Raw genomic sequence first — 131,996 nt, 5'->3', positions numbered from 1 at the left:
TAAGGGCTCGGAACAAATGGCTCAGTGATTAAGAGCACTTACTGCTCTTCCAGAGGATCCACTTCAGGAAGCTCAACACTGTAAGTCCAACTCCATGGAATTCAAGCCTCCGTTTTGGCCTCAGTGTAGACATACATGAGTTAAAAATGAAAATAAATCTTAAGAGAAAGAAATGCAGGCTGGATGTAGCTGTGCCTTTAACCCCACCACTATGGTAGCAAAGGCAGGCAGATCTCTGTGAGTTCCAGGCCCACCAGAGCTACGTAGTAAGACTCTGAAAAAAAAAAAAATGCAGGTCTTAAGTCAGTGCTGGGCTAGGAATGTATGACCATAACACATAGCCCAGATGTGGCGGCACATGTCTATAGTGGAGAGATGGAATATATGGGCTGATCCAAAATTCAAGGTTTTCTTTGGTTACACAGCCACTTTGAGAACTTGCTTCTAAATAAATAAATTGCAAATGAAAGGAAATAAAAATTAATGTTATAAATTCAAAACTCCTCAGAAAAGGACCAGACCTGGAATGAGCCCTGACCACTCCAGGTAGAGTTATGCGAAGTCGCTGGAGCCTGGGCACCACTCTTTCCTTACAGATGTCCTCATCTCCACCCAGGAAAACTCCGAGGCACGGTCTTTTTCCTTTTAAAGCCATGTTAGGCTCAAGTAAATGTACTTCTGCATTTTCGGTATTTAAATAGAAATCCCTCTCTGGTGGGTTTTCCCCCGAGTTAGTCATGCGAATGCTCCATGCCTCACTTACCACTAAGTTTCGGGTGCCTGGGCAGTTCTTTTGCACATGTCCTGCTCACGACCCTTCCCCACCTCCTTGCCTTGGAGTCCCTAGAGAAACGTGAGTGCTGACTTCAATGGGCTGGGATTTCCCTCAGAGTGCCTGGGGGATTAAAACGTGTAATTTTTATGGTACAGAAAAAGAGAAAACACAGGTTGTTCTAATTGTGAAGAAAAAGGCACTGAATCTCTTTTGTAGGTTTAGCACAATAACTTTGTTTCTTTTTTAAGATTTATTTATTTTATTTTAGCTGTATGTAAGTACACCATGTGTGTGCATGGTGCCCGTGGAGGTAAGAAGAAAGTGTTGAAGCCTCTGGAACTGGAGAGAGATGAATGTGAGCAGCCATGTGGCTCCTGGGAATAGAACCTGGGTCCTTTGCAAGATCAGCAGATGCTCTTAATTGCTGACCCGTGTCTCCAGCCCCAACGGCATTGTTTCTAACATAGATTTTCCCATGCATGCATACTTTGCCTTGCTAAAATCATATTGGAACGTAACTCTATGTTAGGAACAGATCTGTCTTACAGTCTCTACCTTTTTATAATATGTTGCAAGCATTTGTGTGTGTGTGTGTGTGTGTGTGTGTGTGTGTGTGTGTGTTTGTGTATATGCATGTATATGTATTCGCGTTCATGTATGGGATTGTAAGAGCCTAAGGTTAAAGTTCCTCTCCACTTTAAATAAATAACTGAATAAAAAATAAATAAAGACAAAGTCTCTTACTGACTCTGGAGCTTGCAGTTTTGACTAGACTTGGCTGGCCGGGAGCCCCCAGGACCTACCCTTCTCTGCCCTCCCCTAGCCCTGGGATTATAAATCTGTGCAGCCACACCCAGCTTTTTAAGGGTCCCTGGAGATCTGAACTCAGATTCTCAAGTTTGCACAGAAGCACCTTACTTACTGAGCCATCCTATCAGTCGTCCCCACAGCAGTTTTCTGAGATCCACCTGCCTCTGCCTCCCCAGTGCTGGGACTGAGGGCATGTGCCACCATGCCCGGCTGCTTATTTATTTGAAGACTTGGGTCTCATGCCCAGATGGTCTCAAACCCCCTGTATAGACAAATGATCTTGAATTTCTTTGGTTCCTTCTGCCTCCACTCCCTCAGTGCTGGGATGCAGGAGTGTACCATTACACTCAGTTTAGGTGGTGCTGGCACGAGCCAAGACCTCCGAGCGACTCTACCAGCAGAGCTCCACCCCCAGCCTCGTAATTAGTGTGTTAAATAATAGCTGCATAATTTTCCACCATACAGCACACTTCATCATTTCCCTTTGTTGCACATTTTTGCCTGGGTTTCGTGTGTGTGTGTGTGTGTGTGTGTGTGTGTGTGTTGTCATGAATATTATGTCCAGAGAATTTACACTGAGATTTCTCCTTTTCCTAGGCCATGTTCCATATTCCGATGACATGAATTCTCTTCAGAAGCCACATTTGTTGTGTTCATCCATTTAGCAGCTGTTTAGTGAATATCAACTACTTGCCCATGATTACTTCAAGGATACAGAAATGGATGAGAGAGAGTCTATCACTGTGGGGCTCGCAAGCAAACGGAGAGTGAATGGATTTGTGTGTGAAGTAGTTGAGAAGGCCATTTTGATAAAGTGACATTGGACCAGAGACATGAAGTATAGGGATAATCTTTTCTTTTTCTTCTTCTTCTTTTTTTTCCCCCAGAGCTGAGGACCAAACCCAGGGCCTTGCACTTGCTAGGCAAGCACTCTACCACTGAGTTAAATCCCCAACCCCCGGATAACCCTTTTCAAGTCCAGGAAAGTGCCTTCTAGACAAGGAGAAACACGTGCAAAGGTCCTGTGGTAGGAATGTGCTTGAAGTGATGGAGGCAGTCAGTGTGACAGGAGTTGAGTGGGCCAGGACAAGTGAAAAACCTGGGATATGACTAGAGAGAGTTATCTGGGATGGGGCCGCATCCCGTGGGGCCTTTAGTAGGCTCTTACTCTGAGATGAAGGAGCCAGGAAAGGATTTGCAGCTGGGGGTGGTGTGCAGTACATGCCTATAATCTCAGCACTTGGGAGGTGGAGGCAAGAGGATCAGAAGTTCAAGGCTAGCCTCTGCTATGTAGCAATTTTGTGCCTAGCCTGGGCTACATGAGACCCTGTTTCAAAAACAAAACAAAACTGGTAAAAACTAAAAATAACAATGACAACCAACAACAAAAGGTTTTGATTGGGGATAATATATTTTCATTTTACTCTTAAGAGTCAGTTTAGGTGTAGGGGGGACAGCTGGAGAGAGGGCTCAGGAATTAAGAGCACATAATGTTCTTTCTGAGGACCCAAGTTTGGTTTCTAGCAACCGTGTTCAGTGGTTTAAACCCACCTGTGACTACAGCTCCAGGGACCTAATGCTCTCTTCTGGCCTCCATAGGCATCTGCACTCATGTACACACTCATGTACACATATACACACACAAACCCAGACGGACAAACAGTCAGGCACACACACACACACACACACACACACACACACACACACACACACACTTAAAAATAAAATAAGGGCTGGAGAGATGGCTCAGAGGTTAAGAGCACTGGCTGCTCTTCCAGAGGTCCTGAGTTCAATTCCCAGCAACCACATGGTGGCTCACAACCATCCCTAATGAGATCTGTTGCCCCCTTCTGGTTTGCAGACAGAACACTGTATACATAATAAATAAATAAATCTTAAAAAAAAAATAAATAAAAATAAGCCGGGCGGTGGTGGCTCACACCTTTAATCCCAGCACTCCGGAGGCAGAGGCAGTCGGATCTCTGTGAGTTCGAGGCCAGCTTTAGCTGGGTGGCACATGCCTTTAATCCTAGCACTCGGGAGGCAGAGGCAGGTGGATCTCTCTGAGTTCGAGGCCAGCTACAGAGTGAGTTCCAGGAAAGGTGCAAAACTACACAGAGAAATCCTATCTAGAAAAAAAACCAAAAAAAAAAAAAAAAAAAGAATCAGAGCGAGATCCAGGACAGCCAGGGATACACAGAGAAAACCTGTCTCACAGAGAGAGAGAGAGAGAGAGAGAGAGAGAGAGAGAGAGAGAGAGAGAGAGAGAGAATCAGGTTATTGGAATTGCTTTTGGATTTGTTTGTTTTGATTTGTCTGTTTGGCTTATTGTGTTTTGTGGAGAGAGATGGGGAATTATAAGTTTATTTTAGACAGACGGATTGAAGATGGCCGTTGGATTGCTAACTCAAGTAGGTGTTTGGATTTAAGTGTCTGAAATTTAGAGGAAGGTGCTGTTAAGGTTTGAACCTGAAATGTCCCCCATACGCTCATGATTTGGATATTTTGAAGGCCGTGGAGCTCTTAGGAGATGGGGGCTGCTTAGCAGACATATTCACTCGAGGTAGGCACTTTATGCTTCCTGTCTGCCATGATAGGAACAGCCCACTGCCTCAAGCTCCTGCTGCATGCCTACCCTGCTTTGACGAGCCAAAATCCCTCTGTAACCCAGAGGCAAGGCCAACGCCAACCCTTCCTCCATATGTCGTTTCCGTCAGGTGTTTTGGTCACGAGGACACAGAAGGGACGGTGAACACACAGACTTTGGAGCTGTCCATGAAGATAGGCTGTTTAGAGCGTGAGATGGCAGGCGCTCTACCCAGGCCTCTTGCCACGCTCTTTCATCGGGCTGTCTGCTTGACAGCTCCACTCAGCTGTTCAAAGGACAGTCCAGGGGCTGGAGAGATGGCCCAGGGGTTAAGAGTACTGACTGTTCTTCCAGGGGACCCAGGTTCAATTCCCAGCACCCACATGGCAGCTCACAACTGTCTGTAACTCCAGTTCTAGGGTACCAAAACACCAATGTACATAAAATAAATAAATTAAAAAAGAAAGACAGTCCAAGCTCTCATGTCCAAATATGAACATCTGACCTTCACTACCCCAGACAACCCCAAGCGCACGCACCCCTGCACATCCTCCCCACTCAGCCGATGACAGCCGTTCTTTTCGCTGACACCTACAGAGTCCGACTTTACTTTTTCTCTCACTTCCCACAACTCCGTGAGAGGATCCTGTGGGTCCTGTCTTCAGAATATATGCAGAGTGTCTTCCAACCCCACCTCGCCGCGGCCATACCAGTCAGCTGTCATGAGTTCATTCTTGCTGGGCCACAACAGCGGCTTCCCCACACTTCCCTTTCCTCCTGCCCATTCCTGTTCTTAGCACACTAGCCAGGAGTACTTCTCAAAATGTGTCAGATCCAGCCCCTCCTCCCGGCCAGTCCTCTAACCTCCACCGTACGGACCACAGCCTGCACTCGGCCTATCTCCTGTCTTCTCTCCATGGTTCTCTTGGTTCCAGCAACCTGGGTTGTCTTGTCTAACGCATGCCAGACACATTTCTGTTTCTTCACCATCCTCAGACTGTTCATATGACTTTCTTTTGGTGTGTGTGTGTGTGTGTGTGTGTGTGTGTGTGTGTGTGTGTGTGTGTTATGTTTGTGTACATGTTCATGTGTATGTGTACACACATGTGTGAATACATATGTGTGGAAGCTTGAGATCAACACTGTCTTCCATCTTCCTCAGTCATTATCCATGTTATTTTCTGAGACAAGGTTTCTCACTGACCCTGGGGCTTGTTGATTGACTGGACTAGCTGGCCAGCAAGCTCTGGGGAATCCTCCTGTCTCCACTTCCCAAGTGCTGAGATTACAGCTTTGCGCCTGTACACCTGTTTTTTTTTTTTTTTTGTTTGTTTGTTTTTTGTTTTTTTTTTTGTTTTGTTTTTTTTGAGACAAGGTTTCTCTGTATAGCCTTGGCTGTCCTGGAATTCACTTTGTAGACTAAGTTGGCCTTGAACTCACAGAAATCCACCTGCCTCTGCCTCCCGAGTGCTTGGATTAAAGGCATGCACCACCACCTCCCGGCTGCACACCTGGCTTTTTGTAGAGTCCTGGGGATCAGAATTCTGGTCTTGGCTTGCATGGTGAGAACTCGCTAACTGAGCTGTCCACCAGCCAGCCCCCACCTGACTTTTTTGGTGAGACTGCCTCTGCCTCTATTTAATCCGATGGTTTTAACCCCTGCTCTTGCTTTCTTAGATTGAGCTCGTCTTTGTTACGTACATTTCCACTTGATAACACATATATGATGTATGGATCCAAATATGAGTTCAGCAGCCGCTTGCTGGCCAAATCTTAGTTTGTCTTTTTCGTTTGCTGACATCCCCTGACTGCCTGGAACAGTGCCTGAAACGTGGCAGATAGTAGATAAATGTTGAATGGTTGGATGTTGGGCATAATGCAGTGAGTCTGATGGCCTCTGAGGCAGACTGATGGTTCATTCATTCATTTACTCCCTCAGGGAGTTTTCTGCATCTAGTGTATAAAAGATCCTGGTACACCAATGCTGTGTCCAGACAGCGTCCTCCTGTGTTAAGGAGTGAAGTGGAGGCAAGAGGTGGTACCAGTGTGTTTCGGGAGCAGCCTGGTGGTTCAGGGGTTGCCACAGTAAAGGAAATTGGCCTAAAGCAGATATCTTTCCTCTGCTGCCTCAGAGCTCTAGACCTGTCCCCAGGTCATAGAGTACCATCCTAGGGCCAGGGCTCCAGTGCCACCCCAGACCTGCATGGGTCAGCTTTCCCTTCCCTTTTTCATCCCTTGTTAACTGTCTGGGGCCAACCAAGTTCTAGAGCAGGTTATGTTGGCCACTGGAAGGGGGACTGAGAAGACCTGGCAGTTAGGTAGATGAGAGATCTAGAGATGTATCTGGTTAACTAGTGTCTTTCTGTTCGTTTATTTATGCAGAGGTCAGAGGACAACGCTCAGGAGTCAGTTCTTGCCTTCCATGTTGCTGAGGCAAGACGTTTCTTGTTTCTACAGCCTTGCTGCTTATTCTAGGCTAACAGGCCTGCAGTCTTCTGGGCAATTCTTCTGTCACCACCTTCCCTCTTGCTATAGGCATGCTGGGTTTACAGATGTGAGCCACTGCACCCAGATGTTAATTTTTTTTTTACAATTATTTATTTTATTGTTTTTGTGTGTTGTGGGTGCACATGTACCCTAGCACACATATGGAGATGAGAGGACAACTCATGTGAGGGACCTGGCCCTCTCCTTCCACCATATGGACATTGAACTCGGGTCATCAGCTTGGTGGCGAGGGCCTTTCCCCACTGATCTATCTCCCTCCCTGCTTTCCTCCTAGGTTCTGGGAATCAAATTTGGATTGTCAGGCTGTGTGGCTAGCACTGAGCCACCCAGGTTTTTCTCCTCCTCCGTCTCTGTATCTCTCGGGTATCGGGCATTGAACACAGAACTCAGACATACCAGGCAAGTGCTCTACCACGAAACTGCACCTCCAGTCAATCAGTGGGCTTCTCAACATGAAAGTTTCAGAAGGACTGACATGCGTGATGCTATGGTTTGAGTCTATTGCCCAGAAGTGTACATGTTGAGCTAGATGTAATTCCTGTACTCGTGATCTACACATGGAGTTCCAAGAGAGTCAGGGCTACGTAGTGGGACCTTGTCTTTAAAAGAAAAAAAAAAAAAGGTATACGTGTTGGAAACAGAGTCCCTCAATTGATGTGATAGTGGTGTTTGGAGCGGGGCCTTGGAGAGGTGATTAGAATTAGACCCTGTGATGGCGTCCGTGGATTTTTAAATGAAAGAGAGACTGAGCTAAGATGTTTGCTCTTTCTCAGTATGTCACATGACACCTTCCACTGTGTTGCTTCAGCAAGAAGGCCCTCACCAGATGCCAAGCAGATGTTGGCCCCAACCTTTAAAACTGTGAGCCAGATAACTCTCTCATCTTCTGCAAATTACTGCAAATGAACTAAGACAGAAAATAAACTAAGGCAAGAGACCCGGGAAAGAATTTGCTTGTCCCTCCTCCACACAGAGTTCACCGGCCCCCAGGCCTTAGAGGATACTGGAATCTCCAGGGTGGGGCTGTCTGAGTACGGGTGGAACCCCTCACATTGCTTAGGCTTGTAGGTTGGGTCTAGACAGAGGTCGGTGTATCCTGTGACTTTGGGCCCCACCTCTCACTCCCACACTCTGGCTACTCCAGACTGTTTATGGAGACAGGGTATTAATAAATTTTACAGGCCTCAACCAAATAAATAATAAATAAATAAAGGGCTAGGGGACATTATAAAAGCCTGTATCAATCAAATAAATAAATGACTAGGGAAAAATAAATAAATCAAATTTACAGACTAGCCATGAACTTACTGTGTCGCTCAGGCCAGCATGAAACTCCTCATCTTCCTGCCTCAGCCTCCTGAGTGATAGGATTACAGGTGTGTGCCGACTCAGGCTTTCCGTGAAGCCCAAGCTGGCTTCAAATTTGATATGTAGCTCAGGCTGGCCCTGAATTTGTGATCTTTCTGGTCTCAGTCAAGTGCTAGGGTAATAAGCACATGCCACACTATACCTGGTCACGGCCTTGGGTTTGGTTCCCAGTACTGTGAAACAAACCAGCAACATCAACAAAGCACTGTATATTTTTATTTATTAATTTGTTTATTAATTTATCAGCTTGCTGTGTGTGGTGACGCAGGCCTTTGATCTCAGCACTCGAGAGGAAGAGGCAGGCAGATCTCTGTGAGTTTGAGGTCAGCCTGGTCTACAGAGTAAGATCCAGGCCAGTTAACAAACACTACCTAGTGAGACCCTGTCTCAACACAAACAAGTATATCAGGTGACAATTCAATTTTGAGTTTTTGGGAAAACAAAATTAGTTTTTACTTACTAAGGCTCCTTCATTTGTCTACCACCAAAGCGGGCTTGCCAAGACTAATTTACAGATAGATCATTTTCTCCAGTTGAGAAGAATTGGGAACATAAAAGTATTACTGTTTCTTTAGACAGAGTTTCACTATGTAGCCCTGGCTGACCTGAAACTCACTATGTAGACTATGCTGGCCTTGAACTCATAAAGATCCATATTGATCTGTCTCCTGAGTTGTGGCATTAAGACATGCGTCATCATGTCCAGCTCCATTTTATATCTCAAGGCAGGGTCTCTTACTGAATGCAGAGCGTGCAGATTTGGCTAGTCTGGCCAGCTTGCTCCAGAGAGACGAGAATGCAGGTGGCCAGCCACACCAGCCTGACTTAATATGAGGGCTGGTTGGGGACCTGAACTCTGGTCCTCATATTTTACTGCAAATATGCTTTCCCCACTGAGCCACATCTTCAGCTTCCTCCAGTATAAATTTTTGAAAATAAAATACCAAGCAATGGTACAGGCCTGTATTCCCAGGATATGGGATTATGAGTTCAAGGTCAGCCTTCTCAAAAAAAGAAAGAAAGAAAGAAAAATGAAAGAAAGAAAAAAAGAAAGAAAGAAAGAGAAAGAAAGAAAGAAAGAAAAGTTAAAATCACTTCGATCCTCAGGCACCTTCAACCATTGCTATGGGTACTGCTCAAGGAAAAATTCCAACCCAGCAATGTCTTTCATGCTGCTTCTTCTTCTTCTTCTTCTTCTTCTTCTTCTTCTTCTTCTTCTTCTTCTTCTTCTTCTTCTTCTTCTTCTTTTCCTCCTCCTCCTCCTCCTCCTCCTCTTCCTCCTCCTCCTTTTTTAAATAACCCCTAAGGGAAGGAAGGGGCCTGGAATCCACCAATCAGTTCTGGGTATATTTAACCTTATTTTATGTGCATTGGTGTGAAGGTGTCAGCTAACCTGGAACCGGAGTTACAGTCTTGAGCTGCCATGGGGGAGCTGGGAATTGAACCTGGGTCCTCTGGATGAGCAGCCATCTCTCCAGCTCCTCATTTACTTTCTTGATTCAACCCAAGGGAGGCTCAGGGACTGCCTGGGGAGCCTTTCTCACTTTCACAGTGAAGTCCTATCTGTCCCCTTCTCAGGTCTCCAGTCCTAGCCACACAGAGTCTGAGAAGACAACCTCACCTCCCACATTTCCGTGGGAGCCCAGGAAGCTGGAACCCCCTCTTTGCCCTGCTGCTAGCTGCTCTTCCCTCCAACAGAGGAATGACGGACCTCTCCAGCCAGCCCTACTCTCCTCCTGGGCTCCGCATCGACCGTTCTCACCTCTCAAGGGCTCTGCCTCTTTGATCCCTTCCCAGGCCCCGGGCTGTCCAGTTACGTGTCAATCTGGGTCATTCTCTGGGTCTGGACCTTCGGCCTCCTCTTGACCCTGCACCGCACCCTCTCCATCCACCATTCCATCTCTCTGCTCCCAGGCACAGCACGGTTTCCAGGCTATGTTTCTCTCTCTTTATTTCTCTTCTCAGTAATGTGTGGAGCAGGACTTGGGGGCTCACTCCTGTAATCCTAGCATTTGGGAGGCTGTCACTGTGAGTGTCAGGCCAGCCTGGGCAAACTAAGACACCGTGTCAAAAACAAACAAAAGTGTGTACCTGAGAGGCTGAGGCCGGAGGAGCTGAAGCTCAAGGCTAGCCTGGGCTGCAGAGTGAGTTTCAGGCCAGCCTGGCCTACAAAACAAGATGCTAGGGAATGGTGGTACATGCCCATAACATCAGTGCTGAGGAGGCAGAGGCAGAGGCAGGAGGCACTCCAGCTTGAAGATTCCTGCGGTCTGTTGAATAGTGCTCTGTGGTATCTCTTTAAATCAAGTTTGTAGAGAAAATCTCTTTTTTTTTTCTTTTTTTTTTTTAAGATTTGCTTTTAATTTCATGTATATCTACACACAGGAGTATGTCAGATCCCCTGGAGCTGGAGTTCCAGGCACTTGTGAGTCACCTGATGTGTATGTGTGCTAGGAACTGAATTCGGGTCCTCTGGGGGAACAGCAAGAACTCTCAGTGGCTAAGCCATCTCCTTACCCCGATATCTCTTTCTCTTATTTTTATATTTTTATGCATATGAGTATTTTGCTTGCATGTATTAAGTGTACCACAAGCAGTGCCTGGGAGGGCAGAAGAGGGCAGAGGGCATCAGGTGCCCTGGAACTAGAGTTAGAGACAATTGTGAGCCATTGTGTGGGTGCAGGGACCTGAACCCCAGTTCTCTGCAAGAGCAGCCAGTGCTCTTAACTGCTGAGCCATCTCTCTAGCCTCTGTTTGTTTTATTTTATTTTATTTTTCGAGACAGGGTTTCTCTGTGTAGCCCTGGGTGTCCTGGAACTCACTCTGTGGACCAGGCTGGCCTTGAACTCTGAGATCCATCTGCCTCTGCCTCCCAAGTGCTGTGATTAAAGAGATGCGCCATCACAGCCTGGATTTTTTTTAAAAATGGGGTTTCATATATCCAGGTCTGGCCTTGAGCTCTCTATGCCTCTATCTCCTGAGTACTGGGACTACAAGGTACCCACACCACTATGCCTCTCCCGCCAAAAAGCCCTCTTAAATATAACAAGAACAGCTAGTGACATGTGGAAATACATATCTAACACCCACAATGTACTGGGAACAGTTTGGACTTTGGGGGACCCTGGAGTCAGGTGTGGTAACTCAGGGATGGCATCAGGAGGATCAGGACTTCAGGGCCAGCCTTGGTTACCTGAGACTTAAGTCCAAAAGTAAACAGACTGTCCCCCAATAATAAAACGTCTGACAGACCTGTGGGATAGAGATTCATGTTGCAAAGCAGAGCAGAGAGCTGGGGTGTGTGGTGAGGTCTGGGTGTGGACTGAGCAGATGCCCCTGAGTGGAGAAGAGAGGGAGAAGACAGCTGTGTGGAACCCAGGGGAAGAACATTCCAGACATGAACTTGAGGAGTGAAGCAAGCCTGGCTGGTTTTCAGACCCAGAGATCTGGGGAAGGAGTACAGTGAGGGCATCGGCCTGGAGCTAGGGAGCAGAGGAGAGGGCAAGGCAGGTGAGCCCAGGACCAAGAGCAACCACTCTGGCTTCAGTCTGGGTGGAGAACTGGAAGATTCAGAGCTGAGGACTGAACCCAGGGCCTTGCGCTTGCTAGGCAAGCACTCTACCACTGAGCTAAATCCCCAACCCAGAGCAGAGGGTTTTTTTTGTTTGTTTGTTTTTGAGAGGGTTTCTGTAGGCCAGGCTGGCCTAGAACTCTATGTAGCCAAGGCTGACATTGACTTTCTTATCTGTCTCCACCCCCAAGTGCTATGACAGGCATGTGTCCATTATGTTTATGACCCTAAAATAGCCGGAGTTCTTGGAGCGCTGCAGAGCATCTAGGAATCCCACTAGCCTGGGGGTAGAAGGTCCTTTATCTATGGTCCTTTAAGGCTAGGAGGAAAAGAACTCATTTTTTTTTTTCTTATACTGCTCTTTTCACCATTTCTTCTTATTTTTCCCTGCTCCCCATTCCTGTTATTTTGTGAATACCTGGCTCTTTACAGTGGTTCCGCATACTTTTCCTGACTGTACTCTGAATTTGTTCCACCGTTCTGTCTTCTGCCTCTCTCACTTACCCTGTCTCCAGTTACCTCAGTCTCTTTCCTTTGGTGATCTTTCCAGGGCAAACAAACGCACCCATTGTGAGTCAGTGGGATGTCTACGGCTCACCTCAGGTGCTGGCGCTCCTGTGGGCCTGTTCCTTCCTCTTTGCTGGAATTGGGAGCCACACTTTTTCATTTGCTGGTTTTTGTGGTGCTGGGGATCACCTTGAAAAGCTGAGTAAGGGCTGTGCCAGTAATTCTCAGCCCATAATTAACCTTGTTAAATTGGGGCCGGAGAGATGGCTCAGTGGTTAAGAGTACATTTTGCTCTTGTAGAGGACCCAGGTTCTGTTCCCAGCACCAACATGATAGCTCCCAACCATCTGTGACTCCAGTCATTTTGCTCCCTTCTGGCTGCTACAGTCACCAATACATGCACACACAATACATGTACATCCATGCAGGCAGAACACTCACACACAGGCAGAATTAAATAAATAAATCCTAAAAAGTGAAAATGTCATTGGGCGGTGGTGGTGAACACCTTTAATTCCAGCACTTGGGAAGCAGAGCAGGTGGATCTCTGTTCCAGACCAACCTAGTCTGCAAGTGAGTTCTTGGCTATCAAGGGCGGCATAGTGAGACCCTATCTTAAAAAAAAAAAAAAAAGCCGGGCGGTGGTGGCACACGCCTTTAATCCCAGCACTCAGGAGGCAGAGCCAGGCGGATCTCTGTGAGTTCGAGGCCAACCTGGGCTAACAAGTGAGTTCCAGGAAAGGTGCAAAGCTACACAGAGAAACCCTGTCTTGAAAACCAAAAAAAAAAAAAAAAAAAAATATATATATATATATATGTGTGTGTGTGTGTGTGTGTGTATATAATAAGTAGCATTTTTTACTAGTTTTTTATAATTTAATACATACATAAAATGTATTTCAATCATATTCACTCCCCTACTGCTGTTCCAACTCTTTCCAGACCCACCCTCCATTCCACCCAAATTAAATCTTTTTTATTTTGATACTTTGTGTGTGTGGTATTTGTGTGTGTACATGTTCATACGTACATGTGTGCTTGTGTGTGGAAGCCAGAGGTCAATGTCAGATGTCTTCCTCTATGACTATCCATCTTAAAATATTTTTACATTAATTAATTAATTATTAATTAATTTGCAGGTGTGCCATGGCACAAATATGGATGCCAGGGGACAACCTGTAAGAGTCATTTTCTCCTTCTGTTTTGTGGGTCCTGAGGCTAGAACTCTAGTGATCAGGCTTGAAAGCAAGCTCCTTGACCTGCTGAGCCACCTCACCTGCCCACCACTTTCATTTTTTTTTTAAATGACAGTCAATGTGGGAGAGGATGTGGAGTAAGGGGAACACTCCTCCACTGTTGGTGGGAGTGCAAACTTGTACAACCACTGTGGAAATCAGTATGGCATTTTCTCAGAAAATTAGGAATCGATCTACCTCAAGACCCAGCCATACCACTCTTGGGCATATACCCAAGGAATGCTCAATCACACCACAAAGATACATGCTCAACTATGTTCATAGCAGCACTATTTGTAATAGCCAGAACCTGGAAACAACCTAGATGCCTGTCAACTGAAGAATGGATTAAGAAAGCGTGGTACGTATACACAATGGAGTACTACTCAGCAGAGAAAAACAACGACAGCATGAAATTTGCAGGCAAATGGATGGAACTAGAAAATATCATCCTGAGTGAGGTAACCCAGACTCAGAAGGACAAACATGGTATGTACTCACTCATAAGTGGATTCTAGATATAAAGCAAAGGACAATCAGATCCAGGAAGGCTACATAGCAGGAGGGACCCTAAGATGACTGTGGCTTATAATAAGTTTTGGTTTTACTCAATCACTGGGCAAGCCTCAGTGAAACTTCACTATTGGGATAAGAATTTGTACTGTATCAAGCTGTTAATAGAAAAAAAAAAAAAAAAAGCCGGTCAGTGGTGGCACATTGATCCCAGCACTCAGGAGGCAGAGGCAGGCAGATCTATGAGTTTGAGGCCAGCCTGGTCTGCAAGGTGAATTCCAGGATAGCCAAGGCTACACAGAAAAACTAATTTTTTGAGTGGTGCTGAGGGGACAACTTTTGGGAGTGGTTCTCATTTTCCACCATGTTGAAGCAGGGTCTTTCATTTTTATTTTTGGTTTGTTTTTTTTTTTAAAAGGCAGGGTCTCTCTCTGTAGCCCTGGATGTCTTGGAACTCACTGTGTAGACCAGGCTGGCCCTGAACTCACAGAGATCCACCTGCCTCTGCCTCCTGAGTGCTGGGATTAAAGGTGTGCGTCAGGGTCTCTCTTACTGTTTCTGCTTCCCTACTCACTCCAGGCAAGGTGGTCCACAGCTTCTGCCTGATTCTCCTGTCTGAGTCTCCCATCTCACTCTAGTTCTGGGATCACAGATACATGCCACCACACCATCCTTTTACATGTGGGCTTTAACTTAGGTTGTCAGGCTTTTTTGGTAAGTACTTTTTTTTTTTTTTTTTGCCTGCTGGGTCATCTCCCCAGCCCTCTACCTTGCTTTTTGAGAGATTGAGAGAGGGTTTCTTATCACCCTGTTTAGCAAGACTGGCTGGCCACCCAGCCCTAGGATCCTCTTTTTTTTTTTTTTAATCCTCATGTCTCAATCTAACACTGGGTTTATAAACAGGAGTTGGGCCCAGCTTTTTTGTTTTTGTTTTTGTTTTTTCGAGACAGGGTTTCTCTGTGTTAACAGCCTTGGCTGTCTTGGAATTCACTCTGTAGACCAGGCTGGCCTTGAACTCATATGGATTCACTTGCCTCTGTTTTCTGCTGGGATTAAAGACATGCACCACCATCGCCTGGCATGCCCAGCTTTTTACATGGGCGCTGGGGATCCAAACACAGGCACCCATGCTTGTATGGCAAGCCCTCTACCCACTGGTCTGTCTCCCCAGAGCAGCTTTTCTCTTATTATTGTTAGAATCCAGCCCCAGTGGTATTGGTGAAATTATTCAGGCCACTCCACGTAGTTAAAAGGGAGGTTTATTTTGTGGGGTAACTCACAAATGAAAGGATAGGTACAGGGTCTGGGGAAGACGTAGCGCAGTCTGGCGGTGTTCTCTGGAGAACTCTGTTTGGTCTCCTCTAGTGTCCAGGGTCCGGGAACCAAGAGAGGGCGGCGCACCCGTATCTCGGGTCTTCAGGGTCCTCTCTTGGCCCTGCCTTGTAGGCGTGATAGTTACCGAAGCTTCAATGGGGGTTGGAACTTCCAGACCAAAGCTGGAATGGCTACCCGCTACACAGTGGTTTCCACTGGAGAACCTTATTTACTGTGTTCAGTCTAGAGCGTGTCCGGGTATGGCCTTGTGAGTTTCAGCTAGGCTAGTTTTCTACTTCAAGGATTTCTAATTGGTTCTTCCTCATCTTGTTTCATTTCTGCCTATTTTTGCTTAATAATTCCACTTCGAAATGGAAAGTGTGCATTCATGTCTGGTTATTTGCAACACTACTAGTTTTAAAGTTTCTCATACTTTTTACAAACTTCCCAAGGAAATTTGAGAAAATTTCTGATCTGATGTGAAGGTCAAAGGTTATCTTTCTCACTGGTAAAGCACCTTCTTTGTGTTGTCAGATTTTGGTTCAAAGCTCTTCATTGTTCTGTCTTATTTTCCTTGTGATGTTTTCAGGATTTCATGAAGCCCAGGCTCGTTTCAAACAAGTTGTGTAGCAGAGGGTGACCTTGAACTCCTGATCCTCCTGCCTTTACCTCCCAAGGGCTAGGATAATGGGTATAAGTTACCCTGTAGACTCAAGGCTCTATTTGTGTGAGGAGGTATTTACCTAGGGCCTCTCTTCTCACTTGCCCTCATTTCTTCCCAAGGTGCTTCTCTGGGTGGGAGGGTGGGGTCTGGGCCTCCACCTGGAGTCAGGGCTCCACATCAGGGGTGTGTGGGATGGTGTGTGGGAGCAGCAGGGAGCTCAACTATGCTGGCTTCATCTCACCTCCTTAGTGTAGAGAGAGCCATAGTCTCCAGCCTGATTAGCCACTTACTCCCCACTCAAAAATATTTATTTTGACCGGTCGTGGTGCACATTTCTAATCCCAACACTCAGGAGGCAGAGTCAGGTAGATCTCTGTATGTTCCAGGCCAGTCTGGTCTACAGATCAAGTTCCAGGACAGTGAGGACTACACAGAGAAACCCTGTCTCAAAAAATCATTCTGTATCTCTCTCTCTCTCTCTCTCTCTCCAATTTTTTTGTTATTTAATTATTTTTTACTCGTTTTTAAAGTATATGTGTGGGTGTGTGTGCATGTGAGTGTAGGTACCTGTTAAGTTTAGAAAAGGACATTGGATTCCTGAAGCTGGAATTACAGGCAAGTAGCTGTGAACCAGCTGGTATGGGTGCTGGTATGGGTTCCTCTGAAAGAGCTATACACACTCTTAACCATTGAGCCACCTTTCCAGCCCCCCTCTCCTCTCCAATCACCCTTCCCCCCAGTCCCCACAAGGTTCCTCTGTATAACCCTGGCTGGCCTGGAACTCAGGCTGGCCTCAAACTCAGAGATTTGCCTGCCTCTGCCTCCAGAGAGCTGGGTGGGATTCAAGGTGTGCACTACCACCAACCAGCCCCCCCTTTTTTATTCATGAGTATGTTTGTGGGTGTGGGTACATGAGGATAGCAGAAGAGGGTGCTGGATTCCCTGGAGCTGGAGTTACAGGCAGTTGTGAACACCCACGTGAGTGCTAGGGTCTGGGTCTTCATCTGGAGGAGCAGAAAGCACTGTTAACCATTCAACCATCTTATCTCACCAGTCAGCCTGTCTGTCTGTCTGTCCGTTTCTGCCTGCCTTCCTGCCTTCTTTCATTCTTCCTTCCTCAAGATGGTTTCTTGTAGCATAGGCTGGCCTCAAACTTACTATGTAGTCAGGGATGACCTTGAACTCCTGATCCTCCTGCCCCCACCTCCCCAGTACTCTCATCCACCAACTAGTATCCACATTCCACCCTGAGAGACCCTCAAGTTTGAGACTTCAGTTCTACCATCCCCCTAGGCTTCTATCTACTTCTGGTTCCTGGGGATTTGTCAGAATCTGTTACGTCTTTTTAAAAGTCACCTTTATATTTTAAATGTCACGGCTAGGTGTACAAGCAAGGGGTTTTTGAAGGCCTAAGCTCACATCCTTGCACTGAGTTCAACCCCCTCACACCTGGTCTCATTTTCCACCCACTCTTGAAACCACCAAAGGCAAGGTCGTTGAGGGACGCTTCTCGGTCCTAATTTTACTTGGCTCTTCCTTGGCCTTTGATGTACCTGACCTCCCTGGTATTATTTTTCAATTTCCTAAATTTATTAATCTTTTGCTTTTTTGAATAGAGGCTCATGTAGCCTAGGCTAGCCTTGACTTCCCTTGACTTTCAACTTCTAATACCTTTGTTTCTCAAATTCCAGGATTATAGGTGTATCTAGTTATTTATTTCAATCCCCCCCCCCCCCCCCCCCGAGACAGGGTTTCTCTGTGTAGCTTTGTGCCTTTCCTGGAACTCACTTGGTAGCCCAGGCTGGCCTTGAACTCACAGAGATCCACCTGGCTCTGCCTCCCGAGTGCTGGGATTAAAGGCGTGCGCCATCACCTCCCGGCTGTTATTTCAATTTTTTTTTTTTTTTGTGTGTGTGTGTGTGTGTGTGTGTGTGGTATGCAAGAGCTCTACCACTGAGCTACACCCCATCCCCCACTCTCTTCTTGAAACATCAGTCTACTTTGTCACTTAGCAAAGTGAATCTCATCCCCTTGTCCTGCAGAAGCCCCAGTATGCAGCTGGGAGTTAGGGAAGGAGGTGGACTCAGGGGCTCACTCATCAGTGTTCTCGGCCCCCTGGCCATGCCCTTGTCAAAAGAGGAAACCGTAGGTCTGGACCGTAGGTTCTGTTCTCTACACCTTCACTTACAGATACTCTCAGTCTTGGGGAGTTTTGTGCTGTTGTTAATGTTTGTTTATTTTGCTTTCTTTTCTTCTTTTTTGAGACAGAGTCTCACTATGTAGCCCTGGCTAGTGTGGAATTCACTAAGTAGACCAAACTGGCCTTGAACTCACAGAGATCCACCTGCCTCTGCCTCCTGATTGCTGATTACCAGTGGCCATAATACCACTGATGATATCTTTCTATCCCCCAGCATAAATAAGCATTTACTTTTTAAAAAGATATTTTACATTTATTTACTTATCCATCTATTTATTTATTTATTATACTTCTGCCATGTGTTTCATCAGGCTTGGCAGCAGATACCATCTTTATTTCTTTTTTCTTTTCTTTTTCTTTTTTTTTTATTTTTTGAGACAGGGTTTCTCTGAGTAGCCTTGGCTTCCCTGGAACTCACTTTGTAGCCCAGGCTGGCCTCTGCCTCAAGTGCTGGGATGGTGGCACAGGCCTTTAATCCCAGCGCTTGGGAGGCAGAGAGGCAGGCTAATCCTAGCCTGGTCTAACGAGCAAGTTCCGGGATAGCTAGGGATACACAGATATTTCCCTGTCTCAGGAGAGAGAGAGAGAGAGAGAGAGAGAGAGAGAGAGAGAGAGAGAGAGAGAGAGAGAGGAGGGAGGGAGATTTCTATATGTTTTCATGTTTTTTTCTAGATCCTTTTTTTGGCTGTTCATTTATGAATGAAGTGTGTGTGTGTGCGTGTGCGTGTGTGTCTGTGTGTGTGCCCATGGCCATGGATAGAGTGTAGAGTTCACAGGACAACTTGTGGAGTCAGTTATTTTCTCCCACCTTCACAGGGTTCCAGGGACTGAACTCAGGCCATCAGGCCTGTGAGGCAGCCCTTACCAGCTGAGCTATCTGGCTGGCCCTGTTTGTTTGAGACCAGGCTTCATATGCCCTCGGCTGGTCTTAAAGTTGCCTTGCTGCTGAGGCTGGCCTCACAGGTGTGCCCCACCACACCTGGCCGCGCTCTTCTTTTTATTTCTCTGTTTATTACTGCATCCACATTCCATGTTCTAATTAGTGTAGACTCTGTTTACTGTTCGGTGGGCATGTTTCTCATCTCTGTTTTCCTTTCTCAGAAATTTCCTGACTAGTTCTTTCTCCTTGTTTTTTTTTTTTTTTAAATGTGAGCTTTAGAATCAGGTTATCTGTGTCAAAAAAAAAATTACTAGTGTTTTTATTAAGATAATGTTTAGGGCTGGAGGGGAGCACTTGCCTGTCATGACCCTGGGTTCAGTCCCCAGTAGACCAGGCTGGCCTTGAACTCACAGAGATCTCCCTGCCTCTTCCTCTTCCATTCTGGGTTTAAAGACATGTGCTACTGAGCCTGGTTCAATATAACAATTTTTAAATAAAGAATTTAAGGTGTAGATTTTAAGCACAAGAGAAAGAGGTACTCAGGAAAGATGAAAACACCCAGGTGTGGGGCTGGGCTTCTTAAAGCTACAGACAGATAAAGGTATCTTCACAGTGGCTGCATGTGTGACCCCGTGGCTTTCCAGGCTACATCATTCAGATAGTATAACTTACAACATGGTTTAAAGGTTAAGCATTTCTTTTTGTAAACAAAGTAGTAAGGTGGATGCTGTTTAGATTTAGGACTGAGAGACAAACGCTAAAAACAAACTCAGTTTCTAGATCATTTGGGGGTCTAAGTGAGCACGGCTTATCCAGTTTCTTTGACCTCTCTATGAGGTGTCTCTAGGAAAATGCACAAGGTCTTTGTAGACCTTCCGCAGTGATGTCCCTTTCCTGACTGCCAGAAGTGTTGGAATTCCTGGTCACTCCCCTAGCCACATGACTGCATATGCAAAGTTCAGTAGCCAAGTAAGGGGTCTTACGTCCTATGTAATCCGTGAAATGCGTGATCGTGTAATTTGTGCGCGGTGTGATCACTCAATCTGTGCATGCCTGGCGTAGCTCCTTAAGCCCGTATGCGCATGTGCTGGGGAATCCATAAGAAGCAGGACAGACTCCTCCCTCTTCTCCTCCCCGCCTTCTCTCTCTGCACATGTCTTCCACAGGCCTGGTCATGCTCTCTTCTGTCCCTCTCTTCTCCTAATAAAACTCTGATAGTGGGTTTTGTCGTGCCTCCTGGCCTTTTTCACACGGTAACAGTGCCGCTTAATGAATAACATTGCGCCGCCTCCGCATTAAAACCAACAAGAAGGAAAGGCAAACCGGATCCCTAGATGAGGGCCTTCTTTGCTCCTGGACTTTCCTTCATTTTCTTTCTAGCCTGCCTCAGGTGGAGTTTCTTCAGTGAGAGTTGAAATAAATGAAAGAATCTTGAAAGAATCAGCAGAAAAGCCGGGTGGTGGTGGCAGCAGCAGCAGCAGCAGCAGCAGCGGCCGCACCCGCCTTTAATCCCAGCACTTGGGAGGCAGAGCAGATGGATCTATGTGAGTACAAGGCCAGCCTGGTCTACAAATCGAGTACCCGGACAGCCAGGGCTACAAGAGAAACTCTATCTCAAAAAACAAAAACACACAATAACAAAAAGAAAAAATTAAAAAAAAAAAAGAAAAGAGACAGAAAGACAATAAATAAGGGGCTGGAGAGATGGCTCAGAGGTTAAGAGCACTGACTGCTCTTCCAGAGGTCCTGAGTTCAATTCCCAGCAACCACATGGTGGCTCACAACCATCCGTAATGAGATCTGGTGCCCTCTTCTGGCCTGCAGACATAACACTGTATACATAATAAATAAATCTTAAAAAAAAAAAAAAAAAGACAATAAATAAAAGCTATGTTGTTTTAGGAAGTGTAACTGCAGGTCTGGGAAAGAAAAGTAAGGAAAGAGTGGGGATTCTGGGAAAGAAAAGGTAAGGAGTGGAGATTCTGGGAAAGAAAAGGATATTATCTCCTTAGAGGGCTAATTATTCCTCCCATCTCCTTAGCATGGCGTAAGAGGAGCCTGCCTTCTTGAGGGGTGGTACTTTGGCCAGGTGATTGATCTACCCAACTGGATTACAGCTCAGGTACGTCTCCAGTCAGAGGTAGATACCATTCTCTTGGTTAGGAAGCAATAGCTTTTCTGAAATGGACCTTCAGTGCTACTGTAACAACTCCTGCCCCAGCTTATGTGGAAACAAGCTCATGTGGCTTGTGTCCCTACGTCACCTCAAGCAGCTAGAGAGCAGGCTGTCTACCAAGTCAGATTTGGGATGTTCCACCACTTCTAATTTAGCCCCAAGAAAAATAGAAGGTGCTTAATAAATAATGATTAAATAACTCAGCTGGGCAGTGGTGGTGCATGACTTTAATCCTAGCATTCGGGAGGCAGAGGCAGACAGATTTCTGTGAATTCGAGGCCAGCCTGGTCTACACAGAGAAACCCTGTCTCAAAAAATCAAAAAAGAAAAAAATAATAAAATAATAACTCAATGAATCTAAAACTCAAAGCATTTCCCCAGAGTTCTGTTAATCCTGAGACCAAAGTCTCAGAAGGCTTGGTTGAACTTTAACCTTTCCTGGGAGTCCTAGATAAATGTCAGCTCTGTCTCCACCCTGCCCCATGGGTGGAGTGAGCTAACAATTTCAGGATGATGTATGCTTGTATTGATTTCTACTGGAGTAGGCTATGGCCATTTACAGACTGAAAAGACCTTCTGTGTTTGTTTATTTGCTCTTTGGTTTATTTTGCTCTTCCTGCCCACTTAAAGCACAGTCTGAATGACCTGATTTCCCTTGGTCACTCACACACAGCGAGGCCTGTGGCTTCCCTCTTCTTAGAGGTCAACTTTCCAGAAAGTTTAGAGCTTAATTAAGGCAATCAGATCTGTCTTAATGAAACTCTTCAAGGCTAGCCTCATGTTTCTGTTTTTTTTTTTTTTCGAGACAGGGTTTCCCTGTAGCTTTGGAGCCTGTCCTGGAACTCGCTTTGGAGACCAGGCTGGCCTTGAACTCACAGAGATCCACCTGCCTCTGCCTCCCGAGTGCTGGGATTAAAGGTGTGCACCACCACCGCCTGGCGTTGTTTTGTTTTTAAAGAAAGGATCTTGTCCTGTAGCTCAGGTTGGTCTCAAACTTAGAATCCTCCTGCCTCAGCCACCCCAGTGCTGGGGGTAACAGACCTGTGTCACCACGCCTGGCTCCAGCCTCAGGTTCCTATTGGCCCTCGTCTCTAACTGAACTTGGAGGATGCGACACTGGGGTAAATGGAGTTTAGGAGTTAAGTTTTCTGAGGGGAATGAAAGGATTCTGTTTGGAAATAGTCCTCCTGTATCCCTATGCCAAAGTGGGCCTGGGACCACCTTTGGCTGATTTTGCAACAAGGAAGCGTATCTTCTTAGTCATAGGTGTTAAGTAGAAAGGCCTTGGGCTGGGGGTGTGGCTGTGTGGTAGTGCATTTGCCTAGCAAGTGTGATGGCCTGGGATGTCAGGCCTGCAAAAAATAGAGAGGGGCACAGGGAGGAACAGAGTCAGAGAGGAGGAGAGAAGAGGGGGAGGGAGAGGAAAGGAGGGAGGCAGATCATGTAATTTAATTAATTAATTTATTTATTTATTGGTTTTTCGAGACAGGGTTTCTCTGTGTAGTTTTGCGCCTTTCCTGGAACTCACTTTGTATTATAATATACCAACCCACGAGTTTTCAACTTACCCTTTCTTTTGTGTGTGGAAGCCAGAGGGCTATGTGGGTCTTTCTCAATGCTCTCTGACGTGTGTGTGTGTGTGTGTGTGTGTGTGTGTGTGTGTGTGTGTACCTGCGCGTGCCTTGGCCTGAGTGTGGAGATCAGAGGACAAGCTCTAGTGTTGGTTCTGTTTTTTTTTTTTTTTTCTTTCTTTTTTTTTCTTTCTTTTTTTTGTTTTCAAGACAGAGTTTCTCTGTGTAGTTTTGGTGTCTGTCCTGGATCTTGCTCTGTAGACCAGGCTGGCCTTGAACTCACAGAGATCCGCCTGCCTCTGCCTCCCAAGTGCTGGGATTAAAGGCGTGTGCCACCACCGCCGGCCCGTTGGCTCTGTTTTGTTTGAGACGGTGTTTCTTCTTCCCTGTTGCATCCACCAAGCCCGCTGGTCCACCAGCTCTTTGGACTGTCTCCACCACCCATCTTCTGGTAGGGCACGCTGGCTTGTGCTACTGCTTTAGCTTTATTTTTAAGAGATTAATTGTATTTATTTATTGTTGTTTTTGTTTTGTTTTTTTTTGAGGCAGGGTTTCTCTGTGTAGCCCTGGCTGGCCTGAAACTCACTATGCAGACCAGGCTAGACTTGAGAGATTTGCATGCCTCTCAGATTCGGAGTGCTGAGACTAAAGGCATGGGCCACTATGTCTGGTTTCATTTTATTTTGAAATTGAAATATAATTACATTGCTTCTCTCCTTCCTTTTCCTCTGCCAACCTCTCCCATCTCCTCCATTCTCCCCTCTACTCCTTCTCAAATTCATGCCTCTTTTTCCTTAGTTATTATCATTACATATGTATGCATAATATATAAATATAATCTGCTGAGTCTGTATAATTTGCTTATACATACAGAGCTTTTCAAAAGTATTTTTGTTGTGTTTGAAGATAGAATCTCACCATGTAGCTCCTGCTGGCTCGGAATTCACTATGTAGATCAGTATAGCTTTGAATTCAGAGACCCAGCTGACTCTGCTTCCTGAGTCCTGGGATTAAAGTGGGTGCCACCATGATTGGCTTTAAATAATACTTTAAAAAATTACACCTATCATCTTTCTGTCTTATTTACTTCTTATGTGTGTGGGCGTGGCAATGCCACAGTGGACGTATGGCAGTCAGAGGACAGTTCGTGGGGAGTCGGTGTTCTCTGCCATGTGGGACCCAGGAATTGAAGTCAGGGTGTCAGGTTTGGTGCCTTTCCTGCTGAGCCCTCTTCCTTGCCCCCTTTTTTTTTCTTTAAGTAGAGGAAAGTTTCACGATTCTTGGAAGGACATAAGCATCTAAACTGCAGAGTGTTGTGGAATATTACTTTAACTATGTAAAGATGTGTTGTATTTGTTTCTGCTGCATTTGTTTAACTATGTAAAGGTGTGTTACATTTGTTTCTGCTGCATTTGTTTAAATATATAAAGATGTGTTGCTGTTTTACCTTACCTGCCTAAGGCACCTGATTGGTCTTATAAAAAGCTGAACAGCCAATAGCTAGGCAGTAGAGGGATAGGCAGAGTAAGTAGGAGGACTCTAGGTTCAAGAGAGGAGAGAATGAGGAAGAAAGAAAGGGAGATTCCTGGGGCCAGCCAGGCAGCTGCCAGCCAGCCAGACACAGAGTTGGACATACAAAATGAACAAAAGGTAAAAAGCCCCGAGGCAAAACATAGATGAAGAGAAATGGGTTAAATTAAATTATAAGAGCTAGTGGGAGGAGATTGGTCTAGGCAGAGAGTTGTGTAGCTTGGTCTGTTTGAGGGGCCCCTGGCAGTGGGATCAGGATCTATCCCCGGTGCATGAGCTGGCTTTCTGGAGCCCACTACCTATGGTCGGATGCCTTGCTCAGTCTTGATGCAGGAGAGACAGGCTTTGTCCTGCCTCAACTGCACATACCAAGCTTTGCTAACTCCCCAGGAGGGGATGGGGGTGGGAGGCTGGGGAGGAGTAGGAGTAGGGATGAGAGGGGGACCTGTGGTTGGTATGTAAAATGAATAAAAAAAATTTTTTTTTTAATAAAAAAAAGAGCTAGTGAGACCAATATTAGATAAGGCCAAGCATTCATAACTAATAATAAGTCTCTATGTCATGATTTTGGGGCTGGCAGTCTGAGAAAGCCTGTTACAGCAGAGTATGTTGGGAACAGTGCTTCAGCTCCTGTACAACAAAGACGGTTGGAGGGTGGGGGAAGGGAATGAGAGCAGCCCAAGGCATTGTGAGTGGGCCCCAGGCCACCAGAGGAAAATCTGAGCTTGGCAGTGATGCGGCCCAGGTCTGGCTCTTGGCAGGCTCTGAGTCTTGCTTTAAAGGTACTTCCTGTTCCCACCCTCTCAGCCTGGACAGGGCAAATCATTCCAGACTCATTTCTGGACGGTTCTGCCCAGCTTGCCTTTCCCCAGGGGGCATTTCATCCCTTTACAGGTTTCTCAGAGCTGTTGCAGTAGGCCTCACAAACTCTCAGAGTCCTGCTTCTCAGGCCTACAGAGGCCCTTGGGTCTCTGCCTATAGGTAGACACAGGTGCTCTGCCCTGAAACCTTCTCATGAGCCCAGGCCTGTGGAGAGATTGGACATGGGTTCTGATCTTAGCTCTTCTGTCAACAAAGTGTACTCCAAGCTGAACTTGAATTGAGTGGAATTAATCCCAACACTGGGAGGCAGAGACAGGCAGATCTCAGTGAGTTGGAGGCCAGCATGGTCTACAAAGCAAGTTCCAGGACAGCCAGAGCTGTTACACATAGAAACCCTGATTGGAAAAACAAAACAAAAAACCAAACCAAAACAAACCAAAAGGCAAAGGCAAGGGATTGATCTTAAAATGTAAAGATTTATTTTTGTCTTTGTTTTGAGACAGGGTTTCACTATGTAGCTCTGGCTCTGGAACTCACCATATAAACCAGGTTGATCTTGAACTCACAGAGATCCTCTTGCTTTTGTCTCCTGAGCTCTGGGATTAAAGGTGTGCCACCCCTGTGTCTTGAATGTAGAGGTTTGATCATTTGGGGTTTCAACAGTTCGAATGATGGTTTATAAGTGCTATAATGTGAGGGGCTGAAGATGGGGAGCAGGTTGGTCATTTGTAAATGGAGGTGATGGACAGACTGGAGCAGACACATCACATGTGTGCCCCCTTCCTGCCTCACAGTGATAACATCTGACCAACATTTCAGACACTTACCCTCATGCCAGAAGTCCTGCATGAATGTGGCCTCCACTTCCTCATCTGTAACCTGCTCTAGAGTTTCACAATCAGCAAGGTGAGGAAAAACTTCTGAATATCTGGTAGAAGTTCTTCCTGCTACCGTGTCACACAGCACATTTATTTTTAACAGGACACTTAGACCTATGAAAATGAGCCAAGTTTTCTATGAGTCAGAGGCATTCACTGGCCTTGGGTTTACTCTTGTCTTCAAGAAACCAATGAACATGCTGGGTGACCATTGCAGGCCAGCACTGTGCTGGGCTAGGCTGGGAAGCTGAGGAGAGTTGTGACAAGAACCCCCCATTTCCCTTGAAGCTCATGGTCACTTGGGACCAGTCTTCTTGGTTCTCACTCTGCTCTCTCCTTTTTCAGCTGCAGGTGAATGACTTTGCCAACTTATTATTATTTTTTTATTTTATTTTTTTCCAAGACAGGGTTTCTCTGTGTAGCTTTGGGCCTTTCCTGGATCCTGCTCTGTAGACCAGGCTGGCCTCGAACTCACAAAGATCCGCCTGCCTCTGCCTCCCAAGTGCTGGGATTAAAGACGTCAGCCACCACCGCCCAGCAACTTTGCCAGCTTATGATGGCAAGGATAGAGGACAGTAGTACAAGAGGACCAGTCACATTGGTGGCTCATCAGTGACCATATGTGCCGCTAGCCTGTGGCAAAGATTGAAATGAAAACTGTGTGCCAGTCTAACTCAGATGACAGCTAAATAGTCCCAGGTGGGCTGGAGAGATAGCTCAATGGTTAAGAGCATTTGCTGATCTTCCAGAAGACCTGGGTCCAATTCTCAGCACCCACATGGTGACTCACAACCAGCTGTAACTGCAGTCTGGGGGACCCCATACCTTCTTTTGGTTCTTCAGGCACCAGGCATGCATGTGGTACATGCAGGCAGAATACACATACACAGAAAAAACCAGTAGCTTCAGGTAACAGGTTATTTCATTTCCTTGTGCACATTTGTATTTAATATTTCTTGCTGCTGTGTTTGTATAAATACTTCTTTTGTGGCTGGAGAAATGGCTCAGAAGTCAAGAGCGCTTGCTGCTCTTATAGAGGACCTGAGCTGATTCCAGCTAATGTGAGGTGGCTCAAAACCACCTGTAAGCCGGGTGGTGGTGGCGCATGCCTTTAATCCCAGCACTTGGGAGGCAGAGGCAGGCAGATCTCTGAGTTTGAGGCCAGCCTGGTCTACAAAGGGAGTTCCAGGACAGCCAGAACTGTTACACAGAGAAACCTTGTCTCGGAAAAACTGAAAAATAAACAAACAAAAACAAAACCACCTGTAACTCCAGTTTCAGGGGCTCTGATGCCCTCTTCTAGCCTCCATGGGCACTGACACACATGTGGTGTGCACACACACAGATGTATCCACACATAATATGAACAAAAAATAAATCTTAAAAAAACCTGCAACATGCCAGGTGTGATGATGCACGACTTTAATCCCAGCACTTGGGAGTCACAGACAGCCAGATTTCTGTGAGTTCCAGGCCATTCTGCTCTACAAAGCAAGTTCCAGAACAGCCAGAACTGTTTGTTACACAGAGAAACTCTTGGAAAACCAGACCAAATCAAAACAAAACAAAACAAGAACAAGAACAACAACAACAAAAAGTAGAAAAAAACCCCATCAAAACAAAAGCTACGCAAACAAAACCAACAAACAAAAAACAATTAAAAAAAAGATCCCACAACATAATTTTCAGCCGTTTGGCTCGGAATTCAAGTGTCTAAGAAGTTCCTGCAGAAGGGAATTGGCTCTGCCTAGCTGCACAGGACAGACCTTGGGCTCCCCGTGTCCACTTTGAAGTTTTCTTGTTGTAAACCTGTGTCTAATTGGAGACCACAGACAGCCTAAAGATGCATTTTGTTTGCTTCTATAGCGTTATGTTTTTATTTTTAAAGTTTAATTGAGGGGCTGAGAGGGTTTGCCTAGCATGCACAGAGCATTGAGTTTAATCCCCAGCACTGTGGAAACCAGGCGTGTTGGCCCACATCTCTAATCCCAACTCTCAGGATTACATATCCAATTTTGTTTCTAGGTTCTTTAAAGTCCAGGGTGGTTCTGTGTGGGCAAAGAAACATGCTAAAGTTCCAGCAGGATTAATGCTCAACTCAACAAATTCATACAATTAGTGAATAGAACTTAGAAAATAGAAAACTGTTTAAACCATGTTTCTGGGCTGGGAATATAGCTCAGTTGATAAGTGCCTGCTTAACGTGCACAAGGCTCTGGGTGGGGGGTCCCCAGCATCACACACACACCATGGAGGCACAGCCCTGTGATCCTGGCATTTGGGAGGTGGTAGAGGCAGGATCAGAAGTTCAAGGTCGTGCTCCATACTTATTGAGCTGGAGGTAAGTGGAGGCTGAGTGAACCTGTCTTGAAAATAAACAACCCCCCTCACTTCTGCATTTACATACTGATTAGAAGCTATAAGTCTGGATGATGTAATAGAAATCCTAATCCAGAATGACATGAAACAATTTGGGAGCCTATTGTCTTGCATATCAGAAGTCCAGAGGCTGGAAGAGCTCCCACATGGTGCTCAGCTCAGGCCTGCATCTCCTCCGAGTCTCTTGGTTCTGTCCTTCTCAGAGGGTCATGTTCAGGCCATGAGATGTGGCTGCTACAGTGCCACCACCACACCTGATAGAGCAGTTCAGAGGACAAAGTGTGAGTCTTGTTTCCTTTGCAGGGGAGCCTGTAGAAAAGTCTTTGGAAAGCCCCCGTGCAGACTTTTACCCACATCTCATTAGCATCCACTGGGACTGTGCCATGTGTCCATTCCTTAACCAGCCACTGGCAAGGAGCACAGGGGAAGGTTTTCACTAGTCACTCAAGTGGTGAGCATCATAAACATCCTGTACACACTCAACTGAACTTTATTCTCCTTTCTCTTTGTGCTGGGATTACAGGCGTGCCCCGCCATACCTGACCTTCTACCTTTTTATTTTCCTCTTATCATTTTTATACTAGCTTCATGGAGATGAAATTCGTGTACTATAAACCCTTCCTTTTACTAACAAATGCACCTTTCCAAGCATGGCAGCCCATGCCTAGGATCCCAGCATCTTGAACAGGACCGGAAGTTCAAAGTCAGGGCTATTGAAGTGATTTACTGGATAAGAATAAAGAATAAAGGCTTGCTTGCTGCACAGGCTTGGTGACCTCAGTTCAATCCCTAGGACCCAATGGGAAAAGAAGAGAACATACTCCATGAAGTTGTCCTCTGAGCTCCACACATCTCCATAGTGCCGCATGCCCACATGTGCTCATGCGCACATACATTAATAATAATAGTAATAAAAAAATTAGCCAGGTGGTACATGCCTTTAATCCCAGCACCTGTTAGGCAGAGTTAGGCAGATCTCTGGGAGTTCAAGGCCAACCTGTTCTACATAGTGAGACCTTGTCTTGAAACAAAAACAAAAACTAACAACTCACACAAAATAATAAACAAAAATTTTTCTTTTCTTTTCTTTCTTTCTTTCCTTCTTTCTTTTTTTCCTGAGACAGGGTTTCTTTGTGTAGCTTTGGAGCTTGCTCTGTAGAGCAGGCTGGCCTCAGACTCACAGAGATCTGCCTGCCTCTGCCTCCTGAGTGCTGGGATGAAAAGCGTGCGCCTGGCTATAAACAAAAATTTTTATAATAGGAAAAAGTTAAGTTCAAAGTCACGCTCAGCCACTTAGTAAGTGTGAGATCAGCCAGGGTTACATAGTGAGAGTCTGTCTCAAAACAAAGACCAGAGTGTACCTTAAACTCTTTTAGTGTACAGTGATCAGAATTTTGCAACTACACCACAGTTAACTTTTTAAAATTTTCATATATATACATATGTTTTTAAGTTTTTTAAAGATATTTTTAAAATTTATTTAATTCTATTTTGTTTGCATTGATGTGAGGGTATCAGATCTCCTGGAACTGAATTTAGGCAGTCTTGAGCTGCCGTGCGGGTGCTGGGAATTGAACCTGGGTCCTCTGGAAGAGCAGCCAGTACTCTTAACTACTGAGCCATCTCTCCAGCCCCCTATTTTTTTTTGTTTCTTTGTTTCTTTTTTCTTTCTTTTCTTTTCTTTTTTTCTTTTTTTTTTTAGTTTTAAGTGGCAACTTGTCTTTTAAATTTTTTTCTACATTTGAAAAAATTATTTTTGAGATTAGAACTTAATTACAACATTTCTCTTTTCCTTCCTCTAAACCCTCCCATGTGTCTCTTCTTGCTCTCTTTCAAATTCATGGTGTCTTTGCTCATTAAAAGCATATATGTATGTGTACATACATATACTTCTAGATATAGCCACTCAGTCTGTATAATGTTACTTGTATGTATGCTTTCAAGGCTGACCATTTGAGGCTGGACAACCATTTGGTCCTTCCTGCTCCCAGCTTTATTCAGTTGCCTATAGTTCTTTGTGTAGGGTTGAGGCCTCATGGGATTTCCCTACCTGTATGGGCACAGGCCATTGGTGTCATCAGATCCTGTTTGGCAGTCCTGTTGGTGAGAATTTATGGGTGTGGCTTCTCTCTCTCTCTTTTTTTTTTTTTTTTTTGGAGGTGAGGATCGAACCCAGGGCCTTGTGCTTGCTAGGCAAGCGCTCAACCACTGAGCTAAATCCCCAACTCCGGGTGTGGCTTCTAATAGTACTGGAAGACACAGTCTCACACCAAACTCTTGGATCCTCTGGCGCTTACAGTTTTTCTGCTCCCTCTTCCAAAATGATCCCTGAGCCTTGGGTGTGGGAATGTTCTATAGATGTATCTATTGGGATTGGCTCCACGATTCTGCATTTTGATTGGTTGTGATTTTCTGTAGTGATCTCTATTACAAAGAGAAGTTTCCTTGATGTGGGTATAAGGACAAATATTTATAGACTGTTGTTAGGCATTGTGCTGGTTTAGTAAGTTGGAGGTTGTAGATTCTCCTCCACTAAGCATGATTTCACTAGCACTGAGTAATTAATTAGGTTTCCAGTACCCTCTTGTTGGGTAGGTTTTCATTTGAGGGGTGGGTTAGAGATAGGGTTTCTTTGTGTAACCTTGGCTTTCCTGGAACTTGCTCTGTAGAACAGTCTGGCCTCAAACAAGTGGAGATCCACCTGCCTCCCCAGTGCTGGGATTAAAGGTGTGCACCACCACCTTCTGGTTCCAATTATTTTTTAAATTAAAACGTTAACATTGTGTGTATTTGTATGAGCCACAGCATGCATGTAGAGGTTACAGCATGAGTTACAGGAGCTCTCCTTCTACCATGTGGATCTTGGGATTTGAACTCTGGTCATTAGGCTTAGCAGCAAGCACCTTCACCTGCTGAGCCATCTTGCCGACCTATGCCTGGCTTTAAAAATATTTTCAAAAGACCTATTTATTTTATTTGTATGTGTATAAATGTTTCATCTACATATATGTATGTGTACCGTGTATGTGCCTGGTGCCTGAGGAGGTCAGAAGAGGGCACTGGGTCTCCTGGAACTGAAGTTATGGATGGTCATGAACTACCATGTGGGAGCTGGGAGTCCAGCGTAGGTCCCTCGGCAAGAGCAGCAAGAGGTCTTAGCCACTGAGTCATTTCTCTAGCTCTGCATGACTCAATTTTCTATTCTTTTGTCTCAGTCTCCAAATGCTGGGACTGCCAGGGTGAACCATCATGCTTCGGTTTTATGCAGCATTGAGGTTCAAATTCAGTTCAAATCAAAGCCACTGATTTGCACTAAAACTTCATTTTTATCCAACTCTGTTATTTCAGTTTCAATATTATATTGTAAGTAATTTCTACTGAATGTTTTAACCCTTCCTCATATCTATTACTGTAACCTCGTCTTGGTTGGTAAAGGCAACTTTACTGAGATCCACTCCAGCCACTATGCAAACTCTTCTATATGTCCATGCTTAAATGTCTCAACACAGCAATAGCTCATGAAATCAATGGGTGCTTTACCAGTTTCCTAATCAAGTTTGATTTGATTATAATATTAAACTATTCACTTATTTCATACTTTTTAAAACAAATTATTTATTATTCTTTTATATGCATTGGTGTTTTGCCTGTATGTCTGTCTGTGTGAGGGTGTCAGATCTTGGAGTTACAGACAGTTGTGAGCTGCCATGTGGATGCTGGGAATTGAACTCAGGACCTCTGGAAGAGCAGCCAGTGCTCTTACCCACTGAGCCATCTCTCCAGCTCTTATTTCATACTTAATAGAGACTTCCAAAACAGGCTTAACATTGATGCAGAACACAGATCATTCATAAATAGCCAGGGTATAGACATGTGCAGCTAACTGGAAAATCTGCCTTACAGTTGAAGACTAAATTTATTTTGGACCAAAAGTGAATGCAAACAAATTTGCATTAACGAGGTGAGCTCTGAATGATGCTAGATGACTCAAATAAGAACCCTGAGGGAGAAGAGGTTACAGCAATAGATTTGAGGAAGGCTTGAAACATTCAGCAGAAGTTACTTACAATTTTATATTAGAACTGAAATAATAGAGCTGGATAAAAACGCAGTTTTAATGCAAATCAGTGGCTTTGAAAGAAAAAGTAGGGGCAGGAGAGACGGCTCAGTGGCTAAGAGCACATAAAGCTCTTCCTTAGATCTGAGCCCCATTCCCAGCACCCACGCTGGGCACCCGCATTGGGAGGCTCTTGTGCCATGAGCTCTAGGGGAATCCAGCATCCCTGGCTGCTGCACACACCTGCACTTGTGTGCACGTACCCACATGAACACATACATGCAATTGAACACAATAAAAAAATAAATCTTTTTTCTTTTCTTTTTTTTTTAAATAAATCTTTAAAATAAAAGAAGACAAAGTGTGTATTACCCAGACATGGTGTTCTGCTGTTTGCTCCTGAATTGACTTGCTCATCCACCAGCTAGATTTTGTGCTCTACTACACCTCAAAACAAGCAGGCAACAAGCCACAGTAGAACGCCAAGGCTTTTGAAGCCCGCTGTGGTGGGGCATCCCAACATGTGGCGGGCTGAGGCCGGAGGAGTGCAAGTTTGAGTCTGGGAAGACTTTACCTCAACAACAGCAAAACTTACAAACAACCTACAAACAACCTACAACAGCAGCAAACAACCCACAGGGTGAGGGGGGAGAATGAAGGCTGTCTGAAGCACAGCCTGGAGGAAAGGCAAACCAGGAAGGGCTAATAAACTGTCAAGAAAAGGCTCAAGCCGGGTGTGGTGGTTCACACCGGTAACTCCAGCATTACAGACGGCAGAGCAAGAGGGTTGCTGTAAGTTTGAGGCAACCCTGGTCCACAGCGAGTCAAGATCAGCCAGAGCAGCACAGCAAGACCCCGTCTAATCAATCAATAAATAAAATAAATCAAAGGCACGATGGCATGTTGTAATCTGCACTTGGAAGGCAGACACAGGAGGATGGCTGTGAGTTTGAGCTACGCCTGGGCTAAATAGTGAGTTCAAGGCCGGTGCCTGGGTTACAGAGTACTTAGGGAGACCCCCATCTCCAACAACAACAACACAAAGGAGTTGGAATTGATAATTGCCTTTACTCAGTTGCTGAACTTCCAAGCAACTTTACCTCCAAAGCCAACATCCTCCAACCTCTTCTCCTGGCAGGGGCCGGACAGACGGCAAAGATCAGTGGCTTTGGCAAAGAGCCAGCCCCCACAAACTTCACTGGGGGTCCTCTTGGTCACCTTTCTTTGCTATCACCAAATACTACAGATTAGATGTTACATAAAGACAAGAGATTTATTTGCCTCGGGTTCATAAGGTTGGGAGGTTCAAGAGCAGGAGTCTGCCTCTTGTGAGGTCATTCCTCTGGTGGGGACTGTAGATTTTCAAGGGGTTGCAGAGCCTGATATGGGGAGACAGAACATGCTAGATCATTTCTCCTTTGAAAAATCACAGTCCCAATGTATGAGGACCTGCCCTTAAGGCCTCATCTAACTGTCCTTACTGTGTGAAGGCCCCATCTCCAGGTGACCCAGTTGAGTTAGGATTCCCTCTCACTGCCTTACCTCACAATAACACTTCAGCATGGGGTGGTTTTTGTTTTGTTTTGGGGACAGGTTCTCATGTAGCTCAAGCTGGCCTCAAACCTGAATGTTTTTTACTCTTTGTTCTTTTGGGGAGGCCCGCCACCCAGTTCCCAAATAAATCACACATGGAGTCTTACTCTTACTTATAAAGGCCTGGCCTTAGCTTGGCTTATTTCTAGCCAACTTTTCTCCCCCCCCAACCCCCCCCACCCCCGCCCCCGCAAGACAGGATTTCTCTGTGTAGTTTTGGAGCTTTTGGAGCTTGTCCTGGAACTCATTTTTTAGACCAGGCTGGCCTCGAGCTCACAGAGATCCGCCTGTCTCTGCCTCCCAAATGCTGGGATTAAAGTTGTGCACCACCACCACCTGGCTAGCCAACTTTTCTTAATTTAAATTATCCTGTCTTTTGCCTCTGGGCCCTTTATCTTTCTCTATTTCTGTATACCTTTCTTTACTTCTTTCTCTGTGGCTTGCTGTGTAGCTGGGTGTCTGGCCCCTGGAATCTTCCTCTCCTCTTTCTTGCTCCTCAATCTCTCTTTTCTCTTTTTCTCCTATTTTATTCTCTCTGCCTGCCAGCCCCACCTATCCTTTCTCCTGCCAAGCTATTGGCCACTCAGCTCTTTATTAGACCAATCAAGTGTTTTAGGCAAGCACAGTAACACAGCTTCACAGAGTTAAACAAACAAATGCAACATAAAAGAAGGCAACACATCTTTGCAACATTAAAACAAATATTCCACAGTGTAAACAAATGTAACACATCTTAAAATAGTATTCCACAGCAGGCACTTACTGTGCAGAGTGGCCTCTGGTGTCTTCCTGCCTTCGCCTCCTGAGTACTGGGGTGACAGGCTTGTGCCACCCTGCCTGGTGTACATAGCACTAGGGACCAAACCCAGGCTTTTTTGAACCTCAGGGGAGCACTATAACAGCCGAGGGATACCCTCTGCTCTTCAAGATGAGTTCTGAAGGGAACATTCAACTTCTCCCAGAAGAGAATGTATACAGGAGCCTGCACGTAAGCCAAAGAGCTGTTTCAAAAAGCAGGAGCTGAACCAAGGACAGGAAACTGAGTAATCCTGAAGGCCACAAGAAGACCAGGGGAAAAGAGGGTGTGGTAGCAAGTGGCATGTGGGTCAGATGCCACACAGAAAGGCTGACAGCACAGACCCAAGCCTGTGTTTCCTGGTGTGGCTCTCTTAACACATTAGGGACTAGAGGATAAAGGGGCTACAGAGCAAGATGAAACAAAACAGCAAACAGGCCAACAGCTCGAAAGGAGTGTGACCTTCAGGGTGCCAGTGGCTCGGAAGACATCAGACCTTTCTGGCTACACTTTCTTACCCACTTTCATGGCGTTTTATTCTTTCTTTCAACAATTGTTTTGAGACTAAATTTTTAATTTTTAGGGGGTCTCATGTAGACCAGGCTGGCCTCAGACTCACAGAGATCTGCCAAGGTTCTCTCTTTAAGCTGCACCTTACTTCGAGATGTTCCCTGGGATCCTTCCCTATGACTTGTCTAATCTGTCCGATTCCTCTGGCTGATCTCATCTACTCATCCACATGCATGTCACACCTGAGCTGGGCCTTACCCATAAGCCCTCATGCCACACCCTTGCCTCTGACCACAGGCGCTTCCTCTGCCTCCGCCCTCTGTGGTATGTGGTCTGGTCTCCTAATTTCTGTACCTTTGGTTTATACCAATTCCCTTCCACTGTGTCTAGTACTCCACTGAGGGCCATTCATGGCTTTCCTTTGCTCCCAGCATAGTTTATGCAAACAACATAAAATTTACCGTCTTCACTACACCTGACTAACTAAATAGTAGTACCCTACAGTCTATAGATCAAAATTTACTTCTCCATTCATAAAGTGATGGACACTTACGTTGCTTCTATCTTTTTATGTTTGTTTGATTTTTGTTTTTTCAAGACAGGGTTTCTCTGTGTAGTTTTGGCTGTCCTGGAACTCTGTAGACCAGGCTGGCCTCAAACTCACAGAGATCCATCTTCCTCTGCCTCTGAATGCTTCTATCTTTTGGTTACTATGGCTAGCAAGAGATGGACATGATGGCATATGTCTGTCATTCCAGGAATCCAGAGATTGAGGCAGGAGGATTACCATGAGTTCAAGGCCAACCTAGGCCACATAGTGTGTTCAAGGACAGTCTTGGATATATAATGAGAGGTTCTGTCTCCAATACACAAATAAAGGACTGGAGAGATGGCTCAGTGGTTAGGAACGTATACGGCTCTTGCAGAGGGTCCAAGTTCAGCTTCTAGCTTTCATGGTGGGCAGCTTGCAGCCACCTGTAACTACAGTTTCAGGGGCTCTGGATACCTCTGACTGCCTCAGGCACCTGCACTCATGTGAATGTACCAACATGACTGAAAAATAATAAAAAAAAATTAGTTTAAAAAATATATCTTGTTTTTAATTCATTTAATTTTTTCCTATTATTTGTGTGTGTGTGTGCGTGTACCTCATAAAACAACTTTTGGGAGTTGGTTTTCTCCTTCCATCATGTTGGATGGACTTGGGATCAAACCTAGGTTGTCAGGATTAATAGCAGGTGGACACCTTTACCCTAGGAACCATCTCTCTGGCCCTATTTTCAATTCCTTTTTTTTTTTTTTTTTTTGAGACAGAGTTTTTCTGTGTGACAGCCCTAGCTGTCCTGGACCTACCTCTATAGACCAGGCTGTCCTCGATCTCACAGAGATCTGCCTGCCTCTATCTCCCGAGTGCTAGGATTAAAGGCGTGCGTCACCACCACCTGTTTTCAATTCTTTTGGGCATATACATATAGAAGTGGAATTGCTAGATTATGGAAATCTATTTTTAACTTTTTGAGGAACCACCATACAGTTCTCCAAAGTGTCTGCACCATTTTATACTCCCAACAACACTGCACAAGAATTATGGCTTCTCCATGAAGCATTTTTATTTTGTGTTTTTTTTTCCTCTCCTAATAGTTGGCAACCTAATGGTATGAGGGATGTGACCCAGTTTCCAAATGCATTTCCTAAGAATTACTGCTATTTGCCTCTTGTTGGAGAAATGCCCGCTTGAGCCTTCGGATCTTTGAATCGAGCTGTTCAGTTTTTCTGTTTCTGGGATTTAGGAATTTAAAAACATGTTCTGAATATGAAGTCTTTATCCGAGACATGAACCTTACAAACTTACTTTATTGATGCTGACTTTCTGTTTGTTTGTCTTTGAGGCAGGGCTGCGCTATGTAGCCCTGGCTGCCCTGAACTTGCTGTGCAGGATTAAAGGCGTGTGCCACCACCGCCCGGCCTGATGCTGTGTTTTGATACACAATTTTTAAAAAATTAAATTTCTATAATTTATTATTATTGTGTGTACGTATGAGTGAGCTTCTGCCTCTATCTCCTGATACTACTAGGATTACAGGCATGTGCCACCAAACATACTTCTACATTTTTTTTTTTTTTTTGAGACAGGGTCTCCTGTATCCCAGGCTGACCTCATACTCACTGGGTAGCTGAGGAGGATCTCAGACTTTGCATCTTCCTGCTTCCCCCATATGAGGATGCTGGGCTTGTAGGAGTGTATCACCATGCCAGGTTAGGGCAGTGCTGGGGACGGGCCTTCTGCATGCTGGGTGGGCACTCTACCAACTGAGCTACTTCCTCAGCCTCTCAGTGAGTTAGCTCTTTTTATGTGTATAAATGCTTTGTCTGCATATGTGTTATGAAGACCACATGCATTCCTGGTGCCCATGGAGGTCAGAAGAGGGCATCAAATCTCTGGAAATTGGAGTTACTTAGGATCATGAGCCACTGTGGATGCTGGGAACTGAACCTGGGTCCCCTGCAGAGCAAGTGCTCCTAACTACCGAGTCGCTTCTTTAGTCCCTCCAAGTTACTTTTGACACATCATCTTTGTCTAGTATTGCCCGAATAAAAGTGGCGACGGCAGGCAAACTTGCCTTGGTCCTGACCTTAGAGGAAAAGTCTTCATTTTCACACCATTAGGTATGATGTTTGTTGTAGGTCTGCCAGGTTGCAGATTGAGCTTCTGCTAAAAATAAGTCATTCTGCCTGCAAAAGCCAAAAAAACCAAACAAGACAAATCTTAGAACATTACTCTGTATCCCTCCTTCCGTCCCTCACATTTGTGTTGTCTGTTTTTCCCTTCCCTATTTCTGCACATGCAGCTAGCTCCCTCTTACAGAATGTCCTTCCTTCTCCCCTGCAGCCATCTGTGACATTTTACAAGCCCTCAAGGCTCAGCCTTCACCTCTGATAAGCTTTTGCTGAGGTCGTCGTTTCCGTCTTCAGTGGGCTGAGCTGGCATGGGTTTTCTCGCTTCAAGCGTTCAGTGTGGCGGTACACCTGGCCTTGGTCTCAGGGGAACACCATTGTGTTGGAACTTTGCATAGAATGCCAGGCAACAGCAAACAAGCATTTGGTGGTCAACCCTCCTCAGTCTTTAAAGTCGCCATTTAGGCCCTTCTGCATATTGAGTGGAACGGCCAATTCCAAGGCCTCAGAACCTGGTGTACTTGCTATAGAAGCTTGTGTATTCGTTGTCAGAACTGTTATGCCAGACTTGAGAAGCTGAGGCAGGAGGATCACTATAAGTGTGAGGCCACCCTGTTTCAGCTGGGCAGTGGTGACACACACCTTTAATCCCAGCACTCAGGAGGCAGAAGCAGGTGGATCTCTGAGTTTGAAGCCAGCCTGGTCTACAGAGCTAGTTCCAGGACAGCCAGAGCTGTACAGAGAAACCCTGCTTTGAAAAACCAAACCAACCAAACAAAAAGACCTGTTTCAAAATCCCAAACAAGCAACAGCAACAGCAACAAAAACCTACAATGGAAAAATGGAAGGAAACCAACCTCTACTGTTTGGTCCCTTGTTTTCCCCTCTGTCATTCTTGCCCCATCCGTTTAGTTGGTGTCTTGCTTTCACAGCTGCTTGTTTTGAGGAAAGGTCTGTGTATATCCAGATAGCCCAGATCGGCCTTGGACTCTCGCTCCTCTTGCCTTGGCTTCCTGAGTGCTGGGATTACAGATATGCCCCAGTATCTCAATGACAGCTGCTCCCATTTTAAAAATGATATTTTAAGCGTGTGGGGGCTCACTTGTGCTATGGCTGCATTTGAAGGTCAGAGAACAATTTTGGGAGTTGTTGTCTCCTTCTGCCTTGTAGGATCCAGGGATCGAACTCAGGTCATCAGAGGGAACATTCTTTTCAACATGTGGGTAGCCAATTGCCTCACTTGGCTCAGCTGAGGACTTGGGGCAGACCCTGTTACCTGAAGCTTATCGTAAATCCTAAGACTGGCTTGGGAACCTTCCTCTAGAGCCAGAAGTTTCCTTGTGTCCCCAGGAAAGGGTTAATGACAGGAGGAAGATGTTATCAGCTGAGGATCCCAGTGTCAGGGGCAGGATGTCACTCCACATCTGCCAACTTCTGTCATAGACATTCAGCATTTCTGTTTCCGGCTGCCTGATTGTGCCCACTGATTACAGGGCATTTCAGTCCTTTAGGGGGAGATAAGAATTCCACAGAGTTAACCAACAGTCCCGGGGCTCCTGGCTTGTTGGGCTTTGGCGTCAATCCTCCACTTTCCCCTCTTGTCTGTGTTCCGTTCATCCTTTGCCCTGCCCAGCTGACACTGGCTCTTACTTTGGTTTCTCACTAAACCCTCCTCTTTTCAGGCAGCTTTTCTGTTTAGAAGGCTCCTCTCCCATCTTTGGCCCAGTTAACTGCAGCTCACGATTGCTATTCAAACTCATTGTCCATCCCTTGTCTCCGACAGAGCATCAGGCTTATGTGTCTATTGTCTCATCAACCCTGACACTGTAGCACTTAACAAGAAAAAACAGAATTACATGGAATGGGGACCCAAGAGAGGGAATGTCACTGATGTGTGACATTTAAAAAGACTAAGCCAGTCCTGACTTAAAGAACAAGGACAGCGTGAGAGGCTGAGGATGTAGCTCAGCTGGTAGAGTGCTCGCCTAGAAGGCAGAAAGCCCAGAGTTCCCTCCTCAGTACGGCATGAAACCAGCGTGATAATGCATGCCTACAAGCTCAGCATCTTCACGCAGGGGGAAGCAGGAGGAGGTTATCCTTGGAAAAAAAGTGAGTTTGAGGTCAGCCTGGGCTACGTGAGACCCTGTCTCAAAACACAAAACCAAAAGCAAAACAAATATTTCACTTCAAGTTGGGTGTGGTGGCATATGATTGTGACCCCAGTACTTGGTAGATGGAGGCAGTTATATCAGGAGTTTGAGGCCCTCTTTGGCTACATGATAGGTTTGAGGCCAGCCTGGGCTACATGAGTCCTTGTCTCAACCTTCTCATTCCCACCAAAATTTAAAACGAGGTGTAGTGGCAGGTGTTTGTAGACTGAGTTACTAGAGGCTAGGGGAGAAGGGCCATTTGAACCTAGAAGTTTGGGGTCAGCCTGGATGACAGAGTGATAAGATACCTTATCTCAAAAATAAAGACAGGGGCTTGGTGCTAGAAGGGTAGCTCAGTGGTTAAGAGCATATGCTGCTCCTCAGAGGCCACAAGTTCATTTCCCAGCACCCATGTAAGGTGGCTCACAAATGCCCTTGACTCCAGTTCCAGGGGATCCAACACATGCTTCATGTCTCCATGAGTACCCACACACATATGTCAAACTCACACACAGATGCACACATTAATAGATGTGGAGAGTCCCTTTAGGCTTTATAGCCAGCAGGGAAACGATCTTTGGGAAGACAAGAATGAAACCCCACTCAGCCGAATTTTTGGTACCAGGGCTGGGCCAAGATTTTGAGAGTCTGCATCAGCTCGTATATTTTTGCCATATTTAAGCACAATTTTGGGAAAAAGTTTTCCGATAATAACTCTGTCCTGTGGATACAACAAAGCTCAAGATATGTTTACATTGAAGCTCTTTACAAAGTACATATGGCTTCCTTCATAAGATGGATTCTTGTTCACTTAGAAACAATGCTCAGGATGAGAGTCTAGGGAGAATGACTGAGGTAAACATAACGCCTGTGGATTCAGGATTGGCCTGGCCCTAGGGTAGTGTAGAAATCATTTAGGCTGTTGTAAAGTACAAATGACATTTCTCACAAGGATGAGGGTTTTTTGTTTGTTTGTTTGTTTGTTCGTTTGTTTGTTTGTTTTCTTTTGGTTTTTCGAGACAGGGTTTCTCCGTGTAACAGTCCTGGCTGTCCTGGAACTCGCTTTGTAGACTGGCCTTGAACTCACTGAAATTGCCTGCTCCTGACTCCCAAGTGCTGGGATTAAAGACACGCACTAGCAAGGATGAGTTTTATGACCTAGAAGTAAAGTGTTGTAGAATATTAGTTGAAGATGTGTTACATTTATTTATGCTGTGGAACATTTGTTTTAATGTTGCAAAGATATGTTGCATTCTTTTATGTTGCATTTGTTTAGCTCTGTGAAGCTGTGTTACTGTGCCTGTCTAAAACACCTGATGGTCTAATAAAGGGCTGAACTGCTGATAGCTGAGGCAGGAGAAAGGATGGGTGGGGCTGCCAGGCAAAGAGAATAAATAGAAGGAAAGATTGAGAAGAGGGAGGATCAAGAAAAGGAGAGGAGGATGCTAAGGGCCAGCCACCCAGCCAGCATAGAGTAAGAAGTAAAGAAAGACATATAGACTAGAGAAAGGTAAAAACCCCGAGACAAAAGGTAGACAGGGATAATTTAAGAAAAACTGGCTAGAAACAAGCCAAGCTAAGGCCAGGCATTTATAAGTAAGAATAAGACTGAGCATATTTATTTGGGAGCTGGGTGGTGGACCCCCAAAGAGTGAAAAAATAACCAACTACAGTAAAGCTCACAGTTTTAGGGGGGAAAGTCTGGGGTAAACAAACAATATTCTGGGTGATATGGGTGGAGCCTGGCCCAGCAGGTAACAAAGGATTACCAGTTTGTAAACTACATTTCTCCCCAGTATTCCAGGAGAGCAGCTAAATATCATCTCCCTTTGAAGAGATCAACTGTGTGTTTAACTTTCCTGGCTTCTCCAGTCCTTTTCTGTGTGCACAAGAACCTTTTTGCTTTCTACAGATAAAAATCTTAAAAACAAAAGCACTCCCCAAAGTTCCCCCCTCCCAGCTCAAAAAAATCTCTGAAGCTTTGGTCACTATGGAGACCTCTTGACTTCAACCTTCACCCTTTCCCACGTCACTGCTTTCATGGGTGACAGCTGCTCTTTTCTCAAAAACATCCCCCTCCACTGTCCCTCAAACACACAGAACCCAGCTCTACCCGGTGATCTCCACCCCCTGCTTCTTGGTAATTCTGCACTATAAAAAGATTTAGGCATTGGTCTGAGAAGGGAGGGGAGGGGAAGGATCTGAGTAAGCCAAGACACACTTCTCTGGGGGCAGGAGAAGGAAGCATCGTTTTGGAAACATCTTGTCACCACTGCTGAGTTATCTAATGCAATTTAATCACCCAACCCCGAACTTTGTGGCAAAAATCCAGTCATGATCCTGTGGCTCAGACAGCTGGGCAAGGTGGAGAGCAAAGGATGGTCTTTGCTTCCCAGTGTCTGAGGATTCGGCTGGGTTGGCTCGGAGGGACAGCTTGCCTGTAGTTGTGTCTGGGGCTTCCTTGGCTTCTTTCCTCACATACATGATGTCTGGGCTGGTGTGGCCGAAACACCTGGGGACTGGCCTATATCCCCTCCCCCCACCATGTAGCTTTTCCATATGACTTGGCTTCTTATAGCATGGCCACAAGGTTCTGAGAGAAACAGCCCAGAGTGAGAATTCTGCGAAATATGAATGTGTTGGTTGCTGTAAGCAAATAACCAACAAGAAGCAACTTAATGCAGGAAGGATTTATTTTGGCTTGTGGTTTATAGTCCACGATGGCAGGGTGTGGCAGCAGGAGGGAGCATGCTGGGCCTGCTCTCATCTTGGTGGACGAGAAAGCAAAAAGAGACCAGGGCTGGAAACAGCAAGGAGAAAAGAAATCAATATAGTCTACAAAGTTCCCAGTTGCTAGCCAAAGGCCAACGCTGTAAATAGATCTTGTGTCACGTTTATTTAGTGTGTGCATGTGTGCGTCTGTGGGCACTAGTGGGCCGCAGCACTGCGTGGTGGTCAGAGGATAACCTACGGGAGTTGATTCTCTCCTTCCAGCATGTGGATCCTGGAATTGAGCTCAGGTTGTCAAGCTGGGCAGCAAGCACTTCCACCTGTTCAGACATCTCACTAGCCCAAATAATAGGTCATTCTAGGGGCTGGAGAGGTGGTGTAATTGTTAAGAGCCCTTGCTGCTTTTACAGAGGACTCGAGTTTGGTTCCTAGTACTCACACTGGGTGGCTCACAACTGCCTGTAACTCCAGCTCCAGGGAACCCACCCTCCGGCTTCCACGGTTACTTGTACATACACGAATAGTCCCTCTCCCCACATAACATAATTAGAAATATTAAAAAAAATCTTTTGTAAGGATAAACAGTAAAGCCTGTATGCTAACTCTTTTCTGAACACTGGCTGACATTTAATGATATTAGAATGAAACAACATTAAACAATTCCATTCAAAACGGGAAGGAGAGAGAAAGGACACAAGACATATAGTAGTCATTTATCCGTAGAGATTCTGAAACCCCTCCAAACTCATTTCTGGTTCAGTCTCGCTGCAGGGGATTCTTGGCTCTGTTCTTTGGCTTGTTGGCACAACATTCAGGTAGTCCTCCTTTTCCAAGGAGATAGTCTGTGCTTGCAAACTGCTGCCTTCGCGGCCTCCCCTCCCCCCACACACATTGGGTGCCCTGGGGCCTCTTTTTTACTTGGAACCATCTCTGTCGTTTTCAGCCTAAATTGAGAGTGCTTCTTCCAATAAAATTAAAAGTGCAATGGAAGGGGACTGGAGAGGTAGCTCAGTGGTTAAGAGAATTTGCTGCTTTGGGAGCTAGAGGACCCAGGTTTGGTTCCTAGCACCCACATGGTGGTTCACAACTGTCTATAACTCCCGTTCCAGGGGATTCAACACCCTGTTCTGACATCCTTGGGCACATGGTGAGCATATATACATGCACACAAAACATCCATACACACAAAATGAAATAAATACACTTTAAAGCAAACACAAACCAAAAATACCATGGTGAGTTTTCAAGTGGTAGTGTTGAGATTCAATCTACCAGACAAAAAGCCACACCTAAAGTGTCTGAAACTGTCCCTTCTTTTTCTTAGATTTGGAGTTCAGTTCTGAGACAAAGCTCTTAGGATTTCTAATTAGAAGAGTGTTCTCTAAGTCTTAGAGCTATTCCCGGTGATGAGAAAAGTCAGAAACTATTTTTACCCAGAGGCTGTGCTTTCCTTGAAATGTGCTGGGTCCAGTCTTCACTGTTTGACCATTTCCTGCTAGGAGAGTCTTTTGTCTTTTGCTGGCAAAGACGAAGGATTAGAGACAACTTTATTTCTGAACCTGGCAATTCTTGGCTTCTTTTTCATGTGTATGTGGTGTGTGTGTGTGTGTGTGTGTGTGTGTGTGTGTGTGTGTGTGTATGTTGCGTGTCTGTGTCTGTGTTTATATTTGTGTGTGTGTCTGTGTGTATGTTGTGTGTGTCTGTGTGTGTATCTGTGTGTCTGTGTATATCTGTGTGTCTGTGTGTATGTCTGTGTGTGTATCTGTGTGTCTGTGTATATCTGTGTGTCTCTGTGTGTGTATATCTGTGTGTGTGTGTATATCTGTGTGTGTATATATCTGTGTGTGTATCTGTGTGTGTGTGTGTATATCTGTGTGTGTATCTGTATGTGTGTATATCTCTCTGTGTGTGTGTGTGTGTGTATCTGTGTGTGTGTGTGTGTGTGTGTGTGTGTATCTGTGTGTGTGTGTGTGCCAAAGGTTGACCACAGGTGTCTTTCTTAATCACTCTCTGCTTTACTTACTCCTCCTTCATGATTTCATCCACTGGGCTAACTCTCCAGCTCCAGTTATTGGCTTCTTCACTCACTCTCTAAGTTCTGCTTGAAAACTGAACAATTCCTTTCCTTTTTTTTTAAGATAGAAAATCACTATGTTTATAGAGGAATGACAGGCACATACCAATATGCGTGGCTTGTGTAATTTAACTTCTATTTTTTATTTTTATTTTTGAGAGATGATCTCAGGTAGCCCAGGGGCTTAAGCCTGTGCTTGAACACATTAAGCATGTACTATGCCCTAAATCCTTTCTATTCTTAATTTGATATTTTATTTTTATATGTAGGGGTGTTTTACCTGCATGTATATCTGAGCACCATGTGTGTGCAGTGCCTGTGGAGGCCAGAAGAGGGCATCGGATTCTCAGGAACTGGAGTTACAGAGTGTTGCAAGCCCCCATGCGGGTGCTAGGATATGAACTTGGGTCCTCTGGAAGAATGGCCAGTGCTTAGTCATTGCTCTAGCACTCTCTATTTTTTATAGAACATGTTTCTCTTTGATAATTTCATACTTATAAGCAATGTGGCCTGACCTTATCTCCCAGCTTCCCTCTCTCCCTTCCCCCAGGTTACCCACCCCCAAACAATCCCTCTCCCTCCTACATGTTCTTTTTTTTTTTTTTTTTTTTTAATTTTTTTTATTGAGATGAGGTCTCATTATGTAGCCCTGGCTGACTTGGAATGTAGACCAGTCTGGCTTCAAACTCACAGAAATCTGCCTGCTTCTGCAGCCCAAAGATATGGGTTGCTGTGCCCAGCTCCTCCACCCCGCCCCTTTTTGGTAAACCATAGTGCTGTCTACTGGAATGCTGGATGCTCTTGTTGGCTTGGTCCTGTGTAGGTAACCATAGCTACAGTGAGGTCACCAGTGTAACGGCTGTGTCATGTGCGAAAGACAGCATTTCCCAGCATTCTTCCCATCCTCAGTCCTTGTTTTCTCTCCATGCCCTCTTCCGTGGTGTTCCCAGAGCCTTGACAGAAGTGTCCCAGGTAGAGCTGAGCACTCAACGGTCACTCAGTCTCAGCTCCTTGACTAGTTATGACTCGACATTAATTGCCAACTACTGCGGACAAAAGTTTCTCTGGCCAAGTGAAGCAGCATTAATCTATGTGTATAAATATAACTATTGAAAAGGCAGATTGCCAACATGCACATTTGGCAAGACAACAATAATAGGTTGTCCCTAAGGTCTGTGAACTCTGGAGCCATAGTCATGGGCGTCTATTTAGATTTACAGGCAACACCAGGTATAAGGTATGAATTCCTTCCTATGAAGTAAACCTCAATTTCCATCCAAAAGTGGTTGGTGACCCCAATAAGCTTCATACCAGTATTGTACCAGTGGGCACATCTTACTTGACAGGTCAGTGTGGTGATATGTTTGTAATCTAGGAAATAAAGCTTGCCTGAAGATTAGAGGACAGAGCTAGCCATAGAGTTAGCCATAGAGGTCAGGCAGTGGTGGCACACGCTTTTAATTTCAGCACTTGGGATCACACACCTTTAATCCCAGCACCAGAAAGGTTGAGACAGGAAGTGATATGGATGGGAAGAGAAAGGAATATAAGGTGGGAGGAGACAGGAACTGGTGCTCTTTCAGGCTGAGGAGTTGGTGAGGTAAGAGGTGGTGGCTTTGGCTTGCTCTGTTTCTCTGATCTTTCAGCTTTAACCCTGATATCTGGCTCCAGGTTTTTATTATAAGACCATTTAGGATTTGTGCAATGGGTCAGTATTGTAGAATACAGGGTGTGGTGTTTCAATAAGAATGGCCTCCATAGGCTCCTATGTTTGAATGCTTGGTCCCCAGTTTGTGGAACTGTTTGGGAAGGATTAGAAGGCATGTCACTGGAGGTGGGCTTTGAGGTTTTAAAAGCTTATGTCAGGCCCAATCTCTCTTTCTCTGTCTGCAACTTACAGATCAGATGTGAGCTCTCAGCTATTGTTCCAATGCCTGCCTGCCTGCTGCCATGCTCCCTGCCATGATGATCATGGACTAACTCTCTGAAACTGTAAGCCAGCCTTGGAGTTAAATCCTTTTTTTTCCCCTGTAAGTTGCCTTGGTCATGGTGTCTCTCCAAAGCAATAGAGCAGTAACAAAGATACAAGATTTGCCGCTGAGTACTGCCATTGGTGCCATTTCTTCCCCAGGGGTCTGCACATACCTTCTGGCACAATGAAGTCTAGCTGGCAGGGAGGACATTTTCACATTAGTTCCAGCTTGATTTCTCTGTCCTGCAGCCACAGAGCTGCAGTAGTAGGATTTTGTCATTTTGTTCTGGTGGGCAACTCAGAGCAAGGGCAATATCCTATGTTGTTTGAGGTGGAGATACTCTGGGGCCTCCCTGGCCAAAAGGTCATAAGGAGATATCTGATGCTTGGAATTGTCCATTCGTGCCGTCTGTGCTCAAACCCCATTAAAATATTTTTGAATTAGCTTATAGTTTTGAAACTTTCAAAAATAACCTTTATTTATTTGTGTGCATGTGTGTACACATGTATGTATATGTGTGGGCACAAATATGCCATGGTGAGTATGTGGGCCAACAGAGGACAGCTTTCTGGAGTTGATCCTTTCCTTCCAGCATGTGGTCCCAGGATTCAGACTCTGGTTGTTCATCTTGGTGAGTAATGCTTTTACTCACTGAGCCATCTGGCCAGCCTCTCTATCTAATTTTTGTAACTTTAGGCAACAATGTTGCCAAGCTTTCTGCCATTATGTAACAGGTGTCATCTTTAATCCAACTGTATTAGTTTGCTAGAGGTGTTGTAACAAAATATCCCAGACTGAGTTCTTTAAACCATAGAACTGGATGCCTTAAATAAGAGATATTTATTGTGGGGTGGTGGTGGTGGATTGAAGAGTTGGGGGCTGGGAGGTTGGGGGAGTTAGCGGGGTGGGGGCTGTCCAATACCAAGTTGTTGGCAGGCTTGGTTCCATCTAAGGACTGTGAGGAAGAATATATTGCATGTCTCCCAGCTGCTGGCTGTTTGCTCATAATCCTTAGTGTTCCTTAGCTTGTAGATCTATGTTTCTCTGATCTCTGCCTTCCTATTGCATGGTGTTCTTCCCATGTGTGTGTTTGTGTCCAAATTTCTCCTTTTTATGAGGATGCCAGGCATACTGGATCAGAATGATTTCTAAAAAGACCCATCTCCAAATATGATGCTATTTTTAAGTACTGGGGTTAGGACTTCAGCATATGGATTTTTTGGGAGGATACTAATACCTTTCTTTTCCTTATACCCCCCCCCCCCATGCTTTGAGGCAGGGTCTCTCTCTATATAGCTCAGACAGGTCTTGAGCTCACAATGTAGCTCAAGTTATCCTTGATTTTGGTAATTTTGTCTCAGTCTCCTGACTGCTAGAATTTACAGTGTGTTCCATATGGGGCCTGGCCAGATGGCTCAGTGGTTAAGAGTGTGTACTGTAACTGTAGATGATCTGAGTTTGGTTCCCAATACTATATTGGGCAGCTTACAACTGCCTATAACTTCAGTTTCAGGGAGATATGATACCCTCTTATGGCCTCCCCAGACACCCACATACACACATGTAAATATAAAGAAAAAAATATTTTATTCAGGAGGAGGCCAGATGTGGTGGTGTATGCTTTTAATTTTACCATTCCAGAGGCAAGGGCAGGCAAAAGGGCTATGAGTTGGAGGACAGCCAGGTCCTTGTCTACATAGGGAATTCCCCCTAGCTAAAGCTACATAGTGAAATGCTGTTTCAAAAAAAAGGAGTGGGGGAGGAAATTTAGGGACTAAATTCCAGTTTGGCTAAATTGACATAGGATAAAACCATCACATGAGTCAAATATTAACATTGTCTGATATTGTGATAGTGTGTGTCACACTAGCTTGACATTTAAGCCTCATATTTAACATAATAAATAATAGTACTCCACTTCATTTTATATGAAAGGAAATGAAAGTTGATATTTATTCATAGGTGATTGAATTGCAAAGCCAAGATTCTGCCCCCATCTGTGCAGTAAGCAACCATCTTCCAAACTGACCCCAAATGACTCATGCCTACTGATCTTCATATTTTCATAGTTTCACATTAAATAGGGTGGACTTGACTAATTAGTAAAACATTGAATAAGTGATAACAAATGACTCCCAGGGTTGGATCAAAAATAAATAAATAAAATAAGACACGGCAGGAGCAAGGTGTGTTGGTTCTTATTTGCAATACTAGCAAATGAAGGAACCAACTAACTATCCAACCTAGGAGAAAAAGGAACAGGGATCATAGGAGAAGTAGGAATTTGGAAGTGCAGAATAGCTTAGAAAAAAAGGTTTTGAAATATGCTTAGGTCTTCTAGATACTGACAGAAAGTGTCATCTAGTGGTTAAACTGAACTTCAGAATTAGGATTTCTTCTTTTTCTTCTTCCTCCTCCTCCTCCTCTTCCTCCTCTTCCTCCTCTTCCTCCTCCTCCTCCTCTTCTTCTTTTTTTTTTTTTTTTTTTTTGGCTTTTCGAGACAGGGTTTCTCTGTGTAGCTTTGTGCCTTTCCTGGAACTCACTTGGTAGCCCAGGCTGGCCTCAAACTCACAGAGATCCGCCTGGCTCTGCCTCCCGAGTGCTGGGATTAAAGGCGTGCGCCACCACCGCCCGGCACTCCTCTTCTTCTTATCTTCTTTCCTTCTTTCTTTCTTCTTCCTTCTTCTCTTCTTCTTCTTCCTCTTCCTCTTCCTTCTCCTCCTCCTCCTCCTCTTCTTTTCTTCTATAGAGTTTTGCTCTTTAGCCCAGGAATGCATTGTGTAGACCAGAGTGGCCTCAAATGCACAGCCATCCTTCTACCCCACCTCTTGAGGACAGGTGTGCATTGCCATGCCTGGTTTGGAGTTTCTTTTTAGCCACTACTTAGGGCAGGCTGAGTTGGCATAAATGAATTAGAGGTTAAACCTTGTGTTACTTGCTGACTGAGAATTTGGGCTGGAGTTGGAGAAGATAAACAATAGAAACCCAATTCTGAGAGGGCAAGAAAAATCCTGACCAGTGCTAATGAAATGGGGTGGCACTCCTAAGGCTGTCAAGTGAGGAGATGGTCCCGTTGTTTTGTCCCTACCTTCAGCCCTGTGATATTACCTTTGACTTTAAACTCACTGATTGAGCTTATTCTTTTTTCTGCTCTTTCCAAATCTGCTCATCTCCCCAGCCCCCCTTTAAAATAAGACATACGTGGACGTCAAGGAAGTTTATTAACTTATAAGCAGGGTTTCATTTAGTCCTGGCTGGCTTCCAGCTCCATATGTAGCAAGGATGACCTTGAACTTCTGAATTCCAAGTACTGGAATTACAGGTATGAACCACCATGCCTGACTTGCCACCATTTGGTGCTAGGGATCAAAACCAGGGCCTTTCGCATGCTGGCAAGCTCTCTACCAACTGAGCAACGCCCTCAGCCCAAAGAAACTTTTTTATTTGGTTTTTGCAAGACACTATGTAGCTCTGGCTGTTCTGGAACTCATTGTGTAGACCAGGCTGGCCCTGAACTCATAGGGATTCACCTGCCTCTGCCTCCCTAGTGCTGGCATTAAAGGTGTGTGTTGTTATACCAGGTAAGCCCAAAGGAACTTTAAAGAAGAAAAATAAGCTACACTTTTAATCTGAGAAGCTCCTGCTTTTGACTTCTGATAGTCCTTCCATAGTGTCTAAATTGGGTTTAGGATTGGACAGAAGAGGCGCTGTTGTGATCATTCAAGTCACCCAGTCATAGTCACTCTCCTAGGCAGTGGAAGAGCCTTCTGGAACATCTGGTATCCCATGCTCATTTCATTTGTGGAGAAATTGAAGCCAAGAGAGTTGAAGCGACCAGTGGTAAGAGATGTAAGTCGAGCAATTACAGTCAGGAGCTCACTCCTCTAGGTCTGAACAGGTTCTTTTTAGTGGGTTAACCAGTCTCACTAGTAATGGATGGAGTGATTTGCTGGGGTTGACAGAGATTTCCATCCACGCAAGCACAATCCACCAGTGACAGCAGCATCACCTCTGTGAAACCCTTCCTAAGATGTGAACTGATCCCGAGCGGCCGTGGTTAGAAAGAAAAGGTTGTTGTGCTTATCATCTTCGTTTTACACATTTTTTTAGTGTGTATGCGTGTCGGCATGCCATGGAAGTCAGGAGACAACTTGCAGTAGTTAGTTCTCATTCCACCATGTGGGTTCAGGAGATGGAACTCAGTCTTCAGGTTTGGCAGCAGGAGCCTTACCGTCTTATCAGCCCATCATTAACTTCTTTTAACTCTCGTTAAAACTTGTTGCCCTCCCAGAGGCCACTAGAGAGAGACATCAATGTACCTTTGCAAAACGCACAAACCAACTTTCCCCAGAGGCTTCTTTTTTGTTTCTGTCCCCTTCCTCATCCTTCCCGATTTGGGATTAAGCATTCCAGGCTCGCTCTGGGCATTTTCCGCGGTCTTGTCCAGCCTGAGACCATGACTCCATCCCAGGACTGAACCAAGGCTCCTTTAATAACCATGAGACTCCCATAGAGGCCGCAGAGGCTGACCACTCCAGTCTTCTGTGCTCCTCGGGATGGGGGACATTTCTTTGGAGGCCTGAGCTGGTGTGGAAACCCCACCAGAGGGACGTGGCATGGTGTTTACAAACCCATACTGGACAGAGGCGGCCGTCCCGGGGACCGGCTGGCGGGACGGAGGGGTGGGGCCTCCAGGGGGCGGGCCCAGAGGGGGCGGGGTCTGCCGCGGTCAGGTGACCGCACGGCGGGCAGCGTCGTCTGTGGAGCTCCTGCTGGAGGCAGAGGCGACGAGGGGCCGACCGGGCGGGCCGGGTCCGTCGTGGCAGCGCGGCCGCGGCCATGGGAGGCTTGAAGGACGAGCTGCTCAAAGCCATCTGGCACGCCTTCACCGCGCTCGACCTGGACCGCAGCGGCAAGGTCTCCAAGTCGCAGCTCAAGGTGGGCCCCGCTGCCGGCGCTTCCCGGGGTGGGGGGACGGGATCCGCGGCGGTGTCCGCCGGGAGGGGTGGTCGGGAACGCGGCGGGGCGGCGGTCCACACGCTTCCTTCTGGCCTCGGGACATTGCGCAGGGCCGGGCGCGCTCCTCCGGTCCCGCGACGGCTGAGAAGGGTGCGCTCTCAGGGCCGCCGCGGAACTCGCAGGGCGTCCCTCTGACGGGGTGTCGGGGAGCCCGGGAGCCTCCCCGCCCCGCGCCCGCAGACCTTGGGGCTAGTGAGAGCGCGTGCCGAGCAGCCCGGATCTTGCTGGCTCTCTCTGCAAAGGCCATTGCTTTTTGCAGAGTCCTCGTCAGGGCTGCCCGAGGACCCCAGAGTATAAGGTACGCATAAAGGGACACTTGTAAGTTGAGTAAACCCCAAAGTGGCGCTCAGCCAGGAGAAATTGGCAGCCTCTTGAAGAGTCTGAGATATAGAAACAGACAAGAAGAGCCATTCACAGGCATTTTTCAAATATACACATTTTGGATCTCAATGACTGGATTTTTTTTAGCCTCTTCTGGGAAGAAGTTTCCGAAGATTGGGTTTGCTTTGTATATTTTGTGCAGTAAATGAGGAAGTTCTTTTCAGTTGAGGCTTTTATGCCAGTAGGATTTGGCGTTCTCCCTTGTTTTCCTTTTGATCTTATTCATTAAATCATAGTCTAGAAGGGCCGATGGAAATTAGCCACATACTTTTACTTTAAAAATTAATATTTAGGGGCCCAGAGAGATGGATGGCTCAGTAGTTAAGAGCGACTGCTTTTCCATTGGACCAGAATTCCGTTCCAGGCACCCACGTGGGGCGGCTCACAACTGCCTGTAACTCCAGCTCCAAGGGCATCTGATGTCTCTTGCTTCTATGGGCAGCAGCACTCATGTGAAAATGAGCAGCACGCATTCACATAATTTAAAGATAATATTTTAAAAAGTTAATAGGCGTTTCTGGTGTACAGTTCAGTGAGTTTTAGCACATGTAGGAAGTCACTATCACTGACTAAGATTTCATCAGTTCCTTCCCACAAAGCTTTGTCATACTGCCCCGTCTCCAACAGGTAGTCACCATTGATCTGTTCTAGTTTTTTTTTCTACAGTCTGATATGAATGGGATCTTCTGAAGCTGGCTTCCTTCACACAGATAAATGCCTTAGAAAGTAACCTAGCTTTGTGTGTTGTTGTTATTGCTAGGTTATTACACTGTATAGATGTGCCATAGTTATCTACTTACCTTTGAAGATTTATGTTATTTCTGGTTTACTTTGCTTCTGAATAGAGCTGTATGGCTTTGTTTTTAATTTTATCTACTATTATAATTTTTGTACAGTGTGTAGCCAGGTCTTGTTTTAACCATTTTGACTCCTTTTTTTTTTTTTTTTTTTTTTTTGACACAGGGTTTCTCTGTATAGCCTTGGTATGACATCTGTCTTAACCAGAGTATTTCGGCCATTTATATTTAATGTAATGATTGATATTGTTAGATTTAGGGTTGCCATTTTATGATTTGCCTTCTGTTTTCTGTCTCTCTCTCTCTCTCTCTTTTTTTTGTTCTGTGTACTTAGAATTACTATTTTGCCACTTCAAGAGGAAGCTAGAAGCTTTATGCCATGTAAAATGCACTACCCTTTCTTTGTGTGTAATTGTCATACTTATTACTTTGTATACATTGGAAAACATCAATATTATTATTTTTTAACTTTCAATGAACTTAAGAAAATAGTTCATCTTTCCTCCATATAGTCCCAGGTTACCCCTCAATTTTGTTAATATGGTAGTTGAAGCTTCTAAAGTGTGACTTGTCCCAAGTTACAGTGTAAACAGTAGCTAGGTTAGATCTAAGATTTTCACCTTTTTTTTTGAGACAAGGTCTCACTATATAGCCCTGGCTGTCCTGGAACTCATGTAGACCAGGCTGGCCTCGAACTCACAGAGATCCGCCCAGCTTTGCCTCCCTAGTGCTGAGTGTGCACCACCATGCCCAGCAAGATTTTCACATTTTAAAGCCAATGTTTCTTAATTCTCCTTCCCTCCCCCCTTTTCCAATGGAGGACATAGATGAGATAAAATTCTAGTACTTTCATTATACTCCATTAAAAATTTGAGGAAAAGAACCTAGGGGATTTTTTTTTTTTAATTAAATGAAACCTCTGCTCTCCCCAGAGAACTTCCATTTTTTAAATGTCATTGTGTGTGTCTTTGTGTGTGGGTGCTTACCTCAGTGTAGTTTGTGTGTCAGCGTGGATCTGGAGATCAGAGGACAACTTTCAGGAGTCAGTTCTGTCCTTCCATTGGGTGGCTTCCCAGGGTCAAGCTCAAGTCTTTAGACTTGGCAGCAAGCACCTTTAGCCCACTGAGCCATCCTGCTGGCCCCTTAGGGAGCTGTTGACAGCAACCTAGGCAGGAAGTGTATAATCTCAGTTCATAGTTTCAATCACATGTTGTTAGCACATCTGTGAAGTTGTATTTGGTCTCTCCTGTGTCTACATAAGAGACTTTGGATTAATTCAGTGTGTACATCTTGTCAGTGTTTTTGGAACTGAAAATATTTTAATTTAAATTTCTTCTTGGTGTTTTGATTATGTCATTGCTGAACAGTAGTGTTTTGCAATTAATGTATTGGTTTATTTATACAAAAATTTTTGTCTTCTTAGTGTGTATAAAGTACCATGCTAATTTAATAAAAGGTTAATAGTTTTAGGCCTTTAGGATTTTTTTTTTCTCTGTATTGGGGATGGAATTCAGCATGCTAGGCTAACACTCTACCTCTGAGCTATTTCTTTAGCCCCATTTTTACTTAAAAACTCTATGTGTATCTGTGTATGCATGTGCTCCTGTATGTGTGGGTGCACATGAGTACATGGTGCTTGTAGAGGGCAGAGAGTAACCTCTGGTGCCATCCTCAGGAATGCCATGTACCCTTCGCAGAAGGCCCTTCATTGGCTTGAGCTCACCAGTTACACCAGGCTGGAATCCTCCTGTCTTCACCTTCCCAGTTCTGGGATTACAGCACACACCACCATGCTGGGTATTTTCACATAGGTGCTAGGGATTGAATTCAGGTCCCCCCACACTTACTGACTGAGCTACGTGCATCTCCACATAGCCTCTGCTTACTTTTTTTTTTTTTTTTTTTTTGCTTTTTTGAGACAGGGTTTTCCTCTGTATAATTTTGGTGCCTGTCCTGGATTTCACTCTGTAGACCAGGCTGGCCTTGAACTCACAGAGATCCGCATGGCTCTGCCTTCCGAGTGCTGGGATTAAAGACGTGCACCACCACCACCCTGCACTTATTTATTTTTTCACTTTTGTAGCGCTGGAAATTGAACCCAGGGCCTGCTGCATTCTAAGCAAGTTCTTTATCACTCAGCTATACTTCCATCTCTATTTATGTATCTATTTTTTTTTTTAATTTAACTTTATTTTTTTAGACAGAATCTTTGCATGTTGTCCTGAATGGGCTGGAACTTGCTGTGTAGACCAGGCCAACTTCAAACTTACAGCAATCTTCCTGCCTTTCCCTTTCACGTGCTGAGATAGCATGTGGAAACCATGCCTGGTTTATCTTATTTGTCTGTTCATTAATTTATTTTATGTTTATTTTTAGTGCAGGACAATGTGGGGAAATCAGTTCTCTCCTTCCACTGTGTGGGCTCTGGAGACTGAACTCTAGACCTGGTGGCCAAACACCTTTACCCACTGAGCCATTTTGCTGGTCTACTTTTTGTTTTTTTCTTTCTTTCTTTTTAATTAAAGATTTTTGTACTAAAAGATTTATTTTTATTACTTTTAAATTGTGTGTCGTTGTGTGAGTGCATGTGCCTAAGGAGGCCAGAGACATCAAATCCTCTGGAATTGGAGTTACAGGTAGTTGTGAGTGGGTGCTAGGAACTGAACTCTGGTCCTCTGCAAGATCAATACATGCTCTTAACTACTGAGCCATCTCTAGTCCTTCTCTTTCTTTTTCAAGACAAGTTTATTTTGTTTTTATGTTTTATGTGTATGGGTATTTTGCCTGTATGTATATTTGTGCACCACATGTATGTAGTGCCCTCAGAGGCCAAAAGAGGGCATAGGACCCCCTGGGACTTGAATTACAAACAATGGCGAGCCATTATATGGATACTGGGAGTCAAACTTGGGTCCTAGGAGAGAACAGCCAGTGCTGTTAACTGCTGAATCATCTCTCCAGCCCCACCTTCATAACTGAAAAAAAAAAGTTTGCTTATTATTATTATTGTGTGTGTGTGTGTGTGTGTGTGTGTGTGTATGATATGTGTGTGAAATCAGAAGCGTGCATGCCATGGTATGTCTGTGGTGTTTAGAGAGCAACTTTCAGGAGTCTTTTATCTTCCTCCACAGTGGGTTCTGGGGATTGAACTCATGTCTTCAGGCTTGCATTTCTGAGCCACCTTGCTCGCCTACCTTCATAATTTTTGGCACAGATGGATACATTCAGTAAGTATAGAGTGGGAGCTTCTTGTGTTGGCATTGTGTGCAGTGCAGGTGATGTGGTTGTGAGACATGGGAGAAAAAGAAATATAGATAGGAGCCATTGCTTTCAAAGACTTTAAATTTTGGCATGCAAATTAAGAGGGTGTGAAGTCATTAAAAAATTCCTATTTAGAGCCAGCTGTGGTGGCACATGCCTTTCATCCCAGCACTCAGGAGGCAGAGGCAGGTGGATCTCTGTGAGTTTTAGGCTACCCTAGTCTACAAAGGAGTTCCAGGGCAGCTACGGCTGTTACATAGAGAAACCCTGTCTCCAAAAAACCAAAAACCAAAAAAAGAAAAAAAGAAAATGGCTGTTTCTTCCTTCCCTCTGCCCCCTGCCCATATAGACTGTATTGCATAGATAATTGCCCTATCCTTAAAAGACAAGAGGTCTAGCTAGGGATGGCGGCTCACACTTGTAATCTCAACACTTTAGAATCTGAAGAAGGAGGATGACTGCAAGTTTAAGATAGTCTTGGCTGTATAGTGCTTCATGGTAGCCAGAGGGCCGGTGAGCTCCCAAACCTGACTACCTGAGTGTGATCGTTGGGACCCCCGTGGTGGAAGGAGAGAAGTGACTTCTGCAAGTTGTCCACGACCTCCACATGCATGCAGTGGATTGGCATACATGATATGAAGTGTGGCACTAAGGATGGGAAACACAAACAGTAGAAATGTCATTGGATAGAAGATACTCAGTTTGAAACAAAATCCTAAGAAAAATGTAATAATGTAATGACATTATTTTGGTATTGCAATTATAGACTTTCACTGAACTTGTCAGTAAAATAAAAATGTATGGAGCCTGGAGAGATGGCTCAACTGTTATAGAGCACTTATGGCTTTTTTTTTTTGTTTGTTTGTTTTTTTTGAGACAGGGTTTCTCTGTGTAGCTTTGCACCTTTCCTAGAACTCACTTGGTAGTCCAGGCTGGCCTCGAACTCACAAAGATCCGCCTGGCTCTGCCTCCCGAGTGCTGGGATTAAAGGCGTGCGCCACCACCACCCGGCCACTTATGGCTCTTGTAGAGGAACCGGGTCAGTTCCTAACACCCACATACATGGTGACTCACAGCCATTTGCAATTCCAGTTCCGGGGGATCCAATGCTCTCTTCTGACCTCTGTGGGCTCCCTCATTCACACAGTGCACATATATGCACCCAGGCACACACATCTACAGATAAAAACAAGCAAATAAATATTAAGACAAGGAACATGTCATTAAAAACCATGTGTGGCTTACAAGGTTGTGATATAGCAGTTGTACAGCATTGTCACAGGGATGCTTCCTTATTAAAACAAGTGGGTACGTGGTCACTGCAGGTCAGTGGTCTTTCTGAAAGTTTCAAAAGTCCCCTCTTCTCCACAAAGAAGGGAACCATTTCTGCCCACTTTAGAAGGCATCAGCTCCATTAGCCCAATCCATGATTATATTGTTAAAAGGCAGCTCATTATTTTATTCTAGTATTGATTTGCTGTTGCTCTGTTTCACAAGTTGAAATACAGAGAGGTACTTAAGGGATTAAGTTCAGTTTCTTTTTTTAAAATTTTAATCATGGTGCTGGAGAGATACTTCAGCAATTAAGAGTACTTGTTGTTCTTGTCTGTCATGGTCCCCTCCCATCATCCCCCCCATGTCCTGTCATGTGTCGTGTCATCCATCCCCCCTTCCCCCACTCACTACGTAGAACAGGCTGGCCTTGAACTCACAGAGATCACCTGCCTCTGCCTTCCCAGTGCCCTTATTATTATTTTTAAATGTGAGACAATTTCCTGTAGATTCCATACTTTATGAGACTTTAGTAATCTGCCATTTGAAATAGACATTGTTTTTAGGTCATGGTATGAGTTCTCAGAAGTCATAATTGAAATAGATTTGGGTGTATTGTTTGAAATAGAGGAAATACTTACTCTTCTATTATATTTTATTTTTATATTTATTTAGGTGAGGTGTGTGAGCAAGTCACAGTGTGTACACAGAGGTCAGGGGACAGCTTTGGAGGGTTGGCTCTCTCCTTTTAGATGTGGGTCCCAGAAATCAAACTCGGCTTGTCAGGCCTCTTGGCAAATGTCTTTCCCCACAGAACCATCTTGCTGGCTTCTCATTATTCTTTATTCTGCGGTTATTTAAAAACTATCATCACATTAGTTAGCATTTCATTGGTTGTTCCTTGCTAAGAATTATATGTAATGCCAGCACACAATAATAAAAGCTACTGCTTAACTATTTAAGAGGAACTGTCATAGTTCATCTGTACAAATGGTATAAAATTCCTAAGACTAAAAAAGAGCATGTACAAAATGAAGAGTCTCTTGGCTCACACTAGTTCTCTGCCTTGACGCTCCTTCCAGAATTCACAATGTACCTTAAATTAAGACTCTTATTGTTATATAGTGATTATATAGTTATAAATAGTGTTATAAGATGTTTTTCTCTTAAATATAGCAAACTCGTGATATTTTTGCAACCTCTATTATAAAGTTTAGTTTGCAATTACGGCTTCAGTGTGAATTACATGTTAGTGCTGGAAATGCCTTAAAATAAATGTACTGGCTCTGTTTTGTTTTGTTTTGCTTTTTTGTTTTTAGAAACAATTACAGTGAGGATTTAAGTAAAAATTACTTTTAGAGGGACAGTGTTTGTAGTTTGCATCTTATTATTATTTTTTTTTTGGTTTTTCGAGACAGGGTTTCTCTGTGTAGCTTTGGAGTCTGTCCTGGAACTCACTTTGTAGACCAGGCTGGCCTCGAACTCACAGAGATCCTCCTGCCTCTGCCTTCCAAGTGCTGGGATTAAAGGCGTGTGCCACCATCGCCCGGCTGCATCTTATTTTCTCAATGATAGCTATTCATTCATAGTCTCCCCCAGTAGGGACTCATTGTGTAGCCCAGACTCACAAATACATCTGTGTTAGCCTCCCAAGAGGTTGGATTACAGGACTGAACCATTAGGCTCAAAAGATTTTGAATCAGTTGTTTTTTATTCTTCAACTTGGTGTTGGTTTATGTAGCTTTTGAATAGTATCTTGTGTTTTGTTCCCATGTAGGCATCTAGTTTCAAAAGTTTTAACCTGGATTGTTAAACTAATTGACCAGGCAAGAGTAATCAGCTGAAAACAGAAGGAAGCAAATTATAGAGAAGGCCTTACTTTGTATGGAACTCAGACACAAAGCCATGGTTAATTCTCATGAACTTGGCATGAATAGCATTGTGTTCCTAATCCTGCTGGCTGTGTTTCCAGTTAACCACTGTGGTAAAAGCTCTTTATGTTGGGAAATCAAAAATTCTGATTTTAAAAAGCAAGGTTAGGGGATTCAAATGGTAAGTGAGCCTCCTGAGAAGCGTTGTAAGCCAGCACAGTGGTGGTCCCCCCGTGTTGTTACAGCACTCCACAGCCTTGAGACTGGAGGCTTGAGAATGAGAAGGCTGGTTTACATTACATAGTGAGACCCTGTCTCAAAGAAAAGTCTGTAAATAGTTTTAGTATTTTACCAAAACAAAAGAGTAAAGATAGCTCTCCAAATAGAAAGAACAAGAGATATTTCCAAATCTTACAGTGGATAGGAGTGAGCTATGAGTTATTTCTAGTTCCTGTTCTTTGCTAGAAAATGTTCAGTGTGATAATTTGGAAATTTTGTGTTTAAAAAAATACATGTGGGGGGCTCAAGAAGGGGGACCTGATGCCTTCTTTTGACCTCTGTGGGCACCAGGCACATTCATGGTGTACACACACACACACACACACACACACACACACACACACACACATATGCAGATAAAACACTGATGCACATAAAATAAATAAGTCTTAAAAAAATAAAAATAAATGTAAACTCTTGTCTTATTGAAGATAATACTCGAGTCTCAGGGCACTGTTGGTGTTGTCCATCCACCTTAGCCCAACATTTCTGATCCTAAAACTCAGAGCTCACAACCTGAGCCCCTTTCCTGTTTCCTTTGGGTCTCACTCCTGTCCCACAGGGACATAGTAACAAAACTACAGGTGTCTGCTTTCTAAACTGGCCACCACTGGCTAGGTATTTCTCATTTCTGTCCAGCATGGGGATGTCCAGAACCTTCCTCCTGTCCGTGATCAGTAGTAGATCAGAACAGCTGGGTTCTCTTTCTCACGTCATTCCTACCTCACCACAGAACCTGGAGTGTAGCCTGTGTCTCAGCACCTTAATTTTTTGTCTCACACTGTGGCCTGGAGCTTCCTGTATAGCCCACACTGGCCTCAGACTCAAAGTGATCCTCTTTCCTCAGCCTCCCCAGTGCTGGCAGATTATAGTACTGAGCTATAAGGCCTAACTTTTTCCCTCTTGAAATGGGGTTCTAACTGCTTTGCCCAGGTTGGCCTAGAACTCATGGATTCACAGGATCCTCCCTGCTCAGCCGCCTGGATAGCTGGGACTAGGACATTCTATCACTTCTTCACAGTCTTCCTTTCACTCCAAGTCTACTTTACACTGCAGTTCTCAGCAATGGAGAGGAAAAACATTTCCTAGAAATCCTCATATTATTAACTTTCTTATAGGAAGAAGAAAGGTGGCGGAGGAGTAGACTTCAGTGATTGGAGAAACAGTCTCTTTCATCTTAGAACATTTCCAGGCCTCCTGTGTCTGTTGCCTCTTTAGGAATAATTAGCTTTGGCATGTTTGGTTTGGATTAGAAGACTGGTATACGTGTGCATGGTGGACTAGCCAGAAATGGCACTAGATGGTAAAAAAGCTATTCTGGAGCGAGGGAGTGTGCGACTTAGTGGTGGAGTTCTTGTCTAGTATACAGGAGGCTTTTAGTTCCAGACCTCCTACCCCCTACCCCCCAAGAGGGTAGTTTTGGTTGTAGAGACAGCTTTGGAAAGTATTACCATTTCACTGAATTATGGGAAGAGGTGGTACAGTCTGCGCTCAAGGAGTATAGCCCCAGCAGTTCTTTCTAATCCTAGGGTGATGCATGCTCAGCAAGGCAGCTGTTGCACTGGAGTTGAGAGACAGCTGGGGGAGCTGTCGTGGGTCTCAGTGATAGACTGAGGACTGCTGTTTGATACAGACTCTGACAGGTTGGACTGGATAAAATTCTGTCGTCGTTTACTTGGGTGACTTTTCTGTTAAATTTTTTTTTGTTTGTTTATTTTGTGAGCTGGGGGGGGTAGGTATGTGCATGTATTGGCATGCACATGGAGATTGGAGGACAACGTGTAGGAGGTCATTCTCTGTTTCCACCATTGGGTTCTGGGGATGGAACTCCTCCGGGGTGTGAAGCTTGACATCAAGCGCCTTAGCCACAGAGCCGTCGGTTCAGCCTCTACTGCTGTATTTTATCTGTTAAATGGGGAGATTAAGGCTTAGAGTACTTCTCCCTCTCCTGCTCCTTATCCTTGGTTTTTATTATTTATTTATTTATTTTTTTTGGGGGGGGGGACAGAGTTTCTCTGTGTAACAGTCCTGGATGTCCTGGAACTCATTTGTAGACCAGGCTGGCCCCCGGGTTTTTACTTTCTTGGCTTCTGTTACTTGTGATCAGTTATAGCCCAAAATATCAAATGGAAAATTCCAGAAATAAAGAGTTCACAAATTTTAAATAACTTGTTATAGTATATTGCTGTAATCGTTCATTTATTATTATTATTATTATTATTATTATTATTATTATCATCATCTAGGTTATTGTTAATCTTTTGCTGGGCTTAATTTATAAATTAATTTTTTTTTTTTTTAATTCGGAGCTGAGGACCGAACCCAGGGCCTTGTGCTTGCTAGGCAAGCACTCTACCACTGAGCTAAATCCCCAACCCCTGTAAATTAAATGTTATCATTGATACATGAGGAAAACATGGTATATATGGGGTTTGGTACCATCTGGGGTTTTCTGCATTTTGGGCAGCCGTTGGAATGTGTCTCCCTGAAGATTAGCCAGGAGGCTGGTTAGGATAGGAATCATATCGTAGGCACCACATGTAGCCAGGAAGTCAGTAGGAAGGCTGCAGAGGTAAACCTCAGGTTTGAGATTGCGCTCATTGCTTTACTCTACACTGTGGCTTCAGATTTTTCTCCTGGAGAAGAGGGCACTACATTGAGCTACCTAATTTCTCTCTCCTAGTATAGAGCCCTTCACCATACTCTTAATTTTTATTTTGTCCTTTCCTTAGAAGTCATTCGGGGATCAACCCTAGGGCATCCTGCATGCAAGGCAGGCACTGTACTTGAGTTTTAAGGAATGAGACTGCCTCACTAGATCTCAAGCTGATATATTATGCTTGACTAGTTCTAGCAATGTTAATAACTAATAATTCTGAGAGTTTTCTGAAGTAGAAATTACAGTTAAAAGTTCTTTCTGGAAGTATAGTAAAATAAATTAAAAGGTGCACATACGTGCAAGGATGGTGGAGAAGAAAAGAAAAAAATCTTGAAAAATTTTATGTATCCTTGCCTTAGCAATGTTTGTTGGCTAGTTTCTCATGAAGTACTTGAAGTACTTTGTTAGTTTTTTTGGGTTTGCACAGATGGATAAAAGACCCTGTCTTTAAGGAATGTGCACAGTGGTACAAGTCACAGATGAGAAACCTGTTGGAATTTTCTTCTCACGGATGGACGGATGGCGTTTGTTTTTTTTTTTTTTTTTTTTTTTTTTTTTTTTTTTTTTTTTTTTTTTTTTTTTTTGTGGGAGGCGGACAGGATGTCACTCTGTAACCTGCAGCTCATTATGGGGTCCAGATTGACCTTCAGCTCTTGGCTGTCCTCTTGCCTCAGCCTCCTCAGTGCTGGAATTAAAGGTGTACACTGCCACATTTGGTGATTATCTTTTCTAATATTCCTTTCCCAGTATCTGTGCTTACATACGTGTGTGCAGATACCCAGGCATATGTATGTATGCATTATATGTAATATATATTATATATATCATAAAACTTGAGACAGACAGACATGCTTTTATGTAAGTAGGATCTTATTTTATGTGCTTTTGTGACCTCCCTTCTTTTTTTTTTTTTTTGGTTTTTCGAGACAGGGTTTCTCTGTGTAGCTTTGTGCCTTTCCTGGATCTCACTCTGTAGACCAGGCTGGCCTCGAACTCACAGAGATCCACCTGCCTCTGCTTCCTGAGTGCTGGGATTAAAGGCGTGCACCATCACCGCCCGGCGTGACCTCCCTTCTTAAGCATTGTGTTGGGAGCACCTTTCAACATCATACCTCACAGATACAAATCCCGTCCTTTACAGCACTTGTGAGCTGTTCCATAGTGTTAATGTATCGTTTTATTTTACTGTTGTTTCATTCATAGATTTTTGAGATGTTTTTGTTTCCTTCAGCCATGTTGCTAAACATGCTCCAAAGCATAGGTCACTTCTCGGTCGTCTCTGCTCCCAACAGTAATCGTCTGTCCCCGCCTGTCCGTTGTGCTGTAGTCCGGACAGCGGCTCCACTTTCTCCAGCACTGGGCGTTGGCAGGTCAAAGACTAAGTCTGTAAGCAGTTGATGCTGTGTCGCTGTTTAAGTATCGGATGTTACTCAGCAAAAAGGAAGTGTATTTTAATCCCTATTAGTAAGGTTAAGTGTCTTTTCCTACCATTTATTTCTTCACTGATTTATTTATTTTTGAAGTAAAGGAAAGGGTAGGAATTGATCTTTCTGTAGTACACTACAAGATATGAAATCACAGAAATAAGAAAGTCAGCTGGGCATGGTGGCTGGCACACTCTTGTAATCTCAGTACTTGATGGTAGAGGTAGAAGGATCAGGAGTTCACAGTCACCCTTGGTCAGCCTGGGCTTCAAAAGACTGTGTCTCAAAAACAAAACAAAAACCAATATCCAGCCAGCCAAAAAAATCCAACAAGAAGAAGAACATCAACAACATCCCCTCCAAAACCATCACACAACAGAGGAAGCGCAGATCAGAGGACAGTCTTCATGCAGTATACATAGTTTAGAGCTTCTTTTTGAGATAGGGTCTCACTAGGTAGCCCTGGCTGGCCTCGAACTCACAGAGATCTGCCTGCCTCTAGCTTCTGAGTGCTGGGATTAAAGGTGAGTGCCGCACACATAGCTGTAACTCCTTAGCTGTAGTTTCCTTGTAAAAACTACTACTACCCTAACAAACCATGTTTAAAACGTTCTTTTAAATATAGACAGACGAGGGCTGGTGAGATGGCTCAGTGGGTGAAGGTGCTTGCTGCCAGAGCAGTAAAAGTACAGGGACCCAGTCATTACACCAGTGACCTCAGAGGTCACTGGAAAGACACCTACATTCATACACACACACACACACACACACACACACACACACACACACACACACACAAAGGTGCTTGCTGTCAACCCTGACGACCTGAGTTCGGTCTCTGGAATGCTCCTGGAACACACGTGATGGGAAGGGGAGAGCTTAGTCCCCCAAGCTGTCCTCTGACCTCCGTACTTCCACCGAGGTACACGTGTGCTCTCCCTCTTCCCAGGAGATAATAAAATGTTGAGAGCCAACGCGGTGGGTCAGTGAGGGGGCTTGCTGTGGAGCCTGACTCACATGGTGAAAGGAGAGAACCAACTCCTACAGGTTGTCCTTTGACCTCCATGTGTGTTGTGACATGCACACCCTCTGCCCCCACCCCACCCCCGCCACATGCACAATTAATGTAATCAACAATTAAAGATGTAGAGAGATGATAAGACATACCAAAAATCACATACAACAGCCAACTTTAGGCTTCAGTTGTCCAGTCTTAACCTGAACTTGGAAAACAGCTTATATTTTTTTTAGTCTTCAGTGAGTTTAATATCCATGCCCATTGCTCATTTTCCTATTATATGTTCTTTTTTTTTTTTTTTAAATTTCTAAGAGTGGTTTGGATATTGTGGCATTAGCCTTTTTGTTTGCTTGGATATCTTTTTCTTGAAAGAGAAATTTTAAGACTTATGAGATGAAATTTACCAGTGTTTTCTAGTAAATTGTTGATGAAGTTGATGAACTTACCCAAATAATTTATTAAAGGCTTTTCATTTAGAATGTAATTCAGCGGCACATTGATAGTTCAGTGGTGCATTGTCCATGGACAGCATCAAGACATGGTCTGGGGTTAGAAACACTGCCTTACTCTATCTCTCAGGGTTGTGCTTCTGCTGGGTCCTTCCTTGGCCCCAGGCTAGTCATTTTGTAGCACACAGAGAAAGCAACAGTAAGCTGATCTTTCCTCCTCAGCTGCAGATAGCATCTGAGATCCCACCGGCATTGGGAACAGAATAAATGTTGTGCAGGACTTCGTTGGGCAGGATGGGTTGGTGAAGATTTCCTCAAATTTATGAAGAATGACCTGTGCTGAAGGGAGGGGGGAGGGTCGAAGGCATGTTTTTAGTGAGGTCATCATGTGGGTCAGTTGGGAGACTTGGGTTCTAGTCCCTGCTTTGTTACACGGCATTGGGTGACTTAGGTCAAGTCTTGGGCCTCAGGCTTTTTATCTGTGTTGTAAAGAAATAGAAAGCTGAGTGCGGTTGCTTACACCTACCTATAAATGCCAGCACCTAAGAGGCTGAGGAAGCAGGATTGCCCTGAGTTTAAGATCTTCTTCACAGCAAGAACCAATCTCAAAATCAACCAAACCAAAACAGAAAGGGGAGTGGACTTTTAAAATGGTTGTCATTATTATTAAAATATTAAGAGTTTTACTATTAAGAGAACTTTTAGAAAGAACTCATTCATCTGTCATTGAAAGCATTCTGGATATTGCACAGCATGTGCTATGGGTATGTGGTGAGGGTGAGAGTGCCTGAGAAACTTGTAGAGTAGTGTAGTACATGAGTTATGGATAGCTTGGGCTACCCAGCTCGAGCAGAGACTGGTTTTGGGATTTAGGAAGAGCTAACACTCAGGTAGAAATGGAGGTGGATGGATCTCAATCAGGGAAGCCCAGGAGAAGGGGAGCTCCAGGGTTTGCCTGAGATCTAGTGTGGGAACTTGCTTGGCTGGGTGTGTAGTGTTTGTGCAAAGCTCCAGGAGAAGCTGAGACTGGAAAGGTGAAGTGAGCTAGCTTGTGGGAAGACTTAGTATGGAACTCAGTACTTGCTGGCTTAATTCTAAGTCTAATTCTGTAGGCTTTTGGTCGTGTTCAGACAATGTACTGTAAGTAGCATTTGAAGATTTATTTGGTAAAAGTGTCTAGGATGGTGATTGTATTTGGACTGAGGGTTTTTTTTTTTTCTTTCTTTCCTCCTTTTTTTCTTTCTTTCATTTTTTTTGAGGCTGGCTAGAATGGAGATTATTTAAGTGAAGCAGGCAAGACACACAGCAGGGATAAGCAGGAGGAAAAGCTGTTGGCAGAAGGGGAAAATGACTCCATGGGGAAAGGGGGCAGGACTTCTAGTAGACAATGCCTTTGAGGCAGGGCATAGTCAAAGTAGGAAGTTGGTCATTCTGGCTTATTGTTAGGAAGAATTTTCTGGTAACTTGCCATTAGCTTGAAAATTTATAAGTCAGACAGGAATTTTCGTGTTTTAAAAAAGATCACCCATTATGAATTACAGTTCTGTAATTGTGCTGGTTCAGACAAGTGTTTGGAATAGAGGTCCCCACCCCCTTTTCTCAGTGCTGAATCTTGCCCATTGCGCACATCCTGTAAAGGGAAACGTGTGTGACTCGGGGGTACATTTCAAAGAACCCTTTAGAATCTCTACATCTTTGGAAGGAGGAGGGTGAACATTTAGCAGTAATGTGTTCGGTAAAACCCTGTTTAGTCGTCCACCATCCTTGATTTCATTTTTATGATCGCTAGGGCAAAATGCTTTCAAGGATAAATGCAAGCCATGAACAGAAGCCACTCACACCTCAGAGCAGAGGCCCTGCAGGGCCACAAGCAGGCTGCCATCAAGGGCCCAGAGAGATGAGTTTCTGGCATGGATGTGGATATTTTATTGTGTAACAATGATTTATTCTTCAGACGAGAAGACAGGGAGCAAAGTTGCTTAGCAATCATGTGGGTGCTGAAAGAATGGCCTTTGGAGGAGCAGGCATTTGAAGTGGGATAAATTCAGCTTTTTCAAGCAGCTTGCAAAGACTCCTGTTAGAGCAGTCCATGCCAGTCCTTTTACAAATTGGGGACTTGTAGTCTTTTTTGCTTCTGATTGCTTTTGTTTGATCTGTTTTTTGGCTTTCTCATGTGGAGAAAGGGCTAATGCTTATGGGAGTGGGTTCCTCATAAGCCTGTCCTGGGAGAAAAGGGTTTCCACACAGATTGGTTCTCGGTTTGTAGTAGTTCTTCACCACAGGGCTTGACTCAGCTCTGCTGAGTGCCGGTCATCTTGCTGGGCCCTGGGGAACTAACTGAGCGGTGGGGCTAAGGGAGCACTAGCCCACCCCTGCAGCCTAGACACAGCATGAAACACGTGTCTTTGGGACGTGTCTTTTCACAGGCAAGGCAGTGTACCAGAAGAGAGAAGGTGGTACAACGAGGAAAGACTAGAGTGATCAGTTTCTGCTCTAATCCCAGTGTCATGACATGCAAGATGGATCTGGGCACACCTTCTAATCCCCAGGTTTACCATCTTCATTTGTAAAAATAGCTACTTTCCCTCGCAGTATTTAAAGTAAACTAGTGGACGGTGTGGGTCTACTCTAAAAGGCCCAGGTTGCTGTGGAGGTTTATGAAACTCTCTGATCTTTTTACTAGCTTGTATTTTGGGCATCAGAATTTTTTACTTTTTTCTTTTTCTTTTTAATGTGTATGTGTGTGTACATACACATGTGTGTGCCCACGGATGTGGAGGCCAAAGGAGAACCTCCGGTGTCATCTTCAGGAATAAGTTAACTTCCTTTGAGACAGGGTCTCTGTTGTCCTGATACACATTAGTTAGGTGTGACTGGCTGGCCAGCAAGCCCCAGGGATTCCTGCCTGTCTGCACCCCCCCCAACTCCAACCCCCCCTCTCCGCCCACCCAGGCTGGGGATACAAGTGTCATCGTAAGTAGCATTTTTCACGGGGCTGGCAATGGAGTTCAGGTCCTCATGTCTGAGAGGCAAAGCCAGTTTACTGACTGAGTGACTTCATAAGCCCTAAACTTTGATTTCTTTATACTCTTTTAAATTAAAAGCAACAACAACAAAACCACACACACACAAAACAAAAAAGGGGATTGTCTAGGCTTTTAAAATAATTGTTGATGAAAGATAATACCCCCTTTAAAAGTTTTTCATTTAGCTCGTATTAACTTTTGTTGTTAACCTTTTGAAGACTACTTTTTTTTTTTTTCCAAAGATTTATTTATTACATATACAGCATATATGACTGAAGGCCAGAAGAGGGCACCAGATCTCATTACAGATGGTTGTGAGCCACCATGTAGTTGCTGGGAATTGAACTCAGGACCTCTGGAAGAGCAGTCAGTGCTCTTAACCTCTGAGCCATCTCTCCAGCCCGACTACTTTTTCTAAGTCTTACTATATAATTAAAAAAAAGAAACGGTAACAAAGCTGAACCATTGACTAAATGATAACTCTTTTTTCGGAACTAATTCATGAAATGAATTTGGGTTAACAATTAAGCATTGGGGTTTTTCCTTCCAAAGTTTAGATGTGATCCCAACTCCTCATTTTATATTGAGGACACGGAGACCAAGCCAGCCACATCACCCGAGGCCTGGGTCTCCTCTCAGTGCTTGTTACTGTAGTGTGATGAAGTGTGGGAAGGTTGTTAAGAGAACTGCCTCAGTAGCTGGAGGTAAACACAGCTGTCCTTGTGTTTACCAAGAGTACTTGCTGTTCAGCTGTTCAGTGCTGAAGTCTAGCGTTCTCATCCAGATCTTCAGAAGCATGGGGCGAACTGGGTGCCCCCACACACAAACAGCAAGCAGCATTTTTTTTTTTTTAAGTAGAGCAGACTGATCTGGTTTATTAGGGAAAGTGAGAATTCCTGAGTGTGGGAGGGGCTCTGTGAGAGGAATACCCAGGAGTAGCATTCTTTCAGAGAACCGAAAAATCAAGTTTATTACTAGACAGTGCTGAGCAAGAGATTATGAAACCTGAGTTCTGGTCTCAGTTCTGTTTACTAGCCTTAGTCAAGAAAATTCTGTTTAATCTCTTGGAGCTAGTACTTCCTGTTTCTAAGATGAGAAGGTGATAAGATGGCGCCCAGGGCCCATGGCAGGACTTCAGTGGAGTCCCTGAAGCCCAAATGCAGGGGACAGGGTGGGCACAGGAGAGACTGGCGTGTTCTTAGGGCTTTGCTTTAGGTTTTTAAATTTAATCTTACTTTAAAAAATATTTAAGAAAAATTTATTCGGTTTATTCGTTTTATTTTGTGTGTGAGTGTTTTGCCTGCATGCATGTCTGTGCACCATGTGTGTGCTTGGTGTCAAAGGAGGCCAGAAGAGGGCATCGGATCCCTTGGAACTGGAGTTACGGATGATTGTGAACCATGTGGGTGTTGGAAATCTAACCTGGTCTGCAAGAGCAACGAGAGTTCTTAGTTCCTGAGCCATTGTCTCCAGCTTGAGCGCTTTGCTTTCATCTGCTGTCTTTCACGTCCTATTCCTCCATATGGCATGTTCTCTCTTCTCTCTTGCTACTCAAAAGTCACCCTTATTTATCCTTTTATTTGAGGGCAGTGGGTCTCAAATCTCAAATGTCCCAGGCTGGTCTTGAACTCAGTATTTGGTTGTGGATGACTTTGAACTGATTAACCTGACTTGACATCTAAGTGCTGTGTGTGGTGTATGCCATCCTGGGCATCAATCCAAGGGCCTTGTGCATGTTAGCAAAGAACTATGCCAACTGAGCTGTTTCCCCAGACCCCCACCCATTGATCTTTTTAAAGTGTGTGTGTGTGTGTGTGTGTGTGAAGTGGTGGTGGTTTATGTTCACATGGGTGCATGCACATGTGGTGGCCCAGAGTTGATGTTAAGGATCTTCCTTGCTCTGCATTCTGAACCCCAAACCAATTCCAGCTAGTCTGTGCAGCCAGCTTGCCCCCTTGATCCTCTGTCCCTGCCCCCTGAATGCTGGGATTACAGGCAGCTGCTATCCCTGCTCTCCATAGGGCAGGGGTCACAAGCTCCTGTACCCACACCCTGCCTTTTTATATGGGCGCTAGGATCTGAACTCAGGTCCTCATGGCTGTGCAGCAAGCTCTCTGAGCCATCTCCCAGGCTGTGATTAGGCAAATTTTTTCTTCTTGAATTTAAACAAAAGAAGAGGTACAGAGTGTGTGTACATAGTTCAGTGTGGTGGAGTGCTTGCCTAGCATGTATGAAAGTCCTGGGTTCAATTCCAAGAACAGGAAACAAGAAACTAGACAACAAAAACAAATTTTTTAAAAAAATTTATTTATTTTGGTTTTTCAAGACAGAGCTTCTCTGTGAAATAGTCCTGGCTGTCCTGGATCTTACTCTGTAGACCAGGCTGGCCTTGAACCCACAGAGATCCGCCTGCCTGCCTCTTGAGTGCTGGGGTCAAAGGCGTGTGCTACCACCGCCCGGCCTTTTTTTAATTTTAAAGGTGCTGCTGTGAATCCTTGTCTTCTGTCCCTGGCCTCCTATCAACCAAATCCATTCCCTCAGCGTTATTGGTTTCCTTTGCATTCCTTCAGAATTCCTTATTTTTTCCTCTCCTTTCATTTATCTTTTGACACTTGATATCTATGCCCTTAAAAAAATGTGGTTTACCTTAGAGTTGTTCTCGTATCAGTACACAGTGAGGTCATCGTGATTTTAACATTTTATAGACACACCATAATTTAACCAGTGGTTGGGGATTTTTACTTGGTAAAGTCCCAAGTGATTTTTATGTTTAGATGGTCTTTGAGCCTGATATGAGAACTTTTCTTCGTCATTTTAAGCACTCTACAGTCTTGAAATCAGTCCATACAAAACCTCTTTGGGGTGATTAGGGTATACTTGGTAGAAAGAAGAAAACATATATTTAGGATTTGCTGACTGAGGTGTGCAAGGTTGCATGAAATCCCCACTGTGTTCCTCTCAGAGGCTCTACTGGCAAGTACAGGGTCTGTTTGAGGGACACAGCCTGTCTTGTAGGGCTGGTAAAAGTGTGCACTGCTGGGCTTATGACCATTAGTAAACTGACTTCCTTAAAACTGGTAGAGCGTGTATGAAACGATCTCCACACAGATGATGCTTTGAGAAACAAAACCAGTATAGAAAGAAGATATGCAAATGTTCTTTTTATAGATTAAAAATTTTAATCTAAAAAATCCTAACTGAAAAAAAGGTGTATGCACAAGGTGACTTCCTTAATGAAATTGAAGATGTTTATGGAGATGCATGTGGCTCTTTTTTTTTTTTTTTTTTTCTTTCTGAGACTTGATTTCTCTGTGTAGTTCTGGCTGTCCTGGCACTCTCTGTAGCCCAGGCTGGCCTTGAACTCAGAGATCCTCCTGCCTCTGCCTCCCGAGTGCTGGGATTAAAGGTGTGCTCCACCAGCGCCCAGTGAATGTGGCAAAGAGTAGTTGCATGTTTAGTATTGAACAAATAGGGAATATATTAACCTGGGATTTGACACCTAGGAAGGTTTTGCAGTAGTTAGAGAGTACAGCCTTGCCTTTGTAATGTGACCTGTGTGGAGTGTACAAATGGTTCTGGAGTTTTAATTTAAAACTTGAGACAACTGAGTTTGCTGATTCTCTTGTGGGTGCTGAAGTGTGACTTAGGTTACTGTACCATAGCAGTAGTCCTTTGTGTATGCTTTGGGGTTACAGCTCCTCCCCTCCCCTCTCCTCCCCTCTCCTCCCCTCCCCTCCCCTCCCTTCCCCTCTGTACTCCTCTTTTGTCTCTTGGTGAGGGTGGAACCTGGGCCTCTGTACACTAGGCAGGCACTCTACCACTGAGCTGCATCTCCAGCTCCTAGACTTCTTTTTCTTTGTGTATCTGTGATTAATTTCCTTTTTGGTTTTGAGACAAGAGATAGCCCAGTCTGGCCTGAAACTTGTCACTCAGACTGACTACAAACTGACAGTCTTCTGCTTAAGCCTCTCAAGTGCTAAGTGCTGCGTTACAGATGGGTTATGACTGACTGACAGTCTTGTGTCTTTTTACACCAATGCTAAACTTAGCCTAAAGTCATAACAGTTTAGAGGTCTTAGTACACTTAGAGATTAATAATTAATATTTGGTATATTCACATAATAATGTGGTCCTTTCTGTATAATGATTGGGAACGCTTGAGTCCAGAACAGTTATGTCTTGTCCAGGTCAAACAAACACCTTCTCCAAAGTGCTTTATAGCATTTTGCCAGGTTCTTTCTGTAAACAAGTTCCAACGGCCAAGTTGCTTGACATGGGGAAAAGTTTGATTCTGAACACATTCTGTTGCCACTGGTTTCTTTTCCTCCCTAATGTGGACCAGTTAATAAAAAACAACCTTGTATGGAGCCTGGCTCATAGCCAGCAGATAATATATAGACTTGTTTGAAGTGAAACAAAACCATCGGTAACACATAGAGTGCTTGAGCCAGACCCTATGTTTGCTAGATTTTTCTCGTCTTCTGCTTAGGGCAGAGACCACTATGTTGTGTTCACATGGTTAAGGGGTTATTGGTGGTAAGTGGGTGTCTTTACATTGTTTTTTTTTCCCCTCTCTTAGGTCCTTTCCCATAACCTGTGCACGGTGCTAAAGGTTCCACATGACCCTGTTGCCCTTGAAGAGCACTTCAGGGATGATGATGAGGGACCTGTCTCCAACCAGGGCTACATGCCATATTTAAACAAGTTCATTTTGGAAAAGGTATGATGCTAACCTTTTCTCACCTACAGCTTTGCTTGCCTTTTGTGCATCAAATGGACCAAGGCAGTCCTTTATTGGTGAGTGCGTTAAAAAGCTGCGTATGAAGCCAGGTGTGGTGGCACATGCCTTTAGTCCCAGCACTTTGGAGGCAGAGGCAGGGGAATCTCTGAGTTTGAGGCCAGCCTGGTCTACAGAGCAATGTCCAGGACAGCCAGTGCTACACAGAGAAACCTGTAGGTGGAGTTTTCCTGTCCTGCAGCTGCTCCCAAATAAACACACAGAGAATTAATATTAATTATAAATGCTTGGCCAATAGCTCAGCCTTGTTACTAGCTAACTCTTATAACTTAAATTAACCTACTTATATTAATCTACATTCTGCTATGTGGTATTACCTCTCTTTCATCTTGCACCTCCTGTTTCCTCTCCATGTCTGTCTGGGGACTCCTCTGACTCTGCCCTTCTTCTTCCCAGTGTCCTTAGTCTGGTTCTCCTGCCTAACCTTATCCTGCCCAGCTATTGGCCAGTCAGTTTCTTTACTAAGCCAGTCACAGCGACATATATTCACACAGTGTAAATGAATATTGCACAGAAACCCTGTCTCAAAAAACAAACAGACAAACAAGAATGAAGCTGGGTGCCGAGGCCTCAGGAGATAGGAAGGATGAGGCTGAGCTCCTCCCTTCCTCCTCTCTTAGGCTGACACTTCCAGGTTGGTTCCCTCTTTGAAATAAAAAAATGTGTTTGTATTACTTTGTGTCTGTCTTCTCTCAGGATGCTTTATTTATCATGGAAAATATGGTTTTCCAGGTGCTGGCAGTGGTTGTTAAAGAACGAGTGTGATGGAGTTAAATACGAGTACCAAAGGGGATGGTAATTCAGTAGTTACTGTGTAGATCGCACACAGCGAACTTCATCGTAGACTTTTCAAGGGTTCGCTTGAAATCTTCCCCTGGGTTGTATCCTAAGATGTGCACGAGTTCCTTTTCCTGTTGCTATAACCAAGTACCTGACAGGAAGCAACTTAAAGAGGGAGATACTTACTGTGGTTCATGGTTTAATGTGACAGTCCATCACGATGCTGAAGGCTTAGCAGTAGGAGGGGCTAGGGGCTGTGGCAGCAGGAGTATGCGACTGCTTGCTCACATCTGGGTAGACCAGGAAGCGGATTAGAGGGAGGAATGATTGCTAGAGCTCAGCTCATTTTCTTTCTTTTCCACTTTTTACTAAGTCTAGGACTAAAGCCCATGGGATGGTGCCAGTCATATTAGGATGGGCCACATCCTTTCAGTTAACCCTCTCTGGGAGTGGCATCACAGACATACCCTAAGGCAGCAATTCTCAACTGGTGGGTCATCCAAGACCCCTTTAGAGGTAGCATATCAGATACTTACATCATGGTTCATAACAGTAGCAAAATTATAGTTATGAGGTAGCAATGAAATCATTTTGTGGTTGGGGGGTCACCACAACATGACGAAGTATTAAAGGGTTGCAGCATTAAGAAGACTGAGAATCATTGCCCTACGGTATGTTTGAATACTCTATACTTTTTTTTTTTCCTTCCTGTTTTTGGTTTTTTGAGACAAGGCCTCTCTATGTAGTCCTTGCTGTGTAGACCAGGCTGGCCTCAAACTCACAAAGATCTCCCCACCCCTGCCTTTTAGAGTCTGGGCATTAAAGGTATGCACCACTATGCCCAGCCATAATCTTAAAAATTATAGACAGTAGTTAGGTGTGGTGGTAAATGCCTATGATCCCTAGCATTTGGGAAGTAGATGTAGGAGGATCAAGAGTTCTATTACTCAGCAATAGAGTAAGTAGATGTAGGAGGATCAAGAGTTCTATTACTCAGCAATAGAGTAAGTTCAAGGCCAGCCTGAACTGTATAAGCCCTATTTCTAAAATCAAAACAAGCAGAATATTATGAGACATACTGAGGAATTCTCAGAAGTCTGGCAATTGCTTTGTTTTCCAGCATCAGAATTTGCGTGGGCTGAGTCAGTGGGGGGGGGGGGGCATGGTCACTGGCTTCACATTCTGAAATGCTGTGCCTTACTACTGCATTTTGTTCCTCTTGATGTAGTGTATTTTTAGATTTGAATTTTAGGTTTTGAAACACTCTTATAGTCTGATAGCTTAAAGTCCTGTAACTGGGGAGAAAAGATAGAAGTATTGAAAAAGTTCTAATTGAACCACTAAATTTGGAGCAAAACTCTGTCATGGAGCCAGTGAGGATGTGATAGAATCATGAACCCCTGTTCCTGGCTGCCTGCCCCCCTGGAGTGGCAACAGGGGTTCCATATTTTGGGGTTAAATCAGCAAAGATTAGTATCTTGTTTTGAAATTTGGTTTAAGGAGAAAAAAAAAAAAGCTAGCAGGAGATTTAGGGATTGCTGTTCCTTATGCAGCGAAAATACGAACTATTGATCACACACTTGCTAGATGTACGTTCCCGTTCATGCGGCTTTGCTGAATCCCAGTGTTAACCCTGGGGGCAGCAGTAGTTTAGACGGGAAGGGGCAATAGATTAAAACAATGTTTTAAATTACTTTTTATTTAAAAGTATTTTTATTTAAAATTTTTTTCTTTCCTTTTACATACCAACCTGTTTCCCTCCCTCCCCTTCTCCCGCGCCCTCCCCCCTTTAATTACATTTTATGTATTTATTGTCTGTATGGGGGCGGGAAAGGGTGCACTTGTGGAGGTTAGAGGTCAACTTGGAGAAGTCAGCTTCTCCTTCCACTGTGTGGGTTCTGGGGATTGAACTCAGGTCTTCAGGTTTTGTGGCAAGCACCTTTATCCACTGAGCTAATTTGCTGGCCTGTAAGTACATTTTGAACTCAAACCATTTACCTTCTCCCAGCAGTGTTCCTTTAACTGTACTCTTAAAGACTAAATCCTCTTTTTCAGAATTATTATTCTTATTCTGCATAGAGGAAGTAATGGTTGAAGGCAAGGGTGGAGTTACTTTGAAACCTTTCTGCTAACCTCAGACCGGCTTCCGTCCAGTTGTCCCCAGTGCCCTAAGAGCGAGTCTCTTTGGTGGTTCTTTGTGTTCATTGGTAGCTTTCTCGAAGTCTTCTGCTTTTGTCTGCGGGTATTACTCTGAGGGTCTAGGGCCCTGAAATACATCATTATATTGAAACCTGCTTTCCAGAACGTAGTTTCATATTTGGCTTCTGCATTTCCTTCCTGATAGTCATCTCTGATGTCTGTCATGCTGATAGAATTGACTCCAGTGTTTCTGAGACTTCAGGTGACTAAGCAGCTTGTTGTTCCTTACCAAATGTTTTGCCTGAGTGTTAATTTTGTTAAATCCTTCTTTAGTGAAAGGACTTAGAATCCCAGTTTTGTGGGCTTTCTTCTTCTTCTTCTTCTTCTTCTTCTTCTTCTTCTTCTTCTTCTTCTTCTTCTTCTTCTTCTTCTTCCCTCCCTCCCTCCCTCCCTCTCTCCCTTCTTCCCTCCCTCCCTCCCTCTCCTCTTTCTCTTTTTGAAACAAGATTTTATACTTACACTACTTGATGGTGAATAATTGAAGACATTGGTCAGTTATTACTTTAAAAACAAACAATTTATTTTTAACTAGCTACACAAAGTAGTAGGTCTGCCTCAGCATGTTTTTGAGACAGTCTCATTCTTCCAGGGGATTTATGGCTGATTCGGTTTGCTGGCCCTTGCTGTGGTCAGCTCTTTCCCTTGTGTGTTAAAAGGTCATCTGGGCTGCATGATTAAAGCCGGTAATCCAGTGGCCACATGCCAAGTTCGTGTTGGAGATGCCCCTGCTTCCCACCAGAATCCCCCTTCTTTCATTCTCCTCTGTGTTTTGGAAGCATACATAGAGAGGAGCACACAGCACAGAGCTCAGCGTCTTCTCTGTGGCCTTTTCTCTGCAGTCTCCCAGCCTCTGTGTTCTGCCCTTCTTGTCTCATGTTTCTGCACTTTTCCTTTTCTATACTTTCTTGCCATGTTTGACGATAATATAATAGTTACATTTTTTTGCTTAAAAACCTGTTATTTTTAAAAGTCGCCCCCCCCCCGTAGAGTTTTAGAAATAAAAAAAAAAGATTTATGTTCATGAGTGTTTGCCTGCGTGCATGTCTATGTACCACATTCATGCCATGCCAAAGGAGGCCAAAAGAGGTTGTCACACCCCCTGAACCTGGAGCTACAGATGGGGATAAGTTGAACTGGGGTCTTCTGGAGGAGCAGCAAGTGCTCTTAGCCACAAAGTCATCTTTTGAGCCCCATAAAATCTGTTCCTAGGTTTCTTCTATTAATTGAATGACTACATTCGACTCTCAAAATTCCTCGACTGTCATTGAGTATGAATGGTATTGTTTGTAAGCATTATCCCAGGCCTTTTCATGTTATTTCCCCCTGGATCTACCCATTGTTGTTTTGAAGTTAAGTAGGTTTGTAAAAAGCTTTTATTTTATATGTATGGGTGTTTTGCCTGTATGTATGTCTGTGCACTATGTGTGTCCCTGGTGCCTGCAGAGGCCAAGAAGAGGGTCAGATCTCCTGGAACTGGAGTTGGAGGTGACTGTGAACCATCACATGGGTGCTGGGAATCAAACCCAGGTCCTTTGGGAGGAGAGCAGCCAGTTCTCTTAGCTGCTAAGTCATTTCTCCAGCCTGAAGGTTAAGTAGTTTTAATTTGCTACAGTGACCAAATTGCCTTCCAGAGAGATTTTCATCATATCTATGAGTCATAGAGGGCTATACACATTCCTGTCATTTTGGAGGGAAAGGAGGTAATTTGAAACAGGTTTATGTGACCCAGTCTGACCTCAGACTTGCTCACTTGCCGAGGATAACCCTGAACTCCTGATTGTCCTGTCTGTGCCTCTGTAGGGTTGGGATCACAGGCATGCACCACTGTGCCTTGCTGAAGGCTGTGGGCTTTTGAGTGAATAAGGGGTTTCACGCTGAAGTCAAGAGTGACTTCATGCCCCTGAACACTGTGACTAGCGCAGTAAATACAACAGCAATGTGGTTTAAAGAAATAAGTGTTTAAAAATAGCAGTGTTGTTGTCACAAAATTCATATTCCATGCAATTTACCTATTATTAAACCTTATAGTTTGGTTTTTAAGTATGGCTAGTTTTGTATAACCATTACCACAACCAATTTTAGAATGTTTTTGTTATTCCCTTCCAAAAGATCTCATCCTGCTAGCATTCATAATCTCCTCCCCCACAGGTCTAGGCAAGCACTAGTCTTTACATTTGCCTGTTGTTGACATTCATTATTATGGAATCATCCCATGTCCAGTTTTTGTGTCTGGTGTCTGTCACCTCGCCTCTTTCCAGGCTTATCTCTGGAACAACCTTGCTTCCATTCTTACAGCAGAATCATATTCTTTTCTTTCCTTCCTTCCTTCCTTCTTTCCTTCCTTCCTTCCTTTCTCTTTCTTTTCTTTTTTTTTCTTTTTTCTTTTTTTTTTGAGACAGAGTTTCTGTGTGTTGCCCTGGCTGTCCTGCAGAATCATATTCTTTTTATTTTATTTTATTTTTTGGTTTTTCTGAGACAGGGTTTCTCTGTATTGTTTTGGTGACTGTTCTGGATCTCGCTCTTTAGACCAGGCTGGCCTTGAACTTATAGAGTTCTGCCTCCCAAGTGCTGGGATTAAAGGTGTGTGCCACCACCTCCCAGCCAGAATCATATTCTTAAAATTAAAAAAAAAAAGATTTAGTTTTAGTTTTATTTGTGTGTGTGTGTGTGTGTGTGTGTGTGTGTGCATGTGCATTCAAGCATGTGCTGTATGTGTATATACATGCATGTGCATGCAGTGCCCTCAGAGTCCAGCAGAGAGCATCAGGATGATGAGCCACCTGACATGGGTACTGAGAACTGGATTTGGGTTTCTCTGCAAGATGCAAGAGCAGCAAGTGTTCTTAACCAAAGAGCCATGCCTTCAGTACCTCTCTTCCCAAACATTCTCTCACAGACATACCATGTCCACAGACATACCATGTCTTGCTCACACCTTCATTAACTGGTGCACATTTGGGCTGTACACTTCAATGTGATGGCTTTGACCTTTTCTCTGTTCCTCTAATTACTGAGGCTCTTCCTGCTTCCTCTGCTGTCAGGCCTTCACTTACAGAACACAGCCAGTTCTTGTTCATCCTCTGGCCACTTCTTGCGGAAGGGCCCCACCCTTTCAGAGTGCTGGAATTCTCACAGCATTCTGTGCTTCTCCGTGATTGTTAGTAGTGTTGGGGATCTGGTTTAGTCTCTGGAGTATGAGTTCTGTGCCAGCAAGGTCAGTTCACTGTTGTCCAGTTTTAGTTCAGTGACTGGTACCCAGTAAACGATTACACTTTTTTTTTTTTTTTTAAAGGCTCTGTGACCCAGGCAGGCCTTGAACTCACAGCAGTCCTCCTGCCTCATTCTTCCAAGTGCTGCTATTATAGGCATGAGCCACCATACTTAGCCTCTTTACAACTATTTAAGCAAATGAGCAAATGAACCCTACATACTAGACAGAGGGGATGCAGATGTGAATAAAATATGGCCTTATGTTGGAAAGGACTTGTGATTTGTGTGTGTGTATGTGTGTGTGTGTGTGAGAGAGAGAGAGAGAGAGGGAGAGAGAGAGAGAGAGAGAGAGAGAGAGAGAGAGAGAGAGAGAGAGAGAGAGAATTAGAGCAGTAGTTCTCAACCTTCCTGATGCCATGACCCTTTAATACAGTTCCTCATGTTGTAGTGACCCAACCATAAAATTGTTTTCATTGCTACTTCATAACTGTAATTTTGCTACTGTTATGAATTGTAATGTAAATATCTGTGTTTTCTGATGGTCTTAGGCAACCCCTGTGAAAAGGGGTCATGACGCATGGTTGAGAACCACTGAACCAGAGTAATGTAGAGCTTGGACTCAGGAAGGAATCTGGAGGTAGAACTGTGTGTGTAACTACATTAAGAGCCTTCCCCTTTTTCCTTCTGCATTTTCCTAGCTCCACATCTTTGCTCTGGTTTTATGGTTCATAAAATGATTATTTTTTTCCATTAAGGTATAATTCACATAATATAAACCTTGTCCTTTTGTTTTCTGACATGCTGGACATCAGCTCAGGGTCTTGTGCAAGGCAACCAATACTCTGCTACTGAGTCACAGCTACAGCCCAAATGGACCTCTTCTCCTTTTGTCTTGTGTGTGTGTACCTGCATGTGCTTGTGTGTGTGTGCAGGTGTACAGGGACTACCTTGGCTGTTGGTTCTTGCCTTCTACTTTTCTTGAGTCAGGATTTCTTTGTTCTTTATCTGCTGCTTATGCTAGGCTAACTAGCCTGTGAGTGTCTCTGCCTCCCATCCCTCTGTATATAGGAATGCTGTGGTTACAGACGCACGATGCTGTGCTCAGCTTTTTGTGAATTCTGGGGATTTGAACTCTAGTCCTCATGCTTGTGTGGCAAACATTCTGTCTGAACACTGAACCATCATCTCCCTAGTGCCTACTCCCTACCTTTTGTCGGTTTTTTAGACAGTTTTTTGCTGGCTAGCCTGGACCATGCTTTGTAGACCAGGCCTGCCTCTCCTTCCCGAGTGCCCTGATAGAAGACACATGCTATGATGCCTGGTTTGTTTTTTGTCTTTGAGATAGATCCTGCTTTTGTTGCCATCTATGTATTTGCTATGTAGTCCATGTTGGGCCCCGACTTGCAGCAGTCTGCTGAGTGCTAGAATTTCAGGTCTGCACCACAATGTTTAGCTCACATTTACCATTTTATTTTATGTAAGATTTATTTATTATGTATACAATGTTCTGCCCGCATGTTTGCCTGCAGGCCAGAAGAGGGCACCAGATCTCATTACAGATGGTTGTGAGCCACCATGTGATTGCTGGGAATTGAACTCAGAACCTCTGGAAGAGCAGCCAGTGCTCTTAACCTCTGAGCCATCTCTCCAGCCCACATTTACTGTTTTAAAGTGTACAATTGAGTAGTTGTCAGGACATTCTCTAGTTCATCATCCCTCAGAGAAATCCTGTGCTCTTTCAGATCACTCTCAGCTCTCCCTTTTCCCAGTCCCTGGGAAACCAGTAATTTACCTTCTGTTTCATGGGCTTGCCTGTTCTGAATATTTTACATTAATGGGACTGTATGATACGTGGTCTTTTGTGTCTGGTGTCTTTCATGTAATGTGTTTTTATCATTCATCCATGTTATAAGATATGTAAATAATTTATATTTTTGTGGCTTACTAATATCCCGTTGTATTGATATACCATATTTTATTTATACGTTCATTGGCAGATAGATTCCCTTTTTCTTCTTTCTTTCTCCCTCACTTTTAGAACTATATCCAGCCCAGTAGAGGTGAAAAACTATTATTTTTAAGCCTTCAACAATCGACATAGAGCAAGCTATAAATCGATATAAGAGACAATCTCTTGCACTTTGTCATCTCCCTGAAAGTCCTTTATCAGCCCTTTGACACCCCAGTCTACACCTGGGTGCAGAGCATCCCGGAGTGTGACTCTGCTCTGTTTGTACCTGCAGTCTGTCCACCACCTGTGGCGTCTGGAGCTACCTGCACTGTCCTTACGTAGCATTTGATGTGTGAGTCTGTCTTTCCACTGTCGCAGATTCCTAGAGATGAGTATGAGGGAGTGACTGTATCTTATTTAAATGGGACCTCCCACAAGTAATAAACATTTACATCGTCTACAATAGTTAGGCAGCTGTGATGGCTTATGCCCACAACCCTAGAACGTAGGGAACTCAGGCAGGAGGATTATAAGTTTGAGGTCAGCCTAGGCTATACAGTGTGATCTTTTTCACAAATGACCAAATACATGGAATATATATGGAGTTTGTAAAGCATGATTGGACGTCTCCAATCTGTCATTTGTCTCTTGCCTAGTCTGTCTACTTCTGAGCTCTTTCCTCATCCTCTTCCTCTACTCAAGGAAGCCACCACCCTGCATTTTATTCTTATTTCCCACATGTTAGAAAAAGCTTTGTCATGTGCTGCATATAAATGAGTAATTTTTAGCTGAAATTACTTAAAAATTAATTTATTCTTTGACAGTGTCACACAAATGTAATACATTCTGGTCCCTCTCATCCCTCTACTCTCTTATCTCCCTCTCAGCCCTACTTGCCCTCCTCTAAGTCCTGATCCCATTTGCATGTCTTTCTGTTTCATTGGGTTTACTTTATGATCCACTTGTCTAACCAGGGCCATATTTTGGGCACAAGTGTGGAGCTTTTGCTGGAGTGTGGTAACACCATTGACTATGTTACTGAGGACTAAGGCTTCCTCTCCCCAAGCAGCCTTCATAGTCATTAGCTCCCCAGGATGAGTCAGGGCCCATGAGCCCCTCCCAAGTAATTTTTCTTGGAGGTTTACAAAAATAGATGTGCTTTTACAACTTGCTTTTCTCACTGTGAGGTTCCTTTGTAGACAGACATACCTGGAGCTGTTGCTTGGTGATCCTTTCACAGAAGTGTGCACAGACAGACACTGAGGGTCTCTTCTTCTTACCTTGTATATGGTCAGAGCATCATATAGTCAAATACTTGGTAGGTTTATTATTCTTTTATTTTTTTTATTTTTTATTTATTTATTTATTTATTTATTTTGGTTTTTCGAGACAGGGTTTCTCTGTGTAGCTTTGCGCCTTTCCTGGAACTCACTTGGTAGCCCAGGCTGGCCTTGAACTCACAGAGATCCGCCTGGCTCTGCCTCCCGAGTGCTGGGATTAAAGGCGTGCGCCACCACCGCCCGGCTATTCTTTTATTTTAAAGACAGGTTATCACTATGTAGCCCTCTAACTCACGCTGTAGACTGGGCTGGCCTCATAATTACAGAAATCCACCTGCCCCTGCCTCCCAAGTGCTGGGATCAAAGATGTATTTAGCAAGATACACATTTATTTATTCTTATTTTTAGAACCTCAAAAGTCATATTTTGACATATGTATGGGAAATTTCTGGAACCCAAAATTGAATTTCCTTGTTTTGTTTAGTATGTACCTCATAAGAAAGCTTTTGAATTCTCTTGTTTAATTACTACTTGATTGAGAGGTGCTGGATTTTGTAATTTTAACAAATGCATATGGTAAATGCATAGGCTTCTTTTTCTTGGCTGTTTAACAGTGCTGCAGTGGATGTGGGGTTACAGTATCTCTTCAAGGTCCTGTTTTCAGTTCTTTTGGGTATTTACCCAGTAATGAGATTGCTGGGTCATGTGATGGTTTCATTTTTACTTTTTGAAGAATGCCTACACCGTTTTTCTCAGTAGCTGCACCATTTTTCAGTCTCAGCAGTTTACAAAGGGCACAGTTTTCCCAGCACTTGAGAGGCAGAGGCAGGAGAATCTCTTTGAGTACGAGACCAGCCTAGTTTACAGAGCGAGTTCCAGGACAGTCAGAGCTATACAGAGAGAAACCCTGTCTCAAAAAACAAACAAACAAACAAACAAAAAACCCCAAAAAGGCTCAGTTTGTACTCACCTCATGTTTCTTTGGCAGTAGCTGTCTGACAGGTACAAGCTGATAGCTCATTGTATTTGATTTGCATTTCCCTGTGATAAGTTATTTTGAACATCTTTTCATAGGCTTATTGGCTATTTGTAGACATTCTCTGGAGATGTATATAGGCTTGTCTAGTCAAGCCCTTTGCTCATTTAAATTTTTTCTTTTGGTGATTGTTAAGTTGGATAATGTGATTGAGTTGTAGGAGTCTGTTCAGTTTTCTGATAATTGAGCCCTTTTAAAATCATGGTTACTAAAAACAAAATACTATTGCTGTTAGAATGTCTTGAAGTGTTACTTCTGTTTTCTTTGAGAAGTTGTATAGTTTTAGGTCTTTAATTGATTTTGACTTTTTTTTTGAGACAGGGTCTCGTGTAGTCCAGGCTGGCCTTGAACCCATTATGTGGCTCCAGTGATCTTGAGCTACTGATCCTCCTGCTGTCACCATCCAAGTGCTGGGGTAACAGTTATGGATCACCTTGCCCAGTTATGTGGTGTTGAGGATCAAACTCAGGGACTTGTAAGCACCCTGTCCACAGAGCTGTAGCTCCAAACATTTCGAGTTAATTTTTGTATATAGTGTTATATAAAGAGCATTCCACTGCGTGTTGCTATCTACTCTTTGAAACACTACTTATTGAAGAGACTCCCCTTTCCTTGTGCATTCTTGGCCCTTTATTGATGATCATGTGATTATATACTTGAGGACTCAATTCTGTCTGTCTGTCTCCATGTCTGTCTTTATGTCAGTAGTGTAACGCTTTGATCACGTTAGCTCTGTACTGTATATTGAGGTTAGAAAATGTGAGACTTCCAGCTTTGGTTTCTCTTTCTTTTGTAAGATTGTTTTGACTATTTGGAGTCCCTTGAGAGTCCATATGAATGTTAGGATTTTTTTTTCCCTGGGTCTAGTTCTGCAAGAAAACACATTGGCATTTTGGTAGGAATTTCATAGTCTGTAGATTACTCTGGTGTTATGAACATCTTAGGTCTTCTAATCCACAAACATAGATAAGATGCTGTCCTACTTGTTTATTTCTTTTGTATTTTTTCAGCAATGCTTTACGTTATAGTTCTTTCACCTTCTTTAAAGTTAATTCCTAAAAGCCTTACCATTTACTGTATATAAGATTCAGTAATCTACAACTAGCTACTTAGTTTTAATTATTTTCCTGCCTCATTGCTTTGGCTAGTACTTCTGGTATTATATCAAGGAGTCTTTGTCTTATTCCTCCTCTTAGAGGAAAGGCTTTTGTTTCTCACCTTTGAATGTGATGTATTACCATTTTTCCAGACAAGGTTTCACTATGCAGTCCATGTTGGCCTCAAACTCACCATTTCCTCTTGCTTAAACCTTCCAAGTGCTGGGATTGCAGGTGTGGACCACCACTTGGCCGACTTCCAGATTTTGGTTTTTGTTTTTAACCCAGGATGGCCTTGAACTCACTAAGTAGAGGAGAATGACCTTGAACTCCTGATCTCCTGCCTCCACCCTCCAAGTGCTGGGATTATAAGTGTGTGCCATCTGTGCCCAATTTGCAGTTTTTTTTCTGATTCCATTTATTCTTGCTTTATGTTCTCTGGTGTCATGATTGTGCCATTATCTAACTGTTGACTCATAGGTCTGCCTCTTATAGGTTGTATTTCCCTTTCTTTGTTTTTGGATATCTCTAAATATTCCTAGATATCAACTTGAAGATGCCCACAGCCGAACACCTCCCTTCCTTCACAAACCCAGGGAGTTTTGTGCACCTGTTTGGTACTCAGGCCTTCTTACCAAGATCATTCCCTTCTCGCTGCCACCGTCTTCTGACCCCCTACCTTCCAGCTACTGAGAACCCTCTTCCATAGTATGTCAGTGTGCTCAGTGTGCCTTCCACAAACACAGGGCCAGGCCCTACCTTAAAGCCTTCGCTTGCTTCCTCTTGTGCTTAGAGATAGCATACATTGTACTTCAGTTTGCCTTTGGCATTTGATCTGCCATCTTCCTGCTGGTTAGCCCCAGTTGGCTACTCACTGTTCCCTGCATGTGAGTGCATACCGCTGCCACCATGCCTTTGCTCCGGCCCTTTTCCTCCTGCCCTTGGGATGCCTTTCCTTGTCTTTATCAATGCCTCTTATTTCAAACAAACAAACAAACAAACAAACATTTAGTGTGTATGCGCATGCACATGCCGTAATGTGTGTGTGTGTGTGTGTGTGTGTGTGTGTGTGTGTGTGTGTGTGTGTGAGACAGTCAGAGGACCACTTAATGGGAGTCAGTTCTCTCTGTTTCCACTGTGTGGGATCCAGGTATCAAACTCAAGTCATCAGACTTAGCAGTAAGTAAGTGCCTTTATCCACTGAGCCATCTAGATGGCCTTCAACATACTTTAAGGTTTGCTTTGAACACTATCTTTCCTACTAAGTACTAAACTGGCCTGCACACTTTTTTAAAATTGTAAGTCCTTTATGATTTGACCTCTGTTCACTTAGAAAAGTGAATCCCCAGGATTGGGGTGCACAATGTGAAACTCCTAAAGAATCAATAAAGAAGTTAAATTAAAGAAGAAGAAGAAGAAGAAGAAGAAGAAGAAGAAGAAGAAGAAGAAGAAGAAGAAGAAGAGGAGGAAAGAAAAGTAATTGCCATGTATCAAGGCACTCCCTGGGGCCGGGGTGGTCCTGTGATTTACCACATGCTCAGGGAATCACTTCTTGTTCCTGAGTAGGAATACATACTTTTGTGCACATGTCATTTCCCTTATGTCCTGTCTGTCACTTAATATATTTTTGTTTTTGGTTTTTCATGCTGTGGGTAGACCTGGTGTCAGTGGCCGTTAGAACTAGTTCTGCATAGATAACCCATGTCACAGAGGGGACCTCCATCTACTGCGTTTTGTAAGCAGTTTGACATAGTGGAAAGAGTTGGCCTTTACACTTTAGTTTTGATGTGTGCCAGTCATATGAACACCTCATTGTTTTCTGAACCCGTTTCCTGGTCTATAAAACAGGGATGATGTTTAAAATACTAACATGAAGTCTAAGTTAGGGCTAGGAGTGATGTGTAAGTTCAGATGCTTGTCTAACATTTATGAGGCTCTGGGTTCCATTCCTAGCACCTAAAAGGTGGGGGAGGGCGGACGGCATTGAGATGACTCATCTGGTAAATCTGTTTGCCACCAAGTCTGACAACCTGAGTTTGTTCCCCAGGATCCACACGGTGGAAGGAAAGAACTGACTCCTGAAAGATAGCCCTGACCTTCACATATACATAAGTCTTCAGTAAATGGTGTTGGGGCTAGATAAAGAAACAGGTAAAGCAGGGACACTTGCTGCCATAGTCCATCCACGGATCTGCCCGTGTGATGAAAATGTGGGAAGTGACAGCAGAACAAGATGGGGCTAATGGCAAAGTACAGAGAGCATCTCTCTGCTTCCTGGAGTCTGGTTTGCCAACCACACACTCCAGCTGGAGATCAAGAGCAGCATCTCCCTGAGGCCAGCATGGGCTTCTTCACATTATATACAACACAGATCACTTCTCTGTTGCTGGAGAATTTCTCTCCAGCTCCCGCCACCAAGTCCCGCCAGTTCCAGAGCCCACTTATAAAATAAACACACAGACTCTTACATTATTTAAACTGCTTGGCCATTAGCTCAGGCCTGTCATTGTCTAGCTCTTACTCTTATATTTAGCCCATTTCTATTAATCTTTACTTTGCCACATGGCTCATGGCTTATTGGTACCTTACATCTTCCTTGTCCTGATGGCGGCTGGCAGTGTCTCTCCCACCCAGCTTCCTGTTCTCTCAATTCTCCTCTCTGTTAGTCCCGCCTATACTTCCTGCCTGGCCACTGACCAATCAGTGATTTATTTATTGACCAATCAACAACACATTTGACATACAGACCATCCCACAGCACTTCCCCTTTTCTTTTCTTAAAAAGGAAGGTTTTAACTTTAACATAGTAAAATTACATATAACAAAACAATTATCAAGCAAGAATTACAGTTACAATATTAAAGAAGAGATCCTATCTATCTTATATTTGTAAGTTTAAGGTTTTTATATCTAACTTATCTTTTATTATAACTAAGGAAAATTGTAAGTATCTAGTCTTTAACCACATCAAAGACCTCAGAAGGATATATTACTACCTGAGAAATGGAGAAGGATATAAGCAACTTTTAGGAGTCTTGTAGGGTAGACAGAGACAGCTGGCAGCCTGGACAGTCATTCAAAGTTCTCTTGTAAAGTTGGGGCATCTGTCTTCAGCCCACAGGCCTAGAGTCTCTTATTCACTTTTCTCTGTGTCCTGTAGAATGTCTGGCAGTTTTCTCTGCAAAGCAGGAACCTGAAGGACCATTTTGTCAAGCAAAGTTCAGTGGTCAACTTTGTATGGGTCCTGTATGTCCAGTTGATCAGACAGTCCAGGCAAGAACAGTTTCTTGCCCAAATGGCTATTTTTGTCAAGGTGAAGATAAACTCCGTATGGAGTGTCTTCGATGCCCATCCTCCTCTCTGAAGTAAATCGGTGCTGTCAGGAGCAGACATGTCTCACTGTCCAAAAAGTCTAAATTTTTAAAACATTTTAAATGCCATATTCTGTAGGCCTTTGAAGTGTTTGAAGACTACCTATCTATCTGAAATATATCTATGTATACCTAGAAGACTTAACTAACATGGCTACAAATATTATCATAGATGACTAACTATTAATCTATTTTTTAATTATCCATTACAATTTTAAATGAGTTACATAAACATAATACCTCAAACAAGAATAGAAATATATATACAGTATAACAAAATTAAGTTTAAACTTGTATCAATAAACTAAAATCTGTAGCAATGTAAAACATTTTAAACAAGTTGTTACTCTTTAAAAGTAGGTTCATTAATCTACCCTTTCATCCTGTCATATCTAAACTATCCCCTTTTTTTCTTTAGAAAGAGATTGTATTTATAATCAACCTGATTTAAATAAAAATATTGTTTTTTCTCTGTCCCACACCAGAGGGCTCTTCTGATTTGGGACATAAGAATCTCTTAACCATTTTTTTTTTTTTTGAGCAATATGTCTGGGTTTAGAGGGGGAGTGAGCCAATTCCATCTCTAAAGCCAGGTTGGTATATTTGGGAATTTGGGCGTAGCTTCTCTTACTACTTCCTGCTGGAGGGGGGCGCTGTATCTTATGGGGACACGAAAATTTTAGGATCATGGAGTAGTCCATGAGGCTGTATCATCTGAGCCAGTTGCCTTGAAACCATTCTGGATGTTGAATCATCTGGGCCATGGTGTCACTGGAGACCTTTCAGGGGGTCTTGGCTGGTCAAACCTGATGTATCTTAATCTGGAACAAATCCATAGTCTCTGGCTTTCTGTGGAAACAAGAGCAGAGACTCTTTTCCAAAGCAACATATCCTTATATCCAAATTTTAAAGTCAAGGTACCTTTAAAATATACATTTTGGCATAACTCAACAGCTTTTACAATCAAATGTTTTTCTGCAGTTATGAATATCAAAGAGAACATAATCCAGATTCTCTGTGTGGTAGTCATCTTTACGTGGCTTATTTTTTTATATTAGCTTGAGCCTATTCCTTTTAAACTGCAGCCTTCTAAGCCTGAAACGGCGCAGTGGCTGCTGGCTCCGCCCACTTCAGCTTCCCAACATGGCGGCGGTCCGCTTTCCGCCAGCTCTGGGAGCCATAACTCTCAGAAATAGTGGGTCTACACTTTTACCAAAGTAGCGTGTAGCCCAGAAACCTCTTTTTTTTGTTTTGTACTAGCAAAGGCTAAATTCACCACACAGTTTAATGTGCTACTTGCAGAGGCCTCATTCCCACCATACTGCAGGTCGAGAGCGCACGCTAGGAACCCGCCAGTAGCTCAAACAGGCAGCTGCCGCTCATTTGAGAGAGACAATTAGGAAGCTGTTTTTAGTTCCGTTTTAGAATCTTTTTTCTAAGTTTTTAGGTGGAAACTCTTGCCACCACGTTGGATGCCATTTGTTGCTGGAGAATTTCTCTCCAGCTCCCGCCACCAAGTCCCGCCAGTCCCAGAGCCCACTTATAAAATAAACACACAGACTCTTACATTATTTAAACTGCTTGGCCATTAGCTCAGGCCTGTCATTGTCTAGTTCTTACTCTTATATTTAGCCCATTTCTATTAATCTTTACTTTGCCACGTGGCTCATGGCTTACCGGTACCTTACATCTTCCTTCTGGCGGCGGCTCCAGGCCGTCTCCCCTTTCCCTTCCTGTTCCCTCAATTCTCTTCTCTGTTAGTCCTGCCTATACTTCCTGCCTAGCCAATGGCCAATCAGTGATTTATTTACTGACCAATCAGCAACACACTTGACATACAGACCATCCCACAGCACTTCTCCAAAACAAATAATACTTGCCTCGCTCCTGTTGTGCTGCTCACCAGTGCTGCTCACCAGCTGCTCTGCAGTGCCTCCCATATTGTCCCAGAATATGGCTTTAACAATGAAGATCACTGAGCCTCAGCTGTCAGGACAGATAAGTCCTCACTCCTTACTGTGAATGACCAGCCTCTTCCTGACCCGGTCTTCACCTCTATGGTCTCAATTTTCCCTGTGTCCTGTGCAGTGGACATTTGCCAGTATTGATCTGACTGGCCTTTGAACTCTTCTGGGAGAAATTTCACAGGGTCTTGGTGGGGAACAAGACCTGTCTCACATGGAGATGCAGAAAAGGATAGGTCCTCATTTTCCCTGTCACCTGAACATGAGAATGTGACTCAGGCTCAGTAGGGACCCACTGTAGTGAGTGACATAGAGGCCCCAGGACAGGTGCAGTGGTGGTGTCTTCATGTTATAGTGGCTGTGGGGTCCCCACCAGACTGTTCCTTTGATTGACTTGGGCAGAAGTTCTAGCTCCTACCCTACCTTGGTACTGGCGCAGGTTCAGTGCCTCCTTTTTCTGGCTCATGTTGGATCTGTGAGGTTACTCTTTGTTCTCCTAATGAACTTCCTTTTTTGTTTAAAGGAACACAGTGGATTCTGTCCATTGCACTTATGGAAGCCTTAATTGAGACCATCTTCTAGCATGTAGTTTCCCACTTACATTTGACTGCCCGTTTTTCTTCTAAACTGGCCATGGTTGCTGTCACCTCTGGTAGCTTCTATTCTATAAACTGAGCATGCTTTATCCCATTCTTGATCTGTTTGACCTTTTTTACTTTTTTCAGTAGTAGGGATCAAACCCAGACCTTGAGCATGTTGCATAAGCATTTCACCACTGAGCCAAACCTCAGCCCAAATATCATGTTGCCCCTCATTCAGGTTGGATTAGCTACTCAGCATTCCCATGGAATCTTCTGCCTGTCTTGGTTACAGTAATTTGTCACACCATATTAAAATTGTCTTTATGTTCCTTGGAGAGACAGGCGAGTATTGACTGGGTATCTGTCTCTGGAAAGTAATAAGTATGGTATAAATTTTTCTTGATGAGGAATGAGAAACTATTGATTACATACTATATTAAAACTGTCTACTTGCATGTATTTTCTCTGATAAACTAAATGTGTAAGAGCATAGATCAAGTTCTTCATCTGTGCCTCTTATTTCATAGCACAGTAATCAGCTCTTAGAGTGTTAGTGTCAAGGACAGATGCTACCTCAAGGTCAGGCTAAGTAGAATTCTTAGCTGAGTCACTGACAGTGTTAGTATCATGGGCAGATATGTGGAATATGGTTATTGGTTAGTAGAAAGCTTGCTGAGGCCTCTTCTATTTTATGCATGCACTCTGTGTGTACACGCATGTGTGACCTTATTTTGGACTGGCTCAGAAGTTTTCTTCTTTCTGTTTTAGGTCCAAGACAACTTTGACAAGATTGAATTCAATAGAATGTGTTGGACCCTCTGTGTCAAGAAAAACCTCACAAAGAATCCGCTACTCATTACAGAAGATGATGCATTTAAAGTGTGGGTCATTTTCAACTTTTTGTCTGAGGACAAGTATCCATTAATTATTGTGCCAGAAGAGGTAAGGTGTGGCTTTGGGGAGTTTTTAGATGTCTAGGTACTGAGTAGACCTGGCCTGCAAACATTTGTGTTGATTCATTGTTTATATTAGAGGCGATGGTTTTTGGATCAGAGGCAAAAACAGGTTAAGTATAGAAAAGCTTAAGGATTTGGAGATTTGCAGGGACGGTGAGACTCTTCTTGGAATTGCTGTGATTACAGATGAGTCCATCCTTATGATATCTAGAGTATTTGCTCAGTACAAGGAACAACATAATTTTCAGTTCTTGTGGAAGAACTGGGCTCTGTGGGAAACACATAGGATCCAGAATGTTCTCTTGCTGTGTTAGGAGTAGGTACTACTATTTCAAAGTCTAGATGATGGCTGTTTCCTAGAGCTCTCAAAGCAAATATAAGCGCCTCTGCTGGTCTTCTGGATTATTCCCCTTTGAACTTCCAAAGAGCAGATAGTGGGAATAAGAATAAGGTTTCTGTGCTGTTTTCTGAGAACCAAGGATGCAAGAGAGGTTTGACCAGACAAGGACCTTTCTGAATCAAGATGACAATTTCCTGTATGAGGCAGCTACCTTCATGAAATTGTGATAATGATGTTATTGAGTCCTGTGTCTGAACTTTTGGATCTCGGAGTCCTCTGCAGAGCACAGCTAACTGGTCTGCTCTAGATAAGGCCATAACCAGCAGATTAAATTTGTATCCTTTTGTTCCCTGCCTGCTCATGTCGATAGTGCCTGGTTGTGGGGAACTATAGGCAAGTTTCAGTCCTGGGCTACTAGAGGTAGCATACTATTTTTGTTTAAAGCCTGGCCTTTGAAACAGACTGAGTTTTGAAACCCGACTTCACCACTTACCCACAGAGTAACACATTAAGCTCCTAATCTGGGTCTCCCTATCTTTAAAATGGAGATAGTTGTTTTCTGTAGTGCACCTTGTGAGACTGAGCAGGGTGACATATCTGAAGCATTTGGTGTAGTCCCTTGGTGCATGCTCACTACAGAGGTGTTCGCGTGCGTTTGGGTAGTGAATGAATGGATGGCAAGTTGACGAACAAGTGGGACATGATGAGGGAGGGTATGGCATGTTTGGTGTTGGAGGTAGACTATTCTTGTGGAAACTGCACAACTAGAGCTTGTGAGAGGCCAGGGCAAGAAAGAGACATGGAGAAACCACAGGAGTGGGTTAGGGCCAGGGGGAAGCAACCATGGTAGGAGTTGTGAGAGCTGAGGAGAACCTTGGGGTTGTTTCTATAGCAGCAGGAGGAAGTAGATTTGGTAAAGGAAGCAGAACTGGGCAGGCTGTGAGATAAAAGGAGATGCATGAGAATGTTAAATTGCAGAAAAATCAGATAGTGGTAAGAAGGAGCCCCTGGATTTAACAATAGGTAGTCGTTGATAACAAGGGAAAGGCAGTTTCTCTATGGTAGTGGAAACAGTTTCTTACTGTTAAATATGGTAATGCTGTAGGTATTGAGTATGTGTGTTAAAGGGGAACTAGAAAGCCACATCTTAGAGCGCTGCCCAGCACAATCCAGAGATTGAGTGGGATAATGGTGGCCCAAAAAACGCACTTAATAGACATGGCTGCTGCTCAGAGCTGTGCACATACTCTTTTCTTTTTTTAGAAAAGAATTTTATTATTACTACTACTACTATTATTACTTTATGTATATGAGTGTTTTGCTTGCATGTATGCCTGTGCACCACATGTGTGCCTGATGGTCTTGGGGGTCAGAAAAGGGCATTGGAGTCCCTGGAACTGGAGTTATGGAAAGTTGTTTGCCATCATGTGGGTGTAGACAGTGATCTTAGCTGCTGAGCCATATCTCCAGCCCCATGTAAGATTTCAGCATGACTTTTTTTTTTTTTTTTTTTTTTTGAGACAGGGTCTTTCTACAGAGCCCTGGCTATCATGGAACTCACTATGTAGACCAGGCTGGTCTCAAACTCAGAGATCTGCCTGCCTTTGCCTCCTGAGTGTGGGGATTAAAGGTGTGAGCCACCATTGCCTAGCTTTCCAATATGGTCTTTGAAGATATTTTGCAGCCACACTTGAAATTCCAAGTTTTTTCATGTGTTGGAATTAGAGGTGGATGGGTCTCTGACCCTTGACCTTTTGGATTTTTCTGTTACTAAAATATCCTTGGTGGACCTGACCGCCACTTTGTCTTGCCTTCAGAATTAGCAGTTAAGTAGCAAGGGTTGCGTGCTTTCTTTCTTTATGGACAAGGCAAGTGCTTTCCTGATTTGGGGGCTTTGTCATTACTGAGCCACTACTGTGGTCAGCTTCTCGATGACTCCGAGGAGCAACAGGACCCGCATGGGCCTTGATGGACCTGATGCTGTCTTTGCTGCAGCCCAGAGCCTAGCCAGATGCTCCTGTGTGCTCACCTCCACTGTTGGGCTGACACGAACACTTTGTCCTCTTTCAAACATGTTACTCCTGTTTGGGAAGCTAATGGTCTCTCTTGGGTGCAGTAGATCTTGTCGTGTATTGTGTGGGCTCACTACATGCTTTGCATTGTCAAGTGCCTCTGCATCTCTTAGTGTCAGAATTAGCATGGTGCTGTACTTCCAGCCCTGGGGAAGGCTGAGGCCTGCCTGGTTTACATGACAGTATCTGTTTCAACAACAGAAGTAGAGTTAGACTCAGAGATTATTCCTGTGGGGCAGAGAAGGGGTCATTGGAGCATGTTAATGTGAAATGGCTTCACTGTGGAGTCAGCCCTCTGAGGGTTCACCCATGGACTGGGGCCACTGAGATCAGAGGTGTCACCTGCCCTTTGACAAGCACTGCAACCCCAATGTCACGCTGCGTTGTGGAAAATACAGCTATTAAATGTTGCTTCCTTTTTACATGTTTTTTTTTGGTTTTTTTTTTGGTTTTTCAAGACAGGGTTTCTCTGTGTAGCTTTGTGCCTTTCCTGGAACTCACTTGGTAGCCCAAACTGGCCTCGAACTCACAGAGATCCTCCTGGCTCTGCCTCCCGAGTGCTGGGATTAAAGGCGTGCGCCACCACCGCCCGGCCCCTTTTTACGTGTTTAACAGCATAAAAACCGTGTTTGAGCTGTTTTAGAAATGCAAATTTTTAGAAAATGTAATGTGAAAACGTATTTTAAAAAATCTGAAATGCAAATTCTTTGTGGGTTTAAATTAAATTAAATTAATTTAAAGTTTTACAAGTTCACAGTGTCTGATATACGTATGAGAAGCCTAATGTTTATTGCATAGAACTCTAAATAGAATATGTGTCTATGTGTATATACATACTCACATTTATCTGTCTTCTGTCTATCTATCTATCTAACTATCTATCTATCTATCTATCTATCTATCTATCTATCTATCTATCTACCTATCTACCTACCTACCTACCTACCTACCTACCTACCTACCTACCTACCTATCTACTCTGAGACAAAGTCTCATGAAGTCCTGCCTGGCCTGGAACTCAATATGTAGATTAGGCTGACCTTGAACTCACAGAAGATCTACTTGCCTCTGTCTCCTGATTGCTGGGTTAAGGGTGTGTTCCTGTTCTACCACTCTTGAATTATTTTTTTATTTCTAGTAATTCATCTATCATAATGATCACTTGCCTTTAAGTTTATGTTTTTTGTTATTGTTACTTTTTTTGGCTTTTCGAGACAGGGTTTCTCTGTGTAGTTTTGGCTTGTCTTGGATCTCGCTCTGTAGCTTAGGCTGGCCTCGAACTCACAGAGATCTGCCTGTCTCTGCCTCCCGAGTGCTGGGATTAAAGGCTCACACCACCACCACCACCACCACCACCACCACCACCACCACCACCACCGCCTGGCTACTTGTTTTGTTTTTTGAGATACAGTTTCATGATGAAGCCCAGGCTGGCCTTAAACTTGTGGCTATTCTGCCTCTACCCCCAAGTGCTGGGTCATAGATATGTTCTACCATACCTAGCGAAGTCCAAGGTTGTTTTTTTCCCCTCTACTTCAGCTAGTACTGTATAACAGTGGCAGTTGTGTGAATAGTATATTCATATTATTCATTTGATTCAGTTTCCATGACCCAGAATGAATGTCAAGAATGTTCAATAAATATTTAAGTTACATGGTAAAGATGTTTCTGTCGACACATTTGTCAAGAGACGGTGGTCGTCCCCTTTGAGTTGGTTCTTTATTTTCTCCTGGCGATATTCTTGGAAATGTGTGCCTGTAAAGTATAATTTTTACTAGTGTCATTTCCCACAGAACCAAGAACAAAACAGGATGTGTCTGTCATACACTTATTTGGAAGAATTGCCTCACTGCAAGTGAAAACTCAAACTTGAAATAGTTTTAAAGAGATTTCAAGTGAAGTAAAACCTAGCCGCCCCTTTAATGAGAGAGAACTTTTGACAGAATAAAAATTCAAGCCAAAGGCCTAGAGAAATCCCATTCAGCTTGAAATTTCTTCTTTGTTATTTTTGGTGAAATCTGCTTGGAAGGAGGAAGCAAGCTGCTTCCTGAACTGAATGAGCCTTAGAAATGGTGCAGGCCACTGTAAACCAACTCCAGCACGTGACTCATTATTTAGTTTACTTGAATAGTGGAGCATGAGAATGCGTCTCTTTGGCCAGCATAATCAAAATGTCCTTCTGCTGTTTGGTTATGGTAAGTATATGATTTGTCGGAAGTCAACAGGAAAAGACACAGTTGCTGGGAGTAAGGGCTTGTGGGTGCTGGGTCTGCAAGTCGGCCTCCCAGGGCTTGACTTTAGTGCCTTTAGGGAGGTCGTGATGAACTTGGGAGGCTGCTTTGAGAACCGAGTTGTTGGTAACATTCATTTTCTGAGTTGCAAACCAAAGGTTACCTGTGAAGGCAGGAGCCCAGAGTTGGACGGTACAGGTGGCCTTGTCCAGAGTGGTAGGTAAGGCAGAGCTGCGGCTGCCTCCTGACTTGGTCGTGGGCTACATTAGCTTGTCAGGCCCACTGTAGTCCCTCTCCTGCACACACACGTGCCCACACATGTGTGCTTCCCTCTCCGAATTGGTAAGGTGTCCTCCTGTATTCTCATTACAAGCTAAGTCACAACCAGCAGCCTAGAGCCGCCTTCTTGGCACCCTTAGGGATTAGAGCTTCTGTGTATGTTAATGCCACTGTCCACTGTTTACTTACTTTGAACCATTATTTATATAACTCTCCTTTATTACGTGGTTGGAAGGTAAGATGGAGTCTCATGTAGCCCAGGCTAGCTTTGAACTCCTGACGTTCCTGCCACCAACACGACTCTTACTGGTTTCTTTTCCTTTTAACTTTTTTGTTGTTGTTTTGTATTTAGTCTCTTCTTGACCATAGTCATTTTTCCTATTATCTTTTCTGCTTTTTTTCTCTTCCATCATCTGTTCTTCCCCGCCACTCCAAAGGTATGAAGGTCTAAGCAGTCAGTGGCATGTCTTCAGCAAGAGAAGGGAAAGGCCTCAGTGTGTTTCTCTTCAACACATGACATGTGTTGACATCTCTCACGCTTTTCTTGGCCTCCGGTAAGCTTTTCCCAAGGGAGCGTCTATCATTAGCTAAGATTTTAGAACTTGGGATGGTTTTTGAACTTGTGATACTTAGTGAATGTAAATTTCTTTGCCTTCTTTTCCTATTATACTTTATTATTTCACCATCGACATTACAGTCACATCAATGGGGTTGCAAAGAATAAAACAGAGAAGATGAACCCCAAGTCTTATTTGTAGCTAAAGATTTCCTGTGTTTTTGACAAATGTTTGCCAGAAAATCTGTATGGTGTTTATGCAGGTGAAACCACAAGTCCGTTTAACTTTGCATTCTTTGCTTTCTCAAATGTAATTTCTCACCCAGGGCCGGGCGGTGGTGGTGCAGGCCTTTAATCCCAGCACTATGGGAGGCAGAGGCGGGTGGATCTCTTTGAGTTCGAGGCCAGCCTGGTCTACAGAGTGAGTTCTAGGACAGGCTTCAAAGCTATACAGAGAAAGCCTGTCTCGAGAATTTTTTCACTCATTGTGGAGGGAAGCAGCATTGATGGTGTGCCTGCCCCGGGCAGCTTTGTGCAAACTGTTCTCTGTGTGTCTTCTTTTCTCTCTTTCGGTGATGATTGTTGTCATCCCCACTTCACGGTGAGGACATTGGAGCTTAGTTTAGTTCCTTTCAGATGTTAGCTGAGTCCTGCTGTACTTTAGGTCCCCTGCTGAGCTCTGGGAATTCAAAGACAGATGGGGCAGAGCCCTTCTAAGAGGAGTTCAGGAAATGGTGGAGAAGCAAATGAGGACTGGAAATGGAACAGAGCACGAAGTGCAGCAGGGACACAGAAGAGGATGCAGGGTCTGTGGGCCTGCGATAGTGCTGGTTAGAGCAGCTTTGCTAGGCCAGTGTGAAGGCACCTGGCGCTTGTTAAAACACAGTGTGGCCTACGAAGGGCGAGAGGCCAAGAGTGAGGCTTGAAGCAAGCGGATGGAGGAGGAGAAACACATTTGTGAACCATCTGGAAAAAAAGTATTTTCTTTCTCTTTCTCCTGTGTTTTTGTTTTGTTTTGGTTTTGGAGATAGAATCTCACTATGCAGCTCTGGCTGACCTGAAACAGAGCTCTGTCTGCCTCAGTCTCCCAAGTTCTGGGATTAAAGTTGTGTGTCACCACGCCCAGCTAAGTTATTTTCTTTCCACTTCAACCTTATAGGAAGATAAACATTTTATATCCTGACTTGGCACACACAAATATGCACACAAAAATCTTGCTATAAAACTGTATCTGGCTCTATTGTGGTTGGATTAGAATATTTTTCATTCCATTGCACAGAATACTGGTTGAATTGATGGTGAAAAACACTGGGTCTGGGACTAATGTCAGCAGCATTTTGTTACTGGTTTGATTCGAGTGGTGAGGACCTGCAATACTGGTGTGGGGTTTTGTGGATGATAGTGCACCAACTGAAATCATAGTGAGGGGAGGGGACCAGAGAGGACAAGAGGTGGGATGGATATGAGCAGAGGTCCATGGTGTGTATGTGTGGAGTTGTTAGAATCAGACCTGTCAGTTTGTCCAGTGAATGTGCTCTAGAAATACACCAGATAGAGAGGAACCATGGAGAAAGTAGGGAGGCGTAGTAGTGTTTGAGAATACGTGTAGCCCACTCAGAAGAAAAGCAATGTCACCTGCTCATGTCATCACTGCCTCGTTTCTTTCCTTTTCCTTCTCCCCTGGCCCTCGACATTTTCCTAGATAATGTTTGATGTTTCAAGATTTAGTAAGCCCTTCTGGCTCACACTAGGAATCCAGTCATATTTATAACATCATCAGTGTTCTAATGGATGGAGACATCAGAAAATAAGTAGTTGGTTTACATAGGAAATCTGTAAATTAGGGAATAACTTGTGCATTTGAGATGTTTATTTAATAACACTTCCATGTTCAGCGAGATTCATGTGTGCAGCTGGGTAATTCAGTATGGGGAGGTGGGGGCAGGAGAATCAATCAGTTCAAGATTATTCTTTGAGGCCAGTCTGGACTACACGAGACACTATTTCAAAATATAAACAACAACAACAACAAAAGGAAGAAAAGCTTAATGTTCTCGGTATATTGACATATCTACCCGAATAGAGTAACGAGGTGACAGTAATTAGTTTGCGTGTGGTGTGTTTGTGGGTTTCCCAGCTCTGAACACATACAGATGTGCGCACGCAGTGGGTTGTCAAGTTTTCATTTACTTACTAGGCCAGCAGAGAACAACCACTATTGTTTTATGTGTATAGCTTTCCCTAGCAATGGGAGTTTCTTTAAAGAGGTATTCTTTTGGAAGTATAAAGAGTATTTCCTGCTGGATGGTGGCACACGCCCTTAATCCCAACACTTGGGAGGCAGAGGCAAGACAACCAGGGCTGTTATACAGAGAAACCCTGTCTCCAAAAACAAAAACAAACAAACTATATATATATATATATATATATATATATATATATATATATATATATATATATATATATATATCTCAGAGTTGACCCCAATAGTGTGAATAACACAAATGAATACTTATTTGTCTGTCTGTCTATCTGTCTATCTATCTAAGAGATTTTCTATTCATTTTACATACCAACCACAGATTTCCCTGTCCTCCCTCCTCCCTCCCCCCCCTACAAATGAATACTTATGTTAAAAATACAAAATAATTAGCCAGGTGGTAGTGGTGTACACCTTGGGTTCCAGCACTCAGGAGGCAGAGGCAGGTAGATCTCTATGAATTCGAGGCCAGCCTGGTCTACAGAATGAGTTCCAGGACAGCCAAAGCTACAGAGAAACCCTCTCTCGAAAAACCAAAAACAAACAAAACAAAACAAAAAAACAAACAACAAACCAACAAAAACCCTACAAACCTGAAAAAGGGAATAATTAACTTTTTCCCCTACAGATTGAATACCTGCTTAAGAAACTTACAGAAGCTATGGGAGGAGGTTGGCAACAAGAACAATTTGAACATTACAAAATAAACTTTGATGATAATAAAGATGGCCTTTCTGCGTGGGAACTTATTGAGCTAATTGGAAACGGACAGTTCAGCAAGGGCATGGACCGTCAGACGGTGTCTATGGCCATTAACGAAGTCTTCAATGAGCTTATCTTAGATGTGTTGAAGCAGGTAAGAGGACCGTGACACTGCTCTCCCTCATCTTTAGAGTTTGATGTTGGAAACAAAGGAGCTTCCTTCCCTCTCCCCTGCCTCTCCCTCCCTGTCCCTTCTTTTCTGTATAGATGGTGTAAGTCACTTATACTCCTTAAATGATTTAGAACAAAAATAAAGTTTCTATTTTCTCTTTTATTAGAGTCTTAGGATTCACCCCCCGCCTTGCTGGGATATGGAGGATTGAACCCCAAGGCATTATGCATTCTAGACAAGCGCTCTACAATTGAGCTGTCTCTCTGGTTCTAGGCTCGTGTTTTAAAGAGTTACTGGCACAGTTTTGAAATACAGTTAAGAATTGAGAAGTTACTATTTTTGAAGGGACTGTTCAAATTTCCAAACTATTTTTAAAAAGTACCCTCATGTTTTTACAGAATTAGAAAAACACCTTTATCTTTAGAAAGAGATACTTTTATTTAGCAAAGTTGTATTTATCTTATCAGACTATTTTTGTTGTCTCATCACCCAACATAGTGCCCGATATGCATGTAGGAACCAAATACTAAATAGAGCATCTGTCTGTCTGTTGTTTTTTTTTTTTTTTTTTTTCCCTGCCTGTCTTGAGACAGGTTCTCACTCCATAGCTCTGGCTAGCCTGGAAGTCATTATGTAGACCAGGCTGTCCTCAGATCTGCCTGCTGGGGTTGAAGGTGTGCACCACTATACCTGGATACATATACACATCTTTCAAACATCTTACATTAATATATTGAATAATAACTCTGCTTTCGGATTTCCTTGCTTACTCCTTTCTTTGTTCAGTAGGTAATTATTATTGTCTTTGTTCTTTTTTTCTGATGGAGCCCATCAATAAGCATTTATTAAGGCTTGACTTGTACAGGGTTTTGGTATTACAAGGAAGTATGTGGCGCAGCTCTGTCCACATACCTGTATGTCTCCTTTTGGTGCCAGGAAATCCCAGACATTTTCGTTTACCTATAAGTATTTCAATAAATGTCTTAAAAGGTAAGGCGATTCAGGAAAATTTACTGTGTATTAATACTATTAATACCAAAGGTTCTGTTATCTGTGTGTCACTTGCAGAGACTCTCTGAAATGTCTAAAATTAAATGTAACCCTTTGTATGTAGTTGTGTGGATTTGACTGGGGATCATGCCTCTGGCCTTCATGTATCCTCAGACTCCAGTCCGTGATCCGCATGAGTGAGAACCATTGACATTTGTGTATTTAGCACCAGGTATCAGATAGTGGAGTAAATAAGACAATCAAAGAAGGACCGTCAAGCTCTTACGCATAAAAAAGCACACACATCTACATTAGGTTTAATCTTTCATAGGGTTACATGATGAAAAAAGGCCACAAACGGAAAAACTGGACTGAGCGGTGGTTTGTGTTAAAACCGAACATAATCTCCTACTTTGTGAGTGAGGACCTGAAAGATAAGAAGGGAGACATCCTCTTGGATGAAAACTGCTGTGTGGAGGTGAGTTGTGGCTTCTCTGCATGCTTGCCCTCTGCTGCCACCTGCTGTCCATAGACTTTCTCGTCCTCACTCTTCCAGATTAAACCTTCAAGTAAATGTCTAAGTGGACATTTCCAGAATAAAGTATAGTCACTGTGACTCCTAATCTAAACCAAAAATTAAAGATGGCTGACAAAATGTGTACTTAATATGAATTTATTTTCTGCCTTATGCTTGAGAATAAAGTATTATTAAATAATAAATATTAATATTAAATAATAAGATTAAATCTGAGAGATTTATATTTAAGGAATCATTTATTGAGTAAAACCAAGTCATTAAAAAGGCAAAAAAAATGCAGTAAGATAATATTGGAAATTATCAATAGACTAAAAGATCTGGGACATTTTGATTAGAGCAAATAGAAGAAAATTGATCAGAAAGATTAAGTATTTTGGGTGATATTTTCTTTTTTGGGAAGATAGGGTCTTGGGTAACTCAGGTTGTACTTAAAGTCGCTCTGTAGTCAGGGATGGCTTTGAATTCCTTATCCTCCTGCCTCTTCTACCCCAGGGGCAAGGATTACATGTGCTACCACACTGCACCTTTTTTTTGAGACAGAGACACATTTATTTATTTATTTATGAGACATGATCTCATATAGTATGGGTGGTTTTAAACTTGCTATGGCCTTGAACACTTGATCGTTCAGCTGCTTTTTACACAGTGCTAGGATTATAGATGTGAACCTCCATGCCTACCTTGAGTGACTTATTTCATAGCTATTAATTCTGTAAAGATGTGAAGTCCTCAAGAGTGTAACTTCTGTTGGGTGAGGTGGCACATATCTGTAATCCCAGCACTCAGGATGCTGGAGGATCTACTTAGCCAGGGCTACATAGCAAGACCTTGTCTAAAAAAAAAAAATGTTTTTTAGATTTGATTTGTATATGAACCACCACTAGTGTCTGTATTTATTGAAGAACATTTAAAATATGGGAGTTCACACTCACCTATAGAAATAGTATAGAGATATATTAATGCTCTGGGGTAAGGAGTGCCAACCAAGGGGCTTGCTTATATTCAGCTAAACTGAGACCTAGAAGATTACTATAAGCCCTACCATTTTACTCCTAAAGACAGAGTAAAGAACCACATAAAGAACCACAGGGTACTGGTAGTAACACCCCAGATGTAAGGAAAGCCATAGCAGGCAGAGGTCTCCTCTAACAGTTATGTGGGTGTCCCTTCCAGGGTTCTTGCAGGGGACATGCTCCAGTGAAAGAATTGTACTCTCGAAAGAGAACACAGGGTCCTCTTATCCTCACCAGCTGTTATAGTTCTTCCTTTGTAGATGTGGCATGTCACTCAGGGGTCATTGTAGTCATACATGAGGCTGCCTGGGACACAGCATTAGTAAATCAGACATTTGCATTTGTAGGTGTTTTTCATTGGCATTGAGTTTCAGTTAGATTTGTATAAATAGTTAAGAAATGAATTGAAATACATAAGAAGAAAACTTAAGCTGGGTGTAATCCCAGCTCTTGGGAAGCTGGGCCCAAAGGGTCACGAGTTCAAGATTGGCCTAGTCTACATTGTGAGACCCTGTCTCCATAAACAAACTGATAGTTTCCTCTTGAAGGAATACGTTTCCCAGCTTCCCTCGAGGACTGTGGAAGACATTTCCACCCCTAGAAGAGGCCACATCCCATCTTCCTCTGTGGGCATTTGGGCATCTGCACATGTGGGTGACAAAGATGCCCCCTCTCCACGAATAAATATAGTCCCACCTAAGGTCAGGTCCAGCTGCTTTCTGCCTGCTCTCTACAGCTGCTTTTTAGTAATCTCACACGGAAGAAGAAAAGTTTAAAGCACTAATCATGTTTCTGTTTTAGTCTCTACCTGACAAAGATGGAAAGAAATGTCTTTTCCTAATAAAATGCTTTGAGAAGACCTTTGAAATCAGCGCTTCGGATAAGAAGAAGAAACAAGAGTGGATTCAGGGTAGGACATTTTTTATTGTTTTCCATGAAAAAACTTGAGAGCAGAACTGGGCACGGGCACACGTTTTTAATCCTAGCACTTGAGAGGTAGACACAGGAGGATCAGTCTGGGCTACTTTAGATCCTGCCTAAAAAATACCCCCCCCCCCAAAAAAAAAATTGGTGAGTGTTTTAGCTTTCTATTTTCAAATCTCACAGTGTTGTTTCCTTATGTCATGGTTATTGCTACATTCGAAAGAAAACCTGAGTTCCCCCTTTTTTTGGTCAACTTATTTGCATACTGTCTTTGTGGGGGATAAAACTATATTTTAGGTCTTACTATCCTAATCCTTGAAAGGGTTTTTTCCCCCTTTAGGCTTATGAAAAATGTTAGAGATCACTTTGAGATTCTGTTCATATGCAAGGCAGAAAAGGAATTTATGGAGTGGTTTTGAACACATCAAGAGTTTTTTTAAGTAACTCAAGAAATCAATAACTTGAAAGAGCATTGTGCTAAGCATAAAAGGAAGTGAATGATGTGTAGACATGTCCATTTGCTTAAAATATCTCAGAAGAAACAGAAATGGTTAGCATTAGTTGCTAATGGCCAGGAACCCAGAGCTTGGAGGAAAGGAGCAGGCAGAAACTTTCCTGAATGTCTGTTCATACTTCTTGAATTTGAACAGTAGGTATTAGTAATCCAAGAAATTAAATTTAAATGGTTGAAAACACCAAGAGCCAGGTGTGGTGGTTCATGCCTGTGATCCCACCACCTAGGAGGCAGAGGCAGTGGACTGCTGTCAGTTTGAAGCCAGTCTGGGCTACTTAATAGGTTCAGGCCAACTTCAGTTATAGAGTCAAATTCTGTTTCAACAAACCAGAAAAGTTGCGGGAGAGATGGCTCAGTGATTAAGAGAACTGGCTGGTCCTCTAGAGGACCTGGGTCTGACGTCCAGCACCTACATGGTGGTTTACAACCATCCATAACTCTAATCCCAGGGATCGGACACCCTCCTCTGACCTCTGTGGTCATCAGATACATACATGGTGCACACACATACATGTAGACAAAACACTCAATAAATATAAGAAAAACAGAAAATAAATGAGATTTTTATGTGAAATATATATATGTAAATGATATGCATCTGGAATATACATGTGTCTTACAAAGTCCTTTGTGTGCTGTGCTGTATGTAGATTTCTAATAAATGGCAATGACTGTGATATGTGTATAGGTCATATACAGATAGGGAGGTGGTTTCATAAGACGTAGATGAAGACAGAATCAGGGTAGCAGCCTGCACATCAGATGCTAGGAACTTTGATTGCCCTTAGTGTGTCTTAATTTTATTGGGCTTTTAAAAACTGTTGGTTGTGACTGTGTGTATGGGCACCTGTGAGTCCCAAGGATCAGATTGTAGATTGTCTCCAGGCTTACCTGCTGAGTCATCTTGCTGGTCCTTATTTAGGAGTAGAAAAGGGCCATGGTATCAGCACTTGGTAACTGGAGACAGCAAGGTTGCTGTGAGTTTGAGGGCAGACCAAGCTAGGCTACATAGTGAAGCCCTATCTCAGAAAAAAAAAAAAAAAGTACATGGGAGGGAGTAGAAAGTGTCATAAGTTTTTTTTTGTTTTGTTTTGTTTTTGTTGTTGTTGTTTGGTTGGTTGGTTTGGTTTTTTGAGATGGAGTTTCTCTGTGTAGCCCTGGTTGTCCTGGAACTCACTCTGTAGACCACTGGCCTCGAACACAGAGATCTGCCTCCTGGGATTAAAGGCGTGCACCACCACTGCCCTGCTATGTCATAAGTTCTTAAGTGTGTCCTGTAGTGTCCCCAGTGAAGTGTCTGTAAGCACAGGTGTGCGGCTTGTGGACCTGCACTCAGAAGAGACCTTAGTGTGAATTTTCCTCATGTGGGAGCTGGAGCAGCGGATGCCTCTCAGGCCACACCACTGCTCACTGGCAGGATCAGAATGTGCTCACATCTCACCCCGTCTCTCGAGTGTTAGACATAAAAGCACAATTCCTCCTCTTCTGTCCTAGCCATCCACTCCACCGTCCAGCTGTTGAAGCTGGGCAGCCCCCCACCACACAAGGAAGCCCGCCAGCGTCGGAAAGAGCTCCGAAGGAAGCTGCTAGCGGAGCAGGAGGAGCTGGAGCGGCAGATGAAGGAGCTCCAAGCCGCCAATGAAAACAAGCAGCAGGAGCTGGAGAGCGTGAGGAAGGTGGGTGCAGGACAGAGGTCTGGGACACGGCAAGGACAGGCTGTCCTGTGTAGTACTGAAGCCACACAGCCTCAGCTTTGCTCACCCACCCTACGTTCGGACAAGTTCAGGAAGGTCTGGTGACCTGAGTTCTCAGGAAGTGTCAGCCCCTGGGCCTACTAAAGCGCCTACTGTCCCTCCTGTTCCCTTTGTCCGTAGTAGACGGTGCTGTAGGACACTGACTTGAACTGTATTTATATATGCCACATGTGCTCTGATCGCTGTTAGGACACACACACAGAGGTAGAACTGAGTGGAAACTGAGCCAGGTCTGTAGTCATGAAGGCTGGGCTGATGGAAAAACCACTGTCTTGAGTGATGCTGTTCACTCTGCTATAGGAAGGCAAGTTCTAGGACTTGGCAGTTACCTGCTGCAGCCAGATGTGGTGTATTTCAACTTTACAAACTGTATTTTGTCTAGAACTAGTCATGTGTTTCTGAGGGAAGTCAGCTGTCATGTTTACTCTAGGCCCTTGTGTTTTGCTGCTCTCAAGGTCTTCTTGTCTTTCAGTGGTTTTACTGTGATGGGTGCTGCTGTTGTTTTTAAGACAGGGTCTCAATATGCAGCTCTGGCTGGCTCAAAGCTAGCTGTGGAGACCAGGCTGGCCTCTAACTCAGAGATCCGTTTGCCCCTGCCTGGAATTAAAGGCATGGCCACCATGTCTTTGTTTTTGACCTATTAAGAATTCACAGACTGTGGACCAAGGTTTTCCATTATGTTGGGTAAAGTTTCAACCTATTTCTTCAACTATTTTTCTCCCTTTCACTCTGTCCTTATATTCCGTTGAACAGATATTCTGCATAAAGTGCCTGCATTCTCTGCAGCTGTTTGATTTTGTTCTTTGTTCTTCTGGCTGCATAATTCCTGTGCATCTCTTTAGTGGAGTCTTCTTGCAGCCCGGATAGATTGTGTAGTCCTTCTAGTTGATTTAAAAAAAAAAAAAAGTCTTGTAGCCCAGGCTAGCCTTCAGCTCTCTCCTTAGGGAGGTTGGCCTTGAACTTATGATCTTCCTACTTCCACCTTCCAAGTTGAGGAATCCTAGGCTCCAGCACACCTGTCCTGTGCGGCGCTGGAGAGCCCTGGCTCCCTGGCTTCCTGAAGCTGTACAAGTTCTCCAGCCGAGCTCTAGCCCCAGCCTTCTAGAAGACTTCATCCCTTTCTTGAACATTACAGTCTACCATCTCCATTTGGTCCTTTTAAATTTGCCTCTTTATTGATACTCTCTGCTCGATGGGGTATTGTTATTCCTTCCATTATGTCTTTAACCATGACTTCCTTTTATTCTTTTTAGCGTATTTGCAGTAATGCTTTGTAGCTCTGCCTCCTGGGCTTCTTCAAAGGCAGTATCTGTTGACTGTTTTTTCCTACTTATGGGTTCCATCTTCCTGTTTCTCATAGTTTTTTTTTAGTTGAAAACTGGCTGTTTTAGAAGATAACGTGTTATAGGAACTATGGATACCGGTCCTGACACCTGCCTTCAGCTTGTCATTGTTTGGTTATTTATTTAGTGACTCGGCTGGACTATTTCCTGGACCCTTGTGGCCTTTCAGTCTGCTCCTCAGTGACATAGGCTTGGGTATGCGTGGCCACAGTCACCTGGAATGACCCTCCAGACTGCTCTCCTTCTCTCTCCCTGTTAAGCTGTCTACCTTTGTTGTGGTCACCCCTAACTGCCAGAGTTCCCTGATTCCTGGGTGTTTGTTTTCTGCATCGCCCTCGCGACTAACTAGCCTCACAGTCTGGAGCTAAGTTCAGGCCCTGTTCTCTCCAGGCCCGTCTTTGAGACTTGTTCCTACCACAGAGGGGCTCTGCTTAGCTGGGCCTTCCTGGTTCTGTCAGACTTGACTAGGCTGGCTGGGTTGCTGCCCTGTGGTGCTACCGGCCTCCTTTTAATTACTTTAATTCTTCATTGTTTTCAACTCTGTCCTTAGAGTTGTACATCTCACATAACAAAGTCACTTCTTTTGGGGAGAGCCACAGAGCCTATGTTCCTTCTTGAGCAAAGCTTCCATGAAAGGCTGGGTGTGTGTGACGACACACACCCGTAACTCCACACTTGGGAGGCTGAAGCAGGGGGCTTGCCAGTTGTATGAGCTTGGGTGGAGACAGCACCAGTCTCTTGGATCTATACTCCTGCCTTAATAGCCTCTGCTACCAAGCAGAGGACACAGCCTGCTGGCACTTCTGCTTTCTTCTCCTGGGGAGCTTTTGCCCCCCAAGTGAGTAAAACCCTGGTGAGCAGGCCTGCCTTCTGTAGCCTGAGCTGTGAGCAGCGTACAGAGGGCGCTCTTGTCTCTGGTTCCGTCTGCCAGGAGTGGTACCCTTCTTGCTCAGGAGAGTGAGGGAGTGTTCTGAGATCCAGCTGATTGTCTTTTGTTGCTGTTTTGTTTTCAGGGTTTTTGTTTGTTTGTTTGTATTTTGTTTTTGAGGGTGGGATCAACTCTGGCGCCTTGTGCATGCTGGGCAAACACTCTACCATCGAACCCCAGCCCCAGCTCCTCATAGGTTTTCTTAGATGGATATTATTCTCCTTTGGTGTATGCCCTTAGAGTAGTCTGCAAAGCTGTACTGTGTTTTGTTTTGTTTTTTAAAATAACTTTAATCAGTTGTTCCTGCGGGGGGGGGGGGGGCGCGGGGGCGGCTGTGGGTTGAGGAAGCTCCCTGTGTCACCCATCTGGAAGCTGAACCCTGGTTAACTGATGTGAGGAATAGTGTGCTAGGTGACAGTACCATAGAGAGAGCCCAGAACTAGTCAAACTGTGTGAGTGTAGCTGGAAGTGATGATGGTCAGTGGCCATCCTCATATTCTCTATGCAGTGTTTAGAATCAAGTCATTCATACCTACTTGTTTTATCTACTGACTGGGGAGACTGGGTGGCATTCCAGTGTGTCTCACAGCTTGGGTTTAATTTTTATTGACTGGTTCTTTCATTTAAGCAAGGCTTTCTCTTCCACTGTAATGATCCTGCTTTTCTGGGGATGGGTTTTGATTGATTGATTAGAAACTGGAGGAAGCAGCATCTCGTGCTGCAGATGAGGAAAAGAAACGCCTGCAGACTCAAGTGGAACTACAGACCAGGTTCAGCACGGAGCTGGAGCGGGAGAAACTGGTAAGGCTGGAACCACTGCATCGGCCAGGAGAGGCCTGGCGGCCACCGTAGCCTGGCTTAGCTGTGACTCTCAGTGGCTACTGGGGGAGCTGTGTGTTTGTGCATTATACTTTATTGAGCACCTTCTGTGTATCAGAGGGTAGAGGTAAAGGATGGGCACTTTGTTTTCCAGACCCCTGAGAGAATCGTATGCAACTCGGTCATAAATGCTTGGTTAACGTGGTTACGTGTCTTTGAGGTGTCCCTGTTAACCAAGATCCTCTTCATTCTCAAAAGACTTCTAGTTTGGAGAGTGACTAGCTGTGGGAACATAGAGTAAGCACTGAGACCTCTGGGCTCTGGTTGCTGCTGTGGCCATGCCAAGGTCCAGGTTGCTTTGTGGAGTTAGCTGGTTACTGGAGCACTGCTGTGCTGAGCTCAGGGCCTGCACACGGTCCCATGTTACTGTTAGTCACTTGTTGCTCAGAGGTGAGAGTCCTGTCTGTGTTGAGGAAGGCGGGTGTGATGTATGTGAGGATGCCCAGCTGCCCTTCCTCCTTGCTCGGTCTCCCTGAGCACGAGTGTGATGATGATGTGTGCTTCCTGAGTTAGGGGTCATTCTGTGAGCTCTCAGGGCTCTCCTGAGAACACAGTGAGCTAGTGTTAGTGACATAGTTCATAAACCGCAGAGACACACACCAAAATGTGTGACAGTGTGTGTGTCAGGGTCCTGGGATTGAACCCTGTCCTGTCCTCACACTGCTAAGTAAACACTTCACCAGTGAACTCTGCCCCAGCCCTATCTTTTTTTAAGACAGGGATTAAAACCTCCTTAGTCCAGAAGGAAAGCCACGCACTTGTTAAGATGCTGGTGCCCCGGGGATGGGGAAGGAGGTCGAAGCCTGGGACTTTCAGCTCATCTAGGCTGCTCTGCCTGGACAAAGGCCCACTCTTTCTTTCTTTCTATTTTCTTTTCTTCTGAGACAGGGTTTCTCTGTTTAACAGCTCTGGCTGTCCTGGAACTCACTTTGTAGACCAGGCTGGCCTCGAACTCACAGAGATCCGCCTACCTCTGCCTCCCAAGTGCTGGGATTAAAGGTGTGTAACACCATCACTGCCCAGCGGGGCTTGCTCTTTCTTAAGATTTGATAAAGAGGTTTTGGCTTTAAAATAGAAAAGAATTTAAAGAGAAATTACACTAAACTCCCCCCCCCCAACTCTTGACTTGAATAAAAATGTAGAGTATGAAGGCTAGAACATACATAGAAGAGGAGGGCAGAATTTGGGCTGTAGCTTATTTTTGCACTCCTAGCACTGGTATCTGGTATGTGTTCTCATTTCCTCCATCTTTAGCTCACGGGTAGAGGTGGGATGGGTGCCTTGCCCTGGGGAAGAAGTTGCCTGCCTTTAAGCAAGACGACGATCCTCTTATCCCTCCAGATCAGACAGCAGATGGAGGAGCAGGTTGCCCAGAAGTCCTCAGAACTGGAGCAGTATCTGCAGAGAGTCCGGGAGCTGGAAGACATGTACCTGAAGCTGCAGGAGGCCCTCGAGGATGAGAGGCAGGCCCGGCAGGATGAAGAGACGGTGCGCAAGCTTCAGGCCAGGTGCAGATTGCTCTGCAGCCCTCGCCCACAGTGGCTTTGCTTGCTCTGGAGTCTAACACTGACAGAAAGGGGCCCGAGCCCATGTGTTGTCCGGAGACTGAATGTCGGGCTGGTTGGGTGTTTCTTCTGGTCCTGGGGTACAGAAACCTTTGCTTGGGGTCTAAGGAAGGGCCTTGTACCTGAGAGCAGTGTGGTGGTTGTGTCTGCTGAGGTGTGCTTATTCTGTTCCGAATGTCTATCAGCCAAGTCAGCTTTGGTGGAAACTTGGTTTTGTCGCCGTGTCCTGAGTGACCCTTGGTGCAGAGGCAGGGCTGCCTCAGGCCAGACGTGGCAGAGGTTTTGTGGATAAGGAGGGAATATGCACTTCCTGTTTGGCAGTGTGGGATTGGCACCATTTCTTCAATAACTACTACTTGTAATCCAAGTTTTAAAAGTCTTGAAACTAGATTCATCCCTTCCCTGAACTTATAAAATCAAATACAATTGTGATACTCATATTCTCAGAGAAAAATTTTGCTTTAGGTCTTTATAACATCAGAGAGGACAGAGTGAAAGGAGGACCCCAGAGGGACGAGGAGCTAGCTGGTTTAGCCCGCTGTCCCGTTGGCTTCTCTGTGATGCCTGTGGGAGGCAGTATACAGGTACCTGAGCTGCGGCCCCTCCTCCCCGTGTTAGGGAACACTCAGAAGGTGAGCACTTAGAATTTGTATAGCTGCCAGTGCTCATGGGGAGAAGCAAAAGGTGTGTTCAAATCTGGGGAAGAAGAGGGAAGAGCTAGTGAGATGGCTCAGCAGGTGAACGATGCTTGACACTGTGAACCTGATGTTCATTCCATCCCTGGCGCCCACGTGAAGGTAGAAGGAGAAGACTGACTCACAAGTTCTCCACCGACCTCCACGCTCATACCATAGCACACGCACTCACACACACACATACACATGGTAATAATTTTTAAAATATTAAAATTAGAAAAATAAACTGTAAAAGGAGTTTGCCAAAAGTGACGGGGCGGGTGAGATGGTTCAGTGAGTGAAGGCATTTGCCATTGAGCTTTATGACCTGAGTTTGACCCCCGAGGCCCACATGGTGAATGGAGAGAACCAACCCCTAAAGTTGTCATCTTATCCCCACATGTGCACCTTGGCATGCAGCCACACACAAAACAAACAAGTGTAATTAAAAAACATCACATTTATCATTTGATTTGGGGCCATCGAGATGACTCAGTGGATGAAGCCACTTCTGTATAAGCCTGGTGACCCAAGTCCAATCCGCGGAACCCACATAGAGATGGAAGGAGAGAAGCCGCTCCAGAATTGCCCTAGCCAGCTACTTGGAGCGGCCCCTGGTGCTGTTGACAGTGGCATTAGCAGGTCATTCAGGGGAAGGTGCGAATCCCATGTCACTTCCAAAGAGTGGCACTCTTGAGTGACACGAGACATATTTTGAGCCACTGATTTGTTCTGTGCCGGGAGCTTATAGATGACTCTCATGCACAGAGTCCACGGGGAAGGCATGCTGTGTTTCAGTAGTCTTGAAGGGAATTAGATAGAACACAGCAGAGGTTAAGTCGCAGAAGCCAGATAACTCAGAAGTTCACTGAAGGATGGGCTCTCCCGTGTGGAGTGACGGTGCTCTCTGCAGTGGTGACTTTTCTCTGTTTCGTAATGATGAAAGCAACTTGGGGGAAGGGGTTTCCTTTGGCTTGTTGTTCAGAGGGAGAGTCCATTATTGCTGGGAAGGCATGGCATGGCAGCAGGAGCAGGAAGGGGCTCATCACATTCCACCTGTGAGAGGAACAGGAAGTGAGGTGAGGCTACAGAGCCTGCACCCTGTAGCACAAAGGAATGGAAATGGGCTAGAAGAGGGTTGGCAGAAAGGCCCTATGGATCTTTATTTATTTATTTTTGTCACTAAACTAAAGTTGATTTTTATTTTTAAGACAGGATCTCACTGTGTAGCCTCAGCTGGCCTGGAACTTGGTATGTAGACCAGGCTGGTTCAGACTCTCAGATCCACCTGTCTGGGCCTCCTCAGTGCTGGGATCAAAGATGTACGCCACCATGCCTAGCTTGGAGTTTGTTTGTTTTGGTTTGGTTTTTTCTTTTCTTTTAGACAGCATTTCTCTGTGTAGCCCTGGCTGCCCTGGAACTTACTCTGTAGACCAGGCTGGCCTTGAACTCGTAGAGATCCACCTGCCTCTGCCTCCCAAATGCTGGGACTAAAGGCGTGCGCCACCACTGCCCAGCTAAAAGTTTGGTTTTTAATGTATAATTCTGAAGACTATCTGATAGGAAATTCAGAAGCAAACTTTTAACATTTTACTGGAAAGTTCTGGAAGCTGAGCCATAATCGATCTCATTATAACTTTACTCGTTAAAGGTTTAGATTTGAGCCAGGCATGGTAGTATATGCCTATAATTCCAGCACTCAGGAGAGCGAGGCAGGAGGATTATTGAAAGTTTGAGGCCACCCTGCTCTGTATATATAAGGACCATCTCAGAAGTCCAGCCAGCCAACCAAGTTTGGATCTTACTCATGTCTGCATTCCCAGCAGCTAGGGCAGTACCCAGCACAGGGTGAGTTGGTTAAGCTCCCAGGGAATTACTGCTATTCTTTTTGAGAAAGTGTCTTACATATCCCTGGCTGTCCTCAGCCTTCCTATCTAGCTGCAGCTGACCTTGAACTCCTGATATTCCTGCCTCCACCTCCTGAGAGCCGGATTACAGACAGGTACCATAACTGTTACTGGCTGCTGAGCCCAGAGCTTTGTTCAAGCTGGACAAGCAGTCTACCACCTGAGCTACAGCTCAGGCCCAGGGAATAGTTTGTGAATGGCTGACAGGATCCTCGTTGTACCTGGTGAAGTAGGCATGCTGCTGCTCCCTTCCAGCTGCTGCTGCTATGTTGTTGGTGTGTTTGAAGCAGCGCGGGCGGGCCTGGATTCATAGGTGAGGTGTGGCTATTTAATTCCTGTTTCTGGTGCTTTCTGTCTGTCTGAGTTTAAAGTAGTACTTTACTATGTTGAACTTTTAGTTTTTTATCTGTAAAATAAGTGTGATCACCAGCTTTAGAGTTGTGAGGCTGAGGTTAGCTATTGCAGCCTTCTCCCTTTACCTTGTCACAAGTGGGGACAATATATCAAGGACAGAACTAAGAAAATGTTGAAAGAAAGGCTAGAATGATAATGTTAGGCCAAGAAAATATCAGAAAAACAAGTAGAGGGCTCAGCAGTTAAGAGTATTTGCTGCTCTTGTGGAGGGCCAGAGTCCCAGCACCCCCGTGGCAGCTCACAAGTGATGCTCCTGCCTTAGCCTCCCGAGTGGCTGGGATGACGGAATGCACACGCACTTGGCTGATTCCTTTCTCTGTAAATGAGGAAGCTGAGAAACAGGAAGAGTGGAAGTGCTCAAGTCTTTACTAAGAGGTTAGTTTGCAAACCACAGAAACCAGCATGGATGAGGGAAGGCCAGAAGATGATTTATGGGAATGTCCTTAAATAGTTCTCCAGTCCTATGGAGGGAAGGTGGCCAGGCAGGAAACGAGCGGGATGGGCCTGGGGTTGCCATGGACACAGGCACTGGGTGCCGGTTGCCCCTGCCACCGCTAAGAGAAATTCTCCATTGTCTTTGGTTCTGTGTCAGCTGCTTCTGTGTCAGAGTTCCAGGAGGAACAACTGCTTTGCCAAGCTCAGTTCTTGTTCCTCCAGGCTCTGCTGCCAAGGCCATGTTCTAGATGGTGGCATCTATACTGGGAGGTGGGGGGTCCACCTCCCACAAGACCCTACTGTGTTGATTCTCCAGCTGCATGAAGGCAGCCTCCCCCAGAAAGCCTCCCCTCCCTCTGTACGTCAGCACCAAAGGGAAAATGCAGCGGCTCTTGCAATCTCACTCCCTGGTTGTCCCAGAGAAACAATTCCCAGTGTATAATGCATAGCTGTGAATTCAGAGTGCATGCCAGCTCTTCTGCAGTCCTGGGCTAGTAGTGGCTGCTGTATTCCAGGAGACTTCCAGGGAGCCCGAATGTGTCTGGGGGACAGTATGGTCCTTGCCTCTCCTTGCTGCTGTAGAGAGCAGATGCTGCAGGTGGTGGTGGCTGCCCTCCCATGACTTGACCGCGTGGCTCCTTGTTAGACTTGTGTCCCGACCAGTGCTGGCATCTGACCACACTGTCTGCATCTTGAGTTCAGGTTTGGGCTGTGTGTTGGTTTATTTATTTAAACTCGAATGCAGTTGGCTAATCTAAGTCAGGCTATTATTGTGCTAACACTTTGGCGTCACACATCTGTGTTCAAGTCCATTGTGACCTGTGCAGTACACTTGCAGACATATTGCATCGTCTATGACGAGGGGCTAGTACCTCCTGGATTGTTGGTAATAGGTCTTTATTAGATGAAGAATGTTTTAATGTCATAGGAACGAGGCAAGCTGCAGAGCTTGGCCCCACCATCTGGCAGGTAGATGATTTAAAGTCTCACTTCTTCATCTCAAGGGTGACTACTAAAGGCCCTATGTGCACTGTGTGAACCAGCGGGGAGAACACACTTGACTCAGTTCTTGGCATACACTCAGCGTTGCCCAATGGTAGTTTACTTTTTCCTTCATAGAGGAAGACTAAGGATGCTTAGAGAAGGACATGTGGGCTGCTCCCTGACTTGTGATAGACTCTCCTTTGGCCTCCAGGCTCCTTATAAAATGGGGGGCATTGGATGACTGTCCTCTGAAGGGGGTCCCCAGCAGGATGTGACCCCAAGTCTCCTCTGCATTCCAGGTTGTTGGAGGAAGAGTCTTCTAAGAGGGCAGAACTGGAAAAGTGGCACCTGGAACAGCAGCAGGCCATTCAGATGACAGAGGCAGAGAAACAGGAGCTGGAGCAGCAGCGTGTCCTGAAGGAGCAGGCTCTGCAGGAGGCCATGGCGCAGCTGGAGCAGCTGGAGCTGGAGCGGAAGCAGGCGCTGGAGCAGTATGAGGTGGCTGGACTTACCCTGCACACACCTGTAACTGGCTCCTTAGAAACACTGATCAGCTGGGGTAGGGGTGGGGCTCTGCACCCAGCTCTGCAGAAACTTGCAAACAAACAACAAAACCCCAGCATTCACTTAGAAGACTCTTGCTTAGCATAGAGAAGAGAAAAGAAGTTCGTTTGCTTTTTTCCCAGAGGATGGAGGTGTCTGTCCCACTCAGGGACCATAGAGGAGTGTGAGTGGAGAAGTTTACACAGTTACAAATTGGGACAGAGAGTCCCCACCAAGTTGTAGAATGAACTCTGAGAACATGGGGATGCAGGTGCAGGCAGCAGCCATTGCCCCGCCCTGAGGTAGAGCACCCAGGGAGGTCCCACCTCATTGGAGGGAGAACTTACAAAAAAGTGTTCAATTGAACTTAGGGTTTCAGTGGTTGGAGGCCATGATGGGAGAATTGTGGCAGACCAGCCCCCACCATTATTTACCCCAGGACTCTTGAGGAATGAGGAATAAGAGACTTAGAAACAGAGGGGAGAGAAACAGAGAGAACACACAGGGTAGACTCAGATGGGCCTGGATCCTTACCCACCGGCCCAGAATTTTATTCCAAAGGGCTATTTATAATGCCAAGGGGTGGAGCAAAAGACCTCCTCCGTGCTAGTTACAGTCAAGTGTAGACCCTTACAAACAGCTGGTACTCAGGCCCGTGGTCCAGTCAACCTCTTATGCAGTCCTGCTGGGTACAGCCACTAGGAAACCTAGAGAGTTAAGCAGGGAATGAAGGCATGGAGGCAGAACAGCTGAGAGCTCACATCTTGATCTGAAAGCACGAGGCGAGAAACACTGGATGGCATGAGTCGTTTTAAAACCTCAAAGCCCACCCCCAGTGACACACCTCCTCCAACAAAGTCACTGTCCTAATCCTTCCCCAAATAGCTCCATCAGCTGGGGACCAAAGCATTCAAACATCTGAGCCTGTGGGGTCATTTCTCATTCAAGCTACCATGACCGTGGCTGTCCTGAGTGAGTGCCAGCAGGGAAAGGTGCCCCTTCCTCCTCATGTCCTTCAGACCCTGTTAGTGTTGAAGCTAGGACCACCAGCTGCAGTGAGAGAATTAATACAGCCACAAGACAGGTTGGGGAAGGGCAGGCTTGGAGCAGAGAGGCCGAAGCTGGCACATGGGCCTGACATCACATGGGGGAGATGAGAAGAGCCTTGGGGTCAGACGGCTTGGCTACCAGCCCTGCCTCCTCCATGTGACTTGGGCAGCTGGCTCAGCTCTCTGAGCCTGAGTTTTTGTTAATGTGCAGTGGGGGTAATGGCCGCTCGTCCTCCTAGAGTGGTCCTCATCATTTAATGAGGGAATCCACAGGTGTACAGTAGGTGTCGGTCCATGCTACTTGGTTCTTAAACTGCCACTTTTGTTCTAGGGAGTTAAAAAGAAGCTGGAGATGGCAACTAATATGACCAAGAGCTGGAAGGACAAAGTGGCCCATCATGAGGGGTTAATACGGTTGATAGAACCAGGTAATAGTTCATATAGATATAATTATCTCTCTTAATTTCTTTTGTTGTATTTATGTGATCAAATTGTATTCAAATCACCAAGTGTCTTAGGGACACAGAGCCTTGGTTCTGTACATAGCACCACATAAAGCTGGGGTTAGGGGCACGTGCCTGTAATCCTGGCACTTGGGGTCTGAAGTGCCAGGTCATCTTGGGGTGGTTCACAGGGTGAAGTGCTTGCTCTGCAGGCCTGACCGCCTGAGTTTAGGTCCTCAGAACCCTCATCCAGACCTTGATGGGGACATGCACATTTGTAATCCCAGGGCCTCTAAGGGGATGGGGGCAGAGAGTCACCCTGAAGGCCAGCTGCTTCCTGTGAGTCTCTCTTGAACAGCTGTCCTCCTTAGTAAGTGGCCCCAGGTGACCTTGGCTGCTGGACCTTTTTGGGTATTCCTCAGAGACAAGTGGAGTAGAAAAGCTGTTTTGTCCCTGGAGTGATGCCAGGTGTGGAGGGTGTCCCGCATTGAAAGCGTGCTTGTTGCTTAGGTTCAAAGAATCCTCACTTGATCACCAACTGGGGACCCGCAGCATTCACCCAGGCAGAGCTCGAGGAGAGAGAGAAGAGCTGGAAAGAGAAGAAGACCACGGAGTGACAGCTCTCCCAGTGGCCACCCCAGGCACAGTCACATCAGTGAGGAGCCGAGCTCCATGCCCAGGACAAGGATACTGGCTTTGCTGCTTCTAACCGTCTTCCCTCAAGGCTCCAGCAGGGTCCATGTGCTGAGGACCCTGTATTTACCTTCTAGCGCTGACTCGACTTTCCTGGGCGAGAACATGGGCACAGGTGTGGCGGGGCCACCCTCACTGTCACCATCTGCAGCCCTGGCCTTGCATGGGAGGTCAGCTGCCTCTTCAGGGAGTGTACCTCCTCCGCTGATTGGCTGGTCCGTTTGCCTGTCCCTGTCAGGTGACATGGCAAGCCTTCGTTGTTGGTGCTCCGATGGACAAGTGGCCAGTCCTGCCCTCGTAGATGGGATGTAGTTGGTGAAACCTCCCAGCTTCAGCTAAGATATTTCCTCCCCTGAGTGGCATGCACTTGGCAGGCTTCATTTGCATTTCCTCTCCCCTCCCCTCAAAGCAAAACATGTCCTGGCCCAGTGTCTGCCTCAACCCAGTTCCCTGGACCTTCTGTCCCCACCCCCACCCTCCATCCAGGAGTGGAAGTATTGTTGACTAGGGGAGGGGCCAACTTGAAATCAGTGGCTGTTGGGGAGTTTGACATGTCTTGTGGACACCGTGGGAAGCTGACAGGGTGGGGGCTGGGTAGGTGTGAAGTGTCCCAGGATGATGGCAGCCCTTGCTTTAGCCGAGCTGGGATTGTGGCTTTCACTAGGACCGTTTCTCTGCTCTTCTCTCCTCTGTGGGTGACATAGGTCATGGTTTCTCTGCTTCTTGTGTGAGGGTTTGGGGAAGGTTTTCACCTACAGTCTGGTCTGGGATTGAGACTAGTAAGTAAGCCTTCCCAGCTAGTTGGAATCTATAAGCACAGTGACTCAGTGGACAGCCGTGATACAAGTCACAGACAAGGCGGAATTCAGTAACAGAGCACAGAACCCAGGGTCCTGGTCCAGCCTTGCCTCGGGCAGAGAGGAGGCCATCCCAGACATGTCCAAGTCTAGAGATAGAGTTCAGTGTTCCTGGCATTTACATAAGGACTGACTGGCTAGAACTCCGTAAATCTCTTCCTTTTATGACTGGAAAACACCTGCCCATGGAGGTCTTATACATTTCTCTTAAGATTTTGGGCTGCTTAATAAAAGCGTAATTTTATTTAATGTTTCTAGTTGCCTTCATAAAGTTTAGATCTGTGTGCAGATACCACTGTGTCATGAACCTTCTTAGCTTAGTAGCTAACTTGGGTATGGGTCTCTGCCTGGCCCTCATTCACCTCTCACTCGCCAGTCTTTCCTTGTCAGTGCTGCTGGGCTACCAGCCCAGGGGACCAGGGCCTCCCCGGTGGCTTAATGGTGGCTCCTAGGGGACTTCACTGCCTCTGGAGAGAATGAGAAGAAACTGCAAGAAGGTACTGACCGATGTGAATCTCTGGATGGAAGCAGCGGGCCTGGGAGTCCAGGGGAGACCGGGTGAAGGGACCGCCATGTCCTGGTGGGCAGACCGTTCCTCCTTAAGCCTGGCTTTCTTATAACACAGCCGGAAGCAGCCCGCAGCTGCCATGGCCCTCATTGTCTGGCCTGAGTGCGAGCCGAACACTGCCTACTTCCTGGTCGTGCCGTACTGTATGGGCTATGTATGCAGAAGGTGTCTGCAGTCTAGTGTTGTGGGTTGACACACTGGCTTGAGAGCCCCGGCTGGGACGTGACGGTCCTTTTAAACAGTGGATAAAGAAGACAGCACAGGTGTGGATTCTGTGACTCCTTTGGACAGATGCTTTGATGCTCTCGGCTCTCTCCTGATACTTAAGGTGGCTCCAGCTACGTGGCTGCCCACCCTTCGACTCACCTCTGTCATAAGTACAGGAAACTTGAGGAGTGTCCTACGTGGTCATCATGATCAGTCCTTCCTGCAGCTAGAGAGAAGAGCGTCTGCAGGAATTGTGAATGAAAACATTTTGAAAGTCTGTTTGGGGAACTGCTGTATCGAGAAGGAACAAAGTATTTATACTTTTCAAGCATTCTTATCTAAATGTTGTACAATGTAATATGCTCAACTTTCTTAATTTTTTGCTAATTTCCTAAGATAGTAAAATGTTTTCTATGGGTTTTTTTGTTTTTTATTTTTTTAGTACAGTGGACCCAATGAGAAAATTAAACATACCAGAACATCATACATTTTAAACTGGTTTAATAAAATGGTAAAGTGTGTGTGTGTGTTCGCTAACATTCATTTTCATACACTCATGTGGACATGGTTTAGGGGCATTCCTGAAAACACTGGGTTTGGGGGTCGAGACCTCAAGAAGTTAGCCGTGACCTCATGTTTGGTGCTTGAGTCACAGATGTGGGAAACCTTGGCAGATGTGAGCTCCAGAACCTACAGAGCTGACTTCTGTTCATTGTTGCTGTTAGCCCCGAGCCTTCACTCCTGTCTGTTTTCTCAAATTTTCTTTATGTCTTTGAGTTTTCCTCTCACCAGAATAAACAGTGTGGTTTTCTGCTTGGTTTACATGGTCACCAAGATTAAAACTCTTACTGTAGATGAAGCAGGCTTCCGTTTTAGCTTGACGGTGTATTGGCAAACTGGTCTTCCCCTTATGGAGGAGGGTGGAGAGGAGGGTGGGGAGGAGGGTGGGGAGGTGGTGTTGGTAAAACTGTTCTGCTGCAGTCCTCAAGTAGGGGCACTTGTTCCCAAGGGGACATTTGTGGTTTTCATAACTGGAAGGAATGTTGCTGGCTGTTGTGGGTACCTTGCATCACCCCAGCTTGGAGGGGAGTGTTGTTAATTCCTGTTAAGCCTCATTGACCCTTCTGAGGTTTCTGAGTCACTGGTCTTGGGTAGTGGGCACATTGTGGTGGACACTAAATTCCAACCCTAGTCCAGACTCTGCCTCTCTTTCCAGTTTCCACCACACCAGTGCAGTCCCTGGCCTGTCCAGGTTGTGCATCCACGGGAATGGCTGCCTTTCTCCTTATGTCTGCCTCCTCCATGGCAGTTGAGAGGGCCGGAGGGATTGGAGGAGTGGGAGAGGGAGCGTTCTCTCCAGCTGCCTCCATTCTGCCAGATCCTGCCTCCCCATCTGAAGTCCCATTTCACCCCTGCAGCCTAAGCTGGGTTTCTGAAGGTGGCATCTGTGGGCCCCTCTTCCTGTGCTCCTTTGTTCTTAGCCAGGAGTGTTCGAGGGACGTGGTCCATCACAGGCTGGTTTCAGACCGGCTGCCGCCTCCATGTTCACCTTCAAAACCTCTGCCATGGGAATTACTGTCGTAGGATGCCAGACTGGGCGTTTGGTTCGCAGGGGAGAGCATCCGGGCCTGAGACGTGTTTACAGAGAACATGGACTATGGAAAAGAGGCCTGCAGCCCTTACTCCTCCGAGCAGGAAGCTGACAAGACAGTGAAGGGTATTTTTCCAGAGTGTTCGGTGCTTGTCCCCCACCCCCAGCTGGCTTCCAGAGTACTTAGCTGAGAAGGAGTCTGGGCGTTAGTCACAGAGATCTGGGTTTCGTTGTGGCTCTGAGGCTGGATGGCTAGTTAGGAAATAGAGGAACATGAGAAGGGAGGACAACTCCCTCTCACCCCCTCTTTATACACACCTCGTTCTGAGCTCCAGCTCTTGGGGCTGACACAGGAGTTTGTGACTGTGGGGCCTGCCTGCAGTAGAACAGTGCCCCCCCCCCCCCCCCCCGTCCCGTTCTGAGAAACACCTTCCATGAGATCATTGCGGCTCATGGACCAGTCTTCAGTCCACCCTCTGGACGCCCTGTGTTTTATCTGCAGGTATCACCGCCAGCTGCACACACAGTGTGCCTACGGGAAGTCCTCCTCAAGGGCAGACTTGGTTCAGAAAAGGGGTTACACCAGCTCATGCCTCCCTCAATACCTGAACCTGCTTACAGAGCTCCCAGGTCTACGGATAGCTACCACGGAGGGACTCTGGAGGGACTCTGGCCACCTGTGACAAACACAGCTCCGGCAGGCCTTGCCCTTCTCTGCCATTCCCTCTGCCTTGATAAACTGTTCGATTACATTGCTAGCCCCCAAAGTCTGTTCCTTTATTTGGCCACTTCCTCCTGAGGCTGACCATCAAGGTCCAGCTGTCAAAGTATTGAAGTCCAGCAATCAAAAGCCTCTTTGGCTCACCTCGTTAACACGCCCAATCAAAATCAAACACCCCATCCTGGTGTGAGGCTCCCCTTCTACCTTTTTACTTTATGGACCGCCATTTGCCTATGGGCCCATCTGTCTCCTCTCTATCCAGAGGCAGCCCTTTGTTCCCGGGACATACACCCCTTCCCCCTCCCCCCTCTTCTCCCCTCTCCCTTGTTCCCTTCCCCTTCTCCCGCTTCCTCTATCTCCTGTCTTTGTCTCTTATCCCTGCCCTCTGCCCCTTTGGGGCAAATAAATCTCCTTTGTGCTGAGAGGTTGGTCAGCTTTGAGGTTCCCTACACACACCTGAGTGTCCCTTCCTTCACCTGAGCGTGACCCTCCAGAGTCATCAGTAAACTCATTAGCATTGCCTTCCATGAAGTCTGCCTTGTTTTAGACTTTTATTCACTCTTTGACCATTTCACATGTTTATAATGTATCTTGATCATTCCCACCCCAACTCCCTGCCCTGCACTCCCCACAGTTACCCCCTCTCCCACTTTTTTCCTTTTGTTTTTGTGTAGTCTGGTTAGTGTTTGCTGCCTTTTAGAACGTTGACTGAGGTTGTTGGCTTGATCGTGCGCAGGTGACAGGGGCTGTGAGTTCGAGCGCAGTGGCCTTGTCTCCACCAGAGGCAGCATTCCACAGCGCCCCTCCCCATCCTCCACTCCTGCTTTCTCTCTGCCCCCTCTTTCATGATGCTCCCTGGGCCGTGGGGTGGGGCTTGATGCAGACGCCCCATTTAGGGCTGAGCATTCCATAGTTACTCTCGGCACTCTGGCCAGTTGGGAGTCTCTGCCCACAGCAGAGAGAAGCTTCTCTGGCCAAGGCTGAGAACAGCACTCATTTGTGGGGCGGATCGCGGGTACAGCTGCACTGAGTTGAAGGGTGACCTTCTCAGGTGGCCGGGGAAGGCTCCACTCAGTACAGTGTTAGAGTGGCCAGTGAGCAAAGTTCTTTTCTGCAATTAAGTCAAAACCCATCTGTAACCAAGCAGACCCCCCCACCCCCACCCCGGCTTTAAGGGGAACTCCTTAGCTGCTCGGGAGAGTTCCAGCTCACTGTCATCTAAAAGGGTTAGACTCAGGCTTTGTGCTCTTAGAACGACACAGCACAGATGATGTCCCCAGCCTGTCACCCCTGGAGCGCAGGCTGGCCGTCTGCCCCTTAAAGGCGGGTGGAGACACCCCCCACTGCCTGCACCCTACATGCTGTCAGGGCACAATGTTTTTGAGCAGTCAAGTGAAGAGAGGCGTTCCATCTGAGCTAGGCCAGGCCGTGTTGTGGGGGTTTCTGCTCGTTTTCTAGCAGGTGCCTGAAGTAGGTTGCTCATGCAAGGCTTCTGGAGAATTAGGGAAACATCTTCGGGGCTTTTTTTGCCCCCACAGGCAGGCAGGTGTGCAACTTCTGAGGTGTCCAAGGAGGAATGAACCAAAGAGCCCCAGAATGAGGCCCACAAACATCTAGTTCCTCTCAACTCATAGCTTTACCTCCCAGGCCCCAGCAAGGGGCTGCCCAGAGGTCTCAACGGCTGGCATTGCCATCCCCCAAGGATCCACACCTCTGCTCCTGCACCTTGTGACTTCTTGGGTGGCCACTGAAGTTTTGTGCCATGGTCAGAGATGCTCTGTCTTCCGGAGGTGGACCAGCTCCTGCTGCTCTGAGTGGCACCTCTCATGTTCCCACAGCAGCTGTGTCTCAAGGCCTCAGCACCGCGTGGGAAAGCCCCTGCAGGTGAGCCCAGAATTCCACAAGCAGGCCACTTCCCCAGCACAGCGTATAAATGCCTGGTCCTCAAACATGTCCTGGATGTTGCCCCCCTGGGCTCCATCAGAGTGTTGGCCTCTACTTTAGCTCTGGCTATGGGAACAGCATCTACCCCATCCTGCCCCAAGGCTGGGGATACATCTTTCCTTCTTGCTAAAGAAAGCCAACCCCACCATCTAGTTCCTGTTTCCCCCAGGGAATCTTCATGCAAGCAGCTACTAGAAATGGAAAACTCCCCACATGCCTTTGAGGGGACTTCCAGACTCTTGATGGGTAGACTCGTTTGAACCCTGTCTCCTAACAAACAACTTCTGTGGCTTTCTACTGTCACAAGGTAATGTGAGACCCAACGTGGGAAAGCAGTTCTGATGTCACCTTCTGGGACAGTCAGCAAGGACTCAGGAGCGCTTTGGATCTGGGACCTCGGTGCTGCCGTTCACCTCTGGACTGGGTGGCCACTAGGTGGCAGCCATGCACCGTGCCTGCGGGTTAAGACTGGTGCTGATGATCTGCTGCCCCCAGGTCCTGTAGCAGGCCGGCCCCAACTCTGAGTCCTGCTGGGAACCAGACCCCGCCTGATTTCATTGTATCTTCCCAACCCAAAGGGTTGATGTGATTTAACCCATTTTACAGATGTGAAAAGTGAGGCTTAGGGAGTCAGACAGTCACTCCAAGGAGTCACAGGCTCTGAGACCAGAGAGCCCAAAAGAGGGGTTCTCAGTGCCAGAGCCTCCCTATCACACCCATGGTGCAGGCAGGCCTAAGGCATGGTGTGGGAGTCATATGGCCTCCCTGTCCCTGAGGCTCCTAGACTTTTCCTTTGTTAGCTGAGGAGGCCCTCCACTGCATCCTTGGTCCAGTCTGGTCACCACGGCTTCATGTCTGGCCCTCCTTTACAATGCCTTCTGGGAGCAAGCCAGCACGCTTGGAGTTTTGGCTGGAGGCGCCTTGGGGATGGGGGAGGGTGGAGGGTGGAGGGTCAGCAGCCAGAGAGAAGGGGCCTGTTTCCTGACTCCCTGACCCCGGCTGTCTCTGTGGAGGCCCAAAACCCAGCAAGGTCATCTAGGGCGAAATTCCAGCCTGAGCCCCCTGAGCAATGACTTCAGTTTTCTCGATAAGGCTGAAAAAGGGACATCGAGTGTCCACCCCACACCCCCTCTCTGTCAGCACCTCGGCTCTAGTGAGGCCTCTGTGGTAGACAGCCTGACGGGACGAAGAGACAAAGATAGACTGGGGACAGATAAGGACAGAGACAGCCAGGGACAGATGGAGCTTAGAGGTGAAGATGGGGCAGCCGCCTGCGGGGAGCCCCAGAGGTCAGCACCGGTCCCTGTCTCAGGATGCTAAGGGCTGGTTGACTGTGAAAAGCTGCAGCAGAGGCAACGGCAGGGACACAGGCTGTGCCGTCAGCTTGAAGGACACCACCCAGTGTGTGACCCTGAGCCCGGTGTCCCAGAGTGTGTGACCCTGAGCCCGGTGTCCCAGAGTGTGTGACTCTGAGCCCGGTGTCCCAGAGTGTGTGACTCTGAGCATGGTGTCCCAGAGTGTGTGACTCTGAGCCCGGTGTCCCAGAGTGTGTGACTCTGAGCATGGTGTCCCAGAGTGTGTGACTCTGAGCCCGGTGTCCCAGAGTGTGTGTGACTCTGAGCATGGTGTCCCAGAGTGTTTGACTCTGAGCCGGGTGTCCCAGAGTGTGTGACTCTGAGCCCGGTGTCCCAGAGTGTGTGACTCTGAGCATGGTGTCCCAGAGTGTGTGACTCTGAGCCCGGTGTCCCAGAGTGTGTGACTCTGAGCATGGTGTCCCAGAGTGTGTGACTCTGAGCCCGGTGTCCCAGAGTGTGTGACTCTGAGCATGGTGTCCCAGAGTGTGTGACTCTGAGCATGACTCTGAGCCGGGTGTCCCAGTGTGCGATGATGGGGTCAGGAGAGTGTTTTCTTGGAGGCTCCAGGAGGCACCAGCCAAGAGGCTGAGGAGTCAAGGTCTGGGCGGAGGTAGTGGACCATGGCCACTGCTGTTGGATCAGAACCACTACAGCTCTCCGGCCTCCTGAGGTCACCTGGCCTCGCAGTATTCCAGGCACGCTCTGTGAGAGAATATTTACACCCAACACTGTCTATTTGGCTTGGCAAGTTGCTGGAAGCTGAAAAGTCACAGCTGGTCTGTGGGCTCCCGGGTCACCATGTGCAACTGAGTCACAGCCTCAGGGAACAAGGGCCTGTACTCAAGGCTGCGCCCTTAGACACATCCACACAGGTACCCAGATGCCCTGTGCAGCTGAGTCATTATCATTCCTTGGGGAGCACGTGCCGGCTGGCATGTGTACACAGGTACATACAGATGGGGTGCACCTGACTGTGAGTCACCACTGCTAGCCGATTCGGAGGAAGGGCACCAAGAGTGTGTTCTGCCACCCCTGTTTAGATGCAAATACCCACATGGCCACATACCAAGGTGTGCCCGAAATACAGCCCAATGTACTTGCTACTTCATGCTGGGGGGGGGGGGGCGGTCAATAAATGTTTGTTGAATGAACAAGTGAGCGAAATGAATGAATAGACAAATGAAGAGATGGTTGACAACCCCTCTGCTTGATGAAATTGGTCAGGGCAGCTCCTCAGGGTGGGTCTCCAGCTCTGGGTCTGCAGGGAGTTGTATTACTCCAAATATAGCCTCCATGGGTGGGCAGGGAGCCAGGGCTGCTTCCCAGGCGGTGACTTCACTGGGCCCAAGTCCCAGCCTCTGAGGGCTTGGGGAAAATGAACAGAGGCCCAGCTCCCCATAGCCAGGCTTGAACGGTGGGGCTCGACCCTGCCAGTGCCACTTGCTTGGCGTCTGGAACTGTGGGACAAGGGGCGGAGAGGTACGGCGGAGGACTGCTTCTGGGCTGGCACCCCCTGGGGGAGGCAGGGGCCTGCCTGTTGATTGCATAACCCAGGTCCCCTGCTGGGCTGTCCATCATCCGGCAGGGACAGCCCTCTGGCCTGGGCTTGCTCCCAGGGCCACTCCTTTGTTTCTGGAATCTTTTCTTTCTTATTATTTCTTTTATTTTTGAGATTATAATGTAATTACATCATTTCCCCCTTCCCTTTCCTCTCTGCAAACTGTCCCATAAATTCCTCTTGTTCTCTTTCAAATTTATGTTTTTTATCCCATTAATTGTTGTTATGTACATATATATATATGTGTATATACACATATATTCCTAAGTATAACTTGCTCAGTCTGTATGGTGTTACTTGTATGTGTGATTTTAGGACTGACCATTTGGTATTGGACAGTCAGTTGGCGGCTCTTCCTTGGAAAGACTATTTCTCTTCTCTCAGCATTCCTTAGCTGCCTGTAGCTCTTTGTCTCGGGGACCTTCCCACGTCCACTTTGGATGTCTATTGTTGATATTCTCATTCAGCTCATGCTTAGTCAGTCATGTTGGTGATACTTTCTGGGTGTAGCTTCTGACATTCCAAAGAGACACACTCTCACAGTAAACTCCCTGATCCTCTGGCTCTGACAGTCCTCCTGTTCCCGGAGCCTTAGGTGCGGGCATGTTCTGAAGATGTATCCCCTGGGACTGGGTAGAACCCTCTTTTCTCAACCAGCTCCCCCAGGCTTTGATTCAGCATTACCTGAGTCGGCCTTTAGACCTCCCCTTGCTCGGTCCTGCACACAGCTGCCAGACATTTTTCTAAAATAAAGATCTGACTCTGGCTTTTCTGTTGAAGCTCCGTGGCTTCTCAGTGGTGAGCATCCTCGTCAAATGCCTCCCCTGCTGCTCAAACCACCCTCCTGGGTCCACCCGACCTGGGTGTTCTGAAAGGGTGCCACATTGGTAGTGTGCTGGCTAGTTTTATGTCAGTTGACACGAGGTAGAGTGATCTCAGAGGAGGGAGCCTCAGTTGAGAAAATACCTCCATAAGGTCAGGCTGTAGGCAAGCCTGCAGGGAATTTTCCTAATAAGTGATGATGTGGGAGGGCCCAGCCCATTGTGGACAGAATCACCCTTGGGCTGGTGGTCCTGGGTTCTCTAAGAAAGCAGGCTGAACAAGCCACTGGGAGCAAGCCAGTGAGCAGCACCCCTCCATGGTCTCTGCATCAGCTCCAGGTTCCTGGCCTGTTTGAGTTTTTGTTCTATCTGCCCTTGGTGATGAACAGTGATGAAATGTGAATGAAATAAACCCTTTCCTACCCAAGATGCTATGGCCATGGTGTTTCATCACAGCAATAGTAACCCTAAGACAGAAACTGGTACCAGGATTGTGGGGTATTGCTGTGACAACCTGACCATGTGTTTTGGGAGGACTGTGGAAGGACTTTGGAACTTTGCACTAGAAAAGCCACTGAGTGTTCAAAGCTTGGTGAGCTGTTCTGTGGGAGCTTGGAAGATAAGAATGTTGAGAGAAATGTAGATGCTGGAGGTCTGGCTTGCAAATAAAGTTCCAGAGGGAAGTTTGAGAGTCCCTTCCGTTGGGGCCATTGTATATCTTTAAATAAGAATCTGTGAGCTGAGTGTGGTGGCGCACGCCTTTAATCAAGCACCAGGAGGCAGAGGTAAGTGGATCTCTTGAGTATGAGGCCACCCTGGTCTACAGAATGAGTCCCAGGACAGTCAGGACTACACAGAGAAATCCTGTCTTGAAAAACAAAACAAAAAGTCTGTGGTTCTGGTCAGCTGGGTTAAAGAGTAGGCCGTGATTAACAAGAGACCAGAACCATTAAAGTAAAACACTGTGTTACAGGGATAATCCATGGTGGTTAGCTGGAGCTGAGAAATTAGCCGCAATTAAGAAGAGACCAGCATTGTTGAGGTGAAATCTTCTGGAAAGTGTTTTTTCAGAGCCAACACACAGAAGTGTGTTCCAGAGGCGGCCAAGGTTGTACCCAGTACTGGAAGCTAGACTTGGTCAACCAGGTGTTGCTGGTTTTGAAGGCATGAAGGGGTCATGGAGAACAGCTGAGGCTTGGCACTGGGAGAGGCCAGGAGAGGCCAGGGGTCAGTTGTGCTGGTGAGTTTTGTCTTCTTGATACAAGCTAGAGTCATTGGAGAGGAGGGAACCTCAATTGAGAAAATGCTTCCTTAAGACTGGATTATAGACAAGCCTGTAGGGCATTTTCTTAATTAGTTATTGATGGGGGAGGGCCACGCCCACTGTGGGTGGTGCCATCGTGGTCCTGGGTTCTATAAGAAAACAGGCTGAACAAGCCAGGGGGAGCAAGTCAGTAAGCAGCTCTCCTCCATGGCCTCTGCATCAGCTCCTGCCTCCAGGATCCTGCCCTACCTGCTTTCAATGATGAACTGTGATGTGGAAATGTGAGTGAAATAAACCCTTTCCTTCCCAGGTTTCTCTGGTCATGTGTTTGACCACAGCAATAGTACCCTTGACCAGACAGCTGGGTAGAGGGGTGCACAGATGGACGGGTGACGGGCTGCCTCATATGGACTAGTGGCCTGTCGATTGTGACAGAGGGTTGGATGTACGGATGAGGGGGCAGAAGGATGGAGAGATGAGTAGGTAGACAGAAGGAAGCTGTTTACATTAAGACTGTTTTCAGTGCAGGAATCAAAGGCTCAGAAGGGAAAGGGGAATGTCTGGAAACACGTGGGCTAGTCTGCCGATGGCATGCAGGCCTCGTGGCGATGGGAACAAGGGAGGTCAGGAGCTTCGAGGCCCTCAGGTTTCCCTGCGGACCCCTCCCCTAGTGACCTTCTGCCCAGCTGGCCTGTGGCACAGCAGTCACCCTCTTCACTGACTCCTGCTCACTCCTCCCTCAGGCTTGTACCTAGTGCTGTTTGCACCCATACAAAGCTCACCCCTACTCTCTTCAGATAAGGTTTCATGTAGCCCAGGCTGGCCTGAAGTTGGCTATGTAGCTGAGGTTGACCTCGAACTCCCCCCCCCCCCCCCCCGGAGCTAAGGACCGAACCCAGGGCCTTGTGCTTGCTAGGCAAGCACTCTACCACTGAGCTAAATCCCCAACCCCGACCTTGAACTCTTAACCCTTCTGTCTCTACCCTGTAAGTCTGGAATTGGCACCATGCTCTGCCAGGCCAGGCCACAAAGTCCCTAGATTGTGAAAAGTGTGTAGCAGGTGAAACAGTTTCTTTTAAAAAGAGGCTTCTCTTTTTGAGGTAGAGGTTGTCTGTGTAGCTCAGGTTGGCCTTGAACTCAACCATCCTCGTCTCAGCCTCCCCAACAGGCACGTACCCCCAAGTCTGGGTACTAGAAGCAGGCTTCTTAATGGGGGTGTGGCTGTGAGCTGTGATGGCCGATGCTGTGGAGAAATGTGGGCGGGGTTCTGGAGAAGGTTGGGTCGGTGTTGCATGGGGTACTCAGGGGTGTCTCTGACAGAGGGATGAGCCTTGAAGACACCTGGGAGAAGAATGTTCTAGGGAGAGGGTGGGGCGTGTGTAGTAGCTTCGTGGTGGGGACTCCTGTGAGGAACATCCGGACCAGTGCAGCTTGTGGGATGGGAGCTGAGGTCACAGGGCAGGAGAAGACAGATTATGAAGCCTGAAGCTGCTGTGAGCTGTTGGGGGGATGTGGGGGGCTCCTGCTGCTACTGGTCGGGTCTGGGCCAAGCGCTGCAGGGTTCTTGGCCTCTTAGTCAAGGAACTGAAATAAAAGCCCCCACAGATTTACAAACACAGCAAGAAAATATCCTTCAAGGCAAAGCTATGGAACAGGCCAGCCAGGGGGCAGCCGCCGTGAGAATGAAGACACTTCAGGGCCCCGATTATTGTTGGGGCGCCTTTGATGGGGGTTCAAACGAAGGAGTTTGGTTACTAAGAAGCCAAATGAGGATGGTTCTTTTTTTTTTTTTATTGACTGGTCATATAATTTTTATACTGCATATGTCCCTTCCCACAATGCATCTAATTTTAATGATATACACCCCCAATTGTACATAGGCATGAGACGGTAAATAGGGGATTTTCCCTTAAAGTTAACTTGACATGGTTCTGTCTCATTTCTTATGCATCTTGGATCAGCTTCTCCTGGACTAAGCTGTACTGGGAAGATGTCTGAATAGAAACTGTCCAAGTTGATGTTGCTCTGTAGACCAGGCTAGCCTCAAACTCAGAGATCCACCTGCCTCTGCCTCCCTAGTGCTGGGATTAAAGGTTTTCGCTGCCACTGCCTGGTTTGAAACTGTAAAAGTTTGATGTTCTTATGAGGAGGAGACACGTGTTTGGGGCTGGGTGTGCAGGCACAGTCCACGCAGGTGAGGCCCTCAGGAGGCCAAGTGGGCTAGTGAGACGACCCAAGCTCTGAAGAGTTCTGGGTCACTAAACTTCCCCATGCTTGATGCCTCACTTTTGACCTTGGCTCCAAAAAAAGGTAGAAAGGCGGGGGTGGCAGGCAGGAAGCGATGGGATCTGACGCCCTGTCCCTTTGCCCCAGCTGCTGGGTACTTTGCTGGTGGCAGGAGGAGAAGCTTGGCTTAGGGTGTGATTTGATCGACTGCCAGATGAGATGTTGGCATGTAGAAAGGCAATTCAGACCAAGGGTGTTCCTAAGACTCTGGCCACAGTGACAGGAAAGGTAAGTTTCCATTTCTAAAGAACTGGGGGTTTCCTTTAGGGGTGGGGTACAGGATTTACTTTCAGTCATTTCAGGGTACCACGTCTACAGTAGAGGTACTGAATGAAGGTAGCTGGACATGTGAGTCTGGGGTTCAAGTTTGCAGGTGTGTTATGTAGATGGCATTTGAAGCTCTGTGATCAGAGGTCATCAGTGAACAGGAGGGGTCTAAGTGATGGCCCTGGGTGACTCCTGGGAAGGACACACCTGAAGGACACCCGGGGGGCAGTGGGCAGTGAGGCTGGAGAGAAGCAGAGGGAACACCATAGTTAAGCTTCGATGTTCAAAGCTGCTCAGAGGTCAGGCATGACGGGGACAGGGCCGCCTCGACAAAAGCCATTGGTTTCTTGGTTCACAAGCTCTTGGCAGGGAAGGACCTGCAGCCTCTGGCTCAGGGATGCCAGCTAGCAGATGCCCAGCTGAAGTCAGCAGGCCCACGGGGTGCAATGGCTCTTACTTAGACATCAGAGACTCCTCTCTTAACTCCCGCCCTCAGATAGGGTTGAAATGGCCCAAAGAAAATGAGGGTACAGGGCCTGAGCTGTGGGGACATGAACAGTCAGGGCAGAACCACAGCCAACCCAGTGCCAGGACCCCCTTTGCAGGGCTCGAGATAGTCCCTCTGAGCCCCTGGTGTGGGCTGTATCTTGCAGCCACCCTCTGGGTGGCAGGAAGCTGCCTCACCTTCTTTAACCTCAGGATCTACATTGGCACTTCTCAGGCCAGATGGGGTTGGGGGTGGCCCAGAGCCGCCCTGCCCCTTTGGGTGACTATGCGTTGTGTGTTCCTTTAGCCCACTCACTGCAGAGTGGCCTCGGCAAACCCTTCT

At 45.3% G+C, this 131,996-nt stretch overlaps 1 protein-coding gene across 1 annotated transcript; it reads left to right on the top strand.

The window, feature by feature from the left end:
• Positions 1 to 51,604: 51,604 nt before the first annotated feature.
• On the top strand, positions 51,605 to 119,881 carry Swap70 (switching B cell complex subunit SWAP70). The gene is made up of 12 exons (XM_059268874.1): positions 51,605 to 51,785; positions 72,883 to 73,023; positions 91,339 to 91,512; positions 99,893 to 100,120; positions 101,460 to 101,606; positions 103,481 to 103,589; positions 105,612 to 105,793; positions 108,836 to 108,943; positions 110,363 to 110,529; positions 115,300 to 115,498; positions 116,924 to 117,020; positions 117,546 to 119,881. The coding sequence occupies exons 1-12, from the start codon at positions 51,687 to 51,689 to the stop codon at positions 117,650 to 117,652; spliced, it is 1,758 nt and encodes a 585-aa protein (XP_059124857.1). The 5' UTR covers positions 51,605 to 51,686; the 3' UTR covers positions 117,653 to 119,881.
• The last annotated feature ends 12,115 nt before the right edge of the window (positions 119,882 to 131,996 follow it).

The sequence above is a fragment of the Peromyscus eremicus genome, chromosome 1 (assembly GCF_949786415.1).
Source record: "Peromyscus eremicus chromosome 1, PerEre_H2_v1, whole genome shotgun sequence".
In the NCBI taxonomy this organism is placed as follows: domain Eukaryota; kingdom Metazoa; phylum Chordata; class Mammalia; order Rodentia; family Cricetidae; genus Peromyscus; species Peromyscus eremicus.
The sequence above is the reverse complement of the archived record's forward strand: the minus strand, read 5'-3'. Positions and strand labels throughout refer to the sequence as shown.

What these genes read in the sequence shown, in the direction of transcription:
- Swap70 (XM_059268874.1), top strand. Translation starts at nt 51,687, where the DNA reads ATGGGAGGCTTGAAGGACGAGCTGCTCAAAGCCATCTGGCACGCCTTC. An exon ending in TCTTAGATGTGTTGAAGCAG is followed by an intron (nt 100,121 to 101,459) that starts GTAAGAGGACCG and finishes AATCTTTCATAG; the next exon opens with GGTTACATGATGAAAAAAGG. An exon ending in GTGCGCAAGCTTCAGGCCAG is followed by an intron (nt 110,530 to 115,299) that starts GTGCAGATTGCT and finishes TCTGCATTCCAG; the next exon opens with GTTGTTGGAGGAAGAGTCTT.